General features: G+C 33.2%; 5 protein-coding genes across 12 annotated transcripts; 2 read left to right on the top strand and 3 right to left on the bottom strand.

The window, feature by feature from the left end:
- The first annotated feature begins 3,253 nt into the window (after positions 1-3,253).
- LOC144856462 (putative S-adenosylmethionine synthase 3) lies at positions 3,254-11,920 on the top strand. Its single transcript, XM_078714478.1, has 9 exons — positions 3,254-3,397; positions 6,171-6,248; positions 6,645-6,767; positions 7,116-7,228; positions 7,485-7,634; positions 8,206-8,424; positions 8,916-9,098; positions 9,429-9,562; positions 10,063-11,920. The coding sequence occupies exons 1-9, from the start codon at positions 3,337-3,339 to the stop codon at positions 10,166-10,168; spliced, it is 1,167 nt and encodes a 388-aa protein (XP_078570604.1). The 5' UTR covers positions 3,254-3,336; the 3' UTR covers positions 10,169-11,920.
- Positions 11,921-13,258: 1,338 nt separating this feature from the next.
- Positions 13,259-40,547, bottom strand: LOC144856417 (ubiquitin-like modifier-activating enzyme 1). Of its 4 annotated transcripts, XR_013614920.1 has the most exons (25): positions 40,097-40,248; positions 34,647-34,760; positions 33,065-33,126; positions 32,087-32,255; positions 31,600-31,734; positions 28,441-28,638; positions 28,179-28,262; positions 27,722-27,868; positions 26,911-27,057; positions 25,848-26,024; positions 25,309-25,416; positions 24,555-24,635; positions 23,526-23,681; positions 22,550-22,715; positions 21,611-21,872; positions 21,386-21,434; positions 20,217-20,363; positions 19,712-19,786; positions 19,386-19,521; positions 18,278-18,423; positions 17,568-17,660; positions 16,686-16,877; positions 15,195-15,394; positions 13,900-15,048; positions 13,259-13,868 (listed from the first exon to the last, which is right to left on the bottom strand). XR_013614920.1 is itself a non-coding variant. In XM_078714424.1 (24 exons), the coding sequence occupies exons 2-24, from the start codon at positions 34,758-34,760 to the stop codon at positions 14,913-14,915; spliced, it is 3,180 nt and encodes a 1,059-aa protein (XP_078570550.1). In that variant the 5' UTR covers positions 40,395-40,547; the 3' UTR covers positions 13,259-14,912. The 4 variants fall into 4 exon arrangements, 3 of the variants coding, with proteins under 3 accessions (XP_078570550.1, XP_078570549.1, XP_078570551.1); XM_078714424.1 differs by lacking the exon at positions 40,097-40,248 and adding an exon at positions 40,395-40,547 and having other exon boundaries at positions 13,259-15,048; XM_078714423.1 differs by having other exon boundaries at positions 13,259-15,048.
- Positions 40,548-41,530: 983 nt separating this feature from the next.
- LOC144856465 (uncharacterized) lies at positions 41,531-50,637 on the top strand. Its single transcript, XM_078714481.1, has 8 exons — positions 41,531-41,668; positions 44,467-44,726; positions 44,980-45,043; positions 45,649-45,776; positions 46,297-46,415; positions 47,956-48,088; positions 49,755-49,851; positions 50,105-50,637. Exons 1-8 carry the CDS (start codon positions 41,596-41,598, stop codon positions 50,164-50,166), a joined length of 936 nt encoding a protein of 311 aa, XP_078570607.1. The 5' UTR covers positions 41,531-41,595; the 3' UTR covers positions 50,167-50,637.
- A 451-nt stretch (positions 50,638-51,088) lies between these two features.
- Positions 51,089-70,925, bottom strand: LOC144856440 (5-aminolevulinate synthase, erythroid-specific, mitochondrial-like). 5 transcript variants are annotated; one of them, XM_078714454.1, is made up of 12 exons: positions 70,799-70,925; positions 65,951-66,127; positions 61,934-62,059; positions 61,078-61,128; positions 58,213-58,356; positions 57,347-57,581; positions 56,521-56,705; positions 56,048-56,227; positions 55,313-55,477; positions 54,705-54,844; positions 53,617-53,745; positions 51,089-53,104 (listed from the first exon to the last, which is right to left on the bottom strand). In XM_078714454.1, exons 2-12 carry the CDS (start codon positions 66,114-66,116, stop codon positions 52,751-52,753), a joined length of 1,875 nt encoding a protein of 624 aa, XP_078570580.1. In that variant the 5' UTR covers positions 66,117-66,127; positions 70,799-70,925; the 3' UTR covers positions 51,089-52,750. The 5 variants fall into 5 exon arrangements, with proteins under 5 accessions (XP_078570580.1, XP_078570576.1, XP_078570578.1 ...); XM_078714450.1 differs by lacking the exon at positions 70,799-70,925 and adding an exon at positions 66,768-66,929; XM_078714452.1 differs by lacking the exon at positions 70,799-70,925 and adding an exon at positions 66,768-66,929 and having other exon boundaries at positions 61,934-62,053.
- Positions 70,926-77,033: 6,108 nt separating this feature from the next.
- LOC144856236 (uncharacterized) lies at positions 77,034-111,878 on the bottom strand. Its single transcript, XM_078714186.1, has 7 exons — positions 111,871-111,878; positions 111,538-111,609; positions 84,725-84,796; positions 80,484-80,558; positions 79,197-79,268; positions 78,152-78,305; positions 77,034-77,341 (listed from the first exon to the last, which is right to left on the bottom strand). The coding sequence occupies exons 1-7, from the start codon at positions 111,876-111,878 to the stop codon at positions 77,321-77,323; spliced, it is 474 nt and encodes a 157-aa protein (XP_078570312.1). The 3' UTR covers positions 77,034-77,320.
- Positions 111,879-124,926: the final 13,048 nt, after the last annotated feature.

Genomic DNA, 124,926 nt, shown 5'->3' with positions numbered 1-124,926 from the left:
TTTCTACCATACAATTGAAAAATAATAGTAACAGCAATAACTTATTTACGACAGAATTTTGTTGAATAATTGCAATTGTATTTGTGTACTTATTGTGGACCATCCGAAAATCAATATTAAAGTTTAAGCGAACTCACATTTACAATGAAATAATTGAGTTGTGAAAAACATTAAACTTGGATAGCTTTTGTTATTATATTGACAACAAGCTCAGTATTCTAATGGTAATTCATTAACGATTGTCGTACGACAAAATAATGTCTACATGCACAATATACTTCCACAGACATTGTACATAATCATGGTGGATCCAATTATGCGAACTAGCATTTCAAAAGAAATAATTGGGTTGTAAAATAACATAAACCTAGATATTATTGACAAAATATCCATTTTCTAACACAAATATCAATGTTATTGTCAATTGCGAGAAAACTTATTACCTAACTTGGTTAGTGAACCAAAAAAAACATTAATATATTTAAAGTCAAAGAAACCTAACAATGTGCGGTTTACGAGGTTGGAAGCAGAGAAAGGTAATTCGCTTTTTTGGCTTATAAAATTTAATGTTTTGAACGAATGTTGTTAAAATATTTGGAAATCCAGTCAAAAATCTACTTTTTAACAGTTGGTATGCTGCCAACTTGATGGAGTTTACAAACAAATTTTATTTATGTATTATTTATTCAAATTTCTGCCAATAAAAAAAACAAACAAAATATAAAAGACAAGGAAAAACCGAACATATATACAGTACTAGTTGGTCAACCAAAAAAGACAGAAAAAGAAAACGAAATAGATCAACTGCAAAACACTTTCGACCGTGTAAAAATAAGTAAGAATTAAAATAAGTATGTAGTTTAATTTTAACAGAATTAATATTACGGATTTCATCGTACAATTTGTTCCAAATGGTTGGACCATACGTATGAAATGAAATAGAATAAATTATTATATAGAATTGTATCGTGCAATTTGATGAAAAATGATGAACATATTATATCTTGCAATAACAGATAAAATGGCACCACGGGTAGATAAAGTACGAAGTAATAAGTTGTGGATTTATAAAGAAGAAATTAAATAAATTTAAAGAAAGAATATTAATCAATTAATCAAATTGTCACAAATTTTCATAATTGGATGTTCTTGTGACTGGATGACAATCATGGTAACAAATAGTGAAATTTTATTCAGGAGGAGAGTCGCCTTCTTGAAAAAAAATCATGTAGGCCTTTTTGTCTTTAAAATGTCCATAAGCTATGTATGGAAGAATTATAAAATATAAAAAAATAACGAAACTAACTGTTGTAAGTACTTCAGTTTCGTTGATAGATCGCAATGTTTTGTAATGCTATAAGGTCATAGGTTATTATTATTCAAAATTACTTGCCAAATGATTTGTATGTTGCGTGTTTGTTTTCACAAGAAACTCAGCTATTTTCTGAATTATTTTATAACCATAGCAACAGATCATACTTATTGCATACATTTTAGGAAAATTGATATATATCAAATTCTCTGATTTCAGACTTCAGACTGATCACTGTTCTCCCTGTAATATGCAGATTGAATGAAATTGTTGTGTTTGTTGTTGTTGCTGCTGTTGATGTTGTTGAGCTGAGTGTTATTGATTGTAGAAAGATATGACGACCACGATTTCATGCAATTATGGGTGAAAATATTAATAGCACTTTTATGGTATTTTGGAAATTTTTCCTAAGTTTTTTGGTAAGCCTTGTGTTCAAAAAACCCATTAATATTATATATATTATAATTAAAACTGTATCATTGTAAAAAACTACCCGGATATAAATATACAAACATCATGTTGTCTACAAATATGTCCGGCTAGTAGAGAAGAATATATTTTTCACCTCATCCTCTATAGTACAATATGATTGCATTGTATGTTTAATTACCCAGATCAAGGGTCATTATATTGCCTCCTTTCCTATTTATACCTGAATGGACGAACAGACATCAAGATTGTTTTAAAACCACAGCCGGAAGTCAATAACATAGATCATGTTCCCCTGATTTTCCAGTGGGGTCAATTAGGGTCATCATGTTTTCTGTTTCATATTTTTTAGATTATTAATCTAAAGAATACATATTTTCTTTCGGCCCTCGAACAAAAACCCTATGCTGAGTAAACCACCCGATTCGGTATTGTATCTAGAGATTCGCCAGTATCCCTATAATACAGAATCATAATGTATCGCCTAGTAGGCTACCATAGACCATCCTAAATATGACACAATCACCACTTGTCAGTGATAAACAAATGGGCAAATATCGTATCGTATAAGCCAAACTTTCAGTTGCAATATAGCTATCGTTTATCGAACAGGAGTTTTCATACTAAATATCATCAATGAAGAGAAAGAGAAAGTGCAAATTATGAAGACCAAGCAACTAAGAGAATCCACAGAGCACCAAGCGTGAGTGAAACCAATAATCAACAAGAATCTCTCACCATGTTTGCGACTCTACATGGTATACCTGTTACCTAGTTACATCGTAGTTTACGACTAAAACTGTTTAATACTACGTGATGAAATATAAACAAAAACTTATTCAACAACTATTTTTACAGTTCGTTCGCCGTGAAATACGTTCTACTCGGCGGTGAGAAGTCGGAGTAAAGTTTCTCCTTTGTAGTCTCGACAACAATTGAAAGAAATGAACATTGTATATGGGCCAAAGTAAAATGAATTCAGAAAATGCAAAAAATAGTATCGTTTGATTGCTTTGTATTTTTTTACCATGCACTTATATTTAGGCATGCTACTACTACTATAGACTTGGGTCCATTAATAAGCCATTTCGTTTCGCTCCTTTTTTCCGATCGTCGTGTTATCGCCTTCACTGGCTCGTTTATTAGGAAGGAAGAACACCTACTTTACTGAATCGTTCAATGAGTGCCTGCAGTAAATGACGAAGGTCTTTTTTATAAAGTAAGGTACTAGTTATAAAATTAAAATTTAGTTTATAAAGTGTTTAAGGATAGGCCTGATATATTAGCATTATTCTATTTTACTGTTGATGTTATTTCACGATCCAGGTAAGTGCAATTCATCGACACTTACAATTGGTCCCGCGTACGCTAAACTGCCTTTTCTGTCGCCTGTAAAACGTCAGCCAATCACGGTTCAAACCGCTTTACATAGGTATTGCGTTCAGAAAAAGAGGAGTGGCCACTACCGTGATGGATGTACTGTAGGCCTATATAAAGTTCAGCAGTTGATAGTATGTACGCATTTCTCATTTCGTTTGCCTCACAAAGAGTCTTGTAAACACAAGTCATTAAACCTTGCCTATTGTCTACACAAGATGTCGAAAAAGTCTGAAACATTTCTTTTTACATCAGAATCAGTAGGAGAAGGCCATCCAGGTAAGTGTACTTCGTTGGTTTACGCCAAGCGGGGACCCATGCCTTCAAAAAGATTCGATGGATTATTCGAACTGTCGCTTGTGGTTGGTAAATTCGCTTGCGTCCTTAGCTTTCCGAAATTTAATTTACCTTACCATATTTGGCACAGTCAGCCGGACTGTTTACAAACATTACCTTCTAATTTGCATTTTGGAAATCTCACGGTCTATCGTTGATTTTGTTTACAAATAATATTAGCATTGCGCTATTAGAAATTACATACTTATTCATTGATTTCATTAATTCATTAACCAGATGCGAAATTAATTATAGATCTAACTACGTAAAAAATAATAAACCACATTATCATATCAACTGTAAAATTAGTTAGGGAATTTCCAGAAACTTTTTGGCTGTTCCAATCGACTTTCTTACTCCCTACCTTTTAGACTGTGCTGTGCTTCATTCGGCCAATCAGATGCTTGCATTTTGCAATTAATGTACATATCACGTTGCAAGCTAATACTTTTCAATAGATGTCGGGCTATATGCATTGTTCCATTCCATTTATTCCTATCTTTAACACGATCGAACCCTAACTTAAACCATGGAGGAAATAAAACCACCCACCCAATTAATTGGCAAATTAGATACGGAATTTCCTGCGAGAATAAAACGAAAATTCCAAAAATGTCTTTTTTGTTTTTCTGTTCCGAGCGACTTTCTTACTCCCTAAAGTTAAATCACATTTGAGATTGCAATTACGTCATCAAGCTATTTGAAACTACTAATAGATGGCGGGCACTCAATTTCGCGATTTTCCAACCAGACTTTATAATATTAAGTGAATAGTAGTGAACCCACAGAACTATCCTTCGTTAAAACTTTATACAATTATTTTTTGAGGTGGACAAAATATCTTTTTAATTTACACAAAATTATGTGTCATAGGTAACATATTACCATAAGCTATTTTAAGCTAGGCTAGAATAGAAAGGCAGAATAATTCCAATTAATGAAATTTAGGTGCTTTTTTGGAGTGAATTAGTCCAAAATTGCTCTCCTAATTTTGAATGTTGTTTATGCCAAATCCAAGCAAAAAAATATAAAATAGGCGGCGCTTTTTGATTTCCAACGTGGCCTGTTTTTTCGTACAAAAAAGTTGAAAATTAGGCCTATTATCACATTATCGTTTTAGTACACCATTTTAATATTTGAATACACCAAAAGCTCAAAGCCTAGATATAGATTCAAGAATAATTTTACACACGAAAAAAGCAAGCAAGCAAGCGTACGAATTTCAAAGACTTGCACGTGTGCCGTTAAATTCACATTCCACAATTTTCAGAAGAACAAAAATCGGGTGAAACAAAGTATATTTCTACGTTATTTTCGTGTCGCGGCTTTGCCACAGAACCATACTATTTATTTCTATTTTTAGAAAAAAAAAATACAATTGATATACACTTCCGGTTTAGCCTGGTAATCTAGTAATTATTAAACTTACTTGACTATCCCACCTACCAGGTCAAAAGTCAAATTATCGACAAGTTGAATGCACAACTGAGTAGGCCTTTCATCTTAACTTTTTCCTGTGAAATAAATAAACAATTTGAAGTTTTTCTTGAACAATGCTCTTACAAACACCAGATTTCAGAAGCTGAAGATGTTTGGAACCACGTTATTGTCTCTATAGGAGTTAAAATCAATACATTTAACTTTTTCTGCGTGCGTTAAACTGTCATGCGCAGTTGTACATCTGATAATACCTCTGATACAGTGTTCGGGAGACTTTGAAAAAGCATAGCAAAACAAATGAGGGCGCTATTAATTGAAATAATAATGCAGTAATAGTATATATCAAATACGATATTTAAAAAAAAAAAACAGCAATAACAATGGACATGTCAGGTACTTTCTTTAACCTTAGTTAACAAATTAAGATGATTAACATTTATGAGTACCAACTTTGGTTTAATTATGATAGATGCTTGTGAAGATATGATTACAAACGTGATTTCATTAAATCGCGCGTAGACCGCGTAATTTGTTATTGCACTCCGTGAAAAGCTAACCACATCGACTCATGGTCATACAGAATATACTCTGATTGACGTAGCTAGATGAAATTGATCTCAAGATAATTGACGGACAAAATAATGCTAAGGAAAGAATGAATAAATATTCTGACAAAATCAGTAAAATGTTATAATGCATTTATCATGATTATCTTAATCAATTTACCCTTGATGCGAAATATCGGGAAAGGTTCTAGGACACCTACCCCCTAGACAGTTACCCCCCGGATGTTTACCACCCGGACAACTACCCCCTTAGGACAACTACCCCCCGGACAACTACTTCCCGGACAACTACCCCCTTAGGACAACTACCCCCTTAGGATAACAACCCCCCGGACAACTACCCCCCGGACAACTACCCCCTTAGGACAACTACCCCCTTAGGATAACTACCCCCGGTCAACTACCTATTATACACTGTTGCAGAGTCAGGTTGTTCCTAGGGGGTAATTGTCCGGGGGGTAGTTGTCCAGGGGGTAGTTGTCCTAAGGGGGTTGTTGTCCTAAGGGGGTAGTTGTCCGGGGGGTATTTGTCCGGGGGGTAGTTGTCCTAAAGGGGTAGTTGTCCTAAGGGGGTAGTTGTCCAGGTGGTGGTTGTCCGGGGGGTAGTTTTCCGGGGGGTAAATGTCCAGGGGGTGAATATCCGGATACGATCGGGAACCTCTCACGATTATTGATGGAAGTTGTCGCTGATACATAGTCCTCTCTTTCTAGATAAACTATGTGATCAAGTAAGTGATGCTGTGCTGGATGCACATCTTGCTCAGGATCCAAACGCTAAGGTAGCATGTGGTAAGTGTAGACATACCGTAAATTGTAAAGCCTAAATATACTAGTAAAGATGAATAATGTCATTTTCAAAAGGGGCTTATAGGCATAGCCTCGATTCCGGATCCAGCAGATGTTGAACTCCGGAAACAAGGAAACAAGTAATTAAGTAAAGTACCTAGTGTAGAGCAGTTTAAATATCGGCAACAATTACCAATAATAACTTTATACCTGGAGTTCACCTTTAAATTACAATTGTATGGCGTTACTATGTCTGCTAATGTATGACCATCAAAATATTAGTTTGGGCTAGCCCACTTGGTGTTCTGGGCTAGAGAAATATAAAACCTTGGGAAGTTCTTAGTTTGCATTGAATTAGGCCTACAAAGCTTACAGCATGTATTTTTTTAATTGTTCAAGAGTCGTGCACAAAGACGGGAATGATCCTTGTTGCTGGTGAGATTACATCAAATGCAAACGTCGACTACCAGAGAGTCATCAGGAATACCATCAACAGAATTGGCTATACTCATTCTGAAACAGGTATTCACACGCTGTTAAATACGATTTACATAATATTTGCATAAAGGTATCGCGTATTTAATCAAGCGAATGAGGCAAAAATCATAAATAATGCATGAGCCTAATTATTTTCTATGTTTAACGTATTAAAAGATATCCGATCTATTTTCTAATAACTGAACGTAACCCACTGAATAATATATCTCAACTACTGTATTAAAACAACATCGGAAATCGGAAAGTTGCATGGGTTTCGAACAGAGAGCTTCATTGCAGCAGCAATTCAATTTCTCTTCTCTCCAAATTTGAGGTTAAGATACGTGTTCTTGTGATATAAGACATTTTAAAACATTCTATTGTTTTGTTAAGGTTTTGACAGCAATACTTGCAATGTTCTTGTCGCATTGGAAGAACAAGCCCCTGAGATTGCCGCTGCTGTCCACGTCAACAAGAAGGAGGAAGAAATAGGTGCAGGTGATCAGGTAGGCCTGGGTGATTTTCTGTCTCTCTCTGTTTTTTTTTAGAGAGAGACTTAAACTGGATTATTATTATTTTGTAATTATAATCAACGATATTATGTTTTTCATTTTGATATCTATGATTTTAAACACTGGAATCCAGGCCTACACATTAAAAGAGAATATTGTACTTTGCTTGAAGGATACTGTTTGAGGTCATTATTAGAATGAGATCGTTGATTATATTTATCAGATTATTATTAACTATTTTATATAATAGGGCCTTATGTTTGGTTATGCCACCAATGAAACTGAAGAACTAATGCCATTGACCGTAGTTCTGGCCCATGGTCTGACAAAGAAGTTAGCGGAAGAAAGGAGGAAAGAAAACGGTAAAATGTCGTACCTCAGACCAGATTGCAAAAGCCAGGTATTTTTCATGTTTTTATATTGTTAAAACAAAACCAACAGCGATAATTATCGCCACCAGCAGGTTTGATACAAACAAAGCCATGACTGTTTAAAACACCTTGATTGGTCCTAACATTTAATACTATAACCAAAGAACATAATATAGCACAAAAATCTCCTGTTAATCAAATCTGCGTGTAACATTTCGAAAGGCATTGTGGGACATAGTAGTGCGCATTCAAAGTGTTAGAAAAAGTAAAGCATTTTCTTTGTATGGCCTACACTGTTATAGGAGATAGGATAATGTGTATCTTGGAGTTTTCGGCCAAAGGACGTTTCAGCCCAGTAACGAAAGTACAAGTTTTTTATTCGCGTACCGGAGATCTCTATTAATGGATTGTCTTTCTAGTTTGGCGCCGCTCGGTGTGATCTTTTGATCCTGTACTTGCCATACATGTATTTTCAATTCAAAATTGACAGACTGGAGATTCTTTGTGTTATGTTCTTTTTAATATCACAAACTAATTACCTAAAATCAAGTACTTTTTAAGTCTATGATTGACATTGCTAATTGAATCTTTTTGTTGTAGGTCACTGTAGAATACAAAATAGTTGATGGATGTTGCGTTCCACTACGTGTTCACACTGTTGTCATCTCTACTCAACACAGTCCTAATAAAACTCAAGATGAAATAAAGAGAGACTTGGAGGAGATTGTAATTCCTGCTGTTATACCAGCCAAGTACCGTGATAAGAAAATGATTTTCCACTCCAATCCCTCCGGAAGTTTTGTTATCGGTGGTCCCAAGGTAACATATTCCTTGCCATTGTAGTGGTTAACATCTTAAAATTTGTTTATGTTTTTCATACATTTGAATACATTACATTAAAAATTATGATGTTCCCAAAAACCATTAGATTTATTTTTGGGGCCTTCTTTCTACTAGATTGCCTGATGAGTGATTAAGAAGAAATATAATCCTCCATGACGTATCTCTATTACACACTCTCCCTGTTAGGACACCTTTTCTGTAAAACGAACGAGCGGAAATGTTATGCCCAACCATTATTAATGGGAATTTTGCTGTGCTTTTAAGATGTTCCACTAAAGGAATTTCATAAGTGACAGATTTATAGTTACAAAACTGAACACGATAATGTTAGGCCTGCCATTAAAAAATGGTATGTTGCTTAAGTACAGAAGTAACCCTAGATTTATTCAAGTTTTGGGTTGGTAGAGCTTAGAAAACAGGATTTGTTTAAAGGTCGTACATGATTAAATAATTACGTGCAATTACAGGGAGACGCAGGCCTAACTGGACGCAAGATCATAGTAGACACTTACGGTGGATGGGGAGCTCACGGTGGTGGTGCATTCTCTGGTAAAGATGTCACCAAGGTGGATCGTTCTGCAGCATATGCTGCACGATGGGTTGCTAAATCTTTAGTAGCTGGGAAAGTGTGCAAAAGAGCTCTTGTGCAGGTAATGAGAAGCTTATGTGAGATTCACACTCACCTTTTTAAACATTCTTCACGACAGCACAAACCATAGTATCACTATTGTAAGCCTGTATTTAAATAATAGTCTCCCCTCGACATTTTTTTTCTTGTGTCTTTATTTTTCTTTATTGTTTCTTTTTCTTTATTCTACCGTACTTTTTGTTTCCATTTAGAAGTTCTCCACTTATCATTTTACAATGTTTAAGAGGCATTCATACACAATTAGAACTATATAATACATTTCTATGAAAAGACAGCATCACATGATGTTTCTTATTATGTGATACTTTATGTCTTAAATATCTTTTTGTAGGTTGCATATGCCATTGGAATTGCTGAACCACTTTCTGTCACTGTATGGGACTACGGTACCTCAGGAAAAAGTCAAGCAGAACTACTCAGGATTGTCAACGATAATTTTGACCTTCGACCTGGTGTGATAATCAGGTAAGTTAAGTAGTCTCCGCCGCTTTGTTGTGTACATTTCAGCCGTGTGTTTCGGAAAAAGTTGTGAATGATAATATCGGACTAGCATGTGATAGATATGGGTTCGCGTCTACAATATTGATTGCATCCTTAGGCAAGATGTTTTACTCTCATTGCCTCTTTCTTTGGATGGGACGTACAGCCGTTGGTCCTGTGTACATATAGTGCACGTTAAAGAACTTGTTACACTATTCGAAGATAGTAGTGGATGGTATCCCGATATGCTGATCTGGCTGCACTCTGCTTGTTGCCGTGGGTCCATGGATGGCCTAATCGAAATTTCACCTATTTCCTGTTAAGCTTGAACTGGACCAGAATAAATACCTTTACCTTTAATTAAAACCCCCAATCATATTTGTCGAACATGCATACCAGTAACTTCTATAGAAACTAGACCAATGATTTCATATTTCTAATCTCCCTCCTGAAGTTTTATACACTATTGTTAATTGCCTCTTTAGGGAGCTGAATCTAAGAAGACCAATCTATGAAAAGACAGCATCATACGGTCATTTCGGAAGGTCAGACCCTGAATTTACTTGGGAACAACCAAAGCAACTGATCTGAATTTACAACGAGATATTCGATTATAGTGATATTGTAGGGTAGTTATTTTTTATTTGGTTCATTTCGATACCATTGTAGAGAAAACAAACACAGATAAGAACAAACACAAACAGTACAATTCTTGTTTTTCTATACACTCAAAATGGAATTTACATCCGGATCCTATCTCCTCCAACATAAAACAGTAAACGCCTTCTGACAAAGATACAATTAATATTGATACAATGATAGTTTAACATATAAGATAAAATACAAAAAAATTATGCAAAAATTCGTGAACAATTTCTTCCTGAAGTACTGGTAACGTCTTGACGTTCAAACATAAGAAATTATGGGGAATAGTTATCGAGTTACATTATTATTGTAATTAACAGTTTATAAGTATGTTATTCCTTAAAGTTTTGGCAACACAATGGAAAGTAGACATCATTCTACCATTGGTATTACTGAAAATGAATTATAGAAATAGATAGAAATAGTTTTCAGCTCCATTTTCAATTTTCAGAAAAAGTTTTTAACAATCATTTGAATTGATATCATATACAGAGGACATTTTCCCAAAATTAAGAATCATCGAATTGCTTTGTTTTGAGCAACATTCGAACTTAGAGAAAGACCAGGGAAACAAAAAAAAACAAGGGAACAGTCAAACAATATCATTTAAATCTAAAAATGTTGCTTTCCTAATATGGAAACTTTCATAAAGATTCCACTATTACCTCACTGGACAATTTATTGTTAAGATAAAGACCTAGGTATTAGCACTAAGTGCTGTTATATCATTATATGGAATGTCTAGGTTACTAATAAAAACGGCATTACTACTATTTTGATTATCATTATTATGACTAATTATTATGATTCAATAAAGTTCACAGAAAAGTTCCAGAAATCGAAATAATAATATTAATCGAGCCGTTTACTAATTTCTGGAAACTTTTTTTTTTAAATGTTCTTTTTAGAAGTAAATGTTTTAGTTTTACATAATTAACGTATCTTCTACTGAAAAGTGTAATTTACTTTTTTTAGATCTAGACAAGTACCAACTAATCGTTAATGGCATCGTAGATAGTCTATTCTCAAAAGTCAGTAAAAAGTGACCATCGTCTCATTTTTGTTCTATATTTAGATACATTTATAGAAGCAGCTTTATTATAGTTTCTTTATTATTATAATATTCTAGACTAGTTTTTAACTTTGCAAAAATGGATACTGTATGTGTGGCTTTTTGATTGTTTAAACCATTATAATCTTGGGAGTAATTTGATTTAGGTTGAAAGTTTGTGCAATGATGTTTATTATTAATGTAGTTGAGCTCTTCTTGGGACACGTAGGCCTACTAGTATCCATCCCTATCCTGTGAAATGAATAAGATAAACTATAACACTAACAACGCTTTCTCAGCGGTGGGGAGGGGATACTGCCATTCAGGATTCAACTGCATAATAATTTAATAAGAGACATGTTTTACTAGATTATTGTTAGTATTGTATACTATCAAAATGTGATGTGCCCATATATGGACATGATGATGTCATTCACTACCATCTTTGGGCATACCACTACCATATTTGGACACATCACACTATTTGTGTTGTCACATAAAGTTTGATAGTGTAGACAAGGCTTAATATTTATTGGAAAAAGTTGTCGTTTACGAGTTTTGTGAATTGAATATTACATTTTAAACTCGGCTTATATCTTCGATTAATTGTTTTAGTTGAACGTTTATTGAATTAAATTAAACACGATAGTGATAATTGTGGTTTTTTTTTCACAATACAAAACGTGTTAAAGTGTTTTATAGTTAATAACTTTTATTAAATTCCATTGTTCATACATTCTAATAAACTATCGATCTATAATGTCATCATTTTTGGGATTTGTTGAAAATAACACTTATCGGTGGATATAATACCTGTTCTTTTGTACACACGTGTATAGGCCTATAGCTGAGTGGCATTTTAAAAAAATAGGAGAAAAAACGGTGTGTTAAGAAATATTTGATGATTAAACGAACCGGTGTTAGTAGTCTACAGTATAACAATGGTTAATAAAATGTAGCTTAAAATTAACACAAGAGCACGGCAAGTAAGAGTGAGATCTCACTACCAGTCCTGGTGTAGGCCTACAAACAGAAACAATTGTTTAGACCAAACATTAGCACTCAACTGTAAGACTCGTCCCAGTTGGACAATAAATACCAGTAACCAAACTGGTAGATTCAAATTCACATATCATATTGTTACATACATATTGCATAAATTATGCTACACTTACCACGAACCGAAGTTATGTAGCTCCACCGGGATCCCTTGTTGTTGCTTATGGTGTGTATTACAGTTGTAGTAGACCAATGATCGTAATCAGAAGAGATTGTTCATTCCGAATTGTTTGAATGTTTTTGCTTGCGTCATTCCGTGTGACACCTGCACGTCTGGCCCTCACGCGACGAAGAGCATTCAGATTATTTATTTATGTCGTTAAATATCGTTTTATCGATCTGTTCTGATACTTTCTTCAATTTTTCCGTGTTGGATTTATTAACTTATAACGTTCATCAATCGCATTGAAAACATTTTAAAAGCAATTTTCATTCCTTTTCTCTCTTTTTATGTAAATCTCACTTTCTTAGACAGGAGTAGGCCTATTAATTAATATTAATTAATGAAGTAAAACGATGTATACGGTGAGTAAAATGATCTCTGTTTCTTAACAAAAAACCAATGATGTATTTAGTAAGCAGCCCCGTATTTAGGCATACTATTATTATTATCACAATACTGTAATGTAAATATACAATTTACAGAGTATTTTAATGAACACAATTGCAACTAAATCACTCTCATATATAGATAGTCTTTAATATTTATTAAGATTCAATAAACACGCATCCAAGTTCCATTTAAAAGACAAATAATCGTCATTTCACCTCTTATGTGCGGATAAGTTTGTTCCTATAATTTAAGGAAAAAGTCAAAGTCTTGCTCGGACCAATTTAGTATGTAGGCCTACCATTACTTTTTTTTGGGTACTTTCTTTCGTTTTTGTTAACAGGAACTCCGCAAAAACAATAGACGTAAACGCACACATTTTCAACAATTCATTTTAATACAGGACAAAGCAGACACACATTGACAAAGAGCATCGGTATTGAAGTATATAAATAGCTATGCCAGACATTACTCTCGCAATCTAATTAGCTGACCTAGACACGGCCGCAGTCTAATGCTAGATGTCTATAAATAGTAAGGATCAGCTGCAATATACCTGCCTAGATGTCTATTAAAAGCATCAGACAGGACACAGTATGTCTAGATGTTTATAAATAGCTCAAGATACCAGCTGCAATATAGCTGGCTAGATGTCTAAAAATAGCAAAAGACACGACGAATGCCTAGATGTCTATAAATAGCCAAGGTATCAGTTGCAATACTTTGCTAGATATCTATAAATAGCATCAGACACTGCCACAGTCGATATAATGGCTAGATGTCTATAAATAACATCAAACACTGCCACAGTCTATATAATGGCTAGATGTCTGTAAATAGCCAAGGTATCAGCTGCAATACTTTGCTAGATATCTATAAATAGCATCAGACACTGCCACAGTCTATATAAGGGCTAGATGTCTATAAATAACATTATACACGGCCACAGTCTATATAACGGCTAGATATCTATAAATAGCATCAGACTCAGCCAGATGTCTATAAATAGTGTCAGACACTACCACAGTATAATGCCTAGATGTCAATCATATGCAATATACTGTACCTAGCTAGATGTCTATACATAGCAAAGCCATCAGTTTTGTAGGCGGTTTTCATCAATATTTCTTTATATTTTTACTCATAGCACTAATTATCCATTATGTATACATGGTCTAGCACTAGAATTACAAAACATTCTTAATATTATTAAAGTATTGTGTGAATAATGAAGACAGGACTGTGTGAAATATCTCTCAAGCAGGTCGACACAAGTAACACATCTCATACAATGAACTGAATTAAACCCGATAAAAATGTCCTAATTTTAGTAACACCCTTAATTATTGTATGGCTAATTATAGATGGCATATTTCAGTATAATATTATACATTTTCTATCCAGCTTAAATAAAATTTCAGAAGAATAATCAAGATTAACATTAGAATATTACAGATCATATCTGGAAAATTACCCCAGGTTTATACTCAGACTTAGAATTGTTTTATTTGATTTCTAAAATAATCATGAATGAATGCAAAAATAAATAACACAAACGAAATGAGGGATTGTGGAGTTTTACATGTTGTATACAACAAACATATGATTTCTAGGACTTCCTCACTTACACTACGTATCAGCACAAGCAAAAAGTAGCTTTATCTCATAAGATAAATCTAAACTTGTGTTTTCATTCTTGTTTTCTAGAAAAGCGTGCAAGGGTAGGAAACGTTTGTACATTCTCAGTTCACGACTAAGCTTTGTTCAGACACAATATGTTATTCAAGATTAAATAAAGCTAGGTGTTAAATCTTATTGATAGACTTTTAAAACATATCGCATTTCTGTCAATCTTGCTGTACATGCAAAGGTCATTGACCCTAAAACATGACATAATGCACTACTTCGTTCATTACTTGAAACACTACTTGAAATATCTACCTAGATTTTACAATAAAATGTATTTCACTGCTAGAAACCTTAGTCATGAATAACGCATTGCGTCTGAACACAGTTAAGTTTACTCAAGATTAACGGAACGTGTAGCGTACATATGGGACCTCAACATCTTCTTCGTCTGTATCGTTGCAACATAGTTCCAGAACCAGATGTCGTACATGTTTTGGGATTTTCTTCTTTGATACTTTTGCAACTACATCAGAAATTCTAAAAATAGAAACACAATTAAAATGTTTATTTATAGTAGTTATGTTGTCATAAAGTGGCAATATCAAAACATATTACAGTTTATTCCAATTTAAACTGCAGACACACAAAATATAAACAAAAACATAAAATTAATAAATACTTACTTCATTCCAAGACGGTCCTTTCGTTTTGCTGGTGACATGAAGAATGAATAGATCATACAAACTCCCTGAGATAACATTGTTATTTCGAGTTTTTCTTCATCTTTAAAGTAGTCCATAAGTTGTTGCAGTGTCATCTCTCCACCTTCTTTTCTACCGTCTATTTCAAAGCGATCCCACAGTGTGAATGATTTGTCATAATACTAAAAAAAACAAAAGAAAAGCTGCACTGATTAAGCCACTGGAGAGATGTGGCAAAGCATACAAAGACGTGCCAATCAAAGCTTCCTAAACAAGCTCTTGGACCTCCACTGATTAAGCCACTGGATAGATATGGCAAAGCGTGCCAATGGAAACTCTCTATACAAGCTCTTGGACCTCCCCTGATTAAGCCACTGGATAGATATGGCAAAGCGTGCCAATGGAAACTCTCTATACAAGCTCTTGGACCTCCCCTGATTAAGCCAATGGATAGACAGCAAAGTATGCAGCTGGAAGAGGTGCCAATGGAAGTTCTCTAAACAAGCTATTGGACCTCCTCATTAAGCCACAAAGCGTGTGAAGACATGCTAATAGATGCCCTCTAAACAAGCTATTGGACCTCCACTGAGTAAGCCACTGGATAGATGTTGCAAAATGTGCAAAGACGTGTCAATAGAAGCTTTCTATACAAGCTCTTGGACCTCCACTGAGTAAGCCACTGGATAGATATGGCAAAGCGTGCCAATGGAAACTCTCTATACAAGCTCTTGGACCTCCCCTGATTAAGCCACTGGATAGATATGGCAAAGCGTGCCAATGGAAACTCTCTATACAAGCTCTTGGACCTCCCCTGATTAAGCCAATGGATAGACAGCAAAGTATGCAGCTGGAAGAGGTGCCAATGGAAGTTCTCTAAACAAGCTATTGGACCTCCTCATTAAGCCACAAAGCGTGTGAAGACATGCTAATAGATGCCCTCTAAACAAGCTATTGGACCTCCACTGAGTAAGCCACTGGATAGATGTTGCAAAATGTGCAAAGACGTGTCAATAGAAGCTTTCTATACAAGCTCTTGGACCTCCACTGATTAAGCCAATGGATAGACAGCAAAGTATGCAGCTGGAAGGTTCTAAACAAGCTCTTGGACCTCCACTGATTAAGCCAATGGATAGACAGCAAAGTATGCGGAAGGTTCTAAACAAGCTCTTGGACCTCCACTGATTAAGCCAATGGATAGACAGAAAAGTATGCAGCTGAAAGGTTCTAAACAAGCTCTTGGACCTCCACTGATTAAGCCAATGGATAGACAGCAAAGTATGCAGCTGGAAGGTTCTAAACAAGCTCTTGGACCTCCACTGATTAAGCCAATGGATAGACAGCAAAGTATGCAGCTGGAAGGTTCTAAACAAGCTCTTAGGCCCCAACCGATTAAGCCACTGCATAGATGACTACATTTTCTTTATACTTCCATAATAAAGTTAGTAAGATAAAATGCTTGAACGAAGTACTCACCTCTTGCTTTGGTGCTGAAATTGGTTCAGAGAATGCAAAGAGTGGAAGAGCTAGGTTGGCAAAGCCATTCTTGTAGCTTTCCAACTTCTTGTTACCATTAACCATCTTGTACAGTTCCAAGCACACTAACCCGACCACCATCGCAGTAGTCGTTGCAATAGCTGGAATAATCTTTCCGGCAATTAGTTTACTCTGTTAAAAGCAGATATTCAGCATTGTTAATAGTGGAAATCACATTCATCGTCATTTTATTAAACAAAAATAAAAGAAAGTGAGTGAATCTTGGATTGTGATTCAGAGATCCATGTATCTGCAGGGCTCTGTTTAGCTCTAGGCTAGTTTACCTCGAGTGCTTAGTGACACCACGTTCTGCCTTGAAAACTCATCTTTTTCTTTCAAATTGAGCTCTCTCATACACTGCGCCCTTGATAACTTACTGCTGGAATTGGCGCATTACAAATTCGTATTATTATTATTACTACTACAGTTTTAAGTATATTTTAATGCCACTCACATTGTAAGCCAGTGGACTAGTAGAACTTACAATGAACTAGCTCAGTGGTCAATTAACTCAAATAAAAAAAATTCGAGCCCTTAAAATATTCAAATAAATGAGCTGGTAAATTGCACTGCGAGATGATCAAATGAAAAATAAAGCCCTAATATGATCGGTGATAATAAAAGTAAGTAATAGTAATCCGGCAGTTGTGTTTTGACCTTACCAACTACTCATTTGTACACCTGGGTGGAGAGACAAATGTAAGTAAAGTGCTTTGCTCAAGGACACAAGCAATGCTGTGAGCATTGGGTTCGAACACAAGTCCAACATCCTGTACAATACATATATAAATTCCATAGAATAGTAGATAGTGAGTCCTTTACCTTATGTCTATCTGCTGGAGGAATTTCATAGTTTTCAGCTCGTAAATTTGAGGCAGCCACAATAAAATCCATGTGAAAATTTGTATCGTCGTCCTAAGATAAGAAACATTGGTGAGGTTAAAACAATTGGATGTTGATAAAATAAAAACAGATAAAATTCATCAATTTTTTTTGCTAATTGTAAATTAATCCTCAATAAATACTTTTCAAGAGGGATCAGAATGTGCATATAATTTATACTTTATGTTTCGTTGTTGATATTTATTTACGATCACAACTTCATGGTGTTTAAAGTGATTGTTTTTTTATGTTTTTTGTTTGTTTGACAGCAGTGCTTTAGCATAGGCTAGCAGATTGGATTGTTTTTTTATGTTTACCACCGATACCAAATTCTTCTCTCCTATATGGTGTGGGTCTGAAAGATGTACGTAAATCATGTGATTCATAAAATTTAGGTTGACCTGAAATTTTCCTCGAATACATACAGTAGCTAAAAAATGCTGCCGTATTTGCCAACATTACTTACAGCCATGGCTTTGTTGTTATTGCGCCCTCAATGTAAGAAAATAAGACACTATGTATTCAATTACTAAAAATGATGACATCATCGGTCATTATGGGTACGTAAACCCAGGGAACATCAAATGAAGGTTCTACTGTAAATGGAAAGAGACTTTTAAAAAAAAATAAGGAAATACGCATATACAAACCTTTTCAAAGTCTAGTGGTGTAAGTTTAAGGTTACTAAACGTTCCAGGTTCTGCTAGATTCTTCATAACCGTTTCCAATTTGTCATCTTCTACCGAGGCTTGGGCCGAAGCCTCGGCATCAGCTTCAGTCACATCAATTTTTATCCCTGAAAATAGCAAGAAATTGAATAATGCATTTGAAAGCTGCATACTGTGCTTGGAGTGTATGCCACTAAAGCTGAAATTCCTGTCCCAAAGTGTCCTAAAAGGAGTCTCCTCTGAAAAGGGCTTGGCTACACTTCCCCAAGAAACTTAACAATTTTAACACTACTACTACGGCCAACCTCTATTTAGGGGACACCATTATTAACGGGACACTTAGTTATGTTAGGTGTCGCACATAATAGGGGGGTTTTTTTTTCTTTATTTTCCTTTATTAGTTTCTCGGTTCCCTTAATAGGGCTGTCCAAAAGGAGCGGTTCTATTGTAATTTGAAAATGATCATAATGGTAAGTTTCTTAATTGGGGGTTAGGGAAAACTAAGATGTCACCAGATATAATGTTAGTTCCCTAGGAGATAAACAATGCATTAATATGATGAAATCACGTGTCTACAATTATTTTTAATCGTTAAAGGTTCTCCAAGCAATTTATTTATTATTTATTTTATTATTTATTACACCTTATTTATAGAGGGTGACCCTAAACAGTGTATGGGTAACCCCCTACTTGTCTCGAAAGATGTACTAGGTTCTTTAGTGCACATGAGCCACATGTGTACACTGGACCTACGGTTTATAGTCCTTATCCGAGAAGACGAGGTTTTACCACCATGGAGCGAATGAGCCTCGAGCCCTTGATGTTAATATGGCAAGGTATTACGGTTCCACTGTCTTAACAGTGATTATGTCGCTAGCTACATATAAATGAAGTAGTAATCATTGATAAGATTTTAATGGTTCTACAAAGTTGTACGAGGAACGAGTCAAAAACCACAATGTAGCTAGCTGTATTTTTAGTTTACTAGGGAACAAACAGTGGCTTTCATCTCAATGATATAATGGGTCTACAAACTTGGTGGGAGGTATAATTCCTACAAATAGTATTTGATATGCCACATTTTTCCTACCTGACTTGGGAACAAACGGTGGTATAGTCATCTCGCTGATAATATTCTGAATGCAAGACCTGTCTCTGCTTCCCTTGACGCCGTACACCTCAGCTTTTAGGTTCGCTGCTGCACACACATAATCCATATGCATTTCCTAAAGGGATTATTTATTATATTAATATACTAACAAACCCATTGTTATTCTTTAGTTAGCTAAAAATGGACAAGAAATAAGCTCGTTTTTAGAAATCTATTTCTATTTGATGTTCCATGAAATATATAGTATTAGACCACAAATTAGTATTTTTCTAGCTTTTACTCGATTGTAAAACCCATTAACTTACATTATCAAAGTCAAAATTAAGAGGATGTGGACATCTTTTTGGTCCGGACCAGAATGGTGCGCCAGAACTTGTCACCTGTGTAATAAAAAAAAAAATATATAAATAAAACTTAAATTAAATCTAAGAGAGTGAAATTTGTCTCTTAGAAACAAATGGTAGTACCAAAGTTCCAAAACAGCATTCTGCATACATTTTATTTCGCAGCCTAAAATTCCGGCCCCCACCCTATATTAGTGACATAATGAAGCAATTAGAAGATCATCCAGTACCTCAGCCCCGCCATGGTTGGAGCTGAAGAACATTTTGGACCTAGAATATGGACCTTTAGGTCACCGAAAAATTACACTTGTACTTTATTTTGTGAGGATAAAAATGGCGCAGCTCCGCCATCTAATGTCGAGCATGTTCAGTGCAGCTCATTATGTCACTGTCATTTTCAGCTGTTGCTGTCATAAAAAAATCAAACATTTTATCGAAGAAAAAGAAGCTAAATGATGCTATATACCTGGTCAGCAGGAAAGTTGTACAGCAGTTGTGCAATTTGGTTGTGATATTGTGCTTGCCAATATTTTCTAGCCCACTGTACACAATCCTTAAAGTCATTGGGACGTTCATCTAGTAAGGCTTTCTTCACACTATCCAATGTATCCAGCTGTGAAGTATAAAATAAAAATAATGTTAGAAAACATTATAAAAATAATGAAGAATGTTTATGAGTTTGATGGTGAGAATATTTTATGAGTTGAAAGATTGCTCTGTTTAATAAGGAGCTGTCGAGTGTTCTTGTATTATTTATATATTTATTTCATATCCATACAGCAGCGAGTAACTTGGCAATTACAGGATGGATAAACTATTTAACAATTTATCGTATACTAAGTCTCATTTGAGGTTTAGGGAGTGAGTGGAGTTGAACGAGTCATGAGTTAACAACCCTGGCACTAGGTCAGGATTGCACCCCGGACCCTATGATTGGAAGGCAAGCATGTTAACGGAGTTAAATAGAACATTCATTATTTGTTTTATAACACATCTACTGTTATAAAATAAACTTTTATTCAATTTATCTACTGTAAATCATCGACGAAGGCTGGACTGGGAAACTATGACATTGTTTTATAACACACCTACTGTTAAAAAATAAACTTTTATTCAATTTATACAACTGTAAATCAGACGAAGGCTGGACCGGGAAACTATGCCATTACAAAAAGCAGTGCTCCAACTTTAGATGGGGAGTAGAATAGTTACAGACGTCACAATATAGGTTGAGTTTCGAACGATCGATTGATCGGCAGGGCAAAAATTCTCAAAATGTTTACAAAAAGACCGCTCACTAATCCTAATGACATGTGATGCGTAATTAACCAAAAATCAAATCAAATCAAAATTTAAGAATACAATCAGGTGTGTTATAATAATAATCTTAATTTAGGATAGGTTGGATGTGAAAACAAATTTTTGACATATTTGAAAAAAAACAGTATGGATTTGATAAATTGTATTGTTATTATTAGGCAAGAAACATTTTTTTTGGGTAAATGTCTTAAATTTTATTCATTTATAGTAATATTAATATAACAATAATACTGTATCTGGCCATATTCGAAGGTCTCTCTCCATTATCTAGGATTCATGAAAACTTTATACTGTATGAAAAATAATACAACTTACAGGCTGCATTCCTGGTAACTTCATTGTTCTTTCTATAAACTTCGGATCTCTAAAATATAAGAACATTGTTTGTATATAGTAAAAAAGTAAGTTGCAGATTTGTTTCTACTGTTGTTTTGGTTTTAAAAAAAAGAATTATTTAAAAAAAAATTCACTGTGGATAAATGACTCTTGTCGGTACAGTAATGATCACAAAATAATAAAAAGCGCTTATTTTTTACTTACGTAATATACATTAATGCATTATCATATGGATTTTTAAATAGTCCTTCAAATTCATCGCGTGCCCACTGAAGCGTGTGCTCAATGGCGTTGGGAAAGTTTTTTAGCGTGCATATCGGGATTGACTTCTCTGGAGGATCTTGCGATGATGCATATGACTCTGTCAATGAGGGCAACACAACTTGGACGTTGCCTTTTGTTCCTAAAGTTCCGGATTCCAAGAGGGATTTTCGGTAGAATACACACCTCCGGTCCATGTACAACCCTATCCAAAGATATTTGTATTATTATATTGCAGTTTTACATACAGAACTACATACTATACACATTTCTATACTTTTGTTCTGAATGAAAATGATAAAAACAGAGGAGATGCAAATGCTAACATTTAATATTTTATTTAAAGATGTATTGTCTCCCAAAAACATGAAAAATGAAAATTAAATCAGACTTTGAATTTTATTTATTTTGTAGTTTTAATAAATCCTTAGCAAAAAAACGAAAACAAATGATGTTTTCATTTATAAAAGAACATAATAAATGGTTAAATTTAACTAAAAATCCATTGGCTGGCAGCCAATTTGACCATTTTTTGCTTTAAATTACAGTTTTTTCAGGTAAATAAATTTTGTTTGGATCCAATTTTTGGTAAAACTATTATGCGACATTAAAATGGCATATTCAACAAAAAGAATTGTAAACATTATTTTTGAGGGGGACAATACATCTTTAATGTGGCCTATAGTGCACTTAACAAGACTTCTCCAATCAGAGCGAATATTGGACAAAGTGTGCATAGACTTTATTTTATTTATTTTTCTTTTCGTATTAGCTGGTTTTGGGTCATCGTTCTCTTGGTCTCTTGACATTGATTCGGATAGAGCTCTTTGTGCTGGGACATAAGATAAAAAATGGATGTAAACGTTAGTAACAGTAACTTACTGGCATCTACATTATCCAATGCATTGGCTACACCATCTAAGCTCTCAAAGAAATCGTCGTTATAAACGTGTTCAGTTTCGGGACCAACTCGGTTTAGGTGAGAGATAATATTAAAGGATGGATTCATCTTCTTAGCAGCATTAGCGGCACAATCAGACTTGGGTTTCTATAAAAAGATAATGAATTCAGTTAGTAAAAACAATTTTTGTCTTAATGTCTTTTTAAGCTCTTGTTCACACTGGGCTTTAACCATGGTAACTTTGCCAAATGTCATGCTTATTGGCCTTTTACTGTAGACAAATTTTAGCCATCATTCAAAGTCAAAATAACTTCAGAATTGAAACCAGGCAAAAGGTTAGTATTGAACCCTATCAAAAGGTCAGTATTGAACCCTGTCAAAAGGTCACGATTGAACCCTGGCAAGAGGTCATGACTGAAATCTGGCTAAAAAGGTCATGATTGAACCCTGGAGGAAGGTCATGATTGAAATCTGGCAAAAGGTCAGGATTGAACTCTGGCAAAAGGTCATGACTGAAATCTGGTTAAAAAGGTCAGGACTGAATCCTGGCAAAAGGTCAGGATTGAACTCTGGAAAAAGGTCAGGATTGAACTCTGGAAAAAGGTCAGGATTGAACTCTGGAAAAAGGTTAGGATTGAAATCTGGTAAAAGGTCAGAATTGAAATCTGGCAAAAGGTCAGACTTGAAATCTGGCAAAATGCCAGGATTGAACCGCCTCAAGAGGTCAGGATTTCATTTTTGGATTGGAATGGAAACTGCTATAGCTCCAATACTTGGGGGGGTTGTCCAACAGAGTAAAGAACATAATATTTCATTATATTCAAGAAAATAAAAACAGTAGTACTTCACCTCTGGGACATCTCGATTAGGCTGAAAAAAGGGCAATCAGCCTTGATTTAAAGGACACTCTATTATAGGGACACTTTGTTGTATGTTTCCTCTTAATAGCATACTTACAGATACATCATGAGGTCGGAACAAGAACTGTCTGTTTAGGTTAGACTTTTCTATAATGTCCATGTCAGTAACTGTTACTCTCCCCTCTGGACTACAGCCTACGCCAACCATTGAGAAACTCTTTAATAGCTCACAACCTATAGCACCAGCACCAACCTACATACACAAAAAAAATCACTTTTAAAATGTTCAAGTATTCTATAAAAACAAAATTATTTCAGAATTTCTATCAAAAAATAAACTGAGGGTGCTAAAAATATACATGCTGTAAAACCAGAAACCATTTGCGAATTTGAAAAACAAAGTAAAAATAAATACTGTAACAAGATCGCGTCAATCTATCATGGTGTTACAATGCATGTACTCTGTAAAACGTATTATAGTAAAATTAATAACAAAATCATGTCAACCATCATATGTGTGACCTTCGTGTTAAAGCTATTGTATAGTAACTTGTTTGACCCAATTCTAATGCCAAGACATTATTATACGGTACTGTATTGTCACTTAACAATAAGAATGCGTCGTCCTTTGTCTATACCCACAGTACGCGATAAAGCAAACAAACCAGTCAGTTTATCAGTTGTAGGCCCGCATGTTCTGGAAAGTACTTGTAGCACTGTATTTTGCGTATTCAATAAAAATTATTTGCGGCATTAAACTTTTTAAAATTTCAGTGATTGGAGAAACTATTATGTGCACAAAAGTTTCTGGTTTTACAGTAGTGTCCAGTTCATCAATTGTCCAGGGACAAACACATAGTCTATCATTTTTTTTAGCTCATGTGACCTGGTATGTATCTTTGTCAATGAATTGAGAGGAGAAATTGGGAATATATGGGATGATAGTTATGTGCACTGGTTTTACAGTAGTGTCCAGTTAAACAATTGTCTAAGGACAAACACATAGTCCATCATTTGTTTTAGCTCATGTGACCTGTATGTCTTTGTCAATGAATTGAGTGGAGTAATTGGGAATATAATGGGATGATAATGATGATAAAAATTGTCATTCAATATCATAACTTACAATAAAGTATTTCAAACTTTCTAGCTTCCTTTGAAAACTGTCACCAAACACAGCAATCTGTCCATCATACCGGCTACCTTTCTGTAGAAAACACATATTTACAAATTATTAAAATAAGGAACAAATCGAAACATGGTAGACCATGTTCACACATATGGCACAAGACATGAATGGCATTCACATGAATGGCGTTCACATGAATGGCGTTCACATGAATGGCGTTCACATGAATGGCGTTCATTAATTAGTGAATGCCGTTAAACACAGAAGTGCAATGTACTCATCTTATCTTTTAAAGGTTAAAGTGGAGTAAATTGATAACAAAGTCTAGTTATTTCCAACTCAATATGTCAAAACTGTAAACAGTTTTCGCGCCGCGGCTTTAGCCAGCTATATTCCCAGAGGAATATTCATTCAGAAGCTATCAAGATGTTCACACGAACGGCATTAGTGAACGGCGTTAAAAACAGAAGTGTAATGTATTCATCTATCTTTTACAGCTTTAAAAGTAGACTGGAGTAAATTTGATTAACTTTGATAAGCTTTTGATAGCGGTGTAAAACACACCAGTCTTACGCCATACGTGGAAACCTATGCCATTAACCTTTTACATGACAAATTTCATAGAGGTTTAGTCACTCTATAGTACGTTTCCTTGTGTCTACTAGAAAACACAATGTCTTGTGATACAGCCTTGGACAACCCCATTATCAAGTATCAAATTGATGGAAGCTAATTCACTAGGCCTACTTACTGGTTGACATTCTTGCTCAGTTAGATGGTCAGTTCCGTCTTCCTGGTGGCATTCCAAAGCATCAAAGTACATCCACTGTTTTATAGGGTTAAATTTACCGCTACATGCCTACCGAATCAATTAAAACATGATCATTTATTCACCCTGAAAGCACTTTCTAAATGGAGTAGTGGAGCTGTAGCTTGGTGATTAACATGCTTGCCTTCAATTCCAAGGTCTAGGGTTCAATCCTGACCTAGTGCCAGGGTTGCAACTCACAACTATAGCTTGGTGGTTAACGTGCTTGCCTTCCAATTCAAAGGTCTAGGGTTCAATCCTGACCTAGTACCAGGGTGGTAACTAACAACTCTTTTTAACTCCACTCCTCAAATGAGATTTAGTTTATAAGTATGATAAATTATAAAATAATGTATCCATCCTGTAATTGGTGAGTTTGTGCTTGCCGTTGTACGTGTATGAAATTTAATATTAATTATAATATCTCATCAAACTTTAGAGAATAAATGAAAAAAAAAACTGAATGTAGTTATTGTACTAACCTTGAGAACTTCTTGCGCAGTGGCGCCACCAATGAAGGCTTGCATCGGGCATATATCGCCTGTAGCATTGTAGGCTAATTGTGTAATTAGACTCTCATCAACAGACTCTTGTTTAGCACCTTCTGCTGCTTTGCTGTTTATTTCCTTTGCTATGGCAACCATGGCAGCTGCATCCTCCTGTTGAGATAAGTTGTTTTGAAGAATATTTACAATAATATGTTTAGCATCAGTAGAACTTGTATTAAGGAGACACCTTGAGTACCCAAGTGTCTATTTATATGGATGTCACATGAATAGGATTTGGATGGATTCGCAAAGCAAGGTTCTACTGTAGAAACTAAAGTAATATTATTAATAATATCCTGGATTTATGTAGCGCCTAATGTTGTGAAACCTCTAAGTGCTGAACATTATTACCCCAGTCATTTTGAATCAAACACGTATGGAAACATACTACTATAATGCAACTAGTAATCAGCGCAAGGTTGTGTCTTGATCTAACCGGGTTCCCATTTATACACCTGGGTGGAGAGAGTAAAGTATCTTGTCTAAGGATACAAGCAATGTGGTGAGAGTTAGATTCGAACCTTGATCTCAAGATCAGTAGTCGAACATCCAACACGCAATTACTGAAAGGAACTAGTTGTGCAAGAGCTCTTCATTTTTCGAGCAACTGAACGGAACTGAAAGAACCAGTGAGCGAGCACTGATGTCTAAAACTGATTGTAATTATGGTCGGTAGTCGGTTACCATAACGCGTGCACAACATGATTCGTAGTTAAAGTATGTGCGAGCGCTATGTTAACATCAAACTTATTGCTACTGGTCGCGGTTACCCTTACTGCATGTGTACGTAAATTAAATGGTTTCAGTTGCGCTCAGTTCCTTTCAGCATACATCTACATTTTTTGCGCGCCTTTCAGTGGCTTGGATAGCTTTTGTCGACACAGTTAAGTTGCATTGAGTTCGTGTTGACATTAGTGCTAAAAATAATGTTGCTTTTAAATTAAATAAAATAATTTTAAATATACTGTTGACCTAATAAAGGGACATTTTTACTTACTTTATTTCGAGGTCTTGGAATAGCACTTTTTGTTTTGATGAATTCATGCAGGGCTTGAAAACCTATGTGAAGTTGACCTGGGCGGTCGAACTTGCCAAAGTCTGTTAGCAAAAACTCTGGTTCATCGAGAGACTGTTTTATAGATTTCTAGATCCAAAGAAAAAAAAGGTTTATTAAGTCAATGTGAATTTTTGTACACAACATTACATTATTCTTTCATCCTATAAGGCTATTCAATGGTTAGAAGTTAGGGCTGATTTTCATTCAGTAACTACCTTTTTGTTTACTTTTTAAGCTATCTATGCAATTATTTAGTAAGCTTTTAAAGGATAATAATACTAACTGTTAGTGCAGTGACTGCCTGATAAAATACTTTGAAACACACTCAAATAATGTTACTGCAGTAACATAATGTAGTTACTGCAGCAGAATAATTTGAAATAATAAACAATAACTATACATAATCTTTCTGTACAGTATACTGGTCTGAATCTATAATAAACAATAACTTTTTATGTAAATTTAAGTCATATTTGTTTAATTTTTAACAAGTATGTATAGCTTTTTATTTATTCACTTTTATGAATTTTAACTTTTGACCTGTATATCATGTCATAAATTTTAAGCTGAGGGACTTCTGGCTCCCGAGCTTCATTGACTCTTTAGAAGCCCCAGACGTTTTTTTGTTGAACAAATAAATGAAAATAAACTAGACACATTGGTATAGCCTGCTATTTTTAACTACACAATTACAACAATAGTCACCATATTGAGAAAGTAGGATGAAGTAGAAACAAGTATTTTTACTTACAAATGAGACTTTCGTCGGCATCTTCACTTGAGTGACAATACCTCCTCTAGTGTAATTTGACATGTTTGTTGTATTGCCAATACTGAACGAGTACGGACCAAGCACCTTTATCTTACGCGGTTGGCACTGATTTAGTTCAACCATACCCTACATAATAAAATGTAAATATTGTTGAGACCAGAATTGTGATCAAGATCACAGAGTATATAGTGGATAAATTGAGGGTCAACTGAGGTGCATCACATCACAAATTAAAGATGTATTGCCCCAATTAATTAAATTGGACTTTTAATAGGTTATTTTGTAGTTTTAATCAAGTTAATCCCTTCCACAGAAAAAAAAAAAAAACAGGGAAAAAATGTTTTCAGTTATAAAATGACAAAAAAATGGTTGAATTTAACCAAACACGCATTTGCTGGGATCAAATTTTAAAAAAGAAAAACATATTTATACTTACTTGAACTTCTGCAAATGTGACATAATCTCCAGATTCTAAGCCATGCCTGGTCTCGTCTAAACACATCACAATTCCATCCTTGTCCTAAAATCGTAAATAAAATAACCCATTTCAGTATTTTCAGTATTTATTAAACATTTTAAAACAAGAAAAATAATTTTAAACAAATTTTAGCAGTTAGAGTGAGTCAATCAGTCCATAAAGTTTTTTTTTTCATCTACATTTATTTGAAAAATAGCAAATGCATTTTGGGATGGCGTACCTTAGTAACCGATGAAACCATGTTGCTAATTGGCTGTTCTCCAGTGGTGTCCACGACAACAAATTCTTTGCCAAAATCACAGAAGATCTGACCAAATAAGCCTCTTGTGTCTGCTACGATAACATGAATACCCTTAGAGTGACAAAATTCACCCAAGGCAAGCTGGGTCTCTAATGTTGAATTTGTCAACACGACAACCTGAAACAAATGACAAAATGTTGACAATAATACGGGTATTGCTATTAGGTTTTAGTTTTTGCTATTTAGGTTTGTGCGATTTACACTGTAAAATCTGACATTTTACCCATAAAACTATGTTTTTCGCCCAAAAAAAAGCCAATGTACAGCAATTTCATAATTTTATTTTCATAAATTACCTGTAATGATAGTCCTGGTCATGATAGAACCAATAATAAGCCATTTGGGGGAGGTTTGTGCAGGGTTTTTTGAGGTTTGCGCTTGGTTTGTGCAGTTTAGCAATACCGCAATAATACTAATAAAAACACAGTGCAGCACATAAACATAGAAATGTGATGATGCAGCTAACAAAATACCCCCAACAGACTATGCAGTGTACAGTTCAATCGTCGCCTGCAATAATTGATTTCACCCACAGAGGATGTCTTAGGCCAAATGTTTGTAGACAAACCATGACCTTTGGGAAGCAATGATGTATGTAGCTCTGGAGCAATAATAACCAATTTGCCAAGCATCTCATATTTTAACAAAAGTATGCAACAAGATTATGGGATTATTATATTGTTAATTTTTGTTTTAATATTGATTTATAATAATTCACAATGTCAGTTATTAGTTATAGGTATCCCAATGTAAAATTTCAAATTAATGATGGTACTTTTTCTTTCAGTTAATCAAAAGGAACTTACTGAACATAAACTTTTGCAATTTAAATGATTGAAATCGGATTATCCATTCAAAAGTTATCGTCCGTTGAAGTTGCCAAAAAACAATGATTTTTGGTTGAAAAATGGCATTTTTTCCAATTATATTTGGAACCATTTTTGAAGGGTTATAACTTTTATATTAATAACTTGAAAGTTCTAATTTTTGCTAAACCCATAGATACCACAGAGTTGTACAAGACTATTTTTTTTGGGGGGGTCCTCAAAATTTTTTTTTGAGATATCGGCCTCCAAAATTAGTCTTAGGGCTTTTTGCGCTAATTTTTTCCAAATGTCTCAAAAATGCCCAAAAAGTTCCTGTCTTTAAATGATTCGTAACTTTTGAACCAGTGTATGAATTGACTTCTTTTTTTTTGCATTGCATAGAATGTAATATGTATTTTAGTAAGATTATTTATATTGACGGGTAGGTATTTCTGAAATACAACATAAATATTGTTAAAAAATGTTAAAATGTAAAAAAATATATATTGTGTTAAAAAACTGTGTGGCTATTGTTTCTTTTTTTTTAAATATTATTTTTCGTAAGTATACATTTTTTTATAATTCTAGAATTTAAATTTTTAATTATAATCATAAATATTATTTTAATTGATTTTCGAACCGCTAAAAATTAGAATTAAGCCCTTGCTTATTATGCGTTCGATTCCATTCCGGGCGTAAACTCGGCCGCGCCTACAAGTTAAGTTTATAGGCCTAAAGCCTAACACCACTAATATAAATTCTGCCGAAGAAATATCGGGAGCAAAGCAGACGAATTTCAAATTTAACTAAGTAATTACTTCAATAGTATATATTAGTATGTTTAATTTTATTTCCTTTTCAAATATTCTAAACGTAAGGTGCACTTTATATTGAAATACGGAATCAAGTTTAGGCCATGATACAGCGTATACATATAACGGCAACCCTGTCAAAAGCGCCTTTCGGCCGCCTACATAGAATGGGTTACGGCCGCTGCATAGCAAATTTAAAGCTTCTTAAATTCCTTCGGTACATTTATTCCTAACGTACTTGCTTTATATAGTAGCTTGATAAATACTCCACTTATTAAGTACTTTAATAAATAGGTAAAATTGACGTTTCGAAGCAAATATTCCACGAGAAGCGACATTCTTCGCCATGCCTCGTGTGTGCAGTAAAGACTTGTTCCGAAAATGGAACAGTCCACTGCGGGGGTATCCAATCATAATTTAACGCGCTAATACATGCATACCATGCAAATTGCCTGGGCGTCGGTAATTTAGTAATAAGCTGAGAACTGAAACCCCCCTGCAAGGAAAATGGTAAATACTTTTATTTTCGATAGGGATTATTTTTTTAAGTGGTTGGTCTTGTTGGTCTCTTCGCACGACGACCACGCAAAGACAAATAAAACAATGTAGTTTATCAAACAGAAATATAAATTAGCTTCAATTCAATACAAAATTCCCCAGATTTTGATAATGAGAAAGACTCAAACATTTAATTTTTATCGGAAAAATTGACATTTGAGGCGGATGTACATAATAATAATAACCGATTTACATATCAAAATAAAGAGTATTTAAAGCCTGATAACATGCAACAAAAATTACTCCACCACCTATTATGGTCGCCGAGCGATCGTGTTTTGAAAATGGGTAGGTGTTTTCCGAAGTTATTTTTAGCGCGCGGATTTCGGCTCGCCGGCTTTTGTACCTCTTTTTAACTCGCGTTTTCTATTAAAATATTTAATAAACATAGATTAAAAATATATATAAATAAACTCTTAAACAAGATCTTTCTAGACATATAAATTTTATTCACATGGCTACATAAGAAATAGTTTATTTTTAACTTCAAAGACATGTCACTTTTTGAAATTTCACGAACGTGTTAAAATCGCCTTAACGAAAATCCGCTTCATTGGGATACCTATTAGTTATTTCTCAGTTTGTGGTTTTTTATGATTTACTCTTTCCTCATTTGATTTAAGTTACATCACTTTTGGCAGTGTGTGGCACTGATAAAAAGTAAAACCAATAGTCATGCATTTAACAAGGTACTGCAGGCGATTCACTACAAAATTGCCTAACTCCAAACTGTAAAAGGACTTTCATTTTTCCATTCCAGAAATTACTTATTTATTATTAAAGAAATGAAATGGTGTTCATCAGAATCTATACAAACACTATATATTGGCAAAAACTGGTGTTTAATTGGAAGAAGACTTGTACATAACATACTCAAACTATCAGTATGATTAAATTCTCACCTGAAAATTACTAACAAAAGCCTCATTTAGTGCAGTGGTATGGTGCGATACTGGCACGTAGGAATTTAACTCGGCCAGACGGGGAGACGTCACTTCTGCCCTTTTCTTGCCGATGTCTTCTTTGCGAAGAAAAAACTGTAATAATATTAATAGCAACAAAAATTAAGTGTGAAGCCTAAATCTGTTCCACCAGGTGAAGTTATTCATGCGAATCCAATGTATTCAGACAAAATAGCAAATAGCATCCATTCACTTTGGTTTTATTCAATTTTAATATTCCTTTTGTTTGTATTCTTTCTTTGTTATGTATTTTAAACGTACTATTGAATGGATGCTAAATGAATAAATATAATAAAATTAAATTAAATATCATTTTCAATTCAATTATGTGTTGGTGTTAGTGGTTCGATTTGCATAAGACCTCCGGTGTACTTGGACTAGACTACAAAGTATTTTCGGGTAGGAAAGAGGGGAAGAAATGTCTTACTTGTGAAGATAGATCGGCCATACAGACCAGACCTTCATCGTGTATGGTGACGGACTTGACGCCAGATAACACAACGTTTTTTGCAATCTCTATACCGAGACCTTTCATTCCGGATATCAAAACGTCAGACCGACCCATGCGCTTCATGGCATCATGGCCAAGTACATATCTGTAAAGAAAAAAGAAATAATCTTGAGGAATGAGTAAACCTTTGAATTAAGTCAATTTTTCAGAGTAAAATAAAATCTTTTATTTTTTAAAAGACTGCTATAAACCGAAAGTTGACACTGCGCTATTAAAACATAATTTAAATTTAAAACAAAATTAATTTTGGTCAAATCATCTTGTCTTATAGTCAAACAAAAAAGTCAACTATAGAGGGTGCTATTCATCATGAAATAATTTTTTTGAGAGACGAAGATACTTGGTTTCATCAGTGATTATAATCACATGTCACACAGTACCTCTGCTGGTAGAATGTGTGCACTGGGTACAGATATATTCTAACAATTTAAATGTAGTTTGGGGATACTACAGTAGGAACCATTTGTCAGCCTTGCGTTTGAAGCAATCTAGCTTTTTGGGCTCCTAAAGTAGGTCCTACTTGTAATGTCAGTACTGCAGTACGAATACACTGTAGATCATTTGTGACCAGCTTGAGGAGCTCGTAAAAACTAGTTTGACAAAAAAGTGTGTGCCCAAATATGGTAGTGATATGGTCAAATATGGTAGAGATATGACATCATCATGTCTAGATATATGGGCACATCACATATGTCGTCACAGAGCTGTAGTGTTTCTGTCTGAGCAGTACGAATCATTTTCAAGCAGCTTGAGGAGCTTGTAAAAACCAGTCGGGTGTGTAAAATGGTGCATCGACATATATTTTCCTTGGCACATGAGACAGAACCAGTAAACATGTTCATGAATATTCATCAGTACAATTAATAAATTCAAAATGTTAAAAAATGATCTTACAGCTGTCTTGAGTATAGGCCTTCATCAATTTCCGTCTGATCCCCATTTTTTGCCATTTCCACCTAATAATAATAAAAAGATGTTAACAAAAAAATCTAAAATAATACCATGTGTAAGTAATAGCCTTATTTGGCCTAATCTACCTTGAGTACAGTATTACTTAGAGTTTAGGACAATTTTGCTATTGCTCTTGATGTGTATGTTCAAATGATCGATAAAAGCCTAAACTTGTAATATAAATGTTCTACTTTTAATACATTTATTAAGCACCTCAATCAAAAACTGGTATACTAGAATTATGCCTTTCTTTAAATGTTTTTTTCAACTCAGTTAAATAATTGTTCAGTCAGAAGTAACTTTTTGGCTCTCTTTACAATTATTTTATAAATTGTTATTTTTTGTGTTATTTTACCTCATACATTTTTTAGGTTGTCAAATAAATTTCCTGATCTTATAGACAAATATGAACTATGTATTTATTAAAGATGTATTGATTAATTAAGATAAATTATATTAAACTTTGAATAAGTTATTTTGTAGTTTTAATAAAGTTAATCAATTATGTAGAAAAAAAACGAAAACAAAATGTTTTGTTTTCACTTTAAATGAAAAAATAAACAGTTAAATTCAACCAAAAATCCATTGGCTGGCAGCTAATTTGACTATTTTTCTCTTAAAATAACTTTTTTCAGGTAAATAATTTTTGTGACATTAAAATGGCATATTCAACAAAGAAAATGTCAATAATTTTTTTTCAGGGGACAATACATCCTTTAAGTGTTTCTATACTTTTGAATCTCATTTATCAATTATTTTAAAATTTTTACAAAAATATTACAAAATAATGCGACTGCCAATTTATATGTTTCTTTCAATGTTGTAGCAAACTCAATCTTGTTTAAAATAGTGAAATTCATCTTTTATTTTTGATACTCAAACAACCTCTAATACATTAAAATATTGATTTTGTTTTATATAATTTGCAACAATATCAATAGTGTTTGACAAATAATAATACAATCACCCTAGCAGACTGAGATAATTAACCATTGAACAATACTCATTTTTGTTACGTTTAAAACCATGACATTGATGTGATGGACTCGTACGAACTTAACACATAGCCGCTCTTATACCATTTCACACTACTACAAAAAGTAACAACTTGTAACCATGGTTGCATAGTGTGAAGACAAACCGATGAGAGGCCTGTTTAATTTTTCAGAGATGTCCCGAGTTGCAAGCAGCAATGTCTGCACTGGTATTAAAACTGACCAATCATAACAATCAAATAGCGCGCAACTATGCTTTCTGCGAGATGTCTCACGGTTTGCCTATGCATGTATATGACGATAATAAATTGGGAGATCAAACCTAGTTTCAACTTGTCACAAGTTATTATGCAAATGTAAAAAGGGTATAGTCATTCAAGATTTGACTATACACTATACTGTGTTTACGTCTATAAAATTTATATAATATTATTTAAGGCATCCTATAATTTCGCTGTTGGATGTGGTTGAAATAAAAAAAAAATAAATAAAAAAAAAATTTGGAAAGTAATAAAACAAGTCGTACTTACACTGGTTGTTGGAAGCGAATTATTTGTGGCGTTGTTAGTATCCGCCTCGGTCTGAACTTTCAACTTTTTGCTAGGGGGCTCGGAGCAGTGTTCTTCAGTAACGCTAGATGACATCTGAATAACATGACAAAGAAATTGCTTAGTCATTAGTGACGGTTTGTAATCGGCTAAAAATAACCATGACAACAAGGAGTAATTACCATGGTGAAACCAATCAGTTGGCTACACTAGCACAATGACATATGGTTTCTTAATTCAACTAAGGGTCTGTTTAGACTTGTGGTTTAATTGTACAACTATGATAAGGTAAGTTCGCAACTGTGTTCTCCAGCTGTGGGTTTTTCTAAAAAGATCTGCTGGATTAGATTGGCTCAAACCGGTATTAAAAATGGTTAGAAGAAAATTACACATACAATAACACATTTACTGTATAGTGGTTGTACAGTACAGGTTAGGCCTACTGTAGCAATTAAAAAGATATGACCAAGAGCTGTATTTTGTCAATTCATAGACAAACTACAATATTACTTGACTTTTTTGTATTAGTTACTGTATTAGTAGTTTTCAATGATTTGTTACATCGCTTATAATTGTTTGGAGTTTCATAATAAGGAAAACACTGATGCTCATTCTGAACATAAGGAAATGATAAGAGCTCATTATCCTAAGCCTAGCATTATGTGGTAGTGTTGCCAGTTTCTTTGCATGTTGCTTTAACCTTCTACTATACTATTTTATACCAGGTAGGCCTACTTGGATATTCTTTACAGCTGATAGTTACAATACAGTAGTAACAGAACACTTTTCTTTCTATTAAATTCAGAAAAAGGAAGTTGTGGTCACACAAAGCAAACAAGATTGGAACCAATAATTAATAATTCAAAATCCTTTGTACTTTTAGTCACAAAGAAAATGCAAAGTGTGTGGATAAGGATCAGTGTCATCAATTACTAGTGTCTGTGTATAATGATTTTAGCATCCTCTTTATAGATTAAATGTAGTCCGAAATAGGCCGATTTGTAATGTTACTACTGGGCTTGATCAGGTACGGTATGAATTTATATCACCATGGCATACAACAAGAATCACCTTTAGGACTGTCTGATCACAACGTCATCGTATGCACCCCAATCGTAGGAACATTTAAATCGCCTAACGTCTTCGCTTACCATACAAAACGTAGCTGTAAACCGGGTGCCAAGGAAAACTTCGAACGCGACATTAATAACATTAGATGGCAAGATCTATATCGAATGGATGGATGCTGTAACCAGTTTGAACTGTATCATAAGAACATTTCTGAACTCTTAAATTTACACTTCCCCCAAGTAACGATTAAAAGACTTCTTAAAGATAAGCCATGGGTAAATAATGCGTTTAAAGGTATCGTTTCTAGACGGCAAGCAGCTTTTGCAATTGACCCCATGTCTGCCGAATATAAGAAACTTAGAAACTTATCTAACCGAATGGCTAAATCTTTGAGAGGTGATTTTTATCGTAATAGTATTGCCCAGTTATTCTCGTCCGATTCTAAATCTTGGTGGAGGGGTATTAAACAATTTCTTAATCTCGGAAAGGGTACTAAGTACTTTAAAACTATGGCTAATGAATTATGTAACGGGAACGTATACGATCTTACCACGAAAATTAGTGGTTTTTTCCAGTCCCTGACTTCTGAGTTCAAACCTCTTGAACCAAAAACCAATGATTGTAACACTGTAGTACCACCCCATTTAATTATCACGCCAGAGACAATTGAGTCTAAGCTTAAACTTGTGAAATGTAATAAAGCCCCAGGCCCGGACGGAATCCCTCCGTGGGTACTACGTGATTTTGCCAATGTCCTTTCCAAGCCAATAAGTGCAATAGTTAACTCCAGTTTAAGGGAAGGGGTTCTCCCCATGCTTTGGAAGTCAGCCGATATAATCCCCATTCCAAAGGTTAACCCACCTAAGGTTCTTGAGAATGACTTGCGTCCTATTTCGCTGACTTCCACCACCATGAAAGTTATTGAAGGGATCGTAGGGGAAATGATTTGGGTCCAAATTAAAGATAAAATCAAGTTGAATCAATTTGGTTGCTCTAAGGGTGTGTCTACCACTGACGCTCTTATACTTTTGTTAACCGAATGCTTTAATGCTACTGACCAAGGAGATGAAATGAGATTATTATTGCTTGATTTCAAAAAGGCTTATGATTTAATTGACCATAATATATTAATTGATAAGTTGTATAATTTAGGGGTCGAAGACCATCTAATCTCTTGGATCTATGCTTTTCTATGTGATAGAAAACAACGTGTTAAACTAGGCGATGAATTGTCCCCTTGGACAGTCGTCAAGGGTGGTATCCCCCAAGGATCCTGGTTGGGGCCCATGTTGTTTATCATCTTTGTCGACGATCTTCTGGATGGGGTGCCGTGCATGAAATACATGGACGACACCTCCATCCATGAACGCGTCGGCAACGATGGGGCAACTGTACTCCAAACCACTCTTGACGAAACTGTCCAGTGGGCTAAGGATAACAATATGTACCTTAATATTAAGAAAACGAAAGAGATGAGAATTAGTTGTAAAAGGTCAAAGACTGCTTTTGAGCCACTCCATGTTGGAGATTGTAATCTGGAACGTGTTGACGAATTTAAACTTCTTGGTGTAATTATTTCTCATAATTTGTCATGGCAACCTCATATTGATCAAATGATTAGTAAATGTAATTCTAGAATGTACTTTCTCAAACAGGTGCGGAGGGCAGGCCTGGATGCCCCCGCACTTGTCCAATTTTATACTAGTATCATTAGACCAATATTAGAATATGCGGCCCCAGTTTGGGGATCAAATATTACGAAGCAACAGAATCAACAACTTGAACAAATTCAGAGAAGGGCCTTTAAATGTATTTTTCCGCATGCTACTTATTCCGATGCCCGCAGCTTCCTTGGTTTTTCTACCTTAGAAGACCGCCGTGTTCGACTGTGCAAGGATTTTTTTGTTAAAATCAAAGACCCCAGTCACAGATTGAATCATTTGTTACCGGAGGCTCCTTCTGCTGCTTATAATCTTAGAAGACTCCGTGAGTTCTGTATCCCTAGAGTTAAAACTAACCGTTCAAAAACGTTTATTATTAATCACGGATTATTCCAAAAATGGTAAACATTTTGTGTTATGTTTCCGCGACCTTCCGTACCTTTGTGTGTAAATATTATTGAACATTTTTGAAGTTTTTAACATTTTTTAAATTTGTAAACATTTTTAATACTTTTAAATTTTTATCCTGCAGGCCTATGTCTTTAACAATTTGAATTTTATATTTATTGTTTTTATAATAAGTGATTTTTAATTGTAATTTTGTTTTAATTTTTTGATTGTATGTTCTACATTTCTGAATGTCTTTTATATTTGTATATTGCATTTTATTTTTCTGAGTGAAACGCTTTTGTTAAACTTCAATCTTTCGTTTGATTGCAATAAAGTTCTATTCGTATTCGTAGTTGTTCCCCATGTTGCTTGCCTGCCTCCCAAGACTTGTGATACTTGAAAATCACCTGATATTTTAAATCAACGTTCCGCAAACATTTTTTTAAGGTCCGGGTGGTATTGTCCTACATTCGATAATCTAAATAGGTTCTGAAATAGTGGACCCCAAATACTTAATGAACTCTAGTACCCATTTATATTGAACAAAGTATTCCCTCCACACACACGAGGGCGCAATTGCTATTTTTTGTTGTTGTTTACTTTACTAAGAAAATAATGGATTCATTACTTTATTAAATCCAACACCCAGCTTGTTATACAGGATATAACCCTTGACCTACAGATACCCATGAATCAAGGAAAGAACATAATGTACAGTGTTTACACCACCCAGCTGAAACACAACTTTACAGAAGGGGATTCTACTAACACATAACTGTTAAGTGTTAGTTCAACAATTTTTTGTGTGTAATAAAAATCTTGATAATATTGTCCAGATGAAAGGAAATGATTTATCAATTATTACATTAAAAAACATTTTTAATCTCATCAAGCAATATTAAATATGTACTTCATTTGCAAAGGAAACAAACTCAATTTCCTATTATTTCAATAATTTCAACCATCTGTCATTTCTATCTTGAATTAGAGAGCTAAGACAAAACTTTACAGAAAAGTATTCAAATTTCAAGCAAAACAGCTTTCGGGCAAGTTTTACCTAAGGGTCATTTCCATGTCAACTTAACAAATGGGATGGCTGGGTACCATCTTAGATTTCTTTAAAACTAGCATAATATGCAACTTTGTCTCATGAACACACCAAACTCATCTGAATCAAAATGCCACACAGACAACACATTTTCAAATGGCGCCAACTAACTGAAATTGTTGGTGTGTTCGTCAGACCATGGAGAAATAAGTTAGCTTATTTCTCCATGGTCAGACATATAGTTGCATATTATGTGAAGAATTTCAAGGAAATCGGAGATGGTATACCCAGTCATGATTTTCAGAATATTTGTTGGCATGGAATGATCCTAAAAGTGTTTGTATCATAACCACCCTTATGTTGATAAAAACTATCCCACACAGTGACACACGCTAAGGTCAAATTTGCTTTTGCAAAACTGGCAAAAGGTCACTGATTTCTGTCTGTCAAATTGTGAATTCATTAGCATATTATTACAATTTTAAAAAACCATGAAAATGGCAATCTTTTTCAATTAATCATACGTGTAGGTGTTTTATCTTTTATTCATTTAAAATTGATGATTAAAATCAAATATAAAACATGGGGCCAGCCATGCAAGGATTTTTTAAGACTATCTACTGTGTAGTAGACATGTGTGATCGGCGTCAGGTCTCTCTGTACAGTACATGTGCATCCGGTGAATTTCTCATCCGGCCTGGACAAGTTTGTTTGTACTTCGTTGTTTTCCATCCAAGAATCAAACAATACAAAATAATAAATACATATTTAATTCATTCAGGTTAAAAAGTTCACTGGGAATGATTAAGATTTTGTAAAAAATTTAATTAGGCTTTAGGCCATAAAAAAGATAACATTTTTCATCTGTCTAGTCTATACTGTAGATCATCTGCAATAAATATTGCATTGAATAACTGTCATTAAATTTATTTTGCAATGAATTCTGTCTCACTCATTAAATGAGGCATGGTGGTTGAGAAGTTATTTAAACTTTGAACAAAGGAATTGTATTTGTAATTGTATGGCTTTATTTTATCAAACAAAAGAAAACAGAACATAATAAACAACAATAGTCGATATTCATTCAGAACTAACTATAAGGCTAAGACAACTGGGTAACTAACAATTTTCAAGAAATTAGAAGTCACCGGCGAAAAAAACGAATGGTGGACGCATTCCATGCAGCAGCAAAGAAAGGGCAAGGCCTGACATTTTGCATGACGTATTTTTTAGATTTCATTGCATTATTTAAAACTTCTTACCATATTTTATCCACAATCTTTGCATTAAAATCAGTCTTGATCATGTTATGCTACAGAATTGTTGAAATGAGAAGAATATTTTTACTAATATTAGGTTAAATCATAGCAGACAGTTTTCTGTGATTCACGTCTGCTATCACACAAAAAACGTTCCACGAGAGGCAGCAAGCAGAGACCGCACACATGTGAAGCCCTCTCTCGATTTCCGCGAGGGCTTTGTACTTTTAGCGACCCATTCTGCACAATATCTATACAAATAATAACAATTTAAACCAATAATATCTAAAAATAATCTTACCAAAACTACTTAAAAAATATGGCACATTTACACTAAAATTCCACAATGGAATTTAGCTGCTCGCCAGGAAATATGATACAAAAAATTCAATGTTTCCGTCGCTATGTATGTCGCTTTACGTCCGTTGACTACTTTTTTACCTGTGAGACCCGGAAGGAGATTGCATGATTATTGAATTTTAATATTTCAAACAAAAAAAAATTGCCAGAAAGAATGATATTAGCAGAATATTATAATTATGATCGGGGCGGCGGAGGAGAAGAGAGCGCGACGACGAGAGGAGAGTAGCACATAATAAATAAAATTATCAATAAATGTATTAACTTTTAATATTAACTGAAATGTTTCAAATTGAAAAATTATTTATTAAAATTTGAAAATAATATTTGTTACATCACTTCTCTGTAGAAGTGACAATCTGATTATTATTGATATTATATCCTATAAAATTATTATTCAGAACTTGGAATAATCATGGAATACAGTAATTAAATTGATATCTTGCGTGTCTAAATTATAGAGGGCGCTATGGCATTTTCAAAATTACATCAATTCATAGAGGGCGCAATTAAAAATAGAAATATTGACATAAGTTTATGTTATGGTGGTGCAACACGAAAAAATGCCATACCCAATATTGCATATATGTATGCATTTAAATTATTATAAACATCTTTTATTAGTATAAATATCTTTTAATTGTTTTACTTAATAATAGTCATAAATGCATATGTTTATCCAAAAATTAAGTTAATTTAGTACGATCGGAAATGATAGGATTGTGTTTGTTGAAATTGGTGGGTATAGTACAGTTTATTTTGTATACTTTTTTGCGGACACACAAAGGACTGGAATTAAAACACGTTTTTCTGCAAAATAAAGGGACATAATAAACATTTAACAATCTTGAGCCGAATATAGCTAAATTTATATTTATCTATTTATGTCAGAGCATGGAGGTATCCGAGGTTATAATGATATTATTTGATCATCATGGAGCAACAAAATGGTATATTTACACTAACCGTCGTGTGAGGGCGGGCCAAATTGATGACGTATTTCCATCTCCCTGCGTCGGGTACCTACCTATTATGAATGAACGTCCGTATCTACTCATGCGTATCAGGAATAATAAACATCATCTATCCAGATTCCATGTGTGTGAGAAGTGTGTGCGGCGGATCATAATTCATACATTGAAATGTCTAATTACTCTTGGTGGTCACAACAAATGCTAAAAATTGTGCGACAATGCAATTCTTTGAATCAACCAGGTTGTTATATTATATATCGTACAGTTGATAGCTAGAGGGTATAGGCCTATCCGAGCCTAGGCCCTAGCTAGGCTAGGCTAGTTAGTGAAGTCTTTATTTATTAGTTATCCGCTTGGTATACCAAGCGGATAACTCCTTGTTATTGTATGGGATCAATAGTTTTTTTCTGTATTATTCTTGGATCCTTCCTTCCTTTTTGTGAGTCGCGTTTCTCTAAAATGTGTAAACATAACATTTCATAACTTTGACAACATATGGGCATTTACGTGAAGTTGTGCACCTCCTATTTTTGAATGACGTCATAGTTGCGCAACGTGACTTACGCGCAATTTTATGAATTTCAATGATTGATTATAGATTAAAAACCAAAAGTCATTTAGTATTGACACTTTGACAAAATTTAAGTCATATCAGGGGCAAACTTTCTACGGATTAAAAATGGCATGTTTCACAAGAAGTTACGCGCGCACGCGCATTTAAAATTTCAAAATGCGCAAAATTAATTTCTAATCAACTTTTTATGCGTTTCTTGTCATTTTGAGCATGTCAAAAATTCCCACGGGCGCGCAATTTTTTACGCACGCGGTGCGCACGTAGCGTTAAAAACATATTTTTTTCTCTTGAATTATATTTTTCAAGTCTTTCCTAGTAATTTTGAAAACAATTTAGACCTTTTCCAGTTTAAATAACGCCATACGAACACGTTGAATTAGACAATTCGTGCGCGTTTTTTATGAAAAAGCTTAAAAAATCGTCAAAATTATGTCTTTTTTTAAACAGTCATAGTTTCTAAAGTAAACCGTGAACCGTTTATTTTTATTACAAAATCTAGAAGTTGATGAGTTGTAGATATCGGATCATGCATCGATAAGGCTAAAAAAACATTGTGACGTCATCGTATGGCCACACGAATGTAAAAATTAGGATTTTTGTCTCTTTCGTTATTGCTCATCACATTCAATGGAGCGCATCACGCTTATCTGTATTCCTTTTTCTCCTAAATTTATATATTGTGTAGGTCAATCAACTTTCTTTAGCATGAGATAAAAATATTTTAATTTTTATGACGTCATCATGCCTAAAAATTTTAATTACGTGGGTCATTAATTTCATCTTTACAGTAAATTTTAATCTGTAATAGCTCGTAAGAATAAAATGTGATAATCACGATTAAAACGTTTTCTGGAAGCTATTGGATTGTAGATACGAATTCATGTAAACATTTTGCCAATCGGATGTTGTGACGTCATCATATGGCCAGTTGAATAAAAAAAAGTCGTATTTTCATATTTTGCGTAATAGTTCATCACATTTAAAAGGGTGCGCATCTATATTTTACGTATTCAAATTTCTTCTACACGTTAATATGTTGTTCCTGAGATAATTTCCTCCAGAAATTGCTATTTAAGTGTTTCATTTTGATACCGTCGCCATGTTAAAAATTGGAATAAATGGCGGGTCCCGTAATTTCACCTATTCTACACTGTATGTAATATGTATACAGATTATACTCTTTGCATGTATATACTATATGACACAAATTGACAGAATTCAGCACTAACAGCATATCATATTCTTCAGTTCTTGTCATAATGCCATAATCTTTATCTGTGTGCAATATTCCAACGTATGACGTGCACGTGGCGTTTGTCGTGGTGCGGATAACTAACTCGTCAAAGTGACGAGTTTCATGTCTAGTTTAGTTAAGCCAGGTATGCACGCGTCGGCGAGCAGGCAGCAGAAGACCCCATCCCTGCCTCATCGTATGTCAATGTTATGCGCGATTTGAACGATTTGCGCAATTTAAAATTGCGCAAAGAATTCCTTGCGCAATTTGAATTGAAACATTTGTTTCAAATTGCGCAAGCAACGTATTAAATTGCGCAAGTAATCTGCAAATTGCGCAAGGTTTTTCGACAGTTTGTGAAATCATGCACACCCATATTTTTATAGTAATTTCTAAGAATGATTAAAAATTAAAGATAATATCGCATTTCCTTATTTTAATAGTGAAAATGTTGTTATTGTAAAGCATATACCAACGAAGACCCGACAGGAAAACGAAGCGGTGGTGTTCCCCGGCGGGCGGCTATACTACTCTAGCCTACTACTGGCTATGTTTTGATAGCAAGTCTAAATGGTGGTGGCGGTAGACTATGTTGTGTATTACTTACTGCCTTAATTTTTGTTATTTTTACATTCATTTTGATTTATTTCAAGTTACAATGAGTGATAATATTATTTAATTGTGAATGCCATTTATGTTGTGTATTATACACATGTTATCTTCGCATTTATTATGTTTCATTTTGAGTTATTTATAGTTTCCAAATTAATTATAATCGTCGACGTTAGCATGCATTCTGGTAGAATTCTGTTGCGCAATTTAACAATTTTACAAATTGTGCAGCGCAATTTGAAATTGCGCAAGGATTTTCTTGCGCAATTTAAAATTGCGCAAGTTGATTGCGCAATTTAATATTGCGCAAGAAAATCCTTGCGCAATTTCAAATTGCGCAAGAATTCTTTGCGCAATTTCAAATTGCGCAAGGAATTTTTTGCGCAATTTCAAATTGCGCAAATCGTTCAAATCGCGCATAACATCAATACAATAGCACAGTCCTGGAGACAGGACATGGTTAGGGAGACCTATGTCACTATATGGCTAGCCTGGTTAGGTGTAATAAAATAGGCTAACTACTAATACTACACTACAGTACTACTAATATGGACTAATAAAATTTAGCATTAGTAATGCCATATTATTATTATTAATTATTAAATATTGTTTTTCACAGAATCTCCACGTGCACTCTGCATTCCATTTTTCATCAAAGATTCTCAAGTAGGACTTATCACTCCCGAGATCTTACCGCACATCATTTTAGAGAACGATGCATTTGAAGTTATACGGTCCAAACAAGATGATGCAGTTAAAATGGTCAAACTGATTGACAGTTTGGACACGGCCCTGAAGAGGACACAGATGTTGGCCGAAATTCTTGCACGATGGAGAGATCATGATGCACATCCAAGTCTTAGAGGATGGAGGAACGAGGTTTGTCTTAAGATTTTAACCATGTTAAAACTTAAATAACTACAAAAAAAACTAATATATCTATATATATCCATTGCATATACTGATAGGGAATCAATATGGCTGCAATGTATTGGGAATTAGGTTATATGACATTTGAACATTAACCACCATCTTGGGTCCAATTTAACACTGGAATTATTAAGACAGTTTTAGAACACCCTGTCTTAATAGTTTATAATATTATTAAACATGTTTATTTTTCTTATAATAGCTACACTCAGTAAAGACATATTTTCATGAAGACCCTCTCCTTGAAATTGAACGAGTAGCCACCTGTAAGTAGAGCTAAGTCTAAACTATCACACAAGTTTGACAAAAAAAGTGTGATGTGTCCAAATATGGTAGTGATATGACATCATCTGCATGTCCATATATGGGCACATCACATTTTTTGTCAAATAACTACCACACTAAATGATAATAATAGACTGGTTATATAAATCAATACTTAATTTTTCATTCAACAAAATGTTATGGAAAAGAATTGCTTAAATACTATATGTATAAGTAATAATAATAATAATAATCCCATGCTCAATTAAAATGCCACCCAAATTTTGGCTAGATATGGACACTAGACTTTGATTAAATCATTTGTTAATGGTATCCAAGTAAATGTATACAGTAAATACAGTAATGAAACTCAGTTATTTTATACTGTACATTGGAAATTTAATATTTCAAACAGTTTATCATCAAAATTCTTCTCTTTGTGATATTTTTTTTGTTACTTTTAATAGCATTGTTTGGTATTAAACACTATTATATGGTATCTCAACCTTGACATCACTATTGCTTCAAAAAGTGTATCATCATAATTCTCCCATTTGTAGTATATAAATAATATATATTTGTTTTTTGGTTTTGGTTATTTTTATAGCATTGTTTGGTGTAAAACAGTATGGCTGTCACCTCAACGGTTTCTGTCGCACAGAGAGCGGACTGTTAATGTGGATAGGAAGGAGAGCCAAAACTAAGCCTACGTTCCCCTGTAAACTTGACAACATTGTAAGTCCGCTCTGTGAAATACAAATTTGGGATCCTCCCTGCCAATGAAAACTGCATTAACATTACACACACAAGTGTATTAGGTAGGCCTACTGTAGCTGTAAGATTTTGTAAATGTTGTTGGTATTAATGTATCAAAATAAAATGTGAATGTGGTGAAATTACTGGTATCTTGCAGTGGCATAACAGAGATACCCAAGGCCCCTGGTTTGAGGAACCTTAGTGGTCCTTCAATGCTGGAAACCTCTGGCATTTTTAGCCTTTTCCAATATTGTTTCCTCTGGGCCCTGAGGTTTAACCAATGAGTGCTCATAGCTGTGTCTTGTAGCCTAATTGAGCTGAATTATGTGGACCTCAAGTTTCCAATCCATATCCAAGAACAGCAACGTTTATATCAAATAAATATATACAGTGGTGACCTTCCATTTTAAATGCTAGGCATTAGTTAATAGTTTAGTCTGAACACAATGACAGATTACGGTGTGATAAGAAAACTTAATATAGCCTTTCTATTTTCTAGGCTGCCGGTGGCCTTCCTGCAGGGATGTCTGTAAAAGACTGTATTGTTAAGGAATGTGCCGAAGAAGCTTCAATTCCTGAACAGTTAGCAAAACAAGCTAGGCCAGTAGGCTGTATAAGGTGTGTAAAGAAATCTGTCAAACTATGTGACAAAAAACTGTGATGTGCCCCTACATGTACACGATGATGTGATATCACTACCATATTTGGGCACATCACCAGTAAGTTGTATAAGGTGTGTAAAGGTAAATATAAATGAAATCAATTAATTTGAAGGATAAACTTAAAAAAGCACTACCAAATATCATTTATATCCAAAATCCAATTCACTCACTATTGGATATTGTGTTCACAAATGGACCATTTACAAATATGTTGTTTTCGAGATGCACTGTCGACCATATGTGAAATTAGAATTTTATATCGGCACAATTAATGGTACTGGTAGTCAATATTTAGTGCGGTGGCTGTCGGCACATTCAACCATATGTTTCGAATCAGTAAAGTCAACTTCTAATGCCTTGTTTTCTATTGCCAAAATGTTGCTCCTTTAATTATGTTGTCAAAAGGTTGATTTATTTCATACGCATCCAACAGCGAGCAACTCGCCAATTACAGGATGGATCAACTATTTAAAAATTTATTGTGGCTATAAACTCATTTGAGGCTTAGGAAGTGAAGTTGAAAGAGTCGTGAGTTATAACCCTGGCAATAGGTCAGGATTGATGAACCCTGGCACTAGGTCAGGATTGATGAACCCTGGCACTAGGTCAGGATTGATGAACCCTGGCACTAGGTCAGGATTGATGAACGCTGGCAATAGGTCCGGGTTGATGAACCCTGGCACTAGGTCAGGATTGATGAACCCTGGCACTAGGTCAGGATTGATGAACCCTGGCACTAGGTCAGGATTGATGAACCCTGGCATTAGGTCAGGATTGATGAACCCTGGCACTAGGTCAGGATTGATGAACCCTGGCACTAGGTCAGGATTGAACCCTGGCACTAGGTCAGGATTGATGAACCCTGGCACTAGGTCAGGATTGATGAACCCTGGCACTAGGTCAGGATTGATGAACCCTTGTCACTAGGTCAGGATTGATGAACCCTTGTCACTAGGTCAGGATTGATGAACCCTGGCACTAGGTCAGGATTGATGAACCCTTGTCACTAGGTCAGGATTGATGAACCCTTGTCACTAGGTCAGGATTGATGAACCCTGGCACTAGGTCAGGATTGATGAACCCTTGTCACTAGGTCATGATTGATGAACCCTTGTCACTAGGTCAGGATTGATGAACCCTTGTCACTAGGTCAGGATTGATGAACCCTGGCACTAGGTCAGGATTGATGAACCCTTGTCACTAGGTCATGATTGATGAACCCTTGTCACTAGGTCAGGATTGATGAACCCTTGTCACTAGGTCAGGATTGATGAACCCTGGCACTAGGTCAGGATTGATGAACCCTTGTCACTAGGTCAGGATTGATGAACCCTTGTCACTAGGTCAGGATTGATGAACCCTTGTCACTAGGTCATGATTGAACCCTGGTACTAGGTCAGGATTGATGAACTCTGACACTAGGTCAGTATTGATGAACCCTGACACTAGGTCAGTACTTTCATGCTACCATATTACATTTTGTTGTCCTTTTGCAGTTATTTGTACCACAATGAGCTTGGGGTTTTCCCCGAGACACAGTTCATGTTTGACCTTGAACTTCCAGTGACCTTCAAGCCTTTTAACACAGATGGGGAGACTAGCGACTTTTATTTATTGACAATTGACGAAGTAAGTATTCCTTGTGTAAGGTTTTGGACAATTCAGTAACACAGCACTTAATTTGATATTGCTCCTCCGCATCTGACTTGTAATAAGACTTTGTTTATGTAGAGCATCTTGTATATATGTTGTCTTGTGAACGGGATTGCCACCTTTGAGAAGGATAGTGAATTAATTCACTTATGGTTATCCTTGGCAATTTGCCTAAAATGAGAATAAAAAAAAAAAAAAACGATGTTCGCACCGAGTTATCTTCGTCTCGGGATATAGTATATCTCCAGATCACTGAGGGCTATATTTTTTACCGTGCCCTGATGAAGCCCAGTCAATATTTGTTTTATATACTGTATAATATACAGATATTGCCTGCTTAGAGGTGAAATATAAGATTTGACATCCCCGAGGGAATGATATTATGTTCGAGGGAATATATATATCCCGAAGCGGCAGCTGAGGGATATATAATTCCCCGAGAACATAATATCATCCCGAGGGAATGTTAAATCTTATATTTTACCGATATAAAAGGCGATATCTGTTATATTATATAGCCAAGAACAAGTCTGCTGGGTTGGGTGAAGCTAGGCTAGGCCTCCTATTCTATAGTATTTGTATTGTATGTAAACAAGCCTCCTGCCTAGACACCTTACCTTGCGAAGAATAATATACAGATAATTACTAATTAATGATTCCTTGGCAATAAAAGAAGAATTTCCATCAATAAGCCTATTAATAATAATATTATAATCAGGTAGGCCGAATAAACAATTCATCGTCTTCTCTTCGAGGAGCCGAATCACCGGATGTTCAGCGCGTACTAGTTACTAGGTTACTACCGTGAGTATTGACCAATCACAAACGGTGTTTCATCACATTTAGGGAGGACTAATAACAAATGAGGGCGTTATGTATGCATAGTTTAAATAGTTTAGATGAATAATTTCTTGAAGCAACTTCCGTGGCGCAGCGGTGGAAGCGTTGTCTTGCGATGGAGTGACAATTCCACCCGAGTTCAAATCCAGTAGATGACTTTTGTTTATTTATCGGCGAACGCGAGTGTTGCCACACGAAAATTACAGTCAATATTATCGAACTCGAGAATGTATATGATTAATGACAGGGGACACGATAATTACGCGAAAATTACTCAGTCAATATCATCGTTCTCGAGGATATATACGATTTACGATCCTCGCAGCGATAGTCATGTGACGCAGTTTCAACCAATCACGTTCACGTATTTACATAGGCTATGTAATATTTATAGCTAAGCCGAAGTGAACTCATAACATGGACTTGGTTGGAGTAGGCCTAGCTAGTGACACAGTTTTGCTGCAAAGAAGCAAACAAAAAAGGCCTGCATTTGATAATTTGTTGCTTCCAGATATGCAATAAACATTCCCAACGCATACTTGATTTGTTTTTTCATGTTTTAACTTGCTGCTAAACTTACTAAATCCTCTAAGTCATTTTCCATCTACACAAGTTAACTATCGTAGGGCTATACCTACACAATCATCGCGTTCCATGTGTGGATATAGGTTAGTTTAGCCGTTCTATAGTTCGAGGGCAATAACTACACGGTCTCTATGTGTTTATAGAGAGTGCCAGAACCATTATACATACATTGTATCCAAAACTATGTATACTGTAATAAACTAAATTATTTTTTAAGGTGAAAGAAAAAGTTGCATCGGGAGAATTTAAACCTAACTGCGCCTTAGTAATTCTGAGTTTCCTAATTCGCCATGGCTACATGTCACCTGACACAGGTAAGTGTGATGTAATCTGATTTCAGGAAGTCAAGTTGGTTTTATGTGTCAAAAAAATGTGATGTGCCCATATATGGACCTGATGATGTCATATCACTACCATATTTAAGCATAGCACTACATTATGGGCACATTTTTTTGACACATAAAGTTTGATAGTGTAGACAAGGGTCAACAGGTTTTTAGTTGTTACCAACTATCATATTTGCTTTAAGATTTGAGATAAACAACTGTAATTTTTTGGCTTTTACAGACCCCTTTTTACCTCTGTTCCTTCAAGAAATGCACTCAACGTTTAAATTTGAAGAAGCATAGGTGTACAATTATTAAGCAATGTACAAGACATGGGAAGAGTGGAGGACAGAAATACTGTACCAGGCACTCTCCTCCACGAGGAGACGAGGAATGAACTAACTGACTGGGCTAACACATAGTTTAATATTGTAGAATAAAAATAACAGGGAGTATTTAGCCATAGGACTTTTAACTCTTTTGTACTATAGTAGTTAATCCCATTTAATAGACCGCATCGTTCTTATACTTACCCCATTTTAATATGTTCTTTCTCAATCAATTCTCATTCACATTACGCAATGTAGAATTACATGAGTTACTAATTTCATCTATACAGTATATTTCAATCTGTTATAGCTTCTCGGAATGAAAAGTTACCCACATGATTAAAATTTTTTATGGAAGCTGTTGAATTGTAGATATGAATTCATATAAAAATGTTGTCTATAGTGCCGTTACACAACCGTTCGCGACCCAAAAAAAAAATAAAATTGATGGGTCGCGATACTGGAACTTTTTATCAATTATACACTGATGTATACAGTTTTGTAGAATCTACAACACTGATTACATTTTACATCTACAGTTTTTCCCTATGTTGACGTGCAGCGAGTACCAGGCGCTGTAAGCGCAAATACGCGAGAATTCCCAAAATCGTATAATGAGGTCGCGGTCAAAAAAGGTTGCGGAACGCTGGTCTATAGGATGTCGTGACTTCATCATATGGTCAATTGAATTCAAAAGTCTGATTTTCATCTCTTTCGTAAAAGTTTGTTACGTTTAAAAGAGCGCGCATCTCGCTGTTACGTGCCCACAATTTTTCAAACTAGTTTTCTGCAGTTTGTCAATTGGTCTTAGGAGTTAGATATCGTAATAAACATGTGAATAATACTACTATACTGTGTTTTTTTAAAATTTATGTAATTATTTAATAGCATCTGTATTAATATACCTTTCTAAATATACTTTCAATTTATTTTCTATATCATTCAGTCCATTATACATGTTTTCACTAACAACAAATATTATGTGCCTCTTTGCACCTTGTTTACTACATTAAAACAAACATTGTCCACTTAGCAGTGTCAATGTAAATAATACAAGGGTGACATAAGGAACAATATGTGGGGACAAGATGTAGGAACAATATGTGGGGACAAGATGTAGAAACAATATGTGGGGACAAGATGTAGAAACAATATGTGGGGACAAGATGTAGGAACAATATGTGGGGACAAGATGTAGGGACAAGATGTAGAAACAATATGTGGGGACAAGATAAAGGAACAATATGTGGGGACAAGATGTGGGGACAAGATAAAGGAACAATATGTGGGGACAAGATGTAGAAACAATATGTGGGGACAAGATAAAGGAACAATATGTGGGGACAAGATGTAGAAACAATATGTGGGGACAAGATGTAGGAACAATATGTGGGGACAAGATGTAGAAACAATATGTGGGGACAAGATGTAGAAACAATATGTGGGGACAAGATGTAGGAACAATATGTGGGGACAAGATGTAGAAACAATATGTGGGGACAAGATGTAGGAACAATATGTGGGGACAAGATGTAGAAACAATATGTGGGGACAAGATGTAGAAACAATATGTTGGGACAAGATGTAGAAACAATATGTGGGGACAACTTAAGATAAAGGAACAATATGTGGGGACAAGATGTAGAAAAAATATATGGGGACAAGATGTAGAAACAATATGTGGGGACAAGATGTAGAAACAATATGTGGGGACAAGATGTAGGAACAATATGTGGGGACAAGATGTAGGAACAATATGTGGGGACAGAAGCATATACATTTATCTAATCTAATATTAAAAACTGAATACATTACTTGACATTTTATGATTAGTATTTTTTACTGTGTTGAGGTAGGAACATTTTATCAAGAACATTGCATGCGGATTGTGTAAAAGGCTTATTTAGATTATTTTTCAAAGCAATGATGTTCAAACATTGTTTATATTCTGTGAACTAGATCACACTGGTGTTTTCATGACAGCAAGTTTATTTCTCAAAATTTCTCTCTGCCTTTTACATTATTATTTTGATTTTGTTCATATTTATTTTTCATCTTTTTAGTGATATCGTAATTTGACTTTGGATTTATATACTCAATATATATATATATATATATTTGTTTAATATTTTTAACAAAACAGGTAAAAGAATGACTAATACTTTCTGCTCAGTCAAAAGTTATTTTATCTTTAAAAAAATATTCTATTAAACTTTCAAAAAATTGCTTTTATTATATTTATTATATTGTTATTTAATATTTCTCTGAATTGTGAATTGCTAAATAGCAATTTAGTTAATAAAACATTTAATACTAATTAAAACTAAGTTCTATAAAGAATTTGTCATCGAAAGAAATGGGGTAAATGGTGTCAAAGATCGCACTTACGAAGGACCTGAAAGTAAGTAACTAAAGCAAAGTTTGGTTCCAACTAGCGCATAATGCAAGGATATTTGCACAGCGCAAGTAATTTGATAACAGTTGAGATATACAACGGCGTATAATGTCGTTGCGACTTTGTGGGAATCAAACTTTACAAGAAAGTTAACCGTACAGGCCTAGCAAGCCTGAGACACGACCGACACGTTCTCATTCAGAGACGAAACATTCATTCCCTTTGAAATGAACTCTTTCTCGCGACACGACATCGCGTCAAGTTTCCACGGCATGCGACAGTATTCACACTGAACCGGACAAATATCCTGGTTGAAGTTAAGCCCGCTCTCCTGCCAGACTTTGGTGAGGGCGTCGACAAACTCGTCCATCATTTCAGTGGTGTGAAATGGAGTCGGAGCAATACGCAGCTTTTCCTCGCCACGTGGCACGGTCGGGTAGTTGATAGCTTGCACGTACTTGCCAAATTTCTCTATCAGTTGGTTGGCAACGTGAGTGCTGGCTTGCGGATTACCAACCTTTGAATAAAAATAATATATTTAATATAGTATATATATTTAATGTTTCAGAAACATTGGAATGCTGTTGATTGGAGTACTTAACACATTTCTATTTGTAGTTGGTACTGTCTTAGTATCAAACATGGAGAAGACAAAAAGTGACACAAATTATATCGTTCCTGTCCTGGGCTTGATCGCAACAACTCTGTCACATACAACACCAAATTCTCTATTTCCACACATGGCATTATCTGTCCAGTATCGTGGCAAATTCGTTAATACATTGTCACCTATTACTGTACATGTGGCGCCTGTGTTATGTTACGATTGGGCTTTACATTACGTGTCATAAATATGTGACGCTGTATTACAGAATTTGCCTATGAACAGATACAGTTCTGCATATTACCTAGTAGTAGTAATATATTTATATTTGATAACTACAGGTTAGATCAATGAGGCTACGAAAAGGAATAATATATCTTATGATGAATGATAAATCGTATTATTACTTATCCTATATCACTTACATGTATTGGAATAATATGACTAGGACAGTGGACAACTGGTAGCCCAGCAGAAATAAGTTTGTTGCGCAGTTCTTTGACTGCACTCTGGTGTTTGTGACGTAGATTGCGGCCTTCCTCGCTGCTAAGAATCTAAAAATAGAAACATAAAAATTAGCTACTCTACTAATACTGTTTAATTCATCTGCGCTATACGTAGGAACAATTCACATTACTGTGTCGGAGGTTCTTTTAAAAACTTTGAAAAGATATTTTAAATGCATACAAAATTATTTCTGTTCTTATACAGTAACCTTTTTAAATAGTACACACGCTTGGCCTAATGTCTGGTTTTCCAGAAAGTCTGGTATTCCGAATGTGCTTTTAATGATAAAAAATAATATGGGAATCCTTAATCTCAGAGAGTTCGGTATTGGGATAGTTCACTACAGAATTAACATGACATAATATTATATAGAATATTTAATACATTAGGGAGGTTTCGCAACCTTACGAATACGATAACGAAAACGGATACGTCATACATTCGTGAAACTTTTGAGCTGATCCCCATTTCATATTCGTAAAGCGTATTCGTGTTGACGAATATCACCAGTCGTATTCGTAACTACAAAACGAGTATAGTTTTTGATCTATTTTGCACATTTTGCATTTGAATCAGGAATGATTCATGATTATAATATAATTATAGATTTATTGAAAGTAATTTACTAAAGTAATTTACTAAAATGCCAAGTCAATTTTTATAAATAGCAGTTTTTAAAGTCCTCACTCGCTTTGATGTTACGCTAGGCCTAGGCAGCCAAGCACCAAGCAACACGTACCTGCGCTTCACTCAAATTTACCGCAGTCATATTTTGGACGCGCCTCAATATTTCGTTGCCATGCGAAACAGATTTTTTTATGGCTTACGAAAACGAATACGTGTGCGTGACGTATCCGTTTTCGTTATCGTATTCGTAAGATTGCGAAACCTCTCTAATATATAGAATTTGTTTTTCATTTATTTATTTTTAATTTTTTTTTTTTTTTTTACATTTTTTTTGTTACTTTTACTAATATTTTACTAATTTTGAATATTAAATACTAACCCCAATAGAAGTAATGGCACCATTTAGCACCATTGGTGGTAGTGCAGTGGTGAAAATGAAGCCAGCTGCATAACTGCGCACCATATCCACCAAGTGGGAGGAGCCAGCAATGTACCCGCCAATCATTCCAAAAGCTTTGCCTACAAAAAAGTTGACAATAAGTAAGATGTGTTAGCTTCACTTGATATCACTTTTGTTTGTTTTTTTTGGTTTGTGGAAGACGGCTACCGCCAACGACCATGTCAATTAGTTTTTTCAACTGAATGATGGATGAAACTAAACTAGGACCTTTGTTAGTCCTATCATAGATCAATGGCTTCTCTCGTCCAGTGCCCACTTTGACCAGAGGAATTTCATGGGCAAATACATCATAAAAGTCAGCAGTGCTGATTTCAAATGCCTATTGGAACCCCAGCTCCATACACACAGCACCAAATATTCCCAGATGGTCTCCCATTTAATCTCTAACCAGGCCCAACGTTGCTTAACTTAATGATATGACAAGAACCTGTGTTTCAACATGGTAAAGCCGTATCATAGTTTCAGTAATAACTACAGTTATTTATTTTAATATAATACTTAAAAATATGTTTTGTGTGAATTCTTACCTAAGGTTCCAGTAACTATGTCAATACCATCAAGGCAGCCATCGCGTTCACCTACACCAGCGCCATGGCGACCGTAAAGGCCAACGGCATGAACTTCGTCAACGAAGGTCAAAGCATTGTATCGGTGGGCCACATCACAGAGGTCCTTCAATGGGCAGACAGCACCTAAACAAACAATATATAATTTACAATACATAATCTTGTCAGACAATAAAAGATTCCTCTATTTAAAAGATGTACTCCAATAAAAAACCACTCTCTCCAATTAAGACACTTGGGACCAGGGGCGGATTGCTATAAAACAGTCTTAACTGCCTGATTAAAGCCGGCTTTATCAGATGGACAGTTTTACTAAAGCCACTTGTTAGACCATTGCTATAAAACCATGATTGATCAATTCACAATCATAATACTACATACATTTTTACGCGAGAAAATCTACTCTATAAAGAATACAATTAAAGAATCATTATTATATAAGCAATGTTTGATAAAAAGAGAGGTTTAAGACTGTTTTAAAAGACTCCTTCGAGTAGGTTTAAATTTTAAAAACTGCGGTATAGCAATGGTCAACTGTACTTCCTATGTCACAAATTATAACCGGCTAAGCGCTTAGACTGTTTATAGCAATTCTCTCCAGGTTTGGTGGTCTGCAATTCTGGTCTTTAAATAGAATCATTCATATCACTGATTCAGAAATTAGATCTCTGTTTTAAAAAACAAAAAATAACTTACCTGTCATGGAATGAACGGTCTCAAAGACAACTATCTTCGGAACAGCTGGGTCCGATTTTTGTAGAAGCTCCTCAAGATGTTCAGGATCATTGTGGCGGAATATAAACTTAGGCGCCCCACTGTCACGTACACCCTGAATCATAGATGCGTGGTTACCAGCGTCAGAGTAAATCTCACAACCTTTAAATACAGTATAAGAAACTTCATGAATACATCATGCTTACTGTACTTTATTAACTACTTGTATTTGCACTGCTCGCATTTCTAGTGTTTCAAAAGCTCTGTCTACACTATCAAAGTTTATGTGACCACAAACATGTGATGTGCTTATATATGGACATGGTGATGTCATATCACTACTATATTTGGGCATATCACCACCATACATAGGCACATCACCTTTTTTTTTGTCAAACTAGTTTGATAGTGTAGACAGAGCTTAATAAACACATTCTACCAGCATATGTCTTTACCTGGTAACGCCTGTCCTAGAGTGTACAGGGTTGAGTGGTTAGCCACATAACATGAAGTAAACAGAAGACCAGCTTCTTTCTGATGTAGTTCGGCCAACTGCTTCTCCAACTTCTCATGGAAAATAGAATTGCCTGATATGTTTCTGGTTCCTCCGGCACCGGTTCCATGTTTCAGTACAGTGTCACTATAGAAATAATTAATGTAATATAATAATGTATTACTTTATCCTAATAATATGTATACTTTATTTTAATACTTTGTTGTAATAATATGTATTAGTAATATTACTTTATTCTAATAATATTAATACTTTGTTGTAATAATATGTATTAGTATTACTTTATTGTATTGCAATTTAATTGTAACCCATAATATCGGCATGGGTTCGAGGCTCACTCGCTCTATGGTTTTTGTGGTAGAACATGTCTTCTCAAATAAGGACAACACACTACACTATATAGGGTACACAAAAGAACCTAGTACATCTTTCAAGACGAGTGGGGGGGTTACCCCGCTATACCAGCTCACACCACAGCCATTGTCATGGACAGACGAAATAGCGCCGTAGTTGGCAGCACCAACATAACATGACCCTTTAACATGTAGTAAAGTCCACAGCGCATTGAGACGATAACCAGAGGTTTCGCTCAACAATACATGCATAACAAATGTTAAACTTGGAAGCAGTGCTGTGCAATATGCTTACATAATTTGCTTTGTGCTCTTTACTTGACCCTCCACCCTGAAAATAATTCCCACATCCCTGACTCAAATCAAACTATATAAACAAAAAATAATATTCATCAACTACAAAAGTTGCCTTACATTACAGCCTCTTGGACTTTAGGATGTCGGCTCATTCCAAGGTAATCGTTGGAACACCAAACAGATATCGGCTGCCCGTCATTCGTCTCGTTTGGTGGTGCTGGTTCAGAATACTCTCGTGCATACGGGAACTCGTTAGCATCACGAAGAACCTTCTTGAAGATTCGGTAGGTGTGGTCTCTCTTCTTTCCGTCAATTTGTTCCTTTAGGAACGCATCATAGTTAAACTTGCCATCTATAAAACACAATGTTTAACATGTGAAAATTATTCTACTGTAGTTACTGCAGTAAAATACATTTTGTTACTGCAGTAACATATGATTTCATTTATTTCAATGTAAAGGTTTACTGAAATAAACAGTTTTATTACCCTAAAAAAGCTTGGACTAAATGATTGCATGAATGGGTTAAAGATCAAAACAATTACTGTAGAAACTGCTTAGAATAATTTACTTTATATTTTAAGCTCTGTCTATACTATCAAAGTTTATACAGTGACAACAAAATATGATGTGTCCATATATGGACATGATGATGTCATATCATTACAATATTTGGGCATATTAATACCAAATTTGGGCACATCACACAGTTTTTGTCAAACTAATTTGATAGTTATAGATAGAGCTTAATAAAAACAAAAGCAGAGGTTCCCCCCTAAAAAAAGAGGTTGTTTGGTAACAAATGCATGAGAATATAGTGGTTCCGACGCCTAAAATGAGTTCAATTTCCTTACAATAATTACAATACGTGTTCACATGCATGCATGAATCCTTGTAATAATAACTTTTGACAACATATTTTGAAAAAAATTATATGTGTGAAATGGGTATTAGCCTACAAACCAGTACCAAATCAGTTTATACCTTGGTTGTACTTCTTTTGATTCATGCTATCAGCTTGTTGCTTCATAGCCATCTTCAGTTCAGCATTTTCTTTTAGATCAACTGGGTTCTTAGTTGGTAGGTGCTTGATGGCATCCAAGAGGCCTCCTTTATCAGCTTCATCACCTGTTTAAAAAAGCAGTTATCAGATTATCAATTAATAACTAAAGTTGACTCTCAATCTGCTGGATAAACCAAAACAGGCTTTTCCTCTCCATGAGGAGAACATATTAGTTGACAAATATGTAGAACACCCCTCCAAGACAGTAGTACCATCCATGAGCACACTCTCATGTGGACTACCCCACTCAAACACACATCACCATTTCATTTCAGGCAGAGAAACATAGTTGTTATTGTTTACATTATTATTTGTACAGTATGATAGTTTTTTTTTACATATTAGAGTTATGTTCTCCTCTTAGAGTGAAAAGGGCCTATTTTAGTTTATCCAGGTAAGTTAGGCACGAAATAGATACTGTATTGTAAACGTTTGTGTTTTAAGTGTAAAGTTCAGCACACAGTATTTTATCTATTGACATTTTCTTGTACCACCAGCTACTGTACACTACCTACTACTAGTACTAAGGCTTTATTTTTACTCTACTACTAGCCACGGCACTTTATGTAATTAAAATAGAAATTATATAGTGTGTTTTATTAGTATCTATCAGTTTAATGCATAATAATCATAATTATAATGAAAAAATGAATTATAATAACTCAGGATTTATTAAATGTAGTGTTTGAAAAGGTCTATCCCATTCACTATATCTAATTCTACTTTCAATAATTCAAAATGTTAATGCATAAAAATCATATCATAGTGAGAAAGTTAATTATAATACTCAGGCAAAATTCTCATTCACTATTTAACTCTACTTGTTCAATCATTCAAAATTTCAAGGTTAAAAATAAAAGCTGTGTAATACAAAAGAGTATTCCACCAGTATTAATTAAAGATATGTTTCATTTACATACAGTATGCTTTAAAATTCAGGATGCTTTTAATAATAATAGATATCTTTGAATATTATTTATTAATTACTGGAAATTTGTTTTCTTAAACATCCTCTTTTGTTTTATATAATTTTATAATACTTGTTGTTATGTACTTTTGTGGAAATAAATTGAAATTGAGTTATAATTAATAATTATATGTTATGTTTAACAGGACTGGAATTAATATAGGTTTTTAAAACAAGGATTTTCATTCATTCATTCATTCATCTTTATTTCGGAAAAAAAATTCTCCGTAGTTCAGCAACAAATATAACGAATACACATATATATATATAAATATGTAGATATATAAAGAAAGAAAAAAAAAACCAACGTTACATAGACACGTGGTTATAACTATACAGTAGCTTCATCCATCTACTACGTACGAGGAATTGCTTAAAGATGTATTGTCCCCCTGAAAAAATAATTCTTAACAATTTTTCTGTTGAATATGCTATTTTAATGTCACCAAATAAGTATCCACTTTGACCAAAAATTGGATCGAAAAAAAAAAGTATTTACCTAAAAAAATGTAATTTAAAGCAATAAATAGCCAAATTGGTTGGCAGTCAATGGGTTTTTGGTTGAATTTAACCATTTATTTTGTAATTTTATAAGTGAAAACATTAATTTTTTCCATTTTTTTTTCTACAGAAATTATTAAAATTTTATTATTAAAGCTACCAAATAATCTATTTAAAGTCTCATTTTATTTATCTTTATTTTTCATATTTTTGGGGGACAATACATCGTTAATAGGTAACATTTAAATACGGTTTTAAATCTTCTTTCTCTTTTCTCTTTCTTCTCGTAAAAACAGGCAAGAAGGAAACACCATACTGTGGAATACTGAAATTCTACAGCAAACATTCAGTTTAAGTTTAAACCTTATGTTATCACTTGACATTTTAAGAACACAAACAGATGTAAAAGAAAACATTAAAGGTCTTCTTAAAAACATAAACATATTTTTCAGACTTCCAATTCACATAAACTTTGCACATGAATACTATTATTGTCAACGTCTGGTTAAGCACAAGAAAACCACTAATGATTGAATGATTGAAAAATAAAGCACACTCAAATCCAAGGTAATCCATCCATCAAGATGTTTTCTAAAACAACAAGTTATCTGGTGTGGATAATTCTGTAGCATTGGTTACTAAGGACGGGATTAATAACCCTTAGCAACAAGCACCTCTCATGATGTCATAGTGGATGATTAGTTCAATCAAAGCTCTTTAGTGATGTCAGTTTTGGTTACTCCAATAACACTAAAAACATTAGGTAATAACACTTGAGTGGCAGCTACCTAAATATGGTTGAGATTTTTTGATGCAATTACGTTTGAACTAAATAAGTCATTGGCCTGGAATTACTATAGAAGATGATTATTAACACTTTCCCTGCGTTTTTCAATCTAATTTAAGGTTTAATACAAACTGCATTTTATGTAAAAATGAGTATGGACTTGTAAAAATGATACAGTACTGTTGGTGTACAGAATAATTTTGTTTTCATAATAGATGATGTACTGTATACCTGCTAGGAGCAAATAACTAAATGCAAATAAATATGTAGTCATACTCGTATACTAAAATGTAACTAAAATACAAGATTGAAGGCAATCTTATCTAGTAACAGGACCCTGAGCTCGCCTTGCCAACATAGCAACTTGATCTTATGTCTGGCTGCAACGAATACCATCAGTATTGTACTAATGTACGTATTCTCTACACCATACTTCACCCTGTACGTTAAACTTCAATTTGTACTTTATCTTGTTTATTTAATTTATTTATACTGGGTCTATTTTATAGGTTTATTTGATTTGACATTTACCTTTTGATTTCTTTTCGAGTTTCTCTGTGGAGGATGCTCGCACTGTAGAATCTAATAACAAAACGTATATTATTTGTTAATAAGTATAAAATATACATTTAGTTTTTGATCATTATTCATTCAAATCTTATTAATATCTTGTTACAGTATGCAATTGCTTGAGCAAGATACTTTATAGGAAAAATCACATTTTCAAATTTTCTTGATAAAATATATGTTTGACTTTAGATTGTGTACACAATAAGCATGAGACTCATAGAAATAATAATTATAGCTATAAATTAATGATTATATCATGTTTTGTATTGTTTTTTTTCATATCTTTATTTCATTAAAAACTGCTGATAGTCTAATAAGAAAATACAGCCAACTCTTCCAGTAGTGGACCCCCTTGGCAGTGACGTAATAGCCATGAGCGCTAACTGGTTAAACCCAGGCACCCCAGAGCTTTACAGGAGCCTCTGAGCAGAGCTGAGTGGCTTTAAAATACGTCGAAAAGGCTAAAAATATGGCAGGGCCACTTTATGAACCAGGGGTCTCAGGCTTCTGTGTTACACCACTGCCCCTTGGACTGGCCTAATACTGTATGTCTGGTATTCTAGAAAGTCTGATTCTATGTGTTTCTAATGGTAAAAATGAAATTGGTACTTTTTGGACCGAACAAGTTTTCGGTTTTCAGAGAGTTGACTGTATTATTATTATACATCATATAAAATGCAATTAATTAATAAAACTGAAGTGCACTATTTTGCTAAAATTCCAATATCAAGGTACTGCAATGCAAGGAGTAAAATGATAGGCTTTCCACAGTGTAAAACTAATTAAGAAATGAATTAAGAGTGTTGTATATTATTACCATTATTTTTCACTCCCTGCAGCTGTGTGCTGATTCGCTCAATCACGTTCTCGTTTTCTTCAACATTGTCTACGGCTTTAATGTCCTTCATCTCGGCTAAGAACGGACATTTTGCTTCTTCTGCTGCTGCAAATTACAATAATAGATAAAAAAAACTTAGTAATTAAAGTAATTAACCTCTCAGGAGGACTAACAGTTTAACAGTATAATTATTTTTATAATAACACACCTGATTATATCTGCAATATTATTGGTTAATTCGGTGTAGTTAATTAGAAAATGATGATAATGCAGCTTTTAAAACATTTTGAGATTTTTTGCAAGGTTGTTGATGTTCGTTACGAGATTGATGTTTGAAAATTAACCTGTGCATTTTATCACACTGTTCTAGTCCACGTAAAGCACTGGCCTAGCTTCCTCAGTTCCTAGTTTTCATCAATGACTTACATTACAATACATAAATCATGAACTATAATGTCTATGCCAATAATAATGATATCCTGAATTTATAAAGTGCCTATGTTGTGTTCGACCTTTAATTCGCTGGAAATTTTATTACACCGGTCATATTTGGATAAAACACATGGAAACATACTCCAATATTAATGCAGCTACTGTACTGTAGTAATCAGCGAGAAGTTGTGTCTTGACGTTACAAGGTACCCATGGGTGGACTGAGACAAACATAAATAAAGTGTATTGCCTATTGGATACAAGACATGCAACGGGGGCTGGATTCGAACCCACGATCTCACAATCAGTAGTTCAACGTCCAACACACTGTGCCACACGCCCTTAAACCAAGTCAAAGTACAGGGAATAACTGTCATCATGGAACTATTTATCATTTTAAAAATGGACAATTTATATTTTTTAATCATTACTTTTATATTAATCACATATACTGTAGATACATACAGATATAGTACTTTTATTTATAATTATTTAAGTTTCTATTGAATGGAAGAAAGCAAGTCATTGGTTGAATTCCAATACTTCCTTTTGGATTGACAACGCCTGGATTATTGAGTTCCTCATCTCAAAATCCTTCTTTCTAAACTGTACATAAATTCGCAAGTCATTTCCTGATTGCTGGCAGACAATATACAATTGACAGCATTGTATTCATCCATTCATAATCACAAAACTTTCTCGTTTCTATCGAAAGTTCTTCCTAAACTATTAAACTAGTTTGACAAAAAAAATGTGCCCAAATATGGTAGTAATGTGCCCAAATATGGTAGTGATAACATCATCATGTCCATATATGGGTATCACTTTTGTTTGTCACATAAAGTTTGATATTGTAGACAAACCTTAATATTGAATTAGGCAAAAAAAAAAAATATCCCCTAATTTTGTTCTACCTATGCTTTATTCTTTTAAATGACCAAAAAAAAACAGATTCTGATAAAATCGTAACATTTGATTATCATGTTTTCTGTAGGAACAATTTTGATCTTATTGCATTCATTTTATTTATTTCGTCAATTAAAAACATCATTAATACAATACAATAACAAAACCCATGACTGTGATACGATTAAACAAAAGAAAACTTTATAGTGTAATTTCTGTACAAATTTTCTCTGCTGTTGTTGTTTTATTTCAAAATAGTAGTACTGGATAAATCAGTACTGTAGGAAAAAAAAATCTACCGCACTGAAATTTATTCAGGGGTTGATGCTTATTAAAGATGTATTGTCCCCATGAAAAAATAAATCTTAAAAAAATTGTTGTTAAATATGCCATTTTAATGTTCATCCACATTGACCAAAAATTGGATCGAAAAACAAATGTATTTACCTGAAAAAACTGTAATCTAAAGCAAAAAATGGTCAAATTGGCTGCCAGTCAATGGGTTTTTGGTTGAATTTAACCATTTCTTTTGTCATTTTATAAGTTAAAACATTATTTTTTTTATTTGTTTCTTCCAAGGAAGTGATTTACTTTATTAAAACTACAAAATAACATATTCAAAGTCTGATTTAATTAAATCTAAATTGTTCATGTTTTTTGAGGACAATACCAGTGTATTGTTTTATTTGGTTTTAATTTTCTAGAAAAACCATACAAAATCATCTGATTTGTTTTGTTAATCACTTTATTCCAGTACATTCATCCAGCGAAAAATTGGCTAGATGTTGTCATAGCAACCTCTAGTGTTTCTTAATTTTGTAATTTAATACAGTAGAAGATGCTCATAAAAATTGCATAATATCTACTCAATTGCTAGGCAACCAATTTAAATACAAGTACAACCTTTCCTATTCTTTGAATTTAAACAATCTGCTGTACTGTAGAGTAAGTGCATTTTTCATAGTAAATAAACGAAACACATTGCACACTAAAGATAAAAATACACTAAGACTAAGAGAGGTAAGGTTGATGAAAAAACAATGATTTACAAATTAGAACAAATGAGGAAAATGAATTGTATAATAATACTTCACTAACAAAATATCATTTTTAATAAAATTATAATCATAACAATTATTAAAAATAAAATAATATGGATTAACCAAAACGATATGGATTAACCAATTTACCAATCTAATTGATATACAAGATCATTACATCCAACTACCATTTTCATCTTCCTATCTATAATAATGCGGAACATCAATTCTATACACTTTGACACACATCTACACTAATGTAATCAAACACTGAATACTCTCTCTAACCATATTTCAATCTTCTATCGACTAAAGCCGTAGTTGTTATGTTGGGACCATTCTATAGTCACCACCAGGTAGGCTTACTTCATCAAGGCTTCTATGAATGGATGATGAGTTGGGAGCAGGAAAGCTAGTAGACCAAACCCAGTACCGTTTACGATCAATCGGGAAATTACCTCACGACACATACTGTATTAAGCTATAAATAGGATGACTACTGTGTATGTGTGACACTGTCAGTATTTAAGTGTAAACCATATTTGGGCATTTCGCTACCATATTTAGGCACATCGTGTAGACAGATTTTTATATAGATAATCAAATGCTACGATTTTATCAGAATTTTTAGTTGGTTTCTCTGGCCATTAAAAAAAACAGAGGTGGTACAAAAATTATGGCGGTGGCGCTTTATACTGTAAGAAGTATGGTTTTTTTGTTTTGCCTTCTCTACACTTTCTCAAACTTTATGTGACAAAAAATGTGATGTGCCTATATGGACATGATGATATCATTATCATATCACTATAATATTTGGGCATATCACTACCAATACCATACTGCATTTCGGCACACCACACTTTTTTGTCAAACTGTAGTTTGATAGTGTAGACAGAGCTTTAGAAAAAGAAAAAGGAAAGTTTTGTGATTATGGATGAATATAATGCTGTCAATTGTATATTGTCTGCCAGCAAGGAAAACAAACTAAAGCAAACAAACATAGCATAGGTTCACTGAAGCGTAGCATAAAGAAATAAAACTTTTACATTACAATAATGATTTTGGTGATGTCGGTGATGACATTGGTACAATAGTAAGTTTATGAAATCCAGCGTACAACATGTTACTCAGCTTGAGGGGTAAAAGCAGATGTTCACTAACTCACTATTATTATTTAATGTGATGATAATGTAGTAATGGAGCTGTAGGTTGGTGGTTAATGTGCTTGCCTTCCAATCCCAAGGTCCGGGGTTCAATCCTGACCTACATGTAGGTCCAGGGTTGTAACTCCACTCCCTAAGCCTCAAATGAGACTTAGTTTACTATAGTATCAGGAAGCACAATAAATTGTAAAATAGTTTATCGATCTGTAATTGGCAAGTTGCTCGCTATTAAATGCGTATAAAAATAAAAGTAACTTGCACTGATGAAGGGCTAGTGTTGCCCGAAAGCTCTGCTAACTTTTCTGGCTGTTTTACTTTATCGTTTTGATTTAGCTTTTCACTTTTTTTTTAGTGTCTCCATTGAGATCCAGCCACTGATACCCACAGCATTGTCATTTTTTCTGTAATTTGCCTTTGGATATACAAAATTATAAATTATAACAAAATATGCATACCTGTACCTTCGCTGTCTATCTGTTTGCTCGAAGCATGCCTAGCCAGCATTTGCGTCATAACAGGACAACTTTCGGCGTAGCTGAATAGAGAACTACCGGCACGTTTAGCGAAGCCATTTGGCAGACGGCCAAGGAACGGGCACTTCAAACGAGCGACTTGATTCATGGTGACACGTTCTGGAAAAAAACAACAACACAATGTGAAAAAATTTAGCTATTCAACTAATTTTTGAAATTTAAAAACAATTTAGTTGCCACAACTTCCAATAGTAGTTTCCTACTGACCTTTGGTTCCGAGGCAAATCAAACATTTATGTAGGGCAACTAAAAATTTTTTTTAAATGGTCGGTCCCCCAGGCGAGCAAATGCGATCACTCACCTAACAGACTCCTAAACTGCCCTTGAGGTGTGCGATTTACAACACGCTTAAATTTGGTAAACTTATATACACGAATATACAAACAGCACACCTACAGAACCTCTGAATGTATTGAGGAGTGCAATTTGTAGCACACCTATAATTTTCAAAAGACAAGGCCTGACAACCAAGTAAACATTTACAATGTTTTTTTACATCTGTTGTGGAATATAATCAGTATACTATCAGTAACACCAGTCTGTTTCAAGAAATTGAGCGGGCAACCAAATCTCAGGCTGGTTGTCTTAAGGCCGTTGGCTATCAGTCAAATATTGTTTTTTAATTCGTAAGTGTTCATTTTTTAAGTAAATAACAATTACACAAGAAATTTTTTAATTACAAATAAAAACCTCATTAATTACATAACACATTCGCTGATGTTTACAGTACTGTACTTACGATAAATATTAAACATTAGGTAATATTACTCTGCCGACCACAAAAATAAGAGATATTGAACCAAATTTAAAATCAAGTCAAAGTATTCAGTATGGAAATCGAATGGCAAGATGATAGAATAAACAAATTGAGTTGAAACTTCACAATACAACCTCGTATACCACACTAGTTAATCCCTTTATGACGCTTACACTTACAGCATTGTTACAATAGAAACGGGAAAGAAAACTATTATCAAATCTGAGCTGATTTCTGAACAGGATGCACAGCCACACTGACAATACAGATTTAAAAGCTGAAGAATTCAATGAAGGTACTGTAGTTTAAAGGTGATTAGTATTATGAACAAGATCAGCCAATCAGTGACTGACAAAATTGATTAATCCACGGACAAGTACGCTATGGATAATTTAAAGTGATCAACGAGGAAGTAGTTGAGGAGGAAAGCTTTTATAACAATTTTGCAAGAGGATATTAATTTCAATAATATTTTGCCAATTTAAAATGAATCTCATTGATACTAGTAATTACTATGTAGATAAAGTATTTATTTATTTTTATTCGTTTATTTATTTAAACACTATTTTACGAGGGTGGTCCATCCAGCTGAAAATGATGATTAGGAACCCTCACAAAAATACAATATGATAAGACATAAACATGCAACAATAAAAAATAAATAGAAATGAAAACAATGCACAAATTAGAATCAAAAAGGGAAATCAAATAAAAACAATGAATTATTAATTTTATATATAATAATAAATGCATTTTTTAAAACAATTTAGTTGATTCTTTTGCTCATTATTATGCTTTACCTTAATAGCGTTGAGTCAATTAGAAATATATACACGTTTCTTTGTAAAGAAAATGCACTACAGTTGGTATACGTTCCCAGGTTCCATAATGGACTATCCAAATCGGAATTGTATTTAAATATGACCCCAAATCTGGGATGGGCTTATATCAGAGAGTGGGATTACACCTGAATCAAAACAAGTGCAAATCTTTATGAATGATACTGTATGTAAAAATTGCTTTACTTTATTATCAGTTACAGATGCGAAGATTACAGGTACTGTACACTAATTGTCGAAAATTTGTTTGGTAGTGAAACATTTGGCATGACTGATTGTTAAAACCAAAATTGGACCGTAATAATATATTAAAATAAACCCCCCTGGGCGTTTACTGATAAGGAGGGTTTTTTTTTCTTGGTGTAACATGTACAGTACATGTTCTACATGTTCAACGCAATAAATATAAAGAAATGATAAAATACAGTAAAAATTGTAGGCTTGGTTATTCATGTTGATCATGGAAGTTAATGAATTCTACTGCAAATGTGTTTTAACAATGTTGTATATAATGTGCAGAGGCATTTATTTGAGTCAATAAACTGAAGGGGGGGGGGGGGGAAGGTCATTTCTTTAAAATGACATTCTAATTCTATAGTATGACTATGAGGAATGTTTATTCGAGGGGGTATTTATTAGAGGGGGGTGTTTATTCGAGTAGGGCGTTTATTCGAATAAATTTATTAATGCAATTTATTCTTTTGAATTTAATACAGAGAATACAGATACTGTAGACTTCATTCAACATGTATTTCTCCATGATTTAAATAACAAATAAAGAATTCTATATTAACTTAAAATGGAATTCCTTTCAAAGTACTGTAGGCTCTGAAGCATAACATAACAAGACCATAAAACTAAGTTTATTTACAGAATTATTCAGGACCAGTGATTAGTTGGAATCTATTACTATGCCAGTATACAATGGAAGGATAAAGTCTAACCAAATTTACTGAAGCATGACAATGCAATATCAGAATGACTATGGTTATTTAACAAATCTATTCAGGGTAAAAAGAAAAGAATAGTGTTACTACCATGGCACTACCAACCAGGAAGAATGACAAGGCAGAATAACAAGGTGTGTCAATTACTGATAATGCCAATTATTTTTGCGTACAGAATGTTTTTTCATTTAACAACTTTCTTGATGTTTTCCTGTGTTGATATTTCAGACTTCATTTTATTTTAGTTAATAAAGTTAAATTCTTTTCAATTCAATTCAACTTAACATTTATTTCTTCCTTCAAGAAAATGAGGTAAACATAATAAATTCAAGATTTTTTCTAACCTAAAGTACAGTATCTTAAATTACGATCTCATTTTTATTACAAGATCAAATATAAAGCTTAGCCAGGCTCTTATTTTACTTGGCTAATTATAGGTGTAGTCAAAATAGTATTAAATGTTTTTTTGCCAAGTCTAGGTCTGGGGCAGAAATCAACATCCCTTTAGATGGTAAGGTAATGAGGAAGGACGCGGAGGATTTTAACAAATTCTAAATGTTTTTATCAACACTAATTCCAATTAAAATCTTCTAAAAATCCTCCAAATATCGGACAAACAGAATATCTGGAGCTATTATGTTGTGAGCCATAGAATAAACTATAAAAATAATAACTGGTTTTGTTTGAATGATAGGTTTAGTTGGGCCTAGAGTCTATGGGATAGGGCTAGATCTAGTATATATAGGGGCTTACAGGACCTAGTCTAGTGATTGTCAATGTCATTCCAATTAAAATCTTCTAAAAATCCTCCAAATATCGGACAAACAGAATATCTGGAGCTATTATGTTGTGAGCCATAGTATAAACTATAAAAATAATAACTGGTTTTGTTTGAATGTTAGGTTTAGTTGGGCCTATGGGATAGGGCTAGACCTACTGTAGTATAGGGGTTTACAGGGCCTAGTCTAGTGATTGTCAATGTCATTATCTTTATTAAATAACTAGTCCTAGGGCAGGCCTAGGCCTATAGCCTAAATGTTATTAAATATTATTAATAATAACATCTGTAAAAAAATAAATAAATAAAATGATTGTAAATATTTTAACATGCTAATTATTAATAAGTTTGTGGACCTAATAACAACTATGGTCTAGGCCTATGCTAGGGAGGATGACATTTATTACTTGGTTTCAATAAACGATGTTTAAGATACGGAAGCCATCTTGCAGAGATGACCAACAGTTGTGACCAGCCAAGCAAAAAAAAAAACTCCTGAATGGTGGGCCGTATGATAAAAAAATTTACTGCAAAATGTTCTTAAAAAATTGGCCTACAGTACATCACTGTAGTGTATGATTGAAAAAATTAGAAATATTGTTTAATGCCTAAAATTCATAAATGCATAAATAAGCACACATTTGTCACCGTTTTCCGTGGTGCAGTTGCAGTGCCTAGGCTATGCACAGCTTATGCACTTGTCAATTGTATGACGCACTATACGACCCCCGGGAGAGGTGCACCATTTGTCCGATGTGAGTCATACCTTTACTAGACAATGACGCACCTATTTTTAAATTAGTGACGGACCTTTTACTTTTAGTAATTATGACGTACCATCCTTTTGACGTACCTTCAGACCTCGACTACTGCAGCGCATGCAGTGTGATATCGAAAATCTCAAACTAGTACGCCCGTTGTTTGAGAATATGCGTCGGCGCGCATCTGGTGCTATGGAGGCGCCAGGGTCGATGATCAGGCTACGAACGTTCTCGCGGCAAACACAAAGAGCGGCAGATAATATTTGATGTTTAAACCTGAATAATACTAATAATAAATAGGTATAAAATGAACTCGCGTGTGAATTGTAATAGTGTGCTTGAAAATACTCTGTACTCAAAAGATTGGAACGGCTATTTAACACAAATATTATGTCATTTTCCAGCTTGGCCGATATAGGGCCCGAGTGATGACGCTCTCAAGCGTGACAATATTACGACCTGGCCGCCTCCACCCTTTCAAGATGGTTAGATGGTTGGTGGTCAGCTCACTCTCTATCCTCTCCGGTAGCATGATTGTGGCTAGGCTAGGCCTAGACCTAGCCGGTCTAGCCTAGGCCTAGGCCTAGTTTAACCAAGCCTCGATCTTTATTACCGGCAAAATAAACTACACATTTCAACGTTAAATATAGGCCTATGGCATGTGTATAAAATAATAAAACTTACTTACCTATTTAAAAAATATGCAGTTAGCTTTAAAGCGAAGTTTCGTGATCTACTCTGAGAACGACGAAACTAAAATTCTGGATTTCTCTTCCTTCTTTTTAGACAAGTTGTCAGAATAAAATAAAAAAATTGAGGTTCAAAGAAGTTGCCAGTTTTAACTAAGGTTCTCGCCCAATAGGTAATGCCAATTTATAGAGGGCGTCAATCATTTTAAAAACATATTAATAAAATCATTTGGCCCCACTTTTAAAAATGACCCGTCTGTAACATTATTCATCTCTTCATTTATTGTTTTTATCCGGAAGTTTATAAAGTATTTATTAATCGTTAATAATCGGCAGTATCTGTTAATAACGTTTTCAATTCAACCTGTTAATTCAGACATGTGATTTGTTGATTCATTTATTTGGTAGGCCATTGAGAATGCGTTCCATTCATTCAGTTATAATTATAAAGTTGATCCTTGTCCTATATTATTCAATATCTCTGTCATATTCTGTAATCGGCTGTCAGTCCCGTCTCACCGCACGCAGTTTAGTATGTCTTCCCAAAAAGGGCATCAATATTATGACGAAATATTATATTTACATCTGACTACAGAGCCTCGATATTTTCACAGAATCTTCACGAGACTATTATATTGATACGGCACTTACAATTAATCACAACATGATAAAGCAAACAAAGTTACAGACAGATAATTATAATAAGCCTATATCACCAGACAATATTATAGGACTAAAAGTACAACAAAAAAACTTTGACGATTATATTTTCACAGCAATGATTTATTTAAATCAAATATTAATAAATGTTCACACAAAAGCTTGTCGTTCCCACTACTACTAGAGACGCAATGCAAGGACGACGTAGGTATACGCAACGCAAGTTAGTTGACCAATCACAAGCGACAGTAGTTCGAATAATCCATCGCTTATAGGCCTAATATTGGTTACGTACTATGGTTGCATTGCGCGTCTCTCTAGTGGAACAATATAGCACTATACCTAGGCTGCATGCAAGTGAGTTGACCTATCACACACAAGCGACAGTAGTTCGAATAATCCATCTCGTAGGCTAATATTGGTTACGTACATGGTTGCATTGCGTCTTTCTAGTGGAACCAAGCATTAGTATATACCAAGCATGCAGTAATAATTTTTTTTCACAGAATCTTCACGAGACTATTATATTGATACGGCACTTACAATTAATCACATCATGATAAAGCAAACAAAGTTACAGATAGGGGTTGGTGAAATCTGTCATTATAAGGGTTTAATTTGTCCATTATAATGTTGTTGTTGTGGACAGAAAAACCCCAATATTTATTTATTTATTCAAAAACATTTCAATTGGAACAATGTTCCCACTTACAGGTGAATATATAAATAAAATATATATATGAACTGATGAAGGGCTAGTGTTGCCCGAAAGCTCTGCTAACTTTTCTGGCTGAAATTACTTTATCGTTTTGATTTAGCTTTTCGCTTTTTTTTTTTGTATCTCCATTGAGATCCAGCCACTGATACCCACAGCATTGTCATTTTTTTCAGTAATTTGCCTTTGGATTTATATATATATATATATATATATATATATAAACACAGTAGGCAAAGAACAATAATTCTAAACCGCCCGGTGATATACTGGAATTTAATTAATTAATTTGAAACGATAAAGATGAGGAAATCTGTGAGAATGAGAAATATATTATATAAATGATCTCTGTTGCGCGTGCGTACAACTGAGGACTAGTGCTGTTCCGCCGTACCACGTCGAGAATGTTAAAGAGTCGCTATCCAATCGAGTTTGAACAATACCATGAAAGCCCCAGTGGTCTAATGGTTAGGGCAACTGCATATCAAGCAGACGGTCCGAGTTCGAGTCTCGGTTGGGGCGACTTTTTCTCATTCTCACAGATTTCCTCATCTTTATCGTTTCAAATTAATTAATGAAATTTCAGTATAAACTGAATGGAGTATTTCAGTATAAACAAAATAAACAGTATAAATTTATATAAACACAACAGGCAACAAAGAACATTAATTCTAAACCGCCCGGTATATATATGTATAATATACTCAAAAGCCCATTACTCCCATGACGGTATAATAATAATGGACAGGTTCACCAACCCCTATTGAAATTATATTATTACATTAAATACACAACTCTTGTATGGTATATTTATAACAATAAGGTTCACAACAATTAAATCAATATTTTTTAAAGGCCAAATAAAATAAGTATTCAAGTTTTTTATGTTTTTTTTTCTAAGGAAATAATTAGATGAGAATAAACGCGGCTTCTCTCATAGTGGACTGACCACAATGTACACGGCAAGTACCGTTTGTCTATTCGTCATATTCGTCATATCCGATATATTTTGGTACCAACAAGGTTAAACGAACGATAGAGGTCATGGGTCAATTATCACTAAATTACTGTTATCAAATTCCACTATAATAATAATATATCTCATCCGCGAAACAAATCTTGAACCAGATTCATGTTTCTGTTCATGTTAACACATTCGTTGTATGCCTACAGTATTATCCAACTAAGGTATTAACATTAACACTTATTTAGCGATATACATTATAGATGATAAGCACATAATCAGCGGCGCTTCACATACTGTAATAATATTATTTGAAATAAAAAGTTTTTAATTGATTTTTAAATTGTTAATTTATATAGATTATAGTAATCCACATTGTTAATGTTACTTGGCAAATTGCAATGGAAAATCAACAAATCACATGACATCCGTTGCACTGCCAAACCGACCCTCTAGAAAAAGAAGCCTAAACTATCTTAAAAATATGCCAGATAATCCCAGGGGGTTTTAAATCGATGGTGGGCCTCTTTTCGAGATTACATTTTCAAAATAAAGAGTGGCTTCTTTTTGATTTGTTATTTTTTGGAGGTGGGCTTCAATCTTTACGAGGTCGGCTAGCCCACATCAGCTCTTGAAATTCGTTTTTCTTTAAAAAGGAATTTCATCAGTGGGGATCGAGATACAAACAATTATAGTATTTGTTTTATATGGCCTATGAAATATTCATAATAATAACTTTATCTTTATTTTAGTGAAAAGCGAACATTATTTATAATAATATAGTATACTTTATCTATCAAATCTTACATAAAACTAATACAATCCACCAAACTATACATCCATGTATAGGTATAATGAAATTAATAAGCCAACATCAATTGAAATATAACACATCGTATCTGTGCCAAATCTTACATAAAACTAATACAATCCACCAAACTACATCGATAAATGTATAGGTTATATTAATGAAATAAGCCAACATCAATTGAAATATAACACATCGTATCTGCCAAATCTTACATAAAACTAATACAATCCACCAAACTACATCGATAAATGTATAGGTTATATTAATGAAATAAGCCAACATCAATTGAAATATAACACATCGTATCTGCCAAATGTTACATAAAACTAATACAATCCACCAAACTACATCCATAAATGTATAGGTTATATTAATGAAATAAGCCAACATCAATTGAAATATAACACATCGTATCTGCCAAATGTTACATAAAACTAATACAATCCACCAAACTACATCGATAAATGTAAAAATGTTATATTAATGAAAAAGCCAACATCAATTGTAATAAAACTACATTCTATCTACCAAATCTTACATAAAACTAATACAATCCACCAAACTACATCCATAAATGTATAGGTTATATTAATGAAATAAGCCAACATCAATTCTTACATAAAACTAATACAATCCACCAAACTACATCGATAAATGTAAAAATGTTATATTAATGAAAAAGCCAACATCAATTGAAATAAATACTACATTTTATCTACCAAATCTTACATAAAACTAATACAATCCACCAAACAACACCGATAAATGTATAGGTTATATTAATGAAATAAGCCAACATCAATAAAACACAATCTTATCTACCAAATCTTACATAAAACTAATACAATCCACCAAACTACATCCATAAATGTATAGGTATATTAATGAAAAAGCCAACATCAATTGAAATAAATGCTAAATTTTAACTACCAAATCTTACATAAAACTAATACAATCCACCAAACTGCATCGATAAATGTATAGGTTATATTAATGAAATAAGCCAACATCAATTGAAATATAACACATCGTATCTGCCAAATGTTACATAAAACTAATACAATCCACCAAACTACATCGATAAATGTATAGGTTATATTAATGAAAAGGCCAACATCAATTGAAATAAATACTACATTTTATCTACCAAATCTTACATAAAACTAATACAATCCACCAAACTACATCGATAAATGTATAGATTATATTAATGAAATAAGCCAACATCAATTGAAATAAATACTACATTTTATCTACTAAATCTTACATAAAACTAATACAATCCACCAAACTACATCGATAAATGTAAAAATGTTATATTAATGAAATAAGCCAACATCAATTGAAATATAACTACATTTTATCTACCAAATCTTACAAAACGAATACAATCCACCAAACTACATCCATAAATGTATAGATTATATTAATGAAATAAGCCAACATCAATAAAACTACATTCTATCTACCAAATCTTACATAAAACTAATACAATCCACCAAACTACATCCATAAATGTATAGGTTATATTAATGAAAAAGCCAACATCAATTGAAATAAATGCTAAATTTTAACTACCAAATCTTACATAAAACTAATACAATCCACCAAACTGCATCGATAAATGTATAGGTTATATTAATGAAATAAGCCAACATCAATTGAAATAAAACACAATCTTATCTACCAAATCTTACATAAAACTAATACAATCCACCAAACTACATCCATAAATGTATAGGTTATATTAATGAAATAAGCCAACATCAATTGAAATAAATGCTAAATTTTAACTACCAAATCTTACATAAAACTAATACAATCCACCAAACTACATCGATAAATGTAAATGTTATATTAATGAAATAAGTCAACATCAATTGAAATATAACTACATTCTATCTTCCAAATCTTACAAAACTAATACAATCCACCAAACTACATCCATAAATGTATAGGTTATATTAATGAAATAAGCCAACAACAATTGAAATAAATACTACATTTTATCTACCAAATCTTACATAAAGCTAATCCACCGAACTACTGTAAATCGATAAATGTAAATGTTTAATATTAATGAAAAAGCCAACATTATATACACTGAAATAAAACAACAACTTATCTACCAAATCCACCAAACTACAATGTACATCAATAAGTTTAACCGTAAAACTTTAAGAAGAAGCTCATGGGCTTCTTCTTTATTAGGGCTCTTGGCTGGGCTTCTTTTCGAGATTACTTTTACAAAAGAGAGGGACTTCGAAATGAATTAGAATGCTCTAAATGTTGTCAATTTCTACTACTGTACAACAATACGGATGTTTTTACATTTTAAATATTTGCAGACAAGAAGAAGATACAATTAAAGTGTAAGTGCCAACCCTAGCTTTATTGTGTGTTGTGCCTGTGTTTGTATTATACTTAACTAACCGTCACACTTCAGTGATTCTATTGTGATGGGTATCAACACAAGCACAGCACAACCATATGGTTTATGCAAATTAGACCTATTTATTATGTATACTTGTGCAGTGTTCTTTTGTAATATGTAGCTTGTTGAGTAGATACAATTACAGCTTAGCCTGAAGATGGACTGAGGTTTAGAGGCTTAAAGAAGCCTAGAGTTAGAGTGAGGGCTGGATTAAAGGGTTTATTTAGAAGCATGAAGCTGCTGAATGACCTACAGTAGTAGTATAAGTATTATGTAGCCCACAGCTCAGCTAGAAAAAGCACGTGTTTGTATTATATTCACTTTATAGGCATATCATTATATCGTTGTAATTATAGTATAACCAATGGTTATGTATTGTATAATTTGCCTTATCATGACTTTTCCGTTACATAAGTCAGGCCTATAAATGCAGTTTATTATTTCTCAAAATAAAGTTTGTTATTTATTTGTAGTAAATCGGATCGGATAGAAACAGAAAGATGGAATTAAGGTCTGCAGTATTGAATATTGTTTTGTGCAGAATTACATGAAGTAGCATTTGGAAAAAACAATCATTGTACAATAAATACATGAGGCTTGATTGTTGTGATAATGAAGTGTTGTAAGGTCATTAATGAAAAATTAAAAATGCAATAAAAAAAACATTTAGAAAACAATAAACTGTAAAAATAATTGATATAAACACGATTAAATTATTAGTCTTCGTCTGGAAATTTCAGAGGAAACCTTGTTTTTAAGTTTTACGAGTTGTACACAAAGCCTTAACGACAAACAGTGCATATCGGCGAAAATTACGATGGAAAGCAGAGTATGTCTGCCACTTCCGCTAACCAGAAGCCGATGGCCAGAATGAAAGTATCCGTGGCCATCTTGGTTGTAACGTTGTTAACGGAATATGCTTTATCGCCTTCTCAGTTCAGAAATCAGGAGCCACCGTCTGCACAAGAAAAAAAAACGTAAAAACAATTATTAAAAATGGAAAGAAAATTAGGAATCATAATTTTTACCGATTTCTGTTGTTGTTTCCGATAATCATAATGCGTTTCTGTTCAAACGGGGTAGTGGGACATTCCTGAGGAAATGATCGGCCTCGTTTGGGATTTGTACAATTGCCTACATGTTCACATGCAAACTAAGTAAGTGCCAAGCCGGTTCCCACTGAGCATTTACACGTCACGCGAAAAGATTCGCCCGAAGCTAGACAAAGTTCTATCGATTTTGCGAGTTGCAAATTCACCGCTTTAAATGAAAATCCACTGACGTTCAACACAGGCGTGGGAACGGTGAGAGGATTGACCTCCCAAAACTTAAATCATGGGATGGCAAATAAAAATAGCATTTTAAAGAGATTTCTTTTCAACAACATATTCTTATAACTCCTAATTTCGCTCAGCGATACAAATGATAATAATAATAACAGCCAGAAAGACAGAAACAAGGCGTTTGTCGCGAGAAAGTAATTTCTTTAAAATGCTTCTGAATGTGTAAAACTTAATGGAATTGGTATTTAAGAATGTCCTTTTACCCGTCACATTAATGTAACTGCTTAAAAAATATAACAACTGAAAAAACCCACAATTTTTGTTTTTCTATAGTATACAGAGAATAATAGAGACCGTTTAAAGTGTACAGCAGAATGAAATAAAAGACCAAAAAAAGAAGAATAAAATATTACTTAGTTGGGTGGATTGTCAGTGTTAAGGTAAGATAACACAGTGCTGTGTATTCATATACTACTGTACAATACCGTAAAATCATCGGTGCTTCTTGTCGAATCCATCGGACACATCAACTCTCGGAATTTTCCCTTTAATATTTCTTTACATGCTGCAAGGGTAACTCTCGGCTCGCAGACTTCAATTTTATAAACAAGGCAGCAAATGCGGCGATGATCCGAATGCCTATTTTTGGTGATGTATAAATAAAAACATGATAGTTATTCACTTTGACCATGGATCAAGAAAAAAAAAATTTCCTGAACAAACTGTAATTTATAGCCTAAAATTATGGCAAGCCTAAGCTGTCTGAAGTATTCGAAATATTATATTATTATATCATTTTTTATTATATTATAAATATTGTATTGTAATGAATTATACGTTTTGCATTATATTAGGCCTACTTGGTTTTAGCATTATATTATACAAATTAATGTATCAAAATACATTATATTATATCTATTTCTAATATATTATGTGAAAAATGTAACAAGTTATTGTTTTGTATTATATTATTTGGTTTTAGCGTTATATTATGAACATTTACTATTATATTAAATAAAATGCATTATATTATAATATAATTGTATTATATTAAATAGTATATTAAATAATATTTCTAAACAAACTGTAATTTATAGCCAAAAATTCAGATTGGCGTTTATGTTTTATAAATGAAAAAACATTTGTTTTTTTCTTTTTTTTTTAGTAGTAAACTTTATTAAAACTACAAATAGCCTATTCAATCTTTAATGTTTTTTTGGACAAAACACTTATTATTGAAATGTCTTGCTATATCGACTTAGTAATTCGATAATGATGTCTTACCTGAACATACGTTCGTACTTTTAAGTCGATTTTATTTGATTAGATTTAAGTTATCTTAAATTTTATGCGAAATTCATGTTTTTAAGTTAATTTGATGGAAGTATGTGACCATCGGACCAATAACAATATCAATGTAAACTTTACACCGACTTGTTGGTTCATGTTTTTTTATATTAATTGTATATATTAATAAATTGCACACTTTTGACGATGATCTTAGCTTTAAAAAACCATGTTAATACTTACAATTCGTTTATGTTGATCAAGTTTTCAAAAGTACTATCTTTGTAATTTTTTAATTCGTTGCCAAATATCAAACTGCAAAAAAACATTTTAAAATTTAAATGAGTAAACGATTCAGTGGTATTAAGTCATGAAGACATTTCTCATTCTTATGTCTTTAGTGGTTTATCCTGTTCGTTCGTAACTTGGACGTAACGCACGGACGCTGTAAGTAATTTGCCAAATCACGATATAAAAATAGGTCATCCGAACTGTTGCTTGCGATTGGTCATCTCATTTGCGTTTTGCCTAGATCTGGGGTAGTAAGTACATGTTATCCACAAATTATTGTTTGCTACTCGGAAAGGTAAGGAACACTTCTTGTTATCATTGTTTACGTCAGCTCATTTTAGATATTATATCTAAGCCTATATAGTACTATTAAATTTACAATAATTTAAACTAATTTCATTACAAAACAGACATATTTAACTACACGTTATGACGTCAAACTGTAATTTAAATATGCTAATAATTATAGTTATAACATTTATCATATCATTTGTTATATCTATCCGTGCTATCACTTAGAATATATTATGAGGCTTCAAGTGGTAAATGGCGGTCATTTTGAATGTATGTTAATTAACCCAATTTCTTTTTGGTAAACTTTAGATATGATGGTCATTTGGACCATATCAAGCAAACAAAACCAAACAAAATTGTTGTTGCAATTTGTTCTAATGTTGACTTATCTTTACTGGACAAAGATACAATGACCTCATGCCAATGTTTTAAAGTCGTGTTGTGCTCAAATGCGCGTTCATGTCTATGACCGGGGTGACACTGTGTTAAATATGGCACTGTTATGGTATTTAAATTAGACTTAATAGTCAAACATCATATTTGAAAAGAAAGCAATGAAATTTTTAGTGAAAGAAAGGAAACTGCAGGTGTTGTGTATTGCTTTTAGACATAAACAGGTACCACCGTACGAGAATCGGGTGTCCAACGGACGTGTACCATGTGTGTATATCGAGAGCAAAGCTATTATAAAATGTACAGATTTTGCAGACTATGTCTACGACACATAAGCTGTTGTATGGCAAAGTTACTACAAGAATTAATGAATATGATTCCGATAATTTTACAGAGCATCAAACAACTACATGTATATTATTAAATATTTTGACAAACATGGCGTTTCATACGTATAGTATTTGTACACACTGTATAGAAAACATCGAAAGGCGAAAACAGAAAAAAGACAATAACAGAGAATTATGACAAGTCTATACAATATTAACTTACAGTGTTGACAGTGATGAAGCAAAAGCAGAAAATGCACCTTGATCTATTGTAGTTATATCGTTATTATCTAAATACCTGCAAATATTGAAAAAAAAGACACACATTTAAAACAGATTGATTTGTTATTCAATCAAAACCAACAGCGATAAATTCCGCCACTTACAGGTTTGAAACATAAAACAATACAACATAAAAAACGGTTAACAATAAAATACAGATATAAATAGATAGATAAATAGATCAGCATGCCATAAACAATTTCAATTTAAAATGTATATTGATCAAACAGGTTATGCAGGCTGTTCAAGAAGTGAACACATAATCTTCCTCTTAAAATAACCAAGCCTATCATTAAAAATGTCAATATGATTGCAATTTAGATTATTAAATGTATATGGTAGTCTATTTAAAACAATATTAATAATAATACTGTATAACAATACAATAAATAGATAACCACTACATTTGTCTGCTATATTTCACAGTACAGTTATTTGTATTCAGCATTTCAGTGGGCGATTTTGAATTTTGAGTCTGGCATTTGAAACAATGTCAAATGAAAGGCAGGCTAATTTTTGCCACGAGGAGGTGCAAATCTGAGGGAGCGGAAAATATAAAGTGTACAATTCCAAACAGATATCACCTCAACTTTATTTATAAAACTTGAAAATCAGAAAAAAAGGGGAGAAGGTAGTGTATTATTTGTGGTTGTTGCCAGATTCCTAAACTCTAGAAAATGATAAATTAAGTTTATCTTACGGACGGATAACGCTAATAATAACAATTATTAATTCATAGTTATGCTTTATAGCTTTTTAAGTTTTTTTTTCTTGCACTTATAAGAACTTATTTAAAGTGCATTAAGTATTGTTTTCCTTCTAGATTATTTCAGTCATCACAATAGTTAATGTTTGTTTTATTTGGAGGTTCAGACTTAAACACAAAGTACAAATGTATATAGTACACTATGCTGTGTGAAATAAAACTGAAACTGAATGTACGTATCACCACATTGATAACCGATGCGCCCCCATTATGACGTTTTTTATAAGAGAAAGATACAAACCATGTGTTGCGCGTGCGAATAAAGAACAAGTGCAGCTATTCCACCGTACGGAGGGAAAGATAACCAATGCCTCTCATAATAACATTATTTTTCATTTAATAATATTTACTAATAATGATAATAACAACTAGATTTGAACTCGTCACTATGGACGAGTTAGGTTATCCGCAGCGCAAACGCCTCGTGCACGTCATACTTTAGAATATTGCGCACAGAAAAACGATTATGCCATTGAAAAAATGTTAGTGTGCTCTCTATTTTGTGTCACGTCTAAGAATATAGAGTATACACTATATATCTGTATACGTACTACATACAGTGCAGAATAGGTGAAAATACCGGGACCCGCTTTTTCATCCAATTTTTACCATGATGATGTCATCAAAATGAAACACGTAGATAGCAATTTTGGAAGGAAATTATCTGAGCAACAACATATCAACGTGTTGAATAAATTTGGATACGTAGAATACGGAAGCGCGCTCTCTTAAATGTCAAGATAAAACGTCAAACGTCAAAACATCCGATTCGCATAATTTGTACATGAATTCCAGCTTCCAGAAAACGTTTTAATAATGAGTATCACTTTTTATTCTGAGGAGCTATAATAAATTTAAATTTATTGGAATGATGAAAAAAAGTGACCAAAGTTATTCACGCTTTTGAACATGATGAAGTCATCACAATTTTAAAAATGGTAAATCATGCGAAAGATAATTGATTGACCTAGACAATATAAAAAAATGTGGGGAAATGGAATACGGATAAGTGGAGATGCGTTTTATTAAATGTGATGAGCTATGACAAAAGAGACAAAAATCCTATATTTTATATTCGAGTGGCCATACGATGACGTCAAAATGTCTAGTTAGCCATATTGATACATGATCCGATATCAACAACTCATCTACTTCCAGAATATGTAAAAAAAAAACTTCACCATGTAGTTTAGAAACTATGACTGTTTAAAAAAAGGCATAATTTTGACGATTTTTTTTACTTTTTAATCAAAAACGGGCGCAAATTGTCCAATTCGACGTGCTCGTATGACGTGATTTTAAGTCGAAATCGTTTGAAAGCTGGTAAAATTACTAGAAAAGGCTGGACAAATATAGGCCTAAATCACGCGTAAAAAATAACACTTTTTACTAATAATGATAATAATAATTATACGAATAGGGCAAAGGGTAAAAAATAAAATGATGTGACAATAAGTGTGGTTATATTACAACGAAAATATACTATTTTCAAAAGTATGATAAACAAGAGAAAGCACTCTCAGTTCTGTCAATGATATCAAACCATCAAACACATTTGCTGTTAATGTAGTTATTTGGTTATTGTACAAGTACCTGAAAACCGTGAAAAAATGCAATAAATAAGTACAGTATATATACAGTACCAAAGAATAGTAAGATAAAAATTATCTATTTTATTAATTTAGAAATACTTTCCATATCATATGATTTCTGGATGTAGATCAATATCTACGATACAATACAACCGTTTAATGCCTATGATCCATGTGTTCTGCTATATTTTTACGTTTGGTTATGGCCGTCGATGGTGCTACAGTAACTGAATTAAATAGTCTTGTTCGCAAATAATGCCAAAATAGAAAAACTCAAAAAGAGCAACAGAAAGATATTACATTTGAACGTATTACACATTAAACAGACATATTCCGTAAGAGTATTACTTCCAAAAATAAAATAATTGTTTTTAAGAGGCATAGAGTTAAACTGACGTTTTCATGAGAGGAAGGTATATAATATTTGTTCTACGTGCACATTAAGCTTATTACAACACTATTGCAGAGTATAGGCTACGTGAATCGGTAACGAGCCGAACGGATCATCCAGGATTTCTGACAAGTCTTGCCAAGTGCGCTCCATTTGCGCAGTTGTACGGAGGCGTGTCTATTTTTGTTTTCGTATCTAATTATCTAATTTGGCTTTCAAAATTGGTAGCGCAAAGCAATCGCTACCCCTGGATCTGCCCCGTCGGAATATTTTGATATAACATAATAGAGGTTCAGACGTTCTGTGGTATATTTATTATTGTGTTATTTGTATGTTCCTTGTAAACTTCATCTTAATTTCAAATATAATAATATCAATAAAGTAATATTGTTTACTTAAGCGTGGTTCCCACTAGAACGCAACGCAACGTAACGCAGCGACGTATCGACGCAAACTGCTGTATTGCGTAATCACAAGTGGGAACCGACGACGCTACAATGCTGCAAAGCCGCAGGTTTGATTTCACGCAGGCGAGGGAAAACACAATTATCGGAAGGGCATTTTCTTACGTTGCGTAGGTTGCGTTACGTTGCGTCGCTAGAAGTTAGAAGAGTGCCAGTTATTCAGCACTGAAGAAAACAAAATCGGAAAAATTTAAACACATGTGACCACATTTTTTTAAACATTATTAAAGCTAAGTGTGTTAATTATTGAGATGTAAAGCACATTGGCTGATTTTAGCATGAGGAAGTGCAAATATGGAGGGAGGGGAAATATAAAGTGTAGACACAGATAACACCTCACACGCAAGCTATTACTGACCCAGTGTGAAGGCCGAAATCAAGAGACTAGTTGTTTGACGGGATGTTCCTGCTCCCCAATTATTGTGATCCCTTTATTTATAGAACTTGAAAAACAGAAAAAAGAGGAGAATGTGTATGTTTGTTTGTTGCCAGATGCCTATAACGCTGGTTCAAATTTTAAATTAAGTTTATCTTACGGACGGATAACGCTAATAATGTACGTACCACCACATTAGGTAACCGATGCGCCCCCATAATGACACGTGCGAATAAAGAACAAGTGCTATTCCACTCTACGGAGGGATAGCTACCCGATGCCTCTCATAATAATATTATTTTTCATTCAATAACATTTACTAATAATGATAATAATTTACTCTAAAACAAACGAATACAAGTAGGCCTATCATTACACACAATACAACTACATACAGGAGCTTGTGTTAAAATAAAGGTTTAGTGATCAATCATAATCAAACAAAAACAGGCATATTATATTATTTTAGTTTTGGATGAATATTTTGTCTTTACAAAGGGTTAAAAAATGATATGATGTGACAATAAGTGTGGTTATATTACAACGAAAATATACTATTTTCAAAAGTATGATAAACAATAGAAAGCACTCACAGTTCTGTCAATGATGTCAAACCATCAAACACATTTGCTGGTAATGTAGTTATTTGGTTTCTGGACAAGTACCTGAAAACCGTGAAAAAATGCAATAAATAAGTTTAGTTTTGGATGAATATTCTGTCTTTGCAAAGGGTAAAAAATGAAATTATGTGACAATAAGTGTGGTTTTATTACAACGAAAATAAACTATTTTCAAAAGTATTATAAACAAGAGAAACATTCGAACACATTTGCTGGTAATGTTGTTATTTGGTTATTGGTCAACCACCTGAAAATCGTGAAAAATGTAATAAATAATATATACAGTACCAAGGGATAGTATGATAAAACATTATCTATTTATTAATTTCGAAAAACAAACAAAACATAACAATAAATAGGCCTATCTAATTGTGCCAGCAGAGGTAAAAAAAAGCTTATGTCTAATTAGGCGTGTCACTCCAGCAGTGAAACCATTACAAGGTATATACAAGGACATACTAATACTTGTTTAATGTTACTTTAGCTCGTATTATCATTATTTGCATGTTTCAGCTGTATCATATGATGACATAGATCAATATCTACAATACAATACAACAGTTAAATGACGATGATCCATGTGTTTTGCTATATTTTTACGTTTCGTTATGGCCGCCGACGGTGCTACAGTAACTGAATTAAATAGTCTTGAGTTCGCATAAACAATGCCAAAATAGAAAAACTCAAAAAGAGCAAAAAGAGAGATATTACATTTGAACGTATTACGCATGAAACAGACATATTTCATTGAAGTATTAATTTCTAAAATAAAATAATTGTTTTTATGAAGAAAAGAGTTAAACTGACGTTTTCATGAGAGGAAGATATACAATATTTGTTCCTCGTGCACAATAAGCTTATTACAACACTATTACACTAAAGCATAAAGTTACACTTAACTGTGCCTTATCACCGTTTAATAGTTCACCCGATACAAAATTCTGATTTGTCCAAATTTCTTTTTAAAAGATCTGACAAATATAAACATGAAGAAATAAAAAGCATGCAATGTCATTAATATACATCAGACTTATTATAATGACATCAATTTTCGATAATCATAAGGACGAGTTCTCGAATGATTCTCTCATTTGTGCCGATGGAATTGATATTTCCTAAGTTCACCTAACTACGGAGGAATAACGCTGTTCATGTACGTACCACACTACATTATATAACAGATGCCTCACATAATGACGTTTTCATGAGAGGAAGATATATTACATTTGTTCCGTGTGAACAATAAGCTTATTACAACACTATTGCAAATCATACATGAAATGAAACAATATGTCATAGTTCACTACTGTAGTAATGGAGGGATAACGCAAACGTATACGTACCACCACACATAGATAACAAATGGCTCTTATAATGACGTTTTCATGAGAGGAAGATATATAATATTTGTTCCGCGTGCAAAATAAGCTTATAACACTATTGTAGATTATACGTGAATCGAAATAATTATGTCGAGTGTGCCGATTCCTTCTTGTTTTACTGTGGACAACCGCATAGAGAAACTTTAACATTTAACGCCATGCGTCTGGATTGTCTGTGTTTTTAAACGATTGTCAATGCTATCTCGACATATGACAATTATTTCAATTTGGTAATACAGAATCTTAAATGTATCACATGTGGTTCTTGTATCATTAGGTTAAGAATAAACATTTATAATAATTATATAATTTCTCATTTAATAAAACATACCAGTTATACAACAAACTACGTACAGGAGCTCGAGCTTATGTTAAATTAGTACATATTTTTTATCATTTATATTAAGAATACATTAATCATAATGTTTAATGATGCTGTTTTATCGAATTTTAATGTTACTGGAGAAATCGGGATACTGTACCGATAATCGGGTGTGTTAGACCAGAATACGTTACTTCGGCTTAAAATGGAGGTCTTTGCTTTAACCACGTTCTGAAATGTGTCAGTAAGATTATGTTAGGCAAAAACAATACCTTGTATGCAGCATTTCAGTGGGCGATTTAGACTTTGTTTGGCACTCGAAACAATGTCAAATGAAAGGCAAGCTAATATTGCCATGAGGAGGTGCAAATCTGAGGGAGAGGGGAAAATGTAATGTGTACAAACAGATATCACCTCACCTTTATTTATAAAACTTGAAAATCAGAAAAAAAGGGGAGAAGGTAGTGTATTATTTGTGGTTGTTGCCAGATGCCTAAACTCTAGAAAATGATAAATTAAGTTTATCTTACGGACGGATAACGCTAATAATAACAATTATTAATTCATAGTTATGCTTTATAGCTTTTAGTTTTTTTTTCTTGCACTTATAAGAACTTATTTAAAGTGCATTAAGTATTGTTTTCCTTCTAGATTATTTCAGTCATCACAATAGTTAATGTTTGTTTTATTTGGAGGTTCAGACTTAAACACAAAGTACAAATGTATATAGTACACTATGCTGTGTGAAATAAAACTGAAACTGAATGTACGTATCACCACATTAAGTAACCGATGCGCCCCCATTATGACGTTTTTTATAAGAGAAAGATACAAACCATGTGTTGCGCGTGCGAATAAAGAACAAGTGCAGCTATTCCACCGTACGGAGGAAAAGATAACCAATGCCTCTCATAATAACATTATTTTTCATTTAATAATATTTACTAATAATGATAATAACAACTAGATTTTAACTCGTCACTATGAACGAGTTAGGTTATCCGCAGCGCAAACGCCACGTACACGTCATACTTTAGAATATTGCGCACAGAAAAACGATTATGCCATTGAAAAAATGTTAGTGTGCTCTCTATTTTGTGTCACGTCTAAGTATATAGAGTATACACTATATATCTGTATACGTACTACATACAGTGCAGAATAGGTGAAAATACCGGGACCCGCTTTTTCATCCAATTTTTACCATGATGATGTCATCAAAATGTAGATGTAGATACGTATTACACATTAAACAGACATATTCCGTAGGATTATTAATTCCAAAAATAAAATAATTGTTTTTTTGAGGCAGAAAGTTAAACTGACGTTTTCATGAGAGGAAGGTATATAATATTTGTTCTACGTGCACATTAAGCTTATTACAACATTATTGCAGAGTATACGTGAATCGGTAACGAGCCGAACGGATCATCCAGGATTTCTGACAAGTCTTGCCAAGTGCGCTCCATTTGCGCAGTTGTACGGAGGCGTGTCTATTTTTGTTTTCGTATCTAATTTGGCTTTCAAAAATGGTAGCGCAAAGCAATCGCTACCCCTTGATCCGCCCCGTCGGAATATTTTGATATAACATGATAGAGGTTCAGACGTTCTGTGGTATATTTATTATTGTGTTATTTGTATGTTCCCTGTAAACTTCATCTTAATTTCAAATATAATAATATCAATAAAGTATAATTGTTTACTTAAGCGTGGTTCCCACTAGAACGCAACGCAACGTAACGCAGCGACGTATCGACGCAAACTGCTGTATTGCGTAATCACAAGTGGGAACCGACGACGCTACAATGCTGCAAAGCCTCAGGTTTGATTTCACGCAGGCGAGGGAAAACACAATTATCGCCTATTATCACCTCACACGCAAGCTATTACTGACCCAGTGTGAAGGCCGAAATCAAGAGACTAGTTGTTTGACGGGATGTTCCTGCTCCCCAATTATTGTGCTCCTTTTATTTATAGAACTTGAAAAGCAGAAAAAAAGAGGAGAATGTGTATGTTTGTTTGTTGCCAGATGCCTATAACGCTGGTTCAAATTTTAACTTAAGTTTATCTTACGGACGGATAACGCTAATAATGTACGTGCCACCACATTAGGTAACCGATGCGCCCCCATTATGACACGTGCGAATAAAGAACAAGTGCTATTCCACTGTACGGAGGGATAGCTACACGATGCCTCTCATAATAATATTATTTTTCATTCAATAACATTTACTAATAATGATAATAATAATTTAATCTAAAACAAACGAATACAAGTAGGCCTCATTACACACAACTACATACAGGAGCTTGTGTTAAAATAAAGGTTTGTGATCAATCATAATCAAACAAAAACGGGCATATTATATTATTTTAGTTTTGGATGAATATTCTGTCTTTACAAAGGGTAAAAAATGATATGATGTGACAATAAGTGTGGTTATATTACAACGAAAATATACTATTTTCAAAAGTATGATAAACAAGAGAAAGCACTCACAGTCTTGTCAATGATGTCAAACCATCAAACACGTTTGCTGGTATTGTAGTTATTTGGTTACCGGACAACGATCTGTGAAAACCGTGAAAAATGCAATACATAAGTTTAGTTTTGGATGAATATTCTGTCTTTGCAAAGGGTAAAAAATGAAATTATGTGACAATAAGTGTGGTTTTATTACAACGAAAATATACTATTTTCAAAAGTATTATAAACAAGAGAAACATTCGAACACATTTGCTGGTAATGTTGTTATTTGGTTATTGGCCAACCACCTGAAAATCGTGAAAAATGTAATAAATAATATATACAGTATTAAGGGATAGTATGATAAAACATTATCTATTTTATTAATTTCGAAAAACAAACAAAACATAACAACAAATAGGCCTATCTAATTGTGCCAGCAGAGGTATAAAAAAGCTTATGTCTAATTAGGCGTGTCACTCCAGCAGTGAAACCATTACAAGGTATATACAAGGACATACTAATACTTGTTTAATGCTACTTTAGCTCGTATTATCATTATTTGCATGTTTTAGCTGTTTTTCATTAACTGCTTCTACATGATATAATTATGTTTTATCTATATTTTACTGTAATCATGTTGTACTTTCCATATCATATGATGACATAGATCAATATCTGCAATACAATACAACAGTTAAATGACGATGATCCATGTGTTCTGCTATATTTTTACGTTTCGTTATGGCCGCCGACGGTGCTACAGTAACTGAATTAAATAGTCTTGAGTTCGCATAAACAATGCCAAAATAGAAAAACTCAAAAAGAGCAAAAAGAAAGATATTACATTTGAACGTATTACGCATGAAACAGACATATTTCATTGAAGTATTAATTTCTAAAATAAAATAATTGTTTTTATGAAGAAAAGAGTTAAACTGACGTTTTCATGAGAGGAAGATATACAATATTTGTTCCTCGTGCACAATAAGCTTATTACAACACTATTACACTAAAGCATAAATTTACACTTAACTGTGCCTTAACACCGTTTAATAGTTCACCCGATACAAAATTCTGATTTGTCCAAATTTCTTTTTAAAAAATCTGACAAATATAAACATGAAGAAATAAAAAGCATGCAATGTCATTAATATACATCAGACTTATTATAATGACATCAATTTTCGATAATCATAAGGACGAGTTCTCGAATGATTCTCTCATTTGTGCCGATGGAATTGATATTTCCTAAGTTCACCTAACTACGGAGGAATAACGCTGTTCATGTACGTACCACACTACATTATATAACAGATGCCTCACATAATGACGTTTTCATGAGAGGAAGATATATTACATTTGTTCCGTGTGAACAATAAGCTTATTACAACACTATTGCAAATCATACATAAAATGAAACAATATGTCATAGTTCACTACTGTAGTAATGGAGGGATAACGCAAACGTATACGTACCACCACACTATATAGATAACAAATGGCTCTTATAATGACGTTTTCTTAGAGGAAGATATATAACATTTGTTCCGCGTGCAAAATAAGCTTATAACACTATTGTAGATTATACGTGAATTGAAACAGTTATGTCGAGTGTGCCTATTCCTTCTTGTTTTCCTGTGGACAACCGCATAGAGAAACTTTAACATTTAACGCCATGCGTCTGGATTGTCTGTGATTTTAAACGATTGTCAATGCTATCTCCACATATGACAATTATTTCAATTTGGTAATACAGAATCTGTATCACATGTGGTTCTTGTATCATTAGGTTAAGAATAAACATTTATAATAATTATATAATTTCTCATTTAATAAAACATACCAGTTATACAACACACTACGTACAGGAGCTCGAGCTTATGTTAAATTAGTACATATTTTTTATCATTTATATTAAGAATACATTAATCATAATGTTTAATGATGCTGTTTTATCGAATTTTAATGTTACTGGAGAAATCGGGATACAGTACCGATAATCGGGTGTGTTAGACCAGAATACGTTACTCCGGCTTAAAATGGAGGTCTTTGCTTTAACCACGTTCTGAAATGTGTCAGTAAGATTATGTTAGGCAAAAACAATACCTTGTATGCCTTAGCAGCCTGGTGTAGAGACCTATGTATTGCCTTCGCTAAATCCTTTCTTAAACTTGTTCCCACTTATACCTTCTAGGGGAATGTTATCCATAGATATAACCCTAATGTACTGCTGATTGGATTCGTGTCATAAGAACTGTTCGTTATATCATGGTAGTATGTGGTGCAATTAATTAAAGAATTACATGATTTGTAAATATTTTTTTGTCACAAAGTGCAACACAGTGTGACGTATTGTCTGCTACAATATCTAATGATTACACATTTTTAATAATTATGTAATTTCTCATTTAATAAAACATACCAGTTATAATAACAAATTACTGTAATCAAACTTAGGAATCAAAGTATCAAAACAACAAACTACGTAGAAGAGCTTGTGTTAAATGTGTACATATTTTTTACCAATATTAAGAATACATTAATCATAATTTTAAAAAAAAATATCGGTTATATTATTTTAAATTTGGATGAATATTCTGTAATTGTTAAGTAGCAAAGCATAAACAAATTAAATTGATGTGACTATAATAACTGTGGTTATCCTACAACGAAAATACACATTTCAAAAGTATGATAAACAAGAGAAAGCACTCACAGTGTTGTCAATGATGTCAAACCATCAAACACATTTGCTGGTAATGTAGTTATTTGGTTATTGTACAGCCATCTGAAAGTAGTGAAAAAAAGGAAACACATAATTAAATGTATAGTATGCATACTAAGGGACGGTACAATCAGTACGTATTGTTTTAATTTCGGAAAGCAATCAAACAACAACAGCACATAACTATATTGTGCGCCAAAAGAATCGGCGTGCCACTACAGAAATATAAATACAAACAATTAATAATAATACTAATTGTTGATGTTACTTTGGCCCTTATATCTTTACTTACATGTTTATAGACAGATACCGTACAAGTGTTAATTTCTAAGGGGGTCAAATTGTGCTTGGAAATAAGTATAATTAGGCCTACTGAATGGTTGAATGACAACATAATTTTCACCCGATACAATTTTCTGCGGAACAAACGAATTTGACCAAAAAAAATCTGACGAATATAAACACGAACAAAGGAAAAGAAATTCATATACATCAGATTTATGAATAACGACGTCAATTTCCGATAATTATAATTAATTAAATCTCAATTTTATAGAAATCAAAAAAGTTGATATTTAAATAAAATGTATAAAACATGGTATAAACGTGGATCTCGAGGGTGAGTTCTCAGATGATTCTCTCATTCGTGCCGATGAAATAGATACGTCCTAAGTTCACCTTACTACGGCGAGATAACGATATGCGTGTACGTACCACACAAAATTAGATAACAGGTGCCTCTCATATTAAGGTTTTCATAAGAGGGAGATATGAACAAAATATTTAATAATAATTGTTCCGCGTGCGTACAATACGGTTTTTACAACACTATTGCAGATTATACGTGAATCTAATGTCGAATGCACCTTCATCTATGGTAGTTATATCGTTATCATATAAAGACCTGCAAATATTGAAAAAAAAGACACACATTTCAAACGGATTGATTTAAAACAATATTAATAACAATACTGTATAACAATACAATAAATAGATAACCATTAAGCTTTTCAGCTATATTTCACAGTACAGTTATTTGTATTCAGCATTTCAGTGGGCGATTTAGACTTTGTTTGGCACTCGAAACAATGTCAAATGAAAGGCAAGCTAATATTGCCATGAGGAGGTGCAAATCTGAGGGAGAGGGGAAAATGTAATGTGTACAAACAGATATCACCTCACCTTTATTTATAAACTTGAACATAAAAAAATGGGAGAAGGTAGTGTATGATTTGTGGTTGTTGCCAGATGCCTAAACTCTAGAAAATGATAAATTAAGTTTATCTTACGGACGGATAACGCTAATAATAACAATTACTAATTCATAATGCTTTATAGCTTTTAGTTTTTTTTTTCTTGCACTTATAAGAACTTATTTAAAGTGCATTAAGTATTGTTTTCCTTCTAGATTATTTCAGTCATCACAATAGTTAATGTTTGTTTTATTTGGAGGTTCAGACTTAAACACAAAGTACAAATGTATATAGTGCACTATGCTGTGTGAAATAAAACTGAAACTGAATGTACGTATCACCACATTAGGTAACCGATGCGCCCCCATTATGACGTTTTTTATAAGAGAAAGATACAAACCATGTGTTGCGCGTGCGAATAAAGAACAAGTGCTATTTCACTGTACGGAGGGAAGGATAACCAATGCCTCTCATAATAACATTATTTTCATTTAATAATATTTACTAATAATGATAATAACAACTAGATTTGAACTCGTCACTATGGACGAGTTAGGTTATCCGCAGCGCAAACGCCACGTGGACGTCATACTTTAGAATATTGCGCACAGAAAAACGATTATGCCATTGAAAAAATGTTAGTGTGCTCTCTATTTTGTGTCACGTCTAAGTATATAGAGTATACACTATATATCTGTATACGTACTACATACAGTGCAGAATAGGTGAAAATACCGGGACCCGCTTTTTCATCCAATTTTTACCATGATGATGTCATCAAAATGAAACACGTAGATAGCAATTTTGGAAGGAAATTATCTGAGCAACAACATATCAACGTGTTGAATAAATTTGGATACGTAGAATACGGAAGCGCGCTCTTTTAAATGTCTTGAACTATGACGCAAAATATGAAATTACGACTGTTATAATTGAACTGGCCATATGATGACGTCACAACATCCGATTCGCATAATTTGTACATGAATTCCTATCTACAATTCAACAGCTTCCAGAAAACGTTTTAATCATGAGTATCACTTTTTATTCTGAGGAGCTATAATAAATTTAAATTTATTGGAATGATGAAAAAAAGTGACCAAAGTTATTCACGCTTTTGAACATGATGAAGTCATCACAATTTTAAAAATGGTAAATCATGCGAAAGATAATTGATTGACCTAGACAATATAAAAATATGGGGGAAAATGGAATACGGATAAGTGGAGATGCGTTCTATTAAATGTGATGAGCTATAACAAAAGAGACAAAAATCCTATATTTTATATTCGAGTGGCCATACGATGACGTCAAAATGTCTAGTTAGTCATATTGATACATGATCCGATATCAACAACTCATCTACTTCCAGAATATGTAAAAAAAAACTTCACCATGTAGTTTAGAAACTATGACTGTTTAAAAAAAGGCATAATTTTGACGATTTTTTTTACTTTTTAATCAAAAACGGGCGCAAATTGTCCAATTCGACGTGCTCGTATGACGTGATTTTAAGGCGAAATTGTTTGAAAGCTGGTAACATTACTAGAAAAGGCTGGAAAAACATAAATCACGCGAAAAAAATAACATTTACTAATAATGATAATAATAATTATACGAATAGGGCAAAGGGTAAAAAATAAAATGATGTGACAATAAGTGTGGTTATATTACAACGAAAATATACTATTTTCAAAAGTATGATAAACAAGAGAAAGCACTCTCAGTTCTGTCAATGATGTCAAACCATCAAACACATTTGCTGTTAATGTAGTTATTTGGTTATTGTACAAGTACCTGAAAACCGTGAAAAAATGCAATAAATAAGTACAGTATATATACAGTACCAAAGAATAGTAAGATAAAAACTAGAATTTAATTCGTCACTTTGACGAATTATAGGTGATCATTTTACTGAAATTATTTTTTTTTAAACATGCACGTACGTTAACATACGATCGGAAAATGTTGATGTATGCCATCCTATTATATACGCTTATAGTGCTGAGTTGTGCCTATATGCCATATGTACAGTATATACTGTATATCTATATACAGTGTAGCATAGGTGAAATTACGGGACACACATGTTCTAATTTTTTGGCATGATGACGTTATCAAACTAAACTTTAAGATGACAATTTCGAAAGATAATTAATTGAGCAAAAAAATATAAGATTTGGAAAAAAATTTGGCACGTAGAAGCGCTGTGCGCGCTCTTTGAAATGTGTATAACTTTGACGAAAAATATGAAAAAACTACTTTTTCACTTCAACTGGCCATATGTTAACGTCACAACATCCGATAGGCTTAATTTTTATATGAATTAATATCTACATTTCATCAGCTTTCATAATAAATTATAATCATCAAGGTACCCTTCAATTCTGAAGAGCTGTAAGATATTCAAATTTACTGCGAAGGTGAAATTACACGGCCTACGTTATTCAAGTTTTTACGCGTGATGACGTCAATAAAATGAAAATAGTGTCAACTCATGATAAAGGTAATTAATTAAGCAAGCACATACTGAAATTTGTGCGAAATTCGAGCACACATAACCAAGATGCGCTCTGTTGAATGTGATAATCTACACAAGAAGATAACAAATCCTAATATTTAAATTCAAGTGGCCATTTGATGACGTCAAAACATTTTGTACGTCAAATGTGTACATGAATTCATATCTACAACTCAATGGCTTCCAGAATAAGTTAAAAAAATCGGGGGTCATCTTGCATTCTGAAGAATTATTTTCATTTTAAAAAAGACCTATTTTTCACCATTTTCAGAACTTTTGTAAAATTAATGTGCGCATTTTGTCATTTTTAACGTGCTCGTATAGCGTTATTTTAAGTCGGAACTGACTCAAATTTGGTGAATGTACTAAGGATGGTGAGTAGAATGAGATTTGTATAAAAAATTCATATTTTTTACGCTTTTTAAGTATCGCGCGCGCAAAATTTTTTTTTGCGCAGTAATTTTTGGAAACACGCAAATGGCCTAATTCATGCTCTAAATTGATCAAAACCTAATTTTGCGCGTTTTAAATTTTTAGCGCGCGGTTTCACATGCATGACCTTGAAACGCGCAACTTTTTATTTGCTAATATTTTTACCCTTGATCTGAAGTTTACGTGTAGTGAATTTCATTAATATGTGATAATGAATTTTGGAGATATGATTGATAATGTGATTTCGCAAAATGGCGTATAAATGTCGTCACGGATGAGTGATCACGCTGGAAAGCTTATTAGGATTAAGTTATATTATTTGAAAGATATTCTGAAATTTTTGTAATCATTGACATTAAACTTTTTGAGATAATTGTTACACAAAATAGTGTACAGAAACAATAAAAAGAAAGAAAAAAATAATAAAGATTTTATACAATAACAATAGGTGATCATTTTATTCTAAATGATCACCTAATAAAGATTTTATACAATAACAATAGGTGATCATTTTATTCTAAATGATCACCTAATTATCTATTTTATTAATTTAGAAATACTTTCCATATCATATGATTTCTGGACATAGATCAACATCTACGATATACAATACAACCGTTTAATGCCTATGATCCATGTGTTCTGCTATATTTTTACGTTTGGTTATGGCCGTCGATGGTGCTACAGTAACTGAATTAAATAGTCTTGTTCGCAAATAATGCCAAAATAGAAAAACTCAAAAAGAGCAACAGAAAGATATTACATTTGAACGTATTACACATTAAACAGACATATTCCGTAGGAGTATTAATTCCAAAAATAAAATAATTGTTTTAAGAGGCATAGAGTTAAACTGACGTTTTCATGAGAGAAAGGTATATAATATTTGTTCTACGTGCACATTAAGCTTATTACAACACTATTGCAGAGTATACGTGAATTTCTGAGTTTTGCCAAGTGCGCTCCATTTGCGCAGTTGTACGGAGGCGTGTCTATTTTTGTTTTCGTATTTAATTTGGCTTTCAAAAATGGTAGCGCAAAGCAATCGCTACCCCTGGATCCGCCCCGTCGGAATATTTTGATATAACATGATAGAGGTTCAGACGTTCGGTGGTATATTTATTATTGTGTTATTTGTATGTTCCCTGTAAACTTCATCTTAATTTCAAATATAATAATATCAATAAAGTAATATTGTTTACTTAAGCGTGGTTCCCACTAGAACGCAACGCAACGTAACGCAGCGACGTATCGACGCAAACTGCTGTATTGCGTAATCACAAGTGGGAACCGACGACGCTACAATGCTGCAAAGCCTCAGGTTTGATTTCACGCAGGCGAGGGAAAACACAATTATCGCCTATTATCACCTCACACGCAAGCTATTACTGACCCAGTGTGAAGGCCGAAATCAAGAGACTAGTTGTTTGACGGGATGTTCCTGCTCCCCAATTATTGTGCTCCTTTTATTTATAGAACTTGAAAAGCAGAAAAAAAGAGGAGAATGTGTATGTTTGTTTGTTGCCAGATGCCTATAACGCTGGTTCAAATTTTAACTTAAGTTTATCTTACGGACGGATAACGCTAATAATGTACGTGCCACCACATTAGGTAACCGATGCGCCCCCATTATGACACGTGCGAATAAAGAACAAGTGCTATTCCACTGTACGGAAGGATAGCTACACGATGCCTCTCATAATAATATTATTTTTCATTCAATAACATTTACTAATAATGATAATAATAATTTAATCTAAAACAAACGAATACAAGTAGGCCTCATTACACACAACTACATACAGGAGCTTGTGTTAAAATAAAGGTTTGTGATCAATCATAATCAAACAAAAACGGGCATATTATATTATTTTAGTTTTGGATGAATATTCTGTCTTTACAAAGGGTAAAAAATGATATGATGTGACAATAAGTGTGGTTATATTACAACGAAAATATACTATTTTCAAAAGTATGATAAACAAGAGAAAGCACTCACAGTCTTGTCAATGATGTCAAACCATCAAACACGTTTGCTGGTATTGTAGTTATTTGGTTACCGGACAACGATCTGTGAAAACCGTGAAAAATGCAATACATAAGTTTAGTTTTGGATGAATATTCTGTCTTTGCAAAGGGTAAAAAATGAAATTATGTGACAATAAGTGTGGTTTTATTACAACGAAAATATACTATTTTCAAAAGTATTATAAACAAGAGAAACATTCGAACACATTTGCTGGTAATGTTGTTATTTGGTTATTGGCCAACCACCTGAAAATCGTGAAAAATGTAATAAATAATATATACAGTATTAAGGGATAGTATGATAAAACATTATCTATTTTATTAATTTCGAAAAACAAACAAAACATAACAACAAATAGGCCTATCTAATTGTGCCAGCAGAGGTATAAAAAAGCTTATGTCTAATTAGGCGTGTCACTCCAGCAGTGAAACCATTACAAGGTATATACAAGGACATACTAATACTTGTTTAATGCTACTTTAGCTCGTATTATCATTATTTGCATGTTTTAGCTGTTTTTCATTAACTGCTTCTACATGATATAATTATGTTTTATCTATATTTTACTGTAATCATGTTGTACTTTCCATATCATATGATGACATAGATCAATATCTACAATACAATACAACAGTTAAATGACGATGATCCATGTGTTCTGCTATATTTTTACGTTTCGTTATGGCCGCCGACGGTGCTACAGTAACTGAATTAAATAGTCTTGAGTTCGCATAAACAATGCCAAAATAGAAAAACTCAAAAAGAGCAAAAAGAAAGATATTACATTTGAACGTATTACGCATGAAACAGACGTATTTCATTGAAGTATTAATTTCTAAAATAAAATAATTGTTTTTATGAAGAAAAGAGTTAAACTGACGTTTTCATGAGAGGAAGATATACAATATTTGTTCCTCGTGCACAATAAGCTTATTACAACACTATTACACTAAAGCATAAAGTTACACTTAACTGTGCCTTAACACCGTTTAATAGTTCACCCGATACAAAATTCTGATTTGTCCAAATTTCTTTTTAAAAAATCTGACAAATATAAACATGAAGAAATAAAAAGCATGCAATGTCATTAATATACATCAGACTTATTATAATGACATCCATTTTCGATAATCATAAGGACGAGTTCTCGAATGATTCTCTCATTTGTGCCGATGGAATTGATATTTCCTAAGTTCACCTAACTACGGAGGAATAACGCTGTTCATGTACGTACCACACTACATTATATAACAGATGCCTCACATAATGACGTTTTCATGAGAGGAAGATATATTACATTTGTTCCGTGTGAACAATAAGCTTATTACAACACTATTGCAAATCATACATGAAATGAAACAATATGTCATAGTTCACTACTGTAGTAATGGAGGGATAACGCAAACGTATACGTACCACCACACTATATAGATAACAAATGGCTCTTATAATGACGTTTTCTTAGAGGAAGATATATAACATTTGTTCCGCGTGCAAAATAAGCTTATAACACTATTGTAGATTATACGTGAATCGAAACAATTATGTCGAGTGTGCCTATTCCTTCTTGTTTTACTGTGGACAACCGCATAGAGAAACTTTAACATTTAACGCCATGCGTCTGGATTGTCTGTGATTTTAAACGATTGTCAATGCTATCTCGACATATTATGACAATTATTTCAATTTGGTAATACAGAATCTCAAATGTATCACATGTGGTTCTTGTATCATTAGGTTAAGAATAAACATTTATAATAATTATATAATTTCTCATTTAATAAAACATACCAGTTATACAACAAACTACGTACAGGAGCTCGAGCTTGTGTTAAATTAGTACATATTTTTTATCATTTATATTAAGAATACATTAATCATAATGTTTAATGATGCTGTTTTATCGAATTTTAATGTTACTGGAGAAATCGGGATACAGTACCGATAATCGGGTGTGTTAGATCAGAATACGTTACTCCGGCTTAAAATAGAGGTCTTTGCTTTAACCACGTTCTGAAATGTGCAAGATTATGTTGGCAAAAACTATACATTGTATTCCTGGATATCCTGGCGTAGAGACCTATGTATTGCCTTCGCTAAATCCTTTCTTAAACTTGTTGCCACTTATACCTTCTAGAGGAATGTTATCCATAGATATAACCCTAATGTATTGCTGATTGGATTCGTCATTTTATAATTGTAACACAATGTGTCATAAGAACTGTTCGTTATACCATGGTAGTATGTGGTGCAATTAGCCTAATTAAAGAATTACATGATTTGTAAATATTTTACACAAAGTGCAAAACAGTGTGACGTATTGTCTGCTACAACATCTTATGATTACACATTTTTAATAATTATGTAATTTCTCATTTAATAAAACATACCAGTTACAATAACAAATTACAGTAATAAAACAAACTACGTTGAAGAGCTTGTGTTAAATGAGTACATATTTTTTTTTTTATATTAAGAATACATTAACTATAATTAAAAAACAACATCGGGTATATTATTTTAGATTTGGATTAATATTCTGTAATTGTTAAGTTGCAAAGCATTTTTTTTTTTTTTTTTTTTTTTTTACCATATTTAAAGAGGGTGATCCATCCAGCAATTGCTGATCATTAGAGACCCTCGGAGGTTCACAAGACAAACATATATACAAGATGCTCTACATAAACAAAGTCTTATTACAAGTCTTTGGGAGTGGAGTTGAAATTTTGTCCTTAGAAAAAATCCTGACATGTGACGGGACTTGAACCCAGGACCCTTGGAGTGGTAGCCAAGCATCATAACCACCAAGCCACAACTCCACTTACACATAGTAAGTTGATGTGACCATAATAATTGTGGTTATCCTACAACGAAAATATTATTTTCAAAAGTATGATAAACAAGAGAAAGCACTCACAGGCTTGTCAATGATGTCAAACCATCAAACACATTTGCTGGTAATGTAGTTATTTGATTACTGTACAAGTACCTGAAAGTAGTGAAAAAAAAGGCAACACATAATTAAATGTATAGTATGCATACCAAGGGATGGTACGATCAAGAATTATTGTATTAATTAACTAACCGTGTTAGAAAATTAATAATAATACCAGTTGATGTTACTTTGGCCCTTATATCTTTACTATACATGTATATACATTATTACTGCTTTTGCTTTATTTATGTTTTACCGGAAAATACTGTAATCGTGTTGTAATTCCCGTATTAATATGATTCGTGGATTGGATCAATAGTCTTATTACAAACACCCGTCATCATTTAATAATATGGGTGTTTGTAATAATTCTGCTATTTTATATTTCATTATGGCATAATTAACGTATTATATACATGGAATGATGAACTGGGTTCTTTAAAGTACACACGGGTTATAACTATGTACATTAATGTACACCTACGATTTATAGTCCTTATCCGAGAAGACTTGTTCCACCACCAGAACTAGGAGTGAGTCGGCCTCGAACCCTTGCCGATATTGTTGGCTCTTTAGCCACGGTAAACGGCTTCCCTGCCTTAACCGCTCGGCCATTTGAATACGGGCCAATACGTCCAACAACATTTTAATTAACTACAACATCCTGGCTACAGAAAATCTCGTTGTACATGTTAATCATATAATAATGACTTAACCTTCTATTCGTGGTTCTTCGCATTCAAAAACATGTCGCGTATTTCAATTAAAACATAAATGGTGAAGACTTAAGATCGACACTTTTTCGACGAGCTGTTACACTTCGTAGTTTGGAAAAGTCATACTGTATGAAAACACATCTGTGCCGACTTTGACAAAATCTTCAAGCTATGTCTACACTTTCAAACTTTGTATGAAAAAATGTGATGTGCCCAAATTGATGTCATATCACTAGCATAATTGGGTACATCACATTTTGGTTGTCAAACTAGTTTGATAAGTGTAGACAGAGCTATAAAAATAGATAATAACAAGTGACGGGGTAACAAGAAAATAAACGTATACAAGCAGAAAAAGAAATTTTAAAAATGTTAGTCACATTAAGCATACTAATTCTCTCCCCTCCGAAGAAATGTATATTCAGTGGTTAGTTTGAATATTCTACATGTTGCCTTACATAATACATTTTACGCATTCCTGAAGAGATATCTACCAAATACATTTTACTGTGAACTTTCAGACATTGTCATCACGGGCCATTTCGCAAAATACAGTTGTAGATGCGATTAAGCGTCAATCTATATATAAATTATGGTTAATTCTGATATAGGCGAGCACAATGCAAAAACTTCGGTATAAATCTTCGCCTTGGATACCTACCTTATCTATCTTAGATGTACCGCGAAACGTAGATTTGATAACATTAGTGTTCAGATCAACGCTACTGTTCCATTTTTGTCTTTTACAACGACAAAATTCAGCGTTACCTATCGAAATTTGTGGCATCACAAGGTTATATTTTCACACACTCGCGCTGTTGTTCAACTGGCTTCCGGGTCCGTCACTTCCGGCAAAATGGCCGTTGGTGGCGGCATTCAATATTAAATGCAAATATTTTATTTTTAGTGGTTCAACGCATCGTGAACTAGGCCTACTGCAATTAATTTGTTTTAGATATTCAACTAATCAATTATATTGATTAAAGGCATTTACTTTACGTGAACTACAAAATGTTTTAAAAAAAAAATCACATTGTAGTTCACGATTCAATGTTTTTTTTTTTTTTTCTTTTGTGGTTAACTACCACCTTTATTCAACAATTACAGAATCTCATATATATATTTACATTATTTTCTGCATATTTTTTTGTTATGTTATCTATTACAAAATATATTGCATGTTTAATGAAAAAAAGTTGTTTAGTTATGAAACGTTTGTTAACTTATTTAAAAATAGTACAGTGCTTAGCTAACATGTTTGGAAACTAAAGATGACAACATTAAATATAATATTAAATGGCGAGTATTAGCCAAATGTAAGCCTTATTCCAATATAAGTAAACGCTGCAAACTATGTCTGCAAGAGAAATATTTCATTATATATAAGCCTGATATTTGCTCTCTTAATCAAAGAAACGAATTATTTAGCACATGCAGACACAGAAGAAAATTCTTATTGAGATATAAAGGTTACTAATTAAAGACACCTATTGATAAATAGAACGGTTGAATATACAACTATTGTTTTGTTGCTTGCATATATTAACTATAAACAGTCTCTTACTGATCATTGTACTTCTAATTACTTTACTCAGAGCCTAACACTTGAAGATTGAGGAGGTATTTTATCTCTCTCATGAAACAGTTTGTAGTGTTAATAAATATGTTGAATTATTAACCTGAGTCTTGATCTTTTTCATTCATATTTGTATATATATATAATATCAATACATTCACACGTATATATATAGAAATACATATATCTATATATATCAAACATATATATACATACACATACCCATACAATATATACACATATGCATAAAATTAACATTAAAACCAAGAACGATAAAAAATATACACAAATATAATACATTAGACCTATATACACGGGCATAAAAAAACCTATAAAAACTTTCAAGTAATAAAATGGAAATGTATATACACAAATTAAAAGTATAATATACGTATACATACAGACAATATACTTTATTTCCATTAAAGTTTACTGAAAAAATTCTGACAGTTTTTCTTTGACGTTAGCCCATTTTTTTTTAGCATTGATAATGTTACATGCGTATTCATTCTTAATTAAATTAAAAAGTTCTATTCTGTATAGGTTCCATATCGTTCTTTGTACATTTTCGTTTTTCAACGTTATTTTATATGTTATACATGATTTATATATTGAAAAACAAAAAACAGAAATTAATTCATTGATGAGTTTGCTATTTGTATTTCCAGTGACTATACTAGTCCAACTTGAAAAGTTGTGTTGTGTTTCGTTAACAGGAAAACACTTAACAATCATTGAATTGAACTTTCTCCAGGCTGGCTGAATTGTATTACATGTATAAAGCATATGTTTTTCGTTTTCTACTTCTATTTTACATTTTTGGCATATATCACTATCAGCTAATTTCCATAGTTTAAATTTTTTCCTACATGCTATAATTCTGTGTAACAATTTAAAGTTGAATTGACCAACTTTTACAATATGTTTGGTGTTTAAAACTTTATTACACCATAGTGCGTGCCAATTTAAATCGACACCAAATTCCTGTTCCCATTTCACTTGTGATCTTGGGATAGAGACTTTACTATTAATAAGATATCTATAAAACGTAGATGATTTATTTTGTTTATAAAATGTAAGCATGTCAAAGGTTTTATCTATTTCATTTTCAACATTCGGTGTTTTAACAATTGTTTTCCATACATGTTACATAACATTGGAATCAACTTTTGATATGTTATTAGTTCATTATCAACAATTAAATCATTGATTGTTTTGATACCAGAATTTAACCAGGAGCAGAAGTATATTGATTTGCCATCTAGTGCTACATACTTGTTTTCCCATAATTGTTGAGATTTAATTTCGTTTACAGTATGTGGTTCTGTACTGAATATGTTATTTAGAATCACAACAGCTTTTAATAATTGTTGATAGAACACTGGCATATCTTTTAAAATTGTATGATTTTCAGTATTAATTTTACTAATCTTAAGTGTACATTCTATTGGGTACATATAATGTCTAGGGATAAATTTCCATTTCCCTGGATCTGGGCTTAGCAAACGCTTGACCCAGCTCAGTTTTAGAGACTTCACTAATGCATTAAAATCAACCATGTTGAGACCTCCGCCTTCATTTTTATTAATAAGTGTTGTTCTTTTAATTTTTTCTCTATTTCCGCTCCATAAAAAATTATAAATTTCCTTTTCAACAATAGGAAAGATATATGTTGGTACATTTATTACACTAGCATTGTAAATGAGCTTAGATATAGCTAGAGTTTTAATTATTATTATTTTTCCAAAGAAAGATAAGTGTCTTGTTTTCCATAGCTGTAAAGTTTTTTTCAAATTAACAATTTTATCGTCCCAATTCTTTTTTTCACACAACTTTTCGTTGTAACCAACGTAAATTCCTAAGAATTTAATTGGTTCTTTTGTCCATAAAATATTATATGGAGAGGAATCAAGAAATCTGCTTGATCCAATCCAAATGCCATTTGTTTTTTTAAAATTTAATTTCAAGCCTGATATATCACAGAATTTTTTAATTTCATCAAAAAAATATTTTAAACTATGTCCATCACGCGTGAAAATTACAGTATCATCTGCTATTATTGGGCTATTTTAACAATTTTATCTGCAGCATTTTCTGTACTTGGTAGTGTGATGCCTTTGCAGAGTGGATTCGCTCTTATATTTATTGACATAATTTCGGCAACTAAGATAAATAATAAGGCAGACAGTGGACACCCTTGTCTAACTCCGCAATTCATTTTGAAGCTCTCAGAGTCCCAACCATTGTTTATCACTTTACATTGTGTATCAGTATAAATTAAGTTAATCCATTTTATGAACGATTTGCCGAAGCCAAATTTCTCGAGTGTTTTAAGCAATAACTTTCTGTCTATGGAATCAAAAGCCTTAGCAAAATCAAGAAAGATCATTGCACCAGGTATATTTTTATCTTTTGTAAAATTTAGTAAGTCGTCTACTAGTCTAATATTTTCTCCGCCGACCCTTCCTTTTATATATGCTTTTTGGTCATTGCTTATTATCAAACCAATAACGTCGTGCATTCGGTTAGAAAGGGCGTGCGCCATAATTTTATAATCTACGTTAAGTAGAGTAATTGGCCTCCAATTTTCTAAATTTTCTCTCTCACCTGATTTGAATATTAGATTTATTATTCCTACTCGCTGTGAGCAGGATAATTTATTTTGATTGTAACTATAATTTAAAGAATTGCGTAAAATGTGTTTAATTTCATTCCAGAAGGTTCTATAAAATTCGACGCTTAATCCATCCGATCCTGGACTTTTGTTTAGATGCATTTTCTCAACAGCGTTCGTGAGTTCTTTTTCTAGAATAATTCCATCACATTTTGCAGAATCACATTGTGAAAGTGTGTTCACATTTGTATTTTCTAGGTAATCTTTTATATTTTCTATTTTTATCTGTTTGTCTTCATATAACATGTTCTTTAAAAATTTCTTCTTTATCAGAGGTATATTTACCATTTTCTTCTTTATTAAAGTAATATGTTTTCTTTTTGCATTGTTTTTTTCTAACCGTAAAAAAAAGTTGGTGTTTTTTTCTCCGTTCTCAAACCATTCTATTCTGGATCTTATCTTGGCACCTTGTGCTTCAATTTAGTATACTTCCTCGAGATCTTTTGATTTTGATCTAAGTTCTTTATCTATTCCTTCATCATAACTGCTATCTAATTGATTAGTTAGTATTTTGACTTCTTTGGTCAATATTTCTTTTTGAATGTTTTTCGTTTTTTCTTTTTTTACACAATATTTTATAGAAAATTCTTTAATTTTTATTTTTATATATTCCCATAACATTTCTGGGTTTAGGTTATGCTTATTTTTTTTTTCCTTTTCAAATATTCTTTTTATAGCAATACTGTAATTTTCATCGTTAAGGACACTGTTATTTATTTTCCAGATTCCATGTCCTCGGTCGTTGTCTTCGTTTAACAATTTGAGTGAAATAGCTAAGTGATCGGAACAAATTGAGGGCCTTATATCTGTTGACATAATGTCACCATTCTTATGTAGGGCTTTTGAGACACACCAGAAGTCTAATCTTCTGTAGGTATTTTTACGGCGCCAGGTGAATTGTGATTTTCCAGTTATGACAATGTCTCCATATATCTAATAGGTTATGTTTTTTCATGCACTTTTTAAGAATCAATGGTGAGTTGTCATAATTATGGACACTATTTCTTTGGTCAAATTTTCTATCAAGAACGCAGTTCATGTCTCCACCTAAGATGGTATAATCGTCAGTTGTATTACATAGAGTGTCGATCTTTTTCTCTACTTTTTTAAAGAACAACGCTCTCTCTTTGTAATTGTTAGGTGAGTAAACGTTAATTAAATTAATTATTTTCTTCCCATATTTTATACAAAGAATTATCATTCTTCCCTCATCATCAATGTATTTACACTCGATATTTTTTACATCAAAATTTGCTTTAAATAGGATTCAATGTTACTATAGGAGGCTAATTGAACTAATTATTTATGCTATTTTATTAATCATTTAATCAAATTTAGGTGTGATTCAGTGTTACTATAGGAGGCCTGGTAGGCGTGACCAGGGAAACACTTTTACTGTTTATATTATCGAGGGCTGGTGGAGGTGTTGGCTTTTATATCCGAAATGGTATTAAATTTAATGAAAGGGTCGATCTACTATCTGATAGTTCCGTATACGAATCACTTTTTATCGAAATTGAAAGAAAGTCTGGGAAAAGTATTATTGTTGGTGTCATCTACAAGGCCCCCTCTTTAGATGCAAATAACTTTATTGAATCGTTTGACGCCTTATTAAACAACTTGTCCAGTGAAAACAAATATTATTTAATATATATATATTTATTTATTGGGGGATTTTAACATTGACATTTTAAAACATCAGTCAAATAATCTGTCAAGACACTTTGTCAACTTACTATTTAGTAATTTCTTCCTTCCTTTAATCCACAGACCCACCCGTATTACACAAACCTCCTCAACGTTAATTGATAACATAATTACCAACAATATTGAATTCCCTAATATTAATGGACTGATCTACAGCGATATTAGTGACCACCTACCAATTTTTAATATTACATCACTTTCTACCAATTCATACGACAAATGCCCAAATTCCCCAAAATCATTTCGTAAGATCAATAACACCACCATAAATAACTTTGAGAAGAACTTGAGAGAGTGTCTTGGACCGATATTTATTTAACTGACGATCCTACCCCATTTTCCTCCTTTGAAACAAAATTTAAACAGTTATTTAATAAGCATTTTCCATTTGAAGATCGGGTTAATAAACATAAAAAACTTAAGACTTGGATGACCAATGGACTCATTACTTCCGTCAAACATAAACTGTACTCTAAATCTCTAAAATTCCCAACTAATAGAAATATAATTGAATACAAAAAATTTCGAAATAAACTAAATTCTGTAATAAAAAAAGCTAAAAAGGATTATTATAAAGATCAATTTTACCAAAAAAGAGATGACATTAAAGGTACTTGGAAAATTATAAACACCTTAATTAAAAAACGTGTAGTGAGTGATCACGGTGAATCTGTAATTGACTGCGGGGGTAATCTTACAGATGACCCTACTACCATTTCCAACCACTTTAATAATTATTTCGTAAATATTGGGCCTAATCTCGCACCAAACATTAATACTTCTAATGTAAACTATAAAACTTATCTTCCCCCTCCTATCCTAAATTCTATATTTCTCAGTCCTGTTATCAGCGATGAGATAATCGACTTAGTTAAAAATTTCAAAAATGACAAATCCCCTGGCATTGATGATATAAGTCCATCTATTATCAAACAAGTTATTCATCAAATATCAGATCCCCTATGCTATATTTTTAACTTATGTTTATCAAACGGTTTCTTTCCCGATAGTCTCAAGTTAGCAAAAGTTACCCCGATCTTCAAATCCGGTGATAAACACGACCCTGGAAATTACCGCCCCATTTCAGTACTGCCAATCTTCTCCAACATTCTTGAACGTCTTATTTATGACAGAACATATACATTTCTTCAGCAGAATAACATATTATACAAAAATCAATTTGGCTTCCGTAAGGATCATAACACATCTAGTGCACTTCTTAAATTAACAAACGAGATTGTACAAGCATTTGAAAAAAACAAATTAGCAATTGGCCTTTTTATCGATCTTTCCAAAGCATTTGACACAATAGACCATGATATCCTAATGACAAAATTATTTAATTATGGAATCCGTGGCCCTGCGTATAATCTTTATAAAAGTTATCTGACCAACCGTTACCAATGCACTAAATTTAAACAATCCATATCCGATCTCCAACCCATTACATGTGGAGTCCCTCAAGGATCCCTGTTAGGCCCTCTACTGTTCTTGCTATATATAAATGATATTTACCGATCCTCAAAATTACTTTCATTCCTTTTATATGCAGACGATACCACCCTCCTATATACTGACACAAATTTAGACTCGCTCCTTAAAGTTACCATTGATAGCATACCCAGCATCCCTGATTACTTTTCTGCAAACAAGCTCTCCGTAAATTTTAAGAAGTGCAATTTTATGATTTTTCGGAATTCGCCCAAACCACTAGTAGGATGCCCAAACCAACTCCAGTTTGGCACTTACCAAATACCATTAGTGAATAAAACAAAATTTCTTGGGGTCTATTTAGATATTAGATTGACCTGGAAAGCCCATATTAACAAAATCGAAAACAAAATATCTAAAAGTTCTGGTATTATTTTTAGACTTTCAGCATTTATTCCTCAAAACATCCTTCGTACTATATATTGCTCCCTTATTCTTCCTTATCTCCACTATTGCAATATTGTCTGGGGGAACACTTATCCGTCGTACCTAAACAAACTTCTTTTACTACAAAAAAAATGTATTAGAAACATTTCAAACTCGCCTCCAAGAGCCCACTCAGATCCGTTGTTTGCATCCCTTTCCCTTTTAAAAATGTACGATATAAATTGCCTTCAACAATGTATTTTTGTATACTCTTGGTTAAATTCCCTAATCCCCGCTCAATTTCAACCCCTGTTCAAATTCAATTTCAACTATCATAGTCATAACACAAGAACCTCAAATAAAATACATATTCCATTACACAAAACACTATCTTTCCAACATAACATTCAGTTTTCAGGGCCAAAATATTGGAACAACTTACCCAAATACATAACCGAATCGCCAACAAAAAAAAATTTCACTTTTAAGCTAAAAAGGCATCTATTATCCACATATAATCACTGAATCCTAAATAATATTAATTCAAATTTCATTGATATTTTCAATCGGTTATTTTTGTTTACTTTGGTTTTTTTATGATTTTTTGATATTTTTTATTTTTTGGCAGCCCACCACAAGTTTACACTTTCTGGGGTTCGCCTCTCTTATTTAAAATTGGTTTTTTTTACAAACACTGTTAATATAAAAGAGAAGATAAATAAATGTTCTGAATAATAATAATAATGATTGTTTCTGTTGCTTGCTCTATTTATAATTATAAATGGTGTCTACTACGACCGATATATAAGTAGGCTACGAAAGTTGTTATTTGATCATTTTTTCCAAAATTAACAAGATGCTGTTGTCATGATATATTGTGATACAAATGTTAAAGACTCGCTCACTGTCACCCACTTTGATAAACTACTGTTGGTCTCTTGGTACGGTCACGTTAGAGTGGTTGATGACCCCTATTAACGGTTTCCTCCTGTGTGTAACGTTCAGATAATATATATAATAATATAATATGTATATTATTTGTGTACTGTTCTTTACAATTATATTATTTGCATTATTACCAATTGTTGTAATACCAATTGTTGTAAAGTTTTTACATCATTACAGGAGAATTAATGTACATTTTGTTTACAAATAAATAAATCTATTGAAGAACTTTTCCCCTTTACGTTCCTATAACGACCGATTGCTGTCAAGTTCAATTTCCAGAGGCGTTGGTCATGTTTTCGAGGACCATTCGGGTACACCCACTAGAGGGTGCGCGAGCGAAGCGAGCGAACCCTCTAGTGAGTTTAAATTTAGACAAATGTCAGTTTAAGTAACTTAAAATTATTCACTAATAATTTCCTGATTGATCTTTTGAATAAACTTCCTAAATACGAGACTTTCTGACATGTGTAGAATCGTTTAAGATTCACTAAACGTTGGTCTTCCACTTTGTGTTTCTAGTCTTCACATTTGGTTTATCAAAGAAATAATATGAACATTCTAACAAATCTCACCCTTTTCCAAGTATTATTTAATGTTAATTTTACTTGGCGTTGTCACACAATCGATTACAATTTAGATTATATTCTTTTAAAAGGCAACCGGTGAACTTTACTGTTGAAAGTACTCTAAAACCCGTGGCGTTTATGGATCATTCATTTAAATATCAGAATATAGGCCTACTGCACCCAGTATTTATGATAACGTGATCAAATGATTATTTGAATAGACACACCTATGAAATCGAATACAAACATTCTGTAGTAACAAGGCCATATACATGACTGCAGTCGCGTGCTCAAGTTAGTGTTTACCGATCAACCAACCGACTGACCAACCGACCGACCAACCGACCGACAGAGTGAGCTGTAGAGTCGCGTTGCACGCGACTAACACGCGACTAGAAATTAAACTGGTTTCTTGTGACAGCGTCAACAAGCATTATTGACGTGAGAAGTATACTCCACATTATTGTTATGATGTATTGTAAGTCACTCAGGATATATTTTTAAGTAAACAAAGTTAAATGAAATAACTGGACTTATTATTATTAGTTTTTCCTTAGTAAATTGACACTTTGTACTGCCTTAATAGGTTCCACTGAATACTTATAATCAGGCAAACCTTCAAATATCAGATCTTATATCATGTCTAATTTCATAATTAACATGATTGCCTTTCAATGTAATCAGCAGTCTTAATATGTTTTGGAAGCATAAAATTATAAGAAAAAACACTTACAGTATTTGCAAAGATGTTAAACCACCAAATACATTTTCAGGCAATGATTGTAAGTCGTTGTCGAATAACTTCCTTTAAAAAAAACAACAACAGTTAATAATTAAACATTCACGAGTTATTTTGAAGGATGTCATTCATCTGAAAGTCAATTGATAAACGGTCAGGCCGTTATTATACATGAGAAAAAACGTAGTAAAAGTGCTAGTAATATACTTAAACTTAATTTAAACTTTTTCCCAAAACGTCGATTGATGTTACGCATGAAGTGATATCCGGGAACATTGCGTCAAGTTTATCGAAACATTTGGGTATGAACTTTCAAAACCGCTTTACCATGCCATTAAGTAATTGTTCATAGAAAGAATCGATTTTCCTATATCAATGAAAACGATTCCATGTGGTTCATAATCCAAAAAAAAGTGCTAGTATTATTAGCCCTTTCTATTGAAAAAAATGAACCTATTATGTTATTACGGGCCATTTTGCTAATCGCTGAACACGTGGTAGATGTTGGTAGGCCTACTTAGCGTTAGTTAGTTGTATGTTAGACAAAGGCAGTTTAGTAACTTAAAAGGAGCATCCCAACCATTGCCTGGTCGGCGATCTTTTGACTAAATGTCCTAAATATTTTTTTTAAACAAACAAAGTTAAATCAAATCATCTGAACTCATATTATTAGTTAGTAAATTGACATTTTAGAAACATCTAATACCTACACATATCATATATCTTATATCACATGTCTAATTTCATAACATGATTAATTAACTTACAATGTAAATCTGCAGCATATTCGAAGTATAAAATTAGAGTAGAAATAAGATTTTAAACCACATTTCCAGGCAATGATTTCAAGTCGTATAAATACCTTGTAAATGTTGTAAATAAACATACGCTCGCGCTGTTTTGAAATCCCAATGTATGTTTAGTTTAACTTTTACCTTAATTACTTAATGAGCTTACAGGGTGGCTTGCACAAGGCCAACCATGGGCCAACACATTGTATATAGTCAGCCTCATCTATTCATGTGACAGAGTTTCAATTACATTGTACTAGCGAACACACTGATATAGATAGTTCTCAGCCTTAAAACTCTCTCTTGTGTATAGTGTATAGTAGTGAATAAAGTTCCATATCGTTTACTTGAATCTGTTGTCTGTGTGTTATATCGGACTACATAAATGTCAGTGGAAAATAATAGATGCTGATGTTAACATGCTAATGAAAAAAAAGAGTAACATTAAAATGTAAGAGTTTAGCTTTATAATTTATTTGTAATAGGTAGTCTCTGTAGCAAGGGCAAGAGTTATATAAATTCAAACTCGACTAAGCATACCTGAAATAATAGTTGATGTAGACCTAATCTGATGGTTTCCTACAAGAATTTTAGAATTGAGAATAACCAAAGGAATTAAGGGCAATTACAGAAAATCGATGGTATAATGATGATTTATTTGCAGTCTAACACGTGACAGTATTCTTCCTTCTCTAGGTCTACTGCAGAATATGAACGGAAACATCCGTATACGTTTGCCAAAAAGGGAGATGGACGTATAAAAAAATCTCTAAAAAAAGATTGACAAGTTTATAATAATATCATAGCGCCGTTAGGCCGACACACTCACATATTATTTGTTCAACAATGTAAGCAAAGAGACTGGAAGATACTACAGCATTTTTTTAAAAAGTATAATACAATACTACTTGTGTTGACCCACAAGGGCTTTGATGTTTTTGTAAGGATCAACAACTGTAACATTACCATTGGTCAAATCAAGTAAAATATGTTCCTACCAAGAATACCCTATAATACAATAAACTAAACATAATTATACAACTTCAAACTATTATTTGAATTATTTTGCAAAAAACCAAGAACATATTTTATGTTTTATCCGCTTTGATAATTAAGAATAAATAGAATAATTTTCATATCAGAGGGCTTCACTTTAAAAAACGTACTTTAACGTATTAATGTTATAGGATCTAGTATGTCATATGACAAATTACACCAGATATGTATGCAACATTTTACTCCAGAAGATGTTAAAATATCCAAGGATAAACTAGCTAAGTTTGTAACTGATGGTGACAGTGTCGTAATAAACCGTCGTCAAAAAGTCGAGAACCATATGACCGATATCTTATCATTTCTTATTAACATTAATGTTGAATGAAAGCATTCTGACATTTGTTGCTGTGAACTTATCTAAAATTGCAACTGTTCCTGTTGGGGCTGTAGATGCTGCCTGACTTGACTTATGCGAGACGTATAATGTTATTTGTTTGATGCAAGAAACATGACTATGTAATGATGAGCTTCACTTCTTGAAAACGCTGCATAATGATTTTGACTGTTATGGCACGTCGTCTATTGATAACTTCGCATCTCTGGACGTCCTCATGGAGGTGTAGCTACATTGTTTAGAAAGAGTTTATATAGTTCTGTTAGGCACATTAATCTAGCTGACAATAGCTTGTTTCCATTGAGTTTAGTTAGGTGTAGATAACAAAAAAACATTGCTTGTCAATGTATACTTAACGTATGACTGCAACGAAAATTGTGTAAATTTGAAGATATGATTGAGAAGTATGATAACTGTAAAATAGTGCTTTTAGGAGATTTTAATGCTAATATAAGAAAAAAGTTCGGTGCAGAACTCCTTAATTTCTGTACAGAATAAAATCTACATTTGTCTGACTGTGAGAATCGGGGTTCACGTCTGACACGTTTACCTTCTATAGCGAAGCACATAACACAACCAGTCGTTTGGACCATTTAGTTTCCACTCAGAGTTCTCATTCTTGTTTAAGTAATTTTAGCTATATGATTTCATAGGGTCTGATCATTTCCCTATTGCATTTTGTATTAATGATGTTTTATGGGATAAGCCTATAACCCATGATTCAAGATAACGACAGACATAACATTGCAACTACTGTTAATTGGAAGTCCGTTAGTAAACAGGATATTGATAAGTACACTTATACCACATGTATTACTTAATAGTCAAAAATCGCATATATTCAAAATGTAAATAGAATTAATTATATGAAAAGAATTTTAAAGATGGAAGATGAACGTTGGCCTAGTATATTACTGAAAACACTAGTTAAATTGACAGAGAACTTTAATGATCTATCATTTAAAATCCCATTGTGTGTTCGAAATATCATTGATAATTGTGGTACAATTGATATTTTTTCTGATATTCGAAATTGTAATGATAACTTTGATGCCAACTGGGCTTCCAATACAAAAATAATTATGAAAAATCTAGCTCTCTCGCATTGGGTTGAAGACGGTAAATGTAAAACGTCAATTGAACATTATATGTATATAAAAAATGAACCAAAACTTGAACAGTATCTACTTGATAAAATTGACTTTGAAGGAGCATCTTTAAAATTTAAGCTGCGATCAAACACCCTTCCCCTTGAAAGAAAAACATCCAAATGGTCAAATGACCCTAATGCTAATGGTTGTTGTAAATTGTGCAACAGAAATGAAGAAGAAACCATTATGCACTTTCTCCTAACATGTACCACTCTAGAAGAAGAGAGAAAAAACCAAATTGATAAATTCCAACAAGAACTTTTGGAATGTAATCTTCTTTATCTCTTTGACTATTTTCAAAATTTAGATTTATTTAACAAAACCCTTCTTATTCTAGGCAATGACCATGATTTATTTGATAATTTTATTAAGTCTTTAATAGACAAATTCTGTAAATCATTGACTAAATCTTTATGGAAGAAACGTTGTGCTCTTTTAAACTTGTAAATGTCAATGCTGTTGTGTTTTGAATTACTTTTCAACTTGTGTGTATCATTTTGATTTCTGTTTAGTAATCTTTGTCTTTTTATTTTATTCATTATGATTTAGTGTTGAGTATTACGTACACCATTATACTCTTTATTTTGATTCATACCATGAAATTAAATTTATTATTTATTTTGTGTGTATCTAAACATTTTTATTTATTTTGATTCCTCTTAAGTTTGTTTTATTTATTTATTTTGATTTAAAGTATTTATTTTTGTTTTTTTTGTTTTTGTAAGAGTTATGTTTTGTGTTTCATTCACTCATTTTGATTTATTTTTAAGTTAATAATTTTACTTATTCTTGTATGTTATTATTTGGACGCACCTTTATCATCAAAGTGTGCCACTGTTGTAAAAGTGAAGTTTCCAATAAATTATTATTATTATAGTCTTTTAATTAAGTCCTAAGCTTTCAATTGCCATAGTTGCTTTCTGGACGCACCAAAAGCGTTCGATCGAGTCAACCATTGAACCTTATTTAAAGTTTTAATTGAAAGAGGTGTGCCTATCTTTGTAGTTAGGATCTTACGACACTGGTATGATAATCAAGAATTTGTTGTTAGATGGGGAAATTGTGTCCCTTCACCTTTTTTCTGCTATTAACGGTGTGCGCCAAGGGAGTGTAATGTCTCCACTGCTTTACAATGTAGCCTATATATTGACGATCTTTATGTACAACTTAGAGAGTCCAATCATGGGTGTACTATTGGTGATAACAAAGTTAATTGCCTCAGTTACGCTGATTACATGGCTCCTTTTTCTATTGGAGTACTGAATCTCATTAATGTTTTTGAACTTTATGCTACGAATCGAGATATTGTGTACGGTACTATACAATCCAAGTGTATGTTTTTATGTGCTCGTGTACGTAAGTTACAAGGTTGACCTAGTGTTAAGCTAAACCACACTGACCTTGAATTTGTTGACTGTATAACATACTTGGGTCATGTGATTTGTAACTCTCTGAATGATGATAATGATATTAAGAAACAGTATCAAGCTCTGTGTATCAAAGCTAATGCATTATACAGGACATTCTACAAATGTTCCGTTGAAGTTAAATGTCAGTTATTTAAAATGTTTTGCGTTAATGTAGGCCAATACTGTATGACTCTATGGAGTAAATTCAGTGAAGGTACTGTGAACTCTTTTAGAGTTTGCTTTAATAACGGCTTGCGTAAGCTACTTAAATTGCCTAGTTATAATAGCGCAAGTATGATGTTTGTAACGAATAACGTTCCCTCATTCTATAATTTGATGGAACTCTATACATTTATAGTTTTAAGAACAGAATTCATGACAGTTTCAATAGTCTGATTCAAACCATAGTTAACGTACTTCCACAATCCAACCCAGCGTTGGTGCAAGTTGGTATTTTAGGATATTGTAGGTTGGTTTTGTGGAAGTTGCTTATATTTTTAATTTCCTGGTGACATTGTTTCTATTTTTGTTTTTTGTATGATTTGTATATGGATGTACTATCCGAAATACAGAAAATGAATGAATGGGTGAATAGTGTACCGTCATTTTACAAGTTATAATATTGGCCTAATACAACGTCATGGTATTTAGAAACAGTTAAACAATGAACAATGATTTACTTACAATTGTAAAGCTTTTAAATGTTTACAAGTAAGGACAAAAATGAGAATAAACACTTACAGTGTAACCAATGATGTCAAACCGCTAAATGCATTTTCATGCAATGTAGTAATGTCGTTACTTCTTAAATGCCTTCAAAATAAAAACATGAATACTTGGTAAAATAACAGTTCACGAGATGAGGTTTTCTTCTTTGGGAAAAAATAGGTACAGTTTGGTGTGTATGTCAGCGGACAAAATAGTGACCGTAAAATAAAAGAGGGTCGATAACGGTACAAACGTTAAAAATTAATATTATTACAATTAATAATAATTGGTGGCGCTGCACTGTGGCGACTCGCTTGGTAAATTCGTGTCGTTAAATTTTTGAATTTATATTTGCTGTTGTATTCTACTTTTTTGTAGAATTTATGTTCTTTTACATTCTATGTATAGTTGTTACATGAAATGTTGCACTTGTGGACGTTAATAGTTTTATTTGCCACTGTTATCAAACTTTTTCCTGCTAGGCCTACGTACGTGTCTATGATGGTGGGCTCAATGCGAATCACCTACACGGCAGACGAACTTAAATGGTACCGTAAACCGAACTACTCTAAGCCACTTGACCTTGTGGGCTTGGATTTAAATACTTGCCTAACAAAACGTAAACGTAAAAGGGGTAAAAAGGTGGTATCCGTCAACGTTTAAGGAGAAGAGGAATTAAACACCCTCTACCAATCATTACTTTTGGTAACGTTAGATCACTGCACAACAAAATGGACGAACTGCGAGCTAATATACGATTTCTCCATGAATATAGAGAAGCTTCATTACTATGTTTTACGGAGACATGGCTCAAAGATGAAATCGCTGACTCAGCCATTGAGCTTGAAAATTTCACACTCCTGAGAAGTGATAGAACCAAAAATTCAGGTAAAACTACAGGTGGTGGAGTCTGTCTTTATATTAACCAACAATTTTGTAACAACTGGAAGGTTTGGTCGAAAGCCTGTACACCCGACTATGAAGTACTTACTGTTGGTATCAGACCTTTCTACTTACCGCGCGAATTTCCACAAATTTTTATTTTTATAGTATATATTCACCAAGGTGCAAATTATACTATCGCGTGTGAACACATTGCTGAGCAGGTCAATAATATTGAATCGCATTCCCCAGATGCTGTAAAAATCATTCTGGGAGATTTTAACCAATGTAACCTGAACACTGTTCTTCCTACGTTTAAACAATTTGTGCAGCAACCAACACGAGGAAATGCAATTCTGGATCTGTGTTATTCAAACATCCTCAAGGCTTATAATGCTAAAACATGTGCCTCATTGGGAAACTCTGACCACGACAACGTGATTCTAAGACCACTCTACAAGCCAATCTTAAAAAGACAGAAGCCTGTAGTTAAAGAAAGGCAGATCTGGAGCACAGAGGCAATTGATATGCTAAAGGGTTGTTTTGAATCTACGGACTGGGGTGTTTTCTCTGAATCTGAAAATTCTATCGATGTTGAAGTAAATGCTGTTTGTTCATACATAAACTATTGTGCTGATACCATTATACCTAAAAGGAAGACAAAAATGTACCCAAATTGCAAGCCATGGTTTTTACATAAAACGAAATGTCTCATAGTTAAAAAGAAAAAAGAATATGCAGCCGGTAAGAAAGATGAAGCGAAGCGAATTCAGAAGGAGATTGATGCTAGTACTGTATCTTAAAAGCAAAACAAAAATATAAAGCTAAAATGGAAAAACATTTCAAGGATAAAGACACGCGTTCGGCCTGGAAGGCAATGCATATGCTCACTGACTACAAAGAAAAACCGAAAAAAAAAATACGTAGGTGACTGTGACAAGAAGTTTGTGGACTCCTTAAACAAATTTGTCTGCAGATTTGATGATGGTCAATATGAAACAGACATGTTGGCTACCAGTGAGAAACTTAACAATCTTAAAGATAATGAATACAATAATAATAATAATAATAACAATATTGGTAATGATGATAATAATAATGTTGTTGTTAATGAAGACGAGGTTTTAAGAGAATTTGCACGTGTAAAAGTAAATAAGGCAACTGGACCAGATGGGATTTCAAACAGAATTTTTTTTTTTTTTTTTTTTTTTTAGAAATGGTATTGTTCCACGCATATGGAAAACTTCTATTATAAATCCATTGCCTAAAGTTAATAAACCTAGTGTACCAAAAGATTTTAGACCAATTGCAATTACTTCAAATATAATGAAATGCTTAGAAAGGTTGATTGTATCTAGACTTAAGGAAAATATTGGTAATGCAGATAAGAATCAATTTGCATACAAGAAAAATAGAGGGGTTGACGATGCTGTTAATTCTTATCTCCATGATACATATCATCACCTTGATTCAAAAAGAAATTATGTACGGTCTATATTTTTCGATTTCTCCAGTGCTTTTAATACTATTTTACCACATGTTTTAATTGATAGATTATTAAGTTTTAATGTCGCACCTCGGCTCACCAAAGTTATATATAGTTTTTTGATAAATAGACCGCAGATGGTTAAGTGCAATGGTATCCTATCCAACAAAGAATCAATCAGTGTTGGAGCTCCTCAAGGATGTGTTATTTCTCCAATTTTGTTCTCTTTTTATTCAAGTAGTTTTAATATTTTAAGTAAAGATTGCAATATTGTTAAATACGCTGACGATACTGTAATTAGTGGTTTTCTTTGCGATAGTAAGCATAATGTAAATGAATTTGTTAATGAAGTTGGAAGATTTGTTAATTTGTGTGAGGATATGAACTTAATACTTAATATTACTAAAACCAAAGAGATGATAATAGATTTTCGTAAAAGCGCAGTTGAACATAATGTAATAACTATTAAATAAACCGAGGTTGAAAGAGTAACCCAATACAAATACTTAGGTACTATAATTGACAACAAATTAAACTGGGAGTCAAACTCTCTCATGATTTCCAAGAAGGCATCTAAAAGGCTCTACTTTCTCAGAAAACTCAAGCAAATTAGAGTTGATAACACTATTTTAATTCTATTTTATCAAAGTATTATTCAAAGTATTTTATCTTTTAGCATTGGATGTTTTTATGGTAACTTTACTGAAAATGATAAGAAAAATATTGAGAGACCACGTAAAATTGCACAACGTATTATTAAAGCTGATCTAACGCCTTGTTCATTTATCTATGAAAAGAGTATTTTAAAAAAAGTAAACAATATTATGAAAGACCCCACTCATCCGTTACATTACTGTTATAACTTAAATAGATCAGGTATTAGGCTACGACCTCCAAGAACAAATCTTTGTAGAACTAGAAAATCCTTCGTTGTAAATAGCATTCATATTTTTAATTCTAATGTAAGACGATAATGCAATTTTTAAATAGTTTTACATTTTTAACTTTTTATCTTGTATTTTATCTGTTATAGTTCTGCACGTTTTAAATTGTTGCAATATTGTTGTTTTAATCTACCAAGCAAAGTGAATTTCCATTTTTATGGACAAATAAAATTTCTTGAATCTTGAATATACAAAGTTAATCAATCAAGTACGTAGAACAAAAGATCCGAAGCCTAACTGAGAGATGGATCCTAATCAAGTTCAAACTATCAAACACGTCACAGGAAGCGTGGACAAATGTCGAAGACGCGTCAAACTTCGAAGTAAAAATTAAAACATCCAATGCCATCTGTTATTTTTGGTAATGCTCACTCACTCAAAAACAAGTTTAGTGAATTGGCTGCAAATGCCAGTATTCAAATACAGGGACAGTTGCCTTATGGCGCTCACTGAAACTTGGTTAAATGAATCTGTTTCGAATCATGGATCCAAAAATTGTTCTTGTAATCTGGAATTATTAACAGTTGCTCTTCGTACCTTTTACTCGCCAGGGGAATTTTAGCAGGTTCTATAGTCATCATTATCTATAGGCCTATACACCCAAAAGAATACTTTAAAGTAACTTGTGCTAAAGTCGCTGAGATAGACACATACGCTACAAATCTCCAGATTCAATAAAGCTAGGTGATTTCCACAAAGGATCCCATAAAGAGCTTACAAAGGTAATTCCACGCCTTTATCAATATGTAAACGTTGCTACGAGAGAAGGCACTATATACTTGATATGTTCTATGGAAATGTTAAAAATGCTTATACAGCAACGAGATGTCCAAGCATTGGGCGGTCAGATCACGAAATGATACAACATGATCCAAAGCTATAATTCACGAACTTAGGAAGCCTCAAAATTAATATGATACGCACATATCTTAGTGCCTTTAATTGTGACATTCATTATGCCTACATTAGGCCTGGGTTAACCCACTGTGGTGCTGTTTTTTTTTTTATTCTTCCAGGATAGTATTGTTTTATTTATTTAATCTATAGAAGGTTTAACATTTTGTTTAAGAATTAATGTTAGATGGTGTGAGAAAAAAGGAGAAAGTAGACTATGTCAAGTTTGTAACAGGAATGACATTGAAGATGAGTACCACTTTCTGTTAACGTGTTAATACAACTTAAATGTATCGTTTGATTTATTTGCAAAATACACTAAATTAGGAAAAAAACAGATTTTATGTTGCATCCGCTTTAATAATAATTAGTTCAGGGTCATACCACCACCATAACGCTTTGACAAAATAAACATTTTAACCTTTCAATGTATTGATGATATAGTGTATTAATATTACATTAGGCCTATATTGTAAGATATAACCACGTTACCCTGGACGTCATGGTATTTAGACTAAACCTACACTTAAATGTATAATAATCACAATTAACATGATTTACTTACAATTGTAAAGCTTTTAAATTTTTACAAGTAAGGACAAAAATGAGAATAAACACTTACAGTGTAACCAATGACGTCAAACCACCAAATGCATTTTCATGCAATGTAGTAATGTCGTTACCTCTTAAATCCCTTTAAAATAAAAACATGAATACTTGGTAAATAACAGTTCACGAGTTGAGGTTTTCATCTTTGAGGACAAAATTGTGAATATTTCTTTTGCAAAATACACTAAATTAGGAAAAACATATTTTATGTAATAAATAAAAGAATTTGTTATTGTTTACGGTCATACCACCATTACAACGCTTTAACAAACAAACATTTTAACCTTTCCACGTATTAATGCTATAGTGTACTAATATTACAATATATTGTAAGACATCAGCACGTCATCCTGAACGTCATGGTATTTAGAAACAGTTAAACCTACCCTTAAATGTATAATAATCACAATTAACATGATTTACTGACAATTGTAAACAGCAACCTCAAATAAAATCAAATCAAATCAAATCTATATTCGTTTCATATATAAAAACGTAGCAAGTAAGTACTTGTCAACTGGTTTAACCAAAAAGTTAACATTTATTTATTAAATAAAAAATGTACATTGTTTTCCTCGACAGAAAAATATGGTAAAACATTCACAATTACATCATACATAGAACAAAAACATTAATTAAAACATCCATCAACTGTAAAACTTTAAAATATATATTGCATGTGCGCTATTATGATCTTAACAATCTTTGAGTTAAAATATGTGTTGAATTTGGTACAAAAGACAGTCGGTTTCTTGACGTATCAGCTCTAAGAGCCTTTACATTTTTATAAGTATTTTTTCTGTATTGTATTACGTGTATTAGTAGATGGTCGATAACAATAAGAACGTTAAATTATTATTTAAAAAACAGTGTAAAGTTTATTGACAGATTGTAGATCATTGGGTTTTTAACTAGATTTGGTAGTTTTTTTAATTCTTACGAATTCATTTTTCCTTTGGTTAAGATGTTAATAATTTATATGATTTAGCTTTGTAATTTATTTATTATATAGGTAAAGTCTCTGCACCTTGCTGAAATGTAATCTGATGTTTGCCTACCACATTTTTAGAATTACAGAAAATCAATGATGTAATGATGTATTTGCCGTCTAGCACGTGAAAGTATTCTTCCTTCTCTGTGCCTAAGGCAGAATGTGAAGGAAAACATCAGTATACATTTGCCAAAAAGTGACATAAAAGTATAAAGAATACTCGATAAAAATATATAATAATCTCATATAGCGCCGCTACATACTCGCACATTATTTGTTTAATAATTTAAGCAGATACTGAAAGATACGAAGCGTTTTTTCTATAATATAGTATACTACGTATGTAAGGATCAACGACTGAAACAATAACATAGGTGGATTTAAGAAAAACCATGAATACCTGTAATTCAATAAATCACAATAGTAATATAACTTAAAATCATCAACTAAAATACCCTTTTATCTGCTTTGACAATTAAGAATAAATCAAATAATGTGTATTGATCATTGAGAACGTTAAAAACACGTAGCAAATACGTCATTTACAAACGTTGCTGTTAACGTAGAAGGCACGTTCCTAACACGTTATTTGTGAACATTTTTTAGGACGTTATAAAAACGCGTTGCATACGTTATGTTTGAATGTTATTTTGGACGTTAAAAACATGTTGCGAATACGTCATTTACAAACATTACATAAAACGTTAAAAAAACGTCTCGGACACGTTTTTTACAACGTTATTGCAAAAGTTGTAAATACGTTTTGAATACGTTATTTATGAACATTATTTAGGACGTTCAAAAGACGTTATAAACACGTTATTTTGAATGTTATTTTGGACGTTATAAAGTCGTATAAAAAGGTCGACATTTTCTCGTTCGTGCAACGTTATTGTAGAAGTTATAAATACGTATTTAACACGTTATTTCTGAACATTATTGAGGACGTTCAAAAAACGTTATAAACACGTTATTTTGAACGTTATTTTGAACGTTAAAAAGTCGTATAAAAAGGTCGACATTTTTGCGTTCGTGCAACGTTATTAGAAAACGTTTTTATAACCAAAAAATAACGTAATTATAACGTTACCAAAACGTAAAATTGTTTGCTGGGGGAGTCTGTCTTTATATTAACCAACAATTTTGTAACAACTGGAAGGTTTGGTCGAAAGCCTGTACACCCGACTATGAAGTACTTACTGTTGGTATCAGTCAGACCTTTCTACTTACCGCGCGAATTTCCACAAATTTTTATTTTTATAGTATATATTCACCAAGGTGCAAATTATACTATCGCGTGTGAACACATTGCTGAGCAGGTCAATAATATTGAATCGCATTCCCCAGATGCTGTAAAAATCATTCTGGGAGATTTTAACCAATGTAACCTGAACACTGTTCTTCCGTTTAAACAATTTGTGCAGCAACCAACACGAGGAAATGCAATTCTGGATCTGTGTTATTCAAACATCCCCAAGGCTTATAATGCTAAAACATGTGCCCCATTGGGAAACTCTGACCACGACAACGTGATTCTAAGACCACTCTATAAGCCAATCTTAAAAAGACAGAAGCCTGTAGTCAAAGAAAGGCAGATCTGGAGCACAGAGGCAATTGATATGCTAAAGGGTTGTTTTGAATCTACGGACTGGGGTGTTTTCTCTGAATCCGAAAATTCTATCGATGTTGAAGTAAATGCTGTTTGTTCATACATAAACTATTGTGCTGATACCATTATACCTAAAAGGAAGACAAAAATGTACCCAAATTGCAAGCCATGGTTTTTACATGAAACGAAATGTCTCATAGTTAAAAAGAAAAAAGAATATGCAGCCGGTAAGAAAGATGAAGCGAAGCGAATTCAGAAGGAGATTGATGCTAGTATCTTAAAAGCAAAACAAAAATATAAAGCTAAAATGGAAAAACATTTCAAGGATAAAGACACGCGTTCGGCCTGGAAGGCAATGCATATGCTCACTGACTACAAAGAAAAACCGAAAAAATACGTAGGTGACTGTGACAAGAAGTTTGTGGACTCCTTAAACAAATTTTTCTGCAGATTTGATGATGGTCAATATGAAACAGACATGTTGGCTACCAGTGAGAAACTTAACAATCTTAAAGATAA

This window comes from Antedon bifida, chromosome 11, assembly GCF_963402885.1.
Source record: "Antedon bifida chromosome 11, ecAntBifi1.1, whole genome shotgun sequence".
Taxonomy (NCBI): Eukaryota; Metazoa; Echinodermata; class Crinoidea; order Comatulida; family Antedonidae; genus Antedon; species Antedon bifida.
The sequence above is the reverse complement of the archived record's forward strand: the minus strand, read 5'-3'. Positions and strand labels throughout refer to the sequence as shown.

Bases quoted from the DNA above. Each gene is read 5' to 3' on its own strand.
- LOC144856462 (XM_078714478.1), top strand. From the start codon at position 3,337: ATGTCGAAAAAGTCTGAAACATTTCTTTTTACATCAGAATCAGTAGGA. The intron at 6,249-6,644 runs GTAAGTGTAGAC...TAATTGTTCAAG, and splicing joins AAACGCTAAGGTAGCATGTG to AGTCGTGCACAAAGACGGGA. The intron at 6,768-7,115 runs GTATTCACACGC...TGTTTTGTTAAG, and splicing joins CTATACTCATTCTGAAACAG to GTTTTGACAGCAATACTTGC.
- LOC144856417 (XM_078714423.1), bottom strand. The intron at 24,636-25,308 runs GTAAGTAGGCCT...TGTTTTCTACAG, and splicing joins CTGAGCAAGAATGTCAACCA to AAAGGTAGCCGGTATGATGG. The intron at 22,716-23,525 runs GTAAGTATGCTA...ATCTTTTTATAG, and splicing joins TCCGACCTCATGATGTATCT to AAACCCAAGTCTGATTGTGC.
- LOC144856465 (XM_078714481.1), top strand. From the start codon at position 41,596: ATGTCTAATTACTCTTGGTGGTCACAACAAATGCTAAAAATTGTGCGA. The intron at 44,727-44,979 runs GTTTGTCTTAAG...TTCTTATAATAG, and splicing joins TTAGAGGATGGAGGAACGAG to CTACACTCAGTAAAGACATA. The intron at 49,852-50,104 runs GTAAGTGTGATG...TGGCTTTTACAG, and splicing joins CTACATGTCACCTGACACAG to ACCCCTTTTTACCTCTGTTC.
- LOC144856440 (XM_078714450.1), bottom strand. The intron at 58,357-61,077 runs GTAAATGTCAAA...TTTTTTAAACAG, and splicing joins ACTCGAAAAGAAATCAAAAG to GTGATGAAGCTGATAAAGGA. The intron at 53,105-53,616 runs GTAAGTGATATA...TTTTATTCAAAG, and splicing joins GTCATATTATTCCAATACAT to GTTGGTAATCCGCAAGCCAG.
- LOC144856236 (XM_078714186.1), bottom strand. The intron at 79,269-80,483 runs GTAAGTTAATAT...GTTTTTTTGCAG, and splicing joins GCTTCATCACTGTCAACACT to TTTGATATTTGGCAACGAAT. The intron at 77,342-78,151 runs GTATTGTACAGT...TTTCTTGTGCAG, and splicing joins GAAGCACCGATGATTTTACG to ACGGTGGCTCCTGATTTCTG.